Raw genomic sequence first — 144,179 nt, forward strand, 5'->3', positions numbered from 1 at the left:
GTGATTGCATATAGATTGGATGGATTGAGTTGAAGTTTGAACTGTTTGAGCCTTGTTGCTGAAACTGTGTTTTTCTGGTTTCTAGGTGCCTGTTGCAAGAGGTGTAACTAATTATAATTAGTGAATGAGAGGCTGAAAACTTCAAGCACTAAAGAGGGCCTAGATTAATTCCTTATATCAAGAGAGAAAGTCCTAATTCATTATATTTTGGGAGACATGTAAATTCTCCCGAAGTATCAATTTTTGGCAATTTCGCATAACAATCTATTGTGTGTGACTTTCAGGATGGACGCACACTTTTCCTTGGGGAATCAGCCTTTGTGAATTTAAGGGGTTTTATAGTAACTAAATTTATACCTACAGTTTGAAGCATGAGTTCAAATTCAATCAGAGTTGGGAGATATCATGATTTTACTTGGATATCATTTTTTGGACATTTAATTGTTGTTGTAGGCCGACTTGTGGCATTTAATTTTGTATTTGTATTTAATTTGTATTCTGGGCTGACTTGTGGCTTAGCTTGGTATAAGTAGGGGTCTTGTGGAGTCTTTTAGGCATGATTCATTCATGGAATGATTCATGGGAGCCGCTAAAGGGCGAGTTTTCCTGAGTTTGTAGATAGAGTGTCGAATGTGAGGTAGTTTATAGCAGGATTGTGATGGAGTTGTGAATGTGTGGACAAAGCACCAAATGTGAGGTAGTTTACACTTGGATCTTGGATGAAGTTGGAGCAGAGCTAGGGCTATGGCTAGAAAACAAGGAGATTTCTTGGTGGGCTTGAGAGCACAAGTTGAGATCCTCCTTGGAGGTTTCTACCAGAATGTGGATCTGGACTAGCTAGGTTTGGATTGGATCTTAAGGGATCTTGCATAACTATTACTTGCTCTGTAATTGGTCGTAATCGAGAAGGCCTTATAACTCAGCATATTGCATGTAATCGGTTATATATTCTATGAATTAAGAATTGTAATTTGGTATCAAATCTTGTGTTATTATTTCTTCTTGTTGTGTTTTCGTTGTGTGGTTATATTGCTGGGGGCTAGGACATCTCCTTTGGGGATTCTCCTGCCTTGCACTGCGTCAGGTGGTATCAGATTACTGAAGTTGAGGCAGTTTGCACTAGGACATGGGTTGGAGAAGTAGATTTGAGTTGATCTTGATTTGTTGGTGGATTTCTTTCTGGAGTCCTAGATCTCTTGGTTGCAAGGTGGCAAATTGTGGTTCTAACTTGCAATTGTAGAGGGCTTGCAGATGGATCAATGGATGCAAAGATGGAAGACTAATCTTATTGACCCATAATCGTAGAGAGTTTGTGGATTGAAGACCCGTGGTCCTAGACTTGTGATGTGGTTCCTGATTATTTGTGCAAGGTGACAGGTTGTGATCTGACTTGCAAACAATTTGAGGTTGTCACAAGGAGCATAGGAAGGATTTGTTGTAGAGGGTTTGTGAAGATCTTGGAAGATGGCTTTGAGAGGATTGAAACCTGAGATGATTGTGAATCTTCATGATGTGGTGGAGAGGAATTTTTTAAAGATGTCTGCTTGGTTTGAAGCTAGTTGGGTTGATCGAACTAAGAAGGTGGTTGCTGAGTTTGAAACTAGTTTGGCTAATCAAGATAAGGACAGGATGGGAACGCATTTTGTAGATATTTTTTGAGCTAGAGTCTACTAATTCGAAAGAGAGTTTTTTGGCTAGTTAAGAGACTTGTTCATGAGAGAAGATGGCATGACAAGGTCGAGTTGGAAAAGGTTGGTTTTGTTGATCAATTTGTGAAGTCTGATATAGAACTTGCAAAGTAGCTGGAGGTTGTTGTTGAAGATTTTCCTAACCTTGTTGATGCTAGGATAGAGATTGGTTTTCATGATTAGTTATTGCAGAACACTTGGTCATGGATGATCCAATTGTTGTTGGTGATGAGTTGTGTGTTGTAGAGCATCTTTTTGTGAGAAATGAGATTGTTGGGGTTGTGATTTTGGCATGTGTTGATGGAGATCTAAATATTTTTGTTGATGTGAAGTTTGTTGTTGGTGGTGTGGATTCACTAGTTGCTGATGTGGATGAGGGTTTGTTGATGAAGCCTTATGTTTAGTTTGTTCTTAGGTGTGAGCATGTTGATTGGGTTGTTGACATGTATTTGATTCTGATTTTTTAGAGGATGAAGCATAGATGGTGGATTTTTAGATTTTATCTATTGACTTTGATGAAGTGGAAGCCTTTGGTGAAGATGAAGTTGGTTGCTGGTCTTTCTTTAGGCATCAAAGTATGGGACATACTTTTTGATTTACTTGGGGAGTTTGATGCAAGAGCATTGAGATTAGGTTTTGGTGGGGATATTCTTTTCATGGTTAGGGATGTGTTTCAAACGCATTGTAGAACCTTTCCTCTTGATTGCATAGAGATTGGATGGATTGAGTTGAAGTTTGAGTTGTTTGAACCTTGCTACTAAAACTATGTTTTTCTGGTTTCTGGGTGCCTATTGTGAGAGGTGTAACAAATTATCCTTAATGAATGAGAGGCTGAAAACTTTAGGAATTGAAGAGGGCCTAGATTAATTCCTTGTTTCAAGAGTGAAAGTCCTAATTTATTATAGTTTGAGAGATATGGAAATTCTCCCGAAGTATTGATTTCTGGCAGTTTCACGCGACAGTCTATTGTGAGTGACTTTCAGGATGGATGTACACTTTTCCTTGGGGAATCAACCTTTACATATTTAAGGGGTTATAGAGAACCTATATTTCTACTTATAGTTTGAAGCACGAGTTCTAATTCAATCAGAGCTAAGAGATATCACGATTTTACTCGGATATTGATTTTTGGACATTTAATTGTTTTTGTAGGCCGACTTGTGGCATTTAATTTTGTATTTGTATTTAATTTGTGTTTTGGGCTGACTTGTGGCTTATATTGGTATAAGTAAGGGTCTTGTGGAGTCTTTAAGGCATGATTCATTCATGGAATGATTCGTGGGAGCAACTAAAGGGCAAGTTTTCCTGAGTCTGTGGACAGAACACAAAATGTGAGGCAGTTTACAACATCATTGTGATGGAGTTGTGAATGTGTGGATAGACTGCTGAATGTGAGGTAGTTTACACTTGGATCTTGGATGAAGTTGGAGCAGAGCTAAGGCTGTGGCTAGAAAACAAGGAGATTGCTTGGTGGGCTTGCACGCACAAGTTGAGATCCTCCTTAGAGGTTTCTACTAGAATGTGGATCTGGATTAGCTAGGTTTGGATTGGATCTTGAGGGATCTTGCAGAACTATTACTTGCTTTGTAATTGGCTATAATTAGGAAGGCCTTACAACCTGGTACATTGCATGTAATCAATTATATATTCTATGAATCAAGAATTGCAATTTGGTATCATATCTTGCATTATTGTTTCTTGTTTTTGTGTTTCTGCCGCGTGGTTATATTGCTAGGGGCTAGGACATCTCCTTTGGGGATTCTCCTACCTTGCACTACGTCATAAAAAATTTCTACCTACTCCTCCTTTAGTAGGTGACTTAGGGATCATTTCAAAGGTGTCCTTTTTCTTATTATCTCTCTTACCTTAACTACTTGCCAACCTTCCTCCAACCTTGCTATCTCCTTCATTGTGTTATCATAGGAAGTCTCTGCATCACTAACTAAGATACACTTTTCTTGTTGAACTTGATCTACTCTTTTTAGATTTTCCTCCCCATTGTTCAACAACATCACTAGTCATTTTCACTCCAAACACACCATGTTACTACTCCACCTTTATGTTCAACTTCCTTTCACTACCAACACTAACATTGTTCACTACATTCCTAAAATACCTTTTTGGAACCCTGCTAGAAGGTTGCAAATTCTTCCAATTCAAAACCTGAGAGGGACTCTTTTGTTTCTCTTCTTTTTTCTCCACCGAACAAGGACAATTGAGACTTCTTTCTGCCAATCTAAAAACTTTCATCTTATGTTTAGCACATTCTGTAATGATGTGCCTTGTTTGATAGCATCTTCTACATCCAAAGGGAATCCCCTTGTAGTCCAAGAGATACAACCAACAATAATTTGAAGTTTAGGAAAAAAAGGGTTTAACTATCCCTCATCTATCATCAAAAAGTTGTTTAAAGAATTTCCTACATCCTCGAAACATGATTAAAACCAAAATTATAAAGGAAGATTAGGAAGTCTCACCTAGAGAGGAACCAAGAAGGCTTTAATGATAGGTTTAACAGTTGAGTGTCGGGACTTCAATGTCAATGTACGAGTGTCCTTCCAACTATAAAAAATACTTAGAAAGGATCTTTGATCCATCCATGTTTATTGCAAAAACAACAATTAAAATCCCTCAAGAATCAAGGTAGATTTGAGTATGCCCATTTAAAATAGGTTCCTAGTTATCAAAATTTCACTTGTGTAGATCACATAGACACACCAAAGATCCCTAAATTTCCTAATTAGTCCTAACTCTAAGAAAATTCACACATTGTGGGACACTTCATTCTCATCTTTATCAACTAGATCCACCATGATTATTGCATGTCTCTTCACGTAAAAATCCTATTTTCTAGCATCCTATTTAAAAAATCCTTACAAATCCCTTGTGGTAAGTAGGCGATCCTTTGAGATAATTCGCTTGGGATGACAACCCCATGATCATTCACAAGATCTTTTTCAACCCATATAGCTCTCTCATGTTGTCATTGTATTGGGGAACACATTCTCATACCCAAAATTGAGGTTGCCACCATTGGAACCAAGAAAGCCACTTTTGTGAACCACCTTTGAAGCTTATCTCTTAGAATGCCGATGGTAATAAGTAGACCCCTTTTGGCAATGTCCATAAACATTTAGCAAAGGCCCAACTCCTCCTTGGGCCCTTTGATAAACACTCATTGAGAGACCTTGCAATGATAAAACTCTAATCTGTAGGGGCATGCAACAACTATATCTTTAATTATATATTGAATCATAACATTTTTTAACTCTAATTATTATTTTAGTTGACTTTGAGCAATCAGTTTGTTTTATTGCCCCATCTTTAGTGGAGTATTATCAGTTACTAGATTCTAGGCACAATGATAAGTGGGAGTTTGGGTTTGGTAGTAGAATTAGTGATTAAACATTTTGAGTTGGGACTTGGAACATCCACTAATATAATGGACCTTTCAGTGATTCTCTTGGGCTCCTATGGATAGGTTATAGCTATGGATTGGCTCAATGGTCATTCAAACAGATTTTAGTGTTTGAATGATTAAGGTGTTGGAATTGAGATCTTAGGAGTGTGAGACCTATTTCTCTTTGCATGATTATTGTTGTGCATCTTAAGTTGTAAATGCATGAAGAGTGTCAATTATTTTCTATTATAGTTAGTGATAGATTATAGTGTAGACCAAAGAATGTTCTTGATCATCACCCTATTCTTAAAGAGTTTACAAATATCTTTCGAGAAAAGTTACTAGGGTTGCCACCTTAATAAGATAGAGGTTTCCATACAGGTTGTGTGCTTGTGGATTGCCACAAACCCTATTTAATAGGTTCTCTTTGTAAATCTCTTGATTTTGTACATAATCAAGCCAAGCTTTGGAGCAATGGAAGAGAATCAAAGAGCCACAAGGAGCATTCTTACTACCTCAAGTTCCTCTATGGAGAGGCTTCAAACTCATAACCAATCAAACCATGCTCTAAAGTAGCAATAGGAGTAGACTAAGAGAAGATAGGGATAAACTATGTCACCTTAGATTCCTTGTAGGTAAGATATATCAATAGGGAATTTGTTTCTAGAGGGGACGCAAGGCATTGAGGATGCTCTCATCCACACCCAAGAACTACAATGAATAAAAAAAGTCAAATGATGAATATAAAAATCTTATTTTAAAACTTAAAACATTATTAAAAAAACCTTAAAATTGTAAGAGTCAATGTAGATGATAAGACTCTTACATGTGATATACCTAATGAGAGTGGCACTCCACTTCCTTTTGGTTCAAAACATGTTGAAACAAGAGTTGACTTTGATCTAGATGCTTTTGATGAATACTAAAGGTCAAGTTAATTTTTTGTTTTGTATTATTTGTAAAATTTATAACTATAATAATTTTCATTAGAATCTTTCTAATCTTATTTAATGTATTATCTAAACTTAAATTTTCAACTATTTGATAGATATCTTTATCACTATCATTGACTCTAAAAAGTTCAAGATCTAATATTATATGACATGTGTATTAATGTTTGTAAATAAGTAATACAATTGATCATATCCAACTAAACTACATCTATTTGTTTAAACCATGTGACTTGGGGATGCACCCTTGGCCTAAAAACCCCATCCTACTACCAAGAACACTTCAAGGATGGGGGGATGGCCAAGGGACATCCCAAACTGTTGCCCTTTTTCAAATTTTCGCAACCCCAACCCCTAATTTTTCAAAATTCTATGGATAAGTCCCAAAAACGTAGGGACATCAAGATTTTTTTTGAGAATGGTCGTATATCCTAGGGGCACATGTATGTCCTAGGGATGCCTTGGAAATCACCATTGTGAATGGGTATCCCGTGGGATAAGGCAACATCAACACTTATAAAAGACACCTTTCTTTTATAAAACTCTCTTTAAAAATTTTAATGTGGTTCCCTTCTTCCAAGTTCACCTTAACATGCTTATTGTTGTTTAGTATTTAAATCTTGCTATTTAGGGTCCTTTGCTTAGTATTTGACATCATTACATTACAAATTGTGAAATGTTGCTATAGTCATGCTACATTCTCAAAATCATATAGAAAATTGTTTACAAGGTGTTCGGGAAAATGTAAAAAAATGCATTACAAGCATAGAACATGCATCTTTGTCATTTTGTGGCAATACATCGGTGTTGGGTTGGATTTGAAGAATATTGGAGGTTGCATCACAATACTATGAGCTTGAGGTGTAGTTTTAGCTATAGTTCAATAGTGAGTTTCACTTTGGAAGGTGGGTTGTTATTTTTGCTCCAGTTGACACTAAATTTCAAATTATGTTATTAGCTGTATTTCAATTTTGTATATATTATTTTAATATTACATGCATATTGACAATGAAGTTGGAATTGTGAAAGCATATTGAGTATTTAGTTTGACTATTCAATGTTGTATGTTAAGGTTTTATGATGTTTGAATGGCATGTTTTATCCTTGTTTTCAAATAAATGTAATGTATATATGCAAAATTCCCTATATATTTTAATTTTGTTCCTATATTTATATAGGCATCCCTTGTCGTAGTACGCAACCTTAGAGAAAAAAAAAAAAAAAAAAAACTTTTATCCTGTTAACTTGTCCCCTAACCATCATCCTCATCCCAAAAACTTAGGATAACACTAGTTAAGCCATTAACTATACCAAACATATACAAACCTATGCCCACATGATGATGAGAGCGTAAAACTTGGACTAACACTGATTAAGCCATTAACTATACCAAATATATACAAACCTATGCCTACATGAAGATGAGAGCATAAACTCATCATTTGCATCTAAGGAGTTGTGTGGGTTGTACATTATGTTGGGTTTAAACTCACGAAGAAAAACTTGGAGCAAAATAATAAACATGATGGAATGCAAACAATTGCAATGCATCCCCATTAGTTCTAGAAAGCCATAAAAGGAAAGCGAAGGGATCCATGTCTGCAAAAATCATCCAATGATACACTGATCAACTTGTAAACGACTTGATAAATGGATCCATTGTTTTAGGCTATCATCTCACTTTCACTCAGAAGTCATATTACACACTTCTTTCACCTTTTCCACCTCAGAACCAAAATAGGGAGGGCAATGGAATTAAATCTCAGGCCAAAGTTCAAATAAATTTGCTACCAATGTTATACAGCTTCCACTCAGCAGAGGAGGATTTAAGCGGCAGGGGATAGCAACCATCTTGTAGCAAACAATATAAAAATGTGAGCAATTGCTGTCTTGATAACATGTCATCTACATCAGGCCTTCAATGCCTTTTGGCTCCATTTGTAAATGTTGATTAAGGTTGATTTAGACAATTAAACTACGTCAACTAGAATGGAACAATCTCTAAGAAACCATTATCGATTGTGTATGTAGTTTAACACATCATAATGATTTGCATGCAGTTTTGTAAAATGAAATAGTTATTTGAGATCGTGTAAAGCATCTATACAATATCCTTGAAATTGTCAAATTATCCTGAATGACTATGACACAACGTTTGAATGAAAATACTAACAAAATAGAAAATTTTATTATAATTAAAATTATCCCACCATATCCTACGGGTAGAAATATTGGCTTCATTTTAAAATGAATACTTATTAGTCGCTGCCTATATATATAGGCAAAGAACTGATGTTTTCATTACACTCCGTATTCATTTCTACAATCTAAAAAAATTCAAGTTCTAAAGTTCAACAAACATTTTATTTTTAAATTAATTTATATTTGTCACGAGTTATTCTATTTTCCTACTTCAAAAAATAGAAAAATGTAGGTGGACATCATTAATTGCATTTATTTAGATGATTTAACGAAGGCATCTCATCATGTCAGTATATCTTTACACCACCATTCTTATCCAAAGTTTCTGTCATTTCATTTTTAAGGTCCTTAACTTGCAAGATTCATAAGCCGGAAAGAAAAAAAAACTAAACATATTTAATTTCCATTTGCCTAAATACGCAATTTTGAAACAACTGTTGTATCTCAACTGTTCGGAGTAACGATAATAATAATAAAATAATAAAAATCGTTCACTCACTATTCTTTTTGCAAAAGAGGGCATTGGATTAGGCAATTTTTTAAAAGTGTTTTAAATATTAAAAGGACTAGTTTATGTAAATTGTTATTGCATTTTCGTCCAAGTTGGTTTAAAGATGATTTTGTACTATTATTTATAGAAATCTTAGGTTATATTTCTATTGTAATATGTAATTTAAAAATAGATATATGATTCATATTTTAAACTATAAAATTTCTTTTCTCATCAAAGTATTAAAATAAAAAATTAGATTTAAGATGTAATATTTTTTTTAAAGTGCAATTTCAATTAAGTTAAATATGAATTTATAGTGACAAGAAAAAATAATTAGTATATTGAGACTTGATATTCAACTAGGTCTAAGCTAGGTAGCTCTTTTCTTGCGCGTATGAAATCCCATGGGGAGTTCTTCAACTTTTCTTTATATAGTTCAAGTATTGAACCTTCTGACCAAGCTCCATATAAAACCAGGCCATGCCAATCCACCTCTTTGAAATATAACTGTTTTTCTCTGATCAGTCCAAGTATCAGTCATAAAATAATGAATGTTAAATAAGCAACTTAAATGGTAAAGGGTCGTTTGAATTCTCAACCTTAAGGTCAAGCACCAATACACCTTCACTGGGATAGTACCCAAAGACCCTCACATTGAACGAGTGCCTGAACTGGTGATGCACTCCATTCTATATGCCATTCCATACCTCCAATCTTAGATGCCAGTCCCGGTAAATATCTAAGCGGAATGTCACAAGGTCAGTATCTTAACTTGTAAGTCCCATTAACTAAGATGATGATGCGATAACATGCTTTGCAATATTATACAGAACATGACTGGTGATACTGTATAGCAATAGGTGATAGCTGTAAAATTTTGAAGAGTTCATTCAACCAAAAATGAAGATCCCATCCACATTTATACACAATGAAGCTAGCAAAACTGAGACAACGTTTTTCCATATGGATAATCATTTGTAAAGCATTCCCATTTTCCTTTTCATTTACATTAAGATATGCGTACGCTCATGATTGCCTGTGCTTAGCACTTAAAGAGGAAATTTAACAGATTAATCTCTTAGTGCATCCAGCAATGTATGAGTGCAGAGAATCATACAGTGGAGATGAGAAATCCCACATAAGTTAGAATCCCCAAAACTAGAGTAAAAACAAGATTCATCTTAAGATTTCACTAGAGCTCCCAGCATCAACGACCAAATCACGAACCAAAAGCTTAATTGCACACCGACCAGAAAAGTTCATTACATCTATACACTCTAGCAAATCAGCATCGCATGTCAATATCACCCACTCATCATCATCATCTAGGTACTTGAGCTGAAATGTGCCTATTGCCATCTTAAATCGTTGAGCTACCTCCTCACATAATTCAGAATATCCAGAAGTTGATGGCAGTTTGAATCGAACTGTGTCTTCTTTATATGTTGCCTTCACTGTAGTTCTTGAATTCTCACCTTTAATAAGTATTTCTTTACGTGAAATATCTGCAATGCTCTCGGTGGGTGAACCACAATCACTTGAATGCAAGTGTGAAGACTCAGAACCATTTGAAGAATTTGTAATAGCTGAAGAGCTGCGGAGAATTATTTTCTCCCCATAAAGCTCTTCGTCTATAGGATAAAAACTAGATTCTCTGTCATTAGCCAGATCAACCACACTCGAGGTTCTAGAAGTGACACGGTTGTTAGCATCCTGCAAGTTCATATGCTCCTCAATCTCCTTCAAATCTAAATGATAATGTTTTTCTCCTTGCAAATGATTTCTAAATTGTAAATAGCTTTCCGAAATTCCCTCTGTGGACCTTTGCTGGAAAGACTTCTGCTGATTTTCTCTGCTGAAATGAATTGAACTTAATTCATCACTAGTATCAGATGTGCTTGTCACACACTGACACCTTTCAGTAAAGGGTGTATGAATAGAACTCATGGTTCTCACACCTTTTTGACGAGTCAACTGTGCTGAGTGAGAATTTTTATCTGTAGTCATACTTAGCGCTTTTTTCCCTTTTGTATTACTCAATGATCCTTGCTGGGAACTCCCTCCAGAATTCTGTCCAAATAAATCATCCTGCATTGATGAAATGCTTCCATCAGCTGGGAGGCTTTGCATGTGAGTATCACTGCCACCTTGTGCCCCTGGAGTTGCCTTCACAGAAGATAAGAATTCCAATCCAGCAGAAGATTCTTTCAGGGGCACATCCTTTATAATTTCTTCATTCTGAGTCGACATAGTTTCCATCATAGGAATGGTTGCTTCACCTGGCACAGCTTGGCTTATTACAAACTCCTGTGCAGAGGGCCATGAAACTGGTAAGCTTCCCTGAGAAGATGGGATACTGGTAAACATCTGCAAATCTTGGACCCTGGAAGCTGCAGTCAGTATGTCACTTGTAATGGCATTTAATTTCAAAGTTCCATCTGGCCCCTGCACTGAGTCAATGACACCCTGGAGCTTCTGTAAAGATCGGTTAACTTTATTTATCTTGCGTGATGGCCACCTTGCAATTCCATGCTGTCGGCATATCCTTTTCAATGTCGTGGGGCACACTGCAAATATAAAATAAACAATTTAATGAGTCTAGCATCAACTTAACACCATTGAAAATATGGCGGTATGCCATGAACAAAACAACTTAAGTTTGAGTTTCCTCACCACAAGATACAGATGAACACTTTTCACCACATTATCAAGAAACAGAAAAATTTGAACAGAATGTGTCAGCCAATTTTTGATATAACAGAACCTTAAATCACAGATCATCTAACTCATGCCTAAGGTACTTTATATCTGTGATTTTTAACAAATATTTAATGTAAATCCAAATCATGCATGTGACAAATCCCAATGACTATAAAAATTGGCCCTTCGAGTTTTCATCCCAATCAACTTGTGGAATTGAGAATTTTCATATTTCAATTGCCAACTACTAGAACTCCATTATTGAAGCTGGGCTATGAAAATGCCTAATGTTTGGGAAATTGCTCTGAATTTTCACATACTTTCACACCATTCATCAAATTTATTATATATTCTTTTTTAGCATCATTCTGTCGGGGTTCCAATATCACTTTATCATAGTTTTGCATCTATCTATTGCCATGAGAACAAATGATGTACCTAAGTTGGGAACAGCAAGCGTAATGTAGGTGTGTAGGTGAAAGTTTCACTCATGTTTATATGAACAAGCTTATGATGATGATGGTTACATCCCTACACATGGTGCATCTAGTATGGGTGGAACCGCTTTGGGTTCAAATGATCCTGAATTTGCAACAGCTGAAGATGAAAACCCAATAGATGATTTTTTTGACAATCCTTTTGATGATTGATGAATCATGAACAACATTTTGTAATTGTAATGATTTTCTAATTTTCACTGGAATCGTGAACATAGACATATATGATATCACTTATTTGAATATTTGTGAACTATCAATTGGCATTTAATATTTATATTTGGCATTTGGTATTGATCAATGATGAAGTATCATGCTCTCAAATGATTTAATTCTGTATATTTCTTTAATTATTTTGTACAGACATACACACCCATACCCAAACATATCCAACCCCCCAACCCCCACAAAAGAAATTCACATATACACGTACCACGTTCTTGCACCCACATCTGGACCAAGATCCAGACCAATAACTTTGTCTCAAACAATTAAGGAAGAATTACCTTTCAATAGTTTCACGAACCTGTTAGCAAGAATGCCAATGGTATTCCTATGGGGGAGTATGTTAGCAATGCTGGAGACATAATTCAGAGCTTATGTATTGCATTCATGAGAAAGTTTGTCATTGATGTCAACATACACTTTATTCTGTGAAGAGTTCCAGAGTTACAAAGGAAGAATTGTTTGGCACGGTCAACAGTCAACGAATTATGTTATGTGCACTTGAAGATAGCTTCCGAAGACTGTCCTAATGCTATGTCTATGCTTGCGAAAAGAGATTTTCAGTTTTGGTAGAGTTATGTGAAGTTTTCTAGACATTGCTTTTAGAGAGAGTTTCTGGTAAGCGGGTACTGGGAAAATGACTATATGTTTTTACAAAGATGGAATCTAGCTAAGTGCATTTCAAGGATGGTCAGAGACATATTGAAGATACTATGTTCCAGAAGGCGAAATCAGATATGCAGTTTTAGCTGACTTATTAAAGACTATTCAGAACACTATTTCCTATGAGCCAACTATTGTAAAAATCATTGTGGAAAGAGTATAGTTGTAATGTAACGCATAACGTAATATCTTAAAGATATATGATTATTGTAAATTGGGAAATCCTCAAGGCCAACTCAATACTTGCTTTAGGACTTGGTATAAAGGAAAGGTTGTTTCCTTGGTTGTAATCATCAGTGAGATCATTTTGTTATACGAACTTGAAAGTGTGATCCAATGTGGATGGTTATTGTGTATGCAAGCTTCAATGCAAATATCTATTTGATCGGAGCAGAGATTTATGTTGTGGATGTACTGTGAGCTTCAAAGGAACTGTATTGGCAAAGGAATTGGTGTTTAGTCAGTTCAGAGATCTTGGATATGTTTATGTAGAAGATTGTCTAGTGAAGACTATTTCCAAGGCTTTTGGTCAGTAGGTTCAATTGTCCTCCTTTCAACTTCTAACAAGGATTCAAAGTCTCCTAATAGGGACTCTTATGTACTAATTATATTTCATTGACTCCTAACAGAGCCTATCCTTTCACAAGGAAATTTTATATTAGTACATCATCTTGTGGGCATCATTCCCACTCAGGTTTTCCCTTTGATCAAGGGCTTCCCTAGTTACATATCTGGTGTTACTATGCATGGTTATCTTTCTATGGTTGTTGCATCTATTGTTTACATGTTTCAGAATTAATAAAGATAGTGAGAGTTGTTTTTAAGCTCATAACTGATTCACCCCATCACCCCCCTCAGTTATCTTGGTGGACTTTACTTTCTAATAGAACCATCATCCAAGATTATGGTACAAGACTAAGCTTGCAAAGAGGAAGTATTATATGATAGCTTTTGATCTATTTGCTCGGGAAGACAATAGAAAAACTACAAGTGAGGAGTTTGAGAATGTTGATGATGATTCCTATGATGTGTGCACTTCCCATTGATGGGTTTGTTATTCAAGAATAAAAATCAGTAGTTCAGGTGGTGCATAATGACTTCCTTAATATTTATGGAGCTACCAATATTGTTGGGTGCACTCCTGTGCTCCCAGCGGAATAGCATATGAGAATTGAAGAAAATACTGTCATTGAGATTAAAGAACCAGCTACAATAGATCAGCCACAAGAAGGTATGAATTCATTTTGTTTCCCTTGAATTGAGTCTAGCACTGTTTCATCACCTTTACCTCATCTTTTCAAGGAATCAAACCATAGTTTGGGAATTGTTGAGTTAGATGATGTTCATACACCTAATGGAAACTCAAAAAATTTGGAATGTATTGAAAAAAAGGGCTTTAGATCACATAACCTGAGTAGAGTAATCAGCAATGATGCATTTGGGACCCAGGTGTGATGTGTGATGTATCCTACATATGATATAGATCTCTCTTGTAATGGACCTATTTCTGACTGTAGTGCAGTCGCAGTTTCTTCTTTCCAGATAGACATTAAGAAAGGACTAATAACAACACTGAGATAGAAAAGATCTTTTCAGATTTCAGCAACAGCAGCCCTAAATTTGTGCTTCATCATGAGGAACCATCCTTTTCAAATGAAAAATAATAATGTGGCCGAGTCTTCCAACATTGTTACTCAAATTGAGGATGTTAAACATGAGGAAAAAGATGGAAATTCAGATTGCCTTTGGGATGATTTCACAATAGCAATTGAAGAGTGTGAGGTAAGTGAACCAATCCGCAGTTGTGCTAATGACAGCTTGTTTGTGCATGAGTTTAATGGGAAAGGTAAATTCTTGAGGTTTGTTGATAAACCCTTGTTTGAACTTTGAAGTGGGTGTTGACATGGTTAATGGGAATCCACTCTTTGAATTGGAAAATGAAATAGCTCTTGACTGTAGCATTGTAGTTGGGAATGGTAGGAGCGATCTTTGGAGGAATAAGGTACTAAATTGTAGAACTAATAGTACAGCACTTTCTCTTACTGACGAATTAGTGATTCTATGGCCCATCACCAAAGGAAGGGATTGGAGAGAGTTCCTAAATTGGGATAAGAGCAGTGAGCAGATGAGTAAATCTGAGAGTGTTGTGGCAAAAGGGAAGGCCCAAATGTTTAGTTGTGAGCTCGCTGATTGGTTGCAGACCAGTCATATAATTTTGTGGTTTGCCCTAATACTAGAGAGTTGGCAAGTTCTTCTTGGTCAAGACAGTGAGAGTTCACAGTTTCAGACTCCGTGGATAGTTTTTCCAGCCACTTCTGAGGCTATTATGAGCATTGCAATGCTCAACATTCATGCTAAGTCTTGGAGATTCCATTGGAGCAGCTATTATACGTATATTACACCTTGGAGTTGGATGGGAGTGAAAAACACATCAGGTTTTGAGGATTACCAAGGAAACAAAAGAAAGGTTACAACTGGTCCTAAATTTTTGGTTAAGTACAGCAGTATCATAGCTTTCCATTTACAATAAATTTTTGGTTAATTACAGCAGTATCATACCTATGCTACCCCCTTTGGAGCTGTCTTGCAAGAGCACATGACAATATGGAAGAATTCCTTGTGGGTTTGCATAACTTACCTTGTATGCAGTGTTGTCACCTGCAGTGGAGGGATATTTGCAGTAAAACCTGGGGATGTGCACCTCGGCAAAAATCATGAGTACAAGTTGCGGGGACATCCCTAGGACTGGTACTCCATGCACCCGAGCACCCCCACCACACTCAAATCACAGCTGCATCTGTCCTTGCACCGCACGGGTGCCCTGAGGTACAAGTGTCAGGGGATGGTGCTTAGAGACACCCCTAGTGTCCCTTGACCACACCTGAAACGACGGGGTGCAGTCGGCAGCAACATGCAAAAAAGAAAACTTTTTAAAGTACTTTTTTCTTCCTATAATTAGTATCTAAGGAACCCTAAAAGGATGTGTGTCCCATATAGGGCCATCTAAGCCTTTGTAAGACCCATAAACTTCATTTGGCATTCATATCTTTGCAACAGCTGAAAGGAAGGTGAGAAAAAGAATTTGAAAGAGCTTGAAGAGTTATTTTGCAAGTAATTGCAAGATCAATAGGAGCAAGAAGTTTCTATTTTGCAAGTGATTCAACAAGCACAAGGTAGGGTTTCTACTATTTTGTTTGTTTTATTTTCAGATTTTTGTTTTTGTTAAAAAAAATTTGAAACTAAATGTTGAAATTTGAATGCATTGTTTGAGTTTCAGATTCTAGTTGATAGTTTTTTTTATTTTCATGACTTGTTTGAACTTTGATACTTTGAATGCATTGTTATTTTTTTTTAAATTACAAATGATAAGTCATGATTCATAAATCTAAATGTTTGAAAGTGGAAATTTTGAATGCATTATGTTAAAAAAAAAGTTATTAAGTTAGGCTGAAACTTATATCAATTTCTAACATAGCCGGAAACTAGTTATTTAATTTATTTTTTAAATTACTAACTAGGCTGAAATTTATTACTTTGTGAAATGCAGTGTCTAAATGGCTTCGAGTCAAAGTGGAGAAGACTTGGAATTGCATGAGGAAAGTTGAAGTTCATCTGAGTATGACCCTGAGCATAAGAGAGGGGAAGTGAGCATGGGGCTAATTCAGAAGCCCAATCTGAACCTCCTTATGTTGCACTAGGAGTACCTTCTATTGTTTGCCCCTTTGAGACTTTGGTATAGTTTGGGGTCCGTATGATCCAAAGTCCCCACTAAAACAATTTGCAATCAGAGTTTCACTCCTTACAGCTAAAGTGGTGGCACACAGAAATGGAAATGTAATCTTTTTGTGGCGTAGAATGGTTTGGCAAGCAATTTGTAACATGGACCCTAATTCAAATTAAATGAACACATCAAGCCTGTTGTTATGCAACGATGGAACACTCTGAACACTGCACTTCATATGACAGCCTTTCCTCTTGATCTGAAAGGATATGCACTAAAGTTGGTAGGTTGCCTCCTTGTGATGATGAAGAGGTGAAATAAGGATTAACTAAGGCCCTTAGAAAGATGTATTCAATTAAGGAGTTGAGATTACTTTGCACAAAACAGCTTGCACTTACCAATCTCTACAGTCCAGCATTCATCAAACTAAAGGTGGAGATAGTTAGAGCTACATTAGCTCTAACTAATCCTACTGGATGGTGGTCATGGCATGGACAGATGCACCAAAATTGAGGATGCTCGCTACTTGCCTCCTTTCAAAGGTTGTTAGTTCCTCTGCTGCAAAGAGGTATTGGTCCACATGCAGCTTTATTCACTTTATCAAGAGGAATAGGTTGACCTTCAGACGTGCAAAGAAGTTAGTGGTAGTGCTTTATGTATTAGGACTCGATTGTCTAACAGAGTACTAGTACTAAGTGGACTCTAGCTTTATGGTGGGATGACCTAAAGGGTGCTACCATATTGATTAGAGACACAACAGGGAAAGGTTGGATATTCATAAGATGAGCCAACCCTTAATACACATTCATAGTGGTTGTGACTCAAAGTCAAACTTTGATTTTGATGCAGTGTTGAGATATGAAAATTAAAGACAATATCTTCCGTTTTGTCCAAGCAGGATTACTGAGGTTAGCTCTATCTTGATGGGCCAAACTAAGAAACTATGGTGGGAACAACTAATTTACCTCCAACTATATTGGAGCTAAACTTCTCATTGCCGCGTAACCTGACTTCCCAAAAGAAAGAACTTGCCATCTTGCTCAAGATGAAAATTGAAGGCAGCTTCATAGTTTTTATAACAATGTTTTTGACATTAGTCATGGTGTCAATTTGATATTTGTAGTGCAAACATATAGCCCTCAGGCATTATGTGTATACAGTATTACTATTTTTTTATTTTATATCATATATGCACATTAGAGATAATTATGGAAGCAAGTAAATATTAATTAGTTCAACTCTCTTTTCAACTTTGTTGTTGTGTTTTAAGGATTCTATAATATATATGTCAATATGATGAATGCCTTATCAATGTTATTGTATAAATATTTAAAACTGCCTTATATTTTTAAAAAATGTATATTTCTAATGTCATCCCTTGTCGTCTCCAAAAAATGGCTCAAAAAAATCCATCCGCAAAAAGCATCTTCCCATCTCAATGTACCCCCGTCCTAAAAACTTAAACAGAACATAGATTTTTATTACATATCTATACAACTACAGATCATATAAGCATCTCTTGAATACAAGGAAACTTCTTACAGAGGTTTTTTAGATAAGACATATAAATTGTTCTGGATCTTCTTAATAGTGTTGATATTTGGTTGATAAAGGCTAAAAGAACTAAACAAATATGCTTCTAGACATAATTTTTTATTTTATCTGTAAAGGACCTCACTAAGCTACAAACTGTCCTAAAAAGCTAAATCCTGGTACAAAGATCTAAGCCATGTTTGAATATGAATATTGGGATTGGGAGGTAATAGACAGTAGCAATGTTTCCTTTGAGGAAAATGATCTATATGAATTAATTGAGGTTATTTCTAAGTCAGGTTACATACCAAAATTTAGAGCCTGTTTGGTTGCCAGAATCTAGTGTTTGGGTACCCAAAATCAGAATTGGAATTCGGATAAGTTAGAATTTGGTATCCCCAATTAGCCCCCAAAACTGGAGTTCCATCTTCCATCAAAATAGGTGGAATTGATCAAATTCCCATTCTAATTCCAATTTGACAAAAATGAGCATTGGAGTAAATTGAAATTAAGAAAAAATCACATCCACTAACTAATTTTGTTTTCATTTTGGGGCAAAATCAACATTGCCGCCTTTGCACTCTGCTCATTTTATTTCGCCTCTTCCTGGTATTTTCCATCATGGCTGCCAGGTATTATTTGTTCTACCTCTATGTAAGGTGTTTTGCTTTGCATGATGCAGATCGTGGGCTTGGAGTCAGGATTATATTCCTAACCACGGGAACTATTTCCAAACATTATTTTCTGAGACCTCCTCTCAGTGCGCCTGTTATTATATACACTGTCTAGAGACTGTATAACTACAGAGGCTGCTGTCTTCCAAGTTCAGGAACAGTGGAACAAGACACAATGTCATGAGACTGTGATTACAAATTTGATTTGAAGGAAAGAGCTGCTTCAGCAGCGTTTGAAATTGATTTTATGATCTCAACAGGAAAGCAACGTACTTCTACTTCCAGAACTCAAGCACAGGTGCCAACATTGGTTCTGATTAATTCAATCAGAAAATCCTTTGAACTGGCTAAGTATTGTAGGATTGTTAGTCAGAAAAGACTTGTATCTGATTAACAATGCTTAATCTTTTTTCATTTTTAGTATCGTAGAACCAAATGGAAAAAAAAAGATCTTCCCCAATCTAATTCCAGGTCAAACAAATGGGTCTGGAATAATAAATCCAGAATAACAAATTCCAGAATAGAAAATCTGGAATATCAAATTCCAGTAGCCCAGTGGGCCCTTAAGGATTTAAAAGACACAGCAAGGTATTCTGACAGGCAATCATCCTCTACCTCTGAATCTTCTGAAGATGAAGATTACTTAGTCTCTATACTCAAAGATACCGTAGAAGACATTGAGTTAAAAGTCCAGATTGAGAAATCTAAAGATCCCTACAAGACCACAGGGACAAAGGAGCAAAGGAAGAATGTTGTCAGAAAACATCTAGCAAACTTGAAAAAATTATAATCTAAACAAGAAGAGCTCCAGAGGCAGCTGAAATAGCAACAAGAACCCAAACACGGGTCTTCCAAATAAAAACAAGAAATAAGGCTACCATGCACCTAGACCATAGTTATAAGGCCACCATGGTAGAATGACAAGCCTTCTACATCACAGCATGATGACACAGGCAATACTGACATCATCACTGTATTCAAAAAGCTTGATCTGCTTCTCAACGATATGGATAACATTAAGCATCCACTGAAAACTCAGCAAACAGAAATTAGAAACATTTCTGCCTCAATGGGAGTTGAGAGATGTATTATTTAAGGCCAAGCAGCAAAATCTGAGTCTAAGCCAAAAACTCAAAAGAGCGAGGACACACAAACAGAAAGTCCTAGTTACCGGATTCATGCATTTACCCTCGGATCCGGATTCAGGTCCGATTCGGATCCAGATCCGCGTATGGATCCTTGAGCGCAGATCCTTATGGATCCATAGGCAGGATTACAGATCCTGCCCGGATCTTCGAGGATCCACGCGCGGATCTGCGTGAATCCATGGCAGGGTCCAAAAAAATTTGCAAAAAAGTGGGCCCAGCCTCATTTTTTAATTTTAATTTTTTTTCTAAAGGCCCTAAACCCTAAAAACGACCCTCTAAATCACAATGCAAGTTCATTTACTATCTATAATCATGAATGTGTTGATTTTCTTTATAATCATGAAAATAGATTAATTATCAATGTCATTGATCAAGTATACTAGATTCATAGATGCATACTATGAAATGATTTAGTTTTAGAATTATGTATATTTCTCTTATTTTTTAGTATATATAATGCATATATATATATATATATATATATATATATATATATATATATATATATATATATATATATATATATGCACGAATCCTCCACAAATCATATTTGGGAAAATAAAAAATCCCCGAATCCATGGATCCGATTCCGTGCCCAAATCGGATTCTTGTCACGAATCAGCAACTAAGCAGAAAGTAGCACTAATGACAATAATCTCATACAAAGGACGGGAGATAAATCATGTTCTCTATTACTGGCTAACGATGGGAATTACATTAGAATTAATTTTCGTTTTCCAAGGTTCAAAAAGATTCTGATGGATGTTTTTGTTGACACAAGATCGTCTCGGTCTTTAGCCAAGACAAATGCCATTCCCCTTGAATTTTGGAAGCCACGACCTAATTCCTCATAGTTAAGCAATCAACAATGAAAGGATTCATATGGAGGTATGCTCAAGATGTACATGTGGAAATCATGGGTAAAATGTTTGCTACGGATTTCATTGAATATGATAATTTAGAAAATGATGTTTTGCTAGAATATTTGTTTCTCACAACATATGAACCACTCCAATTTTGGAATCATAAATTTCCTTGAGGCATGAAGATGGCCAGGTAGAAATTCCTGCCTTAAAAGTTGTTAATCATAAGTTTGAGCAAAGTGAGAAATGAACAAAGAAAGAATGAGTGAAAGAACTCACAGAATCGCATGTTAATATGTTTGAAGAAATTAAAAACAGATTTGAATCTGAATGTTGCACTGTCATTCCCTTACAGTTTTGGTCACAAGAGCATGAGGAATGTGAAATCTAGATACAACCACAATGTCAGTCTATAATTCGTCATGAACCAGCCTATCTAATGAGCCCATCTGAAGTAAAAGAAATGGATGAACATTTGAATGAATTACTTGAAAGATACTTCATGCGTCCTAGCAAAAGTCCATTCTCTTGTTCAACATTTTGGATCATTAAAAGAGCTGAAAAAGAGAGGAAAAAAAGGTTTTTGCATCGATTACAAGCCTCTAAATGATATCATCCTTCCATTTAATCATCAAATGTATTTTAGTACTGATTTGATTAGAAGAGCTGCTAACAAGAAGGTATATTCAAAATTTGCTAGCAAATCGGGACTTTTGCAAATAAAGGTAAAAGAATCAGATAGTTATAAGACTGCATTTTCAGTCTCTCAAGGCTTATATGAATGGAATGTCACGCTATTTGGTCTTTGCACAGCACCAGCATATTTTCAGCAAGAATGGATCAGGCACTTAAACATTTATAAGATTTTTGTGCAGTTTATATTGGTGACATTATTGAATTCTCTAATTCAACAACAGAACATTTGCGACACCTTGAAGAACTTTTTGAAGCAATAATAAGGCATGGCATATGCTTATCAGCTATGAAAATGGTAGTTGGAAAAGATCAAATTAATTTCCTAGAATTACATCTAAACAAAGGATAAGTTCAGGTTCAGCCCCATATCTTGCAACGCATTGAAGAACTTCCTAATATTTTGCAGGACAAAAAGAAAATTCAAAGGTTTCTTGGTTGCCCGAATTATGTATCTTCATTCTATAAACGTCTTGCAGAAGATAAGATATCAATCCTGAAAGACCTCAGGGAAAGCAAAGACAGATGGTCACTCAATGCCACAGAGGCAGTTCAAAGAATCAATTCAAAATGCCAAAATTTGCCTTCTCCTCAAATACCAGTTCCTGATGTACCATTATTTTTTTGCACTGATGCTTTTGATATTACTTGGTCAATTGTGCTTATGCAGCAAGAAGAAAATGGATAAAGTTGTATGTGCAGATATAGATCAGGAACCTTTACTGAGACAGAATGCGGATATCATATCTCTGAAATTCAAAATATTTCTCAAATCAGTAAAATTTACAATTAGAACGGATAGCCAGGCAATGAGAAGCTTGCTTGAAAAGAAGCCCAACAACGATATTGCCCAAGGAAGGATTGGTGGATGGATTTTTGAATTTTTTGGCTATGATGGAGTCAAGTTTACTTCACACAGAATGGCTTGCACTTACCATTCTCCACAGTCCAACATTCAGTAAACTGAAGGTGGAGATAGTGAAAGCTACATTAGCTCAATTTAATCCTACTGGATGGTGGACATGGCATAGCAAAGATGCGCTAAATTTGAGCATGCTCGCTACTTGCCTCCTTGCATAGGTTGTTACTTCCTCTGCTGCAAAGAGGAATCAATCCGCATGCAACTTTGTTCACTTTATCAAGAGGAATAAGTTGACCTCTAGATGTGCAAAGAAGTTAGTGGTAGAACTTTATGCTTTAGGACTCGATCACCTAACATAGCGTACCAGTACTATGTAGACTTCACATTTATGGTGGGATGTTGATCTAGAGGGCGCTACCCAAATTGAATAGGAGATACAACAGGGATTGGTTGGATATTCATAAGATGAGCCAACCCTTCATACTCATTGTGCAAGTGATTCAAAGTCAAACTTTGATTTTGATGTAGCATTGGGAGATGCAAATTAAAGGCAGCCTCATACTTTTCCGTCACTATGTTTTTGACATGTCACTGTGTCATTTTGATATTTGTAGTGGAAACATGCAGCTTTGAGCATTATGATGTATATGGTATTACTTTTTAAATTTTTTATCATATATCCGCATTGACGATAATTATGGAAGCAATTAAATAATAATTGTTTCAACTCTCATTTGAACTCTACTGTCGTGTTTTAAGGATTCTATAATATACACATCGATATAATGAATGTCTTATCAAAGTTATTGCATGAATATTTGAAATTAATTATTATTTCTGTTATTTTAAAATGTATTTTTATATTGTCAACCCTTGTCTCCAAAAATGGCTCAAGAAAATCCATCCCCCAAAAGCGTCTACCCGTCCCAATGTACCCCCATCCCAAATACTTGGTGGAACATAGATTTTCATTGCATATCTAAACAATTACAGATCATATAAGCATCTCTTGAATATCAATAAACTTCTTACAAAGGCTTCTTAGATAAACCATAGAAATTACATTGGATCATCTTAAGGTGCTGATATTTGGTTGATAAAGGCTACAAGAACTAAACAAATACGCTACTAGACTCGCAATTTTCTGTTTTTTTACAAAAAAATTTACAAAGGTTTCTGATACTGGATAGTTCCTTTATTAAATCCCAAAGAGGAGATGGTATGAAAGAAATAGTAATATTTAAGATGCACAATGCATTGAAGTTTTGGCAATTGATTGAAAATATATTAATCTCCAAGGATCTCACACTATGTTTTTAAAAATAATGTTATTCAGTTCGAATTTGTTTTCCATCTTTAAGGATTCATAATTAATAATTCTCCATTACAAGATAATTATTATCAAATACCAATATAATTTATAGTTCTTTTGCTGACATCTAAATTTGAAGCAATTTACTGTTTCATTTTTTAAAGTTACATATCCAATGTATGATTATATCTTTCTAAGTTTCGTACATGGCAACCTTTCATAGGTCTAGGATGCTTCAATCAACAAAGTAAAGCAATAAAACCTTTTTGCAACTCCTTATCATAGGTAGCTGAAAATTAAATTCATGAACTTGGAAGATCTTAGTAATAGTGCTCTCTCTCTCTCTCTCTCTATGCCTCGCTTGTCTTGGTTTTGGATTTAATGAAGGCTCAAGTCACTTGGGAGATTGATACTTCTTTGTCTCCTTAACTTGGGTGATATCACCCTTATGCATTAAATCTACTTGACCGTAATCATGAGTTCGCCTCATACCTTTGCTACAATGGGGGCTAAATATATTGTCCTAAACATTTGGCATCCATAAAACTTGAGCTGATTTTGTTGAGGACTATAGATATCAATTTCCCTTGACATCTTTAATTAATTAAATCTAATTTAATTAATATTTCCTTATCCATATAGTTGATTTTAATTAATTAATTATATTTCCCCTTTTCTATACATATTTAATTAAATTTAAATAGGTTCATTATTTCCTCTTAACCTAAAGTATTTAACTTTTATTTAGATATTTTCCCCCTAATGCAGTAGATTTGATTTAACACATTAAACTTGTTTCTATTCCTATTTAAATAAATATTTTTATTTAAATCCCTCCATATCTTAACCTAAGATTTTATTAAATCCCTTTGATTGAATCCTAAATCTAACCTAAAACCTAACCTACCACCATCGTCATCCTTAAACTTACCTTTTTGGTTCCTCCTAGATTAAATAACTAATCTATGGGATTCTAAAAAAATTAACCTAATTGGTTTCTCCCACATATGCGAGTAACCCTTCTCAATACTCCCAACTACCTTCTTTAATTTCTTTAATTATACCCTTACACCTTTGTCCCAATCCTTTTTCCTAAAGTTGTTCACACATGTGAGAAACTTTGACTTTTGCATGGCCATACCTTTTAGCTAATGTGTCTCCAATGTGGCCTCCATATAGGCTCCAACTCATCCAAACCATCATCCTTATTCCAAAACCATATAAATAGAAGCCTCTCCTCAAACATTTTCATCCATTCTAGTTGCATTGTTATCATGCTAAATTAGTTCTAGAACATTTTAGAGATTACATTTTAGTTCTATTTTCATACCTTAAATCCTTGCATAGAAATAACATATTATATCATCTTAGTTCTTGAATCATGCTAGTTTGAATCTTGCATTTGCATCGTTATGGTCATCATCTAATCATTATTGCAAGCTAGTTCCTCATACTAGTCATGTAATTTCCATGATCTCCATTAGCTTTCAAATTATCTTCATTCCCGTCTTTAAGATGTGCATACACTTGGGGATCTATATTGTGTTTAGGAGAGCATACCCACATTCTCCCAAAAGATCAAATCAACCAAGTCTTGGGTGCACTTGTTTTGGCTTTATCGGAGGTTACATGATTTTATTTTGTGTTAGCCTTATTTAAATGCATATTATCTAACATTTTTCTTATTTGAGCTTGACTATACAGGTAAGGAAAAACATGAATAGATTTTGGCACACCTAATGGGACCCAAGTTCCTAGTTCCTAATCATTTTTCTTAATTTTTTGTGCATATACAGGTAAAAGTTGTAGAGTAGCATCAATGTCTAATGCTGTGTCATCTTCACGAATCATTGCCTTTGCTTGTAAATCAGTGCCTTTGTTTGTGTGTTTTTGACATCTAATTTGCAAGATTTTATAACTCGACTTTGCACTAATTGATGTCTACACAAATGTTGATTTGCAGATCAATGCCCCCCCAAATTAGTGCCTATGCTTTGCGAATCAGCATCTCCAAAGAGTAAGTACAAGTACTGTTAAGTTTGTGGATCACCACAAATGTAATTGCATTGTCCTTTTAGGTATATACTTTCCAAATGGCAGCCATCTCTATCATATTAGATAAAATATGGATAGACATGTACCTTCACGGGACATGGCTATTCATTAATATTTTATATAATAGTTTTTTATTTAACACACATATTATATATATATATATATATATATATATATATATATATATATATATATATATATATATATATATATAGAAAGAGAGAGAGAGAGAGTTTTATCCGACTAAAACTACACTAATATTAATACTACCTCTTAGTTAGGGAGGAAAAATACAAGACTATATATTAACTCAATGAAATATCTTTAATCATAAGATATTCAACATTTTGATATCACATTTGATATCCTGAGTATTGGCCTTTAGAATATCAACCAATGATATTTACCAAATACTCTTAAGTAATGATATTGGGAGTAATGGCCTTTTGAATGTCATCTCACATGACATTCACTATGTACTTTTTGAGCAATGGCCTCCTAAATTTCATCTTATATGATATTTCACCAAGTACTCTGTGTAATGGCCTCCTGAACATCAATTTGCATAACATTCACCATGTACTCAAAATGTTTATAAGATATGTGCACATGTATTCTCATAATGCATACCATATGAACATCCACCATGCAAAGTATAATCTATCATGATCTACATAGACATCGTAAGATATCCATCATAATAGAAAATTAAGCTATTGTAAGATCGTCACCTTTCAATAACATTTGCAAATACAAGTGATAATCATTTGGAAGTTGTCGCTTCCTCATGATGTACGCAGGGGGCAGACCCATTAAAACCATGTAGTCACACATATGGACTTTCAGACTCCTGAATATCAATCTTCATAACTGCTCATCCAATGTTATCTTTGAAGAGGTGTCAAACTCCCTCCAAGTCTGAAATCAATCTCCCTTTTCGTGCAATAATATACTCAAAGAGAAAGGAAAAGATCAAAGCAAGTAGCTTTGATAGTACATTTAGAAATACACAAAAAGAAAAAAATACGAGAGAGAGACTAATATAATACAAGGATAATAAATAACTCCACAAGTTTGGTCCATTTTACCTTTTGACTACCATTTGAAGTCTTTCCTTTATTCCTAAATCATATTTCTTCCCCTTTATAACATTGAAATAAGACATAATATATCATAATTACTTACCTTAAAGGGGTCGTATCCTAAAGCCTTGATCGGTTTTATTTTATGATTCTCCACTAATTTATAATGGGCAACTTAATTGGGATATCGTATATGTAATATCACATACTCAGCACTGAAATGACATGTACCTTCGTAGTCCACGGTGGCCTCATTATCCAAAGTGTCATCTATTTGACCTTTCGGTGGCAAAGTTAATAATTGCACCTTCCTTCATTCTCCACATCGTCGACGGTAGATATGTATGTTCAAATTGTGTCTTTGCTCCAAATATTTTTCATTTCGATGGAAATGTCTTATATTTTCTAGTATTCCTTTCCAGGGTTATTTATTTTGCTCGATTGAAGGGTCAAGCCAAATACATCTCTTCCTTATTAAATAACATATTTTCTATATTATGTTCTTTGGTGTTTGTTTTACATACCTTTCACGGTAATATTCGATATATGGAATTGGTTCAATTTATGTTTCTTTCACAAAATCAATACCTTATCCTTCATTAAATCTTATAAAGTGGGTACCGTCCAAATGGAAATGATAAATATTTCCTAGTGATAATCGATACACCGGTATTTGCAAAATGTAACAAATAAACTCCAAGTATGTTTAATAAGACTAATAACATGGTTTACCATTCAATTATTCATCATTTATATCTTTCATGCATCGACTAACAAGCCCAGTATTACCGAACATTATCAACCAGCCTACTTATTGATCCTTTTGTTGACTGCAGATGACTTTATGATGTATTCGATGGTTATTGGTTTGGCTTTCAATTAATTACAAATTCAATCTCATTTAAAATTCAGTAGAAATCGATGCTTGGCTCACAATCACCCATTTGTTTTTCCAGACACTTGATCTGTACTTTTGTCTTACAGACACTCATTCTGTAGATCTCCCATGCAGCTCTACCAAGAGCTATCCAAACTTTCTTTGTTGTGAAATAATCTTCATGTAATGTCCCCACTAGCTAGGACAAGAATACGTGCAAAACCAATGTTAGAATTTATACAATAATATAATATATTTCACTATTCAACCCTCTATCCTTGCCCAACCTTAAAGACGTCTCGACACCAGGATCAATAACCCTCTTGAGGATCCTTAGATCCCCAGTTACTTCTTTGTCTTCTATGAGGTGTTCCCTTTAAGTTCCTTCCTAGAAGAGACACTCTCTATCTAGGACCCTTGACACATATGCATATGTTAACATCTATGGAATATTCCGGCCTTATAACCATATTAAGATCACTCTCTTCCCAAAGGGACTCTCTTGATCTTAAACTGACAACCATTAAGTCATGTGCGTTATCCATTTTGAATTCCATCTTTACATATGTATATGCATAAATTATCCACAAGTATGATTTATTAATATAAATAAATTCATAAATATAATTAAACAAATATAATCAATAAACATACCTTTCTTACCTTCCTCTTTTCTTGATCCATGTGGCTCTATCCTTAGTCAATCCTTCAATTGATTATTCCTACTAGATTATCTCAACTCTGTTAAAATTTGGATCTCTATAAATGTAGTAATATTGTCGTTGTAATTGATATTTTTCAAATGCAAACCCCAAACTCTTATAAGAGTAAGAGACATGTCTCATGAAGAGACATGCCTTTATGATTGATCATTATTAGTTAATATATATTAACAATATAAATCACAATATAACATATGATTTATATATACGCATAATATAATATATATATATATATATATATATATCAACATTGCATCTTAAGATTAAATCAAACCGACTGAAGCTATAATCTTAAGTTTTAACACTCCCTCTTAGCTAGGGAGGATTTTTTATGGAACACAATATGCTCTCAAGCATATGGAGATATATCATCTCAATGTGATATTTATGGATATCAACAAAAATTCATGAACTCACACATATATTAACATATATTACATATGGATTTTGCTTCAATTCACTATGAGGCTAAATTTCTCAAAACTCCCTCTTTAACAAAGAGAGAATTAAAGCAATTTGATAACAAGATTTGAACACCACCTTAAGCGTGGTCTCTGATAGATTTAAGTTATGGTGTCCGGCAAGATCTGACCCGAAGAATCATAACAACTTTCATGGTGTCTGGCAAAATTAGACCCGAAGAACCATGATAAGTTGGTTATCAAGGTGTCCGACAAAATCCATCCCGAAGAACCAAGATAACGCTTACTCCAACACATTTGGGTGTTAGGAGATAGGTCAACTATTGATAAGATCGTCACCTTGCAATGGTTACCTTCTATTCGTTATCATAACTTCTGGCACTCTGGGACAACAACTTCATGTAGTTTGTTATGCTAACAGGTCTAGCTATTGATAAGATCAAAACCTTTCAATACCTCCCCTCTAAATATATACATCAATGAAAGATTGTCACCTTTCATGACAAAATCACAACAGCATCATGAAGTAACTCACATGATATCCACCATGAACCAAGTCAGAGGGTGGAATAAGGGTTTTCACCTCAATTCTATCTCATAGAGAAGAATACATTACAATAAATTTTACTTAAAACTTCTCCTAATAGAGAGATATCATTTACAAAGGATTGCACCTCAAAATTCTCCCTCTAAACATCGATCTTGGGCAATCAAGTCCTCTTCGTTACTGCCTCAGAAAGCTCTCTTCACCCAATGATGCATGTCGAAGTTACTATGAATCTTTGATTTTCTAGTGATAAGTCAGTACTTCCTCATGATGCACTAAAAAGTAGGCCCATCAAAATCATGTAGTCACACACATGTATTTCTAGACTTCCTCTGAGTATCAATCTTCTAAGCTCCTGCCTTGCCTTTGAAGAAGTGTCACACTCCCTCTTAATGTAGAAGAATCACATAATCTCAATCATCAAAGATGTTACTTCAAGAGCCTTATTTTATTCATTTTGATCATCAAATTCTTTGGAGCTACTATCATTAGATTGAGTCTGCACAATATATGGTAGCATGTGTAAAGTACCAACTTTCTTTTCCTGTAATAACATCCTCAACCATAAAGGAAAAGATCAAGGCAAATAACCTTTATAGTATGTATAGAAATACAAATAAGAGAGAGATAAATATAAAAGAATAAGAATAATTATTTGCACATGAAGATGCATAATTGTCTTCTTATTATTTGAGGTTCAAGTGGGAATGGAATATTGACTATTATTCCCCCCACAATGTAAAATTTCCACTCTTTCTTATATTATAGAGTTTTCAGTCACAATCAAGTCCAATTAGAGACAATTAATCAATTTCCACTCATCTTTGTGGCTGCATTAATAACACTTCTCTGTGGCTGTGTTAAGAGCATTAGTTCTTGTATAATCATTACTGCCCGTCACCACATTTGTCATGAACTTGACGCGCTTGGCTATAGTCTGTTTATTTGCTGATCGTCAAGTTTTCTAATTGTTTGATTTTGGTATTTTTTTATTCCAAGTTTGCAAATTTTATTGATCCATATTAGCAGATCTTTTAACAAATGCCAAATTGTAATTTGTATTCACAAGTCCACAATGTTCTGGATTAACATCCAATTATAATGCCCATCTGTTGTTTATGGTGGCAAGAATAACTAGTTGAAAGATTGTGTTGCCTAGATAGAATCCTTCAATATTTGACACTTATTTCATTTAACATAAAAATGCCCCTTTTTCATCCTTAATGAATTAAGTCCATTCATTGCAGTTTGAGCCCCGTCAGATAGATCATGCCTCTGATTTGGAAGTTTCAAACATTGCGATAGTTTTCAACTCACCGTTATTCTCCAAGCATCAATCTTCAAGGAACTTTCTTCATTTCAAGATTTTACCTGAATATCCATTGTCTTTTGTCAAGAAGTTTATACATTGATTATTTTCACTTAGTCAACCATGATTATCACTTGTGGTTTGGCTATCAACCTTTGATCAAAGTTCCTCCTCTATAATATTTGTCTTCATACTTGCTAAGGACTTAATTAATTTATGCTTGATAAAATGATTTTGTATGCTAGTGGAGAAAGAATGACTTTAGTATAAAGAATGCTCTTCATAGTCCAAGGTCACGTCCACAACACAAATGAATATCTTCCACCAATGCCTTTGAAAAATAAAAGGGTCCTCCTCGAAATTTCTGAATCTTTCCTGGTGTCAGTCCTTCATTCACTTATATACATTTCAAATCTTTTCCTGTCAGGTGCAAGTGAGGAATTTTGTCTCTGGAAATGAGTGTTTTTCATTATTAAGTATGATACAGTTAATCTCCACAACAGTTATATGATGTTCCCCATCCAATGATGATTCTTACCGATATCTCTGCAGATAATAAATTTGAGTTTGTCAACAATGATTTCAATTGCCTTATTCCTACGTACTTACCTTTTCCAATTCTTAAGGCTCCCACACTGATTAGTATCTGGTGTTGACTGAATTTAATTTCTTATGTGTACAACTTAAAGAATTCCATTGGAAGCTTAAAGTTATTAACATTGTCAAGTATTGTCTGCATATGAGGTAACTGTATCATTATCCAAATATAATATTAATGTCCAAGATAGTTTATTTCAGTCAGTCCACGCTTCAATTTTTTCTAAGTAGTCAGAGCTTCTCCTTATTTCTATAGACTCCAAAACTTACAACGACAACGCTGAAGTAATCCATTAACAACCCCTGTGTGCTCTTAGGTGTACCGTTACTAACACATACAACAAAACAAATGCTAACAACCTCTAGATTCACAGAGTAGCAGAATGCAATGTGAAATGATATCCAAAGTTTGTGTGCATGATCAATTGGAAGCTTAACAAAACACCCAAGTTCTCATGCTAATCTCCAAAACAATAAAAAATCCCTGAATCTTCTGGAGAAGTCTGGAAACTAAAGTCTGAAAATCATCACTCTTTGAGAATCAACTATACAACCCTTACCAACAGACTATCAATCCACATATTCCTCAGTATATTTCTTGAACTTGGGAGGGTCGTGTAGCCAAATATGACAGGAATATTTTTCACTTCACCATACACGGTAATATTTGCTAAATACTCAATTGTTTTCCATCAATATTCAATTTGCCAGAACAATATTCATTTCTCATTCTTTCAAGTGCCTCAGCTCTGAAATAGCTTTAATTTATAATCTCCAAAATAAAGGATACCAATTACAAATAATATATCAGTTGAGCATATGTGACATTCCTATGAAACTTAATAAGGATCAATTGAAGATTGCTAATCAGAAAATTCATATCGATATTATTAAGTACACCGCAAAGATGAAATTATTGTAACAGGTCATCCTCGTATTCATAACAGGATAACATAAGTTGCTGCTCCTCCTCCATTATCAGTCGCTCAGCATAATGTAACTCACAAGACGTTTGTGGAAGGCTAAATGATAGCAGTTACAAATCATTATGGTAGATAGACTTGGCGGTAGATCATAATACCCACTGACAAACTCAATTAAAATTCCCAAATACTGATGCTCTCGATCAAACTGTAGCATTGGAGAAAATTTCACCCATTCGGCTTGACAACAGATATTATACACAACTTTATATAAAAATGTGGAATATTAACATCTAATCAACCTTACTTTCGACTGCTTCCACTCCCAATATGGTGAGTAACGAGTTGAAATTATCTAATTGGTGTAAAACATTTGGCAAGTCCATGGTGAGGATGGGTAGTATTGATGTGTTGACGAGATCAATTGGCATTTTCTTGTGATAACAAATTCAAGTCAATGTTCCATTCCATCTTCTTATTGTGGCATCTTACAGTTTGACTGATTTATTATTCGCAACAGGCATCATAACTGTCATATTGAACGCTATCACAGGGATCAAGGTAGAAGTTATAGCCCAGCGTCTCAACATCACACAATCCAGATAGGACTACCTCTTATATACATTTGTAGTCTAGCTCTGATACCATGTTAAAATTTGGATCTTTGCAAATGTAGTAATATTGTCGTTGTAATTGATATTTTTTATATGCAGATCCCAAACTCTTATAAATATAAGAGACATGTCTCATGAAGAGACATGCCTTTATGATTGATCATTATTAGTTAATACATACTAGCAATATAAATCACAATATAGCATACGATATATATATATATTGCATCTTAGGATTAAATGAAACCGACTAAAGCTATAATCTTAACACTCCCTCTTAGCTAGGGAGAAGTTGTTATGGAACACAGTATGCTCTCAAGCATATGGAGATATATCTTCTCAATGTGATATTTATGGATATCAACAAAAATTCATCAACTCACACATATATTAACATATATTACATATGGAATTTGCTTCAATTCACTATGAGGCTAAATTTCTCAACAAACTCTATATTTATTTTCTAAAATTCTTCATTTTCTATTTATAAGGAAAACATAAAATATATTTTTTTGTTTCTTCTTTTCCAAGAGTCACAACCTTTCATAATAGAGATCCTTTGAAATGTCACAACACTTCATAGTTATAATCTTTTCAAAAAATCACAACATTTCATAATTAAAATCCTTTGGAAAAGTCCCAATACTTTATAATTACAACATTTTTGAAGTCACAACTATTCATAATTATGACCCTTTCAAAGGTTCACATTCTTTCATTATCATTAATACCTTTTTAGAAAGTTGCTTCCTTATTTTCTTCATATTTCTTTCCTCTTTCCATTTTTCCTTTTTTAACTTCTATCTTCTCCTCCTCTTTTTCCCTCTCTCTAATATAAACTCTCCTCTTTTTATATCTTTTCTTTTTTTTTTATTGATAAGAGGCCGAAGCCAAGATTAATTATTATTGTGTGTTGAGAACTTGAGATTAATTATTATTATTACTATTAAGCTCGAGTAGACTCGAAAACAAGACCTCCCAAATAAGAGGCTCACAATTTATCGTTGTGTTGTAGGCTCTTGCCTAGTTCTTTTTATATCTTAATTTCAAGAAGTCATGTCTATTTATTAAATATCTCTGGACTTTTAATTAGATTTAGTTAATTTATATTATTCTATGTTTTTTTTTGTTTTTTTTTGGGGAAAAATGGACGAGGCCATTATATTTTATTCTAAACTACTTCAAAAGGCTCTAGGAGGAAGGAAGCAGTGAAGAAAACCTCCCTTCGCAGCCGAATAAACAATATATATATTCAATGAGAAACAACCGGAATCTGTCCAAAATACTACATGAGAAGGCGACAACCCCCTAGACATCTGTCAGATACTAAGTGAAGAGACTTCTCCCAGTACCCAAGCCGAATCTATATCAGCTTTCAATGAACTGGCCAATGATGTTGGATCCCATTCAATCGACCCTTTATCCAAAGCAGCCCCTTCATTGGCTAGCCAATCCACTAATCTATTAGCCTCCCTAAAGCAGTGTGAAATTTTGAATTCTACAAATTTAGAAAGTAACACCCTCACCTCTTGGACAATGTAGTGGATCTCCCAACTAGCAGAGTGTCCTAATTTAGTGGCTGAAGTTATAATTTGAGAATCCCCTTCTATGTGGATTCTCCGAATGCCATTAGAAATTGCAAGACCCATTCCCAAGTGTAAAGCCCTTGCCTCAACAATCTTATTAGAACCAACTGGAAACCTGGAACATGTTGTCCGGATAAGTCAGAAATTAGAATCTCGTAAGACATAACCCGCCCCTGAAATCCCAGGATTTCCTCTTGAAGCTCCATTGAAGTTGAGTTTAACAAAATCTTTATCAAGTGGATCCCACTTAATGTCCTTCCTTCTCTCCTTATTTTATTTGCCTACTAACACTCCTTTGAAGGAGACAAAAATGAGAGGCCACCTATTCAAAATCCTGGAATCATGAAAGGAGAAAAGTGAAGATAGTGACATAGCTTTAGATGTATATGCATTGATCATCTTCGACACTGATTTTTCCACAAACTCGCAAACTTGATCTATTGAACAATTCTCTTGTCTAAAAATTCTCTTATTTCTTTCCCACTAGATACTCCAAGTGACAGCTGTTGGAATCACCCACCAAATTTGAGAACAAAAGGAGTCCTTAAAAAGAAGCAATCGTTGTTCAAGAAGACCTTGAAGGTCATCCAGCAAGGGGCCATTCCAGCCCAACTTACCAAGTGTCCAATACGAAACATCCTGAGCAAAGGAACATGAAACCAGTAGATGATTGGAATCTTCAAGATGCTTTCCACACATAACACATTGGAATCTGTCTATAATGCCTAATCTAAAAAGGCGATCATAGAAAGATTTCTTTTAAGGATTGCCAACCATAAAAAAGAGCCTGCTTTTGGCAAGACTACAGGGTGCCAACAAAATCTAAAGATGTGTCTACTAGGATGAAGATTATTGCTAGTCAAAGAAAGATAACCAAACTTGATTGAATACCTACCATCTGGAGCTAATGTCCAAACTAACTTGTCCTCATTTTGGTTAATGTACAAGAGCCTTTGTTCAAAAATATTAACCAAGAAGTTCTTCTGTAACTGTGTAAGTTGAAGCTGAGAGAGATCTTTCCAAACTGCCAGAAACCCATCGTCTTTTGTTCTAGTTAGAACGAAATAATCCTTTATTGCCAACCCCCATTGATGTTGGAGAAGAGTCTTAACAGTCGGATCAAAGTTTGGCATGGAAGAAATAGGGGGAGAGCCATTCCATGAGTTATCCCAAAAAAGGGCCTTATCCCCGGAATTTACCACCTAGGATAAATGGGGAAGGATGACTTGTCTACATTTGATAACAAAATTCCACATGGCCGAACTTGAGGGAGGGTCTTTGATTGTGAAAATCCTAGCTGGATCATTGGAATCCAAGTACTTCGTCCTAATGATCTTAACCCATAAAGATCTTGGATTCTCATACATTTTCCAAGATAGTTTGGCTCCTAAACTAATGTTCCTCTCAAAAAGACTATGAAGACCAGCAACCCCACAATCTCTAGGTAAACAAATCTTATCCCAAGCTACTAAAGGAACCTTAGCTGAGTTATCCTTATTATCCTTCCAAATAAAATCTTTAATGTATTTTTTGATATTTTCCATGACTATCCTAGGAGCCAAGAGCACTGGCATAATGTAGTTGGGAATGGAAGAAAGGACAGACTTAACTAGAAGGATTTTTCCCGCAAGGGAGAGCCATCTTGCCTTCCAAGAAGCAATCCTGTCCCTTATAGATTGAACTATTTTGGCCCAAAATGAAGCTTTACATGAACCTTGAAAAAGGGGGATGCCAAGATATTTGCTAGGAGTTGGAGCAAGCTCAAAGCCAAGTAACTTTTCAATAGCTAATCGAATTGATCTTGGGAGATTAAAAAAGAATATCTTTGATTTTGATTTCATTAATTTTTGGCTTGAGAAAGAGCAGTAAACCTCCAAGGTTTCCTTGATGACCTGAGCTTCCTGAAGGGAACCCTTACCATACAACAAAGAATCATCTGCAAATAATGTGCGAGCAACCCACAGCTGGGAGTGATGAAGAGAAATACCTTCCCAAGCACCCTGAGCATTCTTAGCAGTGATGAGTCTACTCAAACCTTCTGCCATAATAATGAAGAGGAAGGGAGATAATGAATCCCCCTGCCGCCTAACTCCCTGTGAAGAAGGGAAGAAACCGCAAGGGGAACCACTCACCAATACTAAGAATCTTGCCCCTTTGACACATGCCATAATCCACTTGATCCATTTAAATGCAAACCCCATTTTTTGCATAATTTTCTTTAAGAAAGGCTAGCACACTTTATCATATGCCTTCATCATGTCCAGTTTAAGAATAATAGCCTGGAGACCTTGAGATTTAATGGAGTGAAGAACCTCATGAGCGATCAAAGCTCCCTTAACTGTGTCTTTTCCTGGAACAAAGTCTCCTTGTTGATCAAAGATGATTTTTGGAATAATTTTCCCCAAGTGAAATTGATTTAGTAATGATTTTGTATATTTTATTACATAATGAGATTGGCCTATAATCTAGAAAGGAGGAGGGATTCAAACATTTAGGTATTAATGTGATGAAAGTATTATTGAACGGTCTGAACATACATGAGTTTCTCCTGGACTCCTCAATTGTTGCCAGAATATCTTCTCCCATGAAATCCCAACATTTTTGAAAAAATAAAGGAGTAAGACCATTTGGGCTAGGAGATTTATCAGTCTCCATGGCAAACACTGCTATCCAAATCTCATCCAGAGTAAAAGGCTAAAGCAAAAGCTTATTATCTTCTTTTGTTACAAGTGAAGGGATAAAATTCAGAGAATCTGGAAGGACAAGGGAGTCACCCGATTGGCTGAGAAGGTCCTGGAAAATATGGACTGCCACCATTTGAATATCCTTGTTCGAAGTAAGGGTGTTGCCTCTAACATCTTTAATTTGAAAAATAGCATTCTTTTGTCTCTTAATTCTGATGGAAGCATGAAAGTAGCTATTATTCCCATCCCCTTCCCTAAGCCATAATTCTATAGACCGTTGTCTCTAGTAAGTCTCTTCCCTAAGGAGAGTTTCATCTAGTCTGCCTTGTACATTCTTCTGGATATCATATACCTGTTGGGAGAGATTGTTGTTAAGAACATGAACGTTCCAATCCTGCAATTGCCTTTGAAGGCTCTCCTTTTCTTTAAAGATGTTCCCAAAACTGAAATGATTCCATTCCTTGATGTTCACTTTCATGAAAGCCAATTTACTATATAACTGAAACATCATATACCCTTCAGAAGTGGGGCACTCCAACCACCACTGATGAAGTAGCTATAAAAAATCTTTATCTTTGAACCACATTTGTTCTATCTTGAAGTATGACTTAGACTTAAAAGAGTTAGCTTCCCACTGAACCTCTAAACTAATTGCAAAGTGATCTGATCCTAGTAAACTAAGAATATTAGAAGTGCAACATCCATGTTCCAATAACCATAATGGATTAAGCAAGAACCTGTCCAACCTAACCCCTACATACTGAGATCCCTTTCTCCTATTTGTCCAAGTTATCTTACCATTAGTTGGGACGCAATCAAAAAGGGCATTACCATCAACAAAATTCCTAAAATCCTAGGTAACCTGATAAGATGGATCAACCCCTCCAACCTTATCCTTCATTCCCAATGTAGCATTGAAATCACCACCTAAAATGATCTTAAAAGTCCCCAAGGTTTGAGAGAACTTGGAACAATGTAGTCCACAAACTTTATTTACTAATGACCGAGATCGGGCCATAAATGTTTGCCAAATAAAAGGAGACTGCAAAGATAAATACTTGAGCAAGTAGCCAATTATTATTTGATGAAACCAACTCCACCTTACACTTGTGAGGCTGCCATAAAATCACCAAACCCCCCGAAGCTCCTGAAGAGGGAATGTGGAGAAAAGCCCAACTCTTCCAAGATCCAAATAGCTTGTCACCTCTATCCTTAGACAATTTTGTTTCCTGCAATAAAACAATATCTGCCTTGCTTATCAGAATCTGGTCCCTGATAAGCCAAACCTTGTTAGAGGCGTTCCAAGAAATAATTCTCATTGGAGCCTCAGAGAGCCAACTACTCTCCTTCCTTGCTTCATTTGTTTGGCTATTGAAGTAGTAGCCACATCTTTTGTCTTCCTAGAAGATTTGGGGAAAGAGAGGGTAGACTAGATCCCCGAAACTATTTCTTCCAATGTTTTTTTCCCCCTTAGGAGGCCTACCTCTTGGTCTTTGAAGAAGAATAGACTGAAATTTTTGAAGTGTCTGCATCTGTTTGAACAATAGCACAAGCATTATGCAAAGGAGAAACATTCTCATTTATATTCTTTGCCTGAGTGAACTCTATCTAAATTCCCATAATTTTATCATAGTCAAGATCTTCTGTTCTTGCAATCTCATCAAATAGTTTATCCGCCACTTCCAAAAGAAGGTTGTCAACATAACCATCTAAATCAATTTCAAAAAGGCTATTAACTTTAGATGAGTCCTCAATATTCTCCTTACCAATATAATCTTGAAAGCCCTTATAAGGAGAATGAAATGGAGCAGAATCCTGGTCGCCCTGTTGTACCCCTTGATTAATTTGTAATTCTTGGAGGAAACTATGCTGAAGATTTTTCTTAACAGAGGAGCCAGCCAACTCCCCATCAACAAAAGACCAATCAAGCTCATAGTCTAGATGCAAACCTTCAATTACAGGAGACTTATGAGGAGAAGGCACTGCCTTAATATTATCCAAATTTTTATTTAAAAACATACCATCTAGATTTGCCTCATCTAAAACCTTCTCAATGATCAGAGAATCCTCATTTTTGTCTGGAGATAGTATAATAGGCTGACAATCCTGATCCCCCAAAAGGTTGAAAAGCTTATCTTCCCCCAACTGAATACTCTGATCCCTCTAAACCCCATGAGAACTCTCAATGGGACCTGGTTGTCCTGATTTGACATTTACCTGTGAGTTACCCTATTCTGCTTGGGGAGGGAAATCTGCCCTAAAATCATCCATGATGTGATCAAGAAAGTGACCGATCCCTTTAGGACTTGCTATTCTATGAGGATTATGTGAATTGTGGAGGTAAAAGGAAACTGAAAACTTTGATGGAATTTGGGAATCATTACTTAAAGCCTGGCACTTTGAAGCATGTGAACAAGGATCTAAACATATCTGTAGAGAGAGTTTATCTCTCTAATTGCACTAAGACACCCAATGGCCAAGTAAATTCATTCTATTCAGAATATTATGAGGGCCATCTAGACAGATTTGTTGTTGAAGGGAACCGAATTTGGATTCCAAACACAAGACTTGAGGCCATTTCCTTTTGACATCTTGGAGTAGGCACAACCTTGGTGAGAGTTTGAAATCATCCAAGAAGATCCAGTCATGCCTCAAAAATATACCCAGTTTATTAGCCATAGCCTCCAAGATTTCCGATTATCTGAATTCAAGAGGTAATGCAGGAAAAGAGATCCAAAAGGGGGGAAAAATAATTTGACACTTATCCGGTTGAAAATTAGGATACTAGAGCTGCATGTGAACACCTCAACCATTAAAGAACCAATCCTTAGCATGATGTACTTTATCTCTGCTATCCTTGTCCTTAAAGATAGTAATGAAAAAACTGAGGCCATTATCTACAAGAAAAGATTCTTGGGACCCGACCCAATTTTTAGCAATCCAATCTGAAATTTGTATATTCGAAGGAGTATAGTTCAGATCTTACCAATGAGAGCTCGTGCCCGTAAGTCTTGCATAGAGTAAGAGTACATTGGCTCCATAATACACATTCTAAATGCATCCCGTAGTGCTGCTCTTTCTTGCTAGGCAAGAATATTAGAGTTGAATTGGTTCGGATTCCCGATAGTCCGATTAGATAGACTGAAACTTTGGCCAGCAATTGGGGAAGATATTTGATCAAGATGAGATTTATCTAAACGAGATGGGAAGATGGGCCTGCAGATATCAAAAGTTACCCTTTTCTTTGGCCTCTGTCTTCCCGATTTGTGAAAACAAGCACCCCAATTCTAAAAAGCTCGATTCACAGGAATATGAGCTGGGTTCTAATAACATTTTGGCCAAGCTTTGTCCACCCAAGCACCAGATTGAAACACCCATTGAGGTGTGTTTTCATGCAAAGAGTGTATTGGTTCATCCACCCATTGACCCGAGTGAGAAACCCTTTGGGGAGTTGAGGATGCCCTAGCAGCTGAATCATGAGAAAGCTTTGCCTTGAGATCCTAGATCGGAAAAACCGATCTACCTCATCACTCCATCGCTCCGATCTATCTGTTTCCTTCCCTTTATCTCTTAGGGCCGTTCCTACCTCTCGTGCCTAGTCCCCAGTCGCAACCTACTCACTTTTATTAAACCTAAACACTCGGTCTCTATCTGTGTGGTAGACAAAGATGGGAAAATCTCTGACGGCATGGTTGGACCCTGGTTCTCTAACGATGTGATTGGACCCTGGTTTGGGGGGCCTTTGCTGCTGTGATTGCTGATGGGGTTGAATCCTCAAGGCAGGGGTAGGCACAGTTGCAAACATCGTGGACAACTCTTTATATTATTCTATGTTATATTATCTATTTACTTACTTATTTGTGTTTATTATTATTGATTATTAAACTCTATTTAGAAATTTAACATACTTTCTATAATATTGCCTCTTGCATTTTATTTTATTTGTTTATTTATTATAATTTTATTAATTTTTAATTATTTAAACTATCAAACTAAATATTATTTCATTGATAATATCGATTAAATAATTATTATTTCCTATTTTTATATTTTTTTTAAACTTTATCATCATTATTTATTTAATAACATTGTATTATTTAATTATTATTATTATTCTTCTATCTTAAAACAAGGAAATGACACTTCGACATCTTTATTCCCAAACTTGGCTCTGATACCATGTTAAGTTTGTGGATTGCTACAAATGTAGTTGCATTGCCCTTTTAGGTATATACTTTCCAAATGGCAGCCATATCTGTTATATTAGATATAATATGAATAGACATGTACCTTCAGGGGACATGCCTATTCATTAGTATTCAATATAATAGTTTGTTATTTAACACACATATAATATATAAAATTAAATATATATCTCATGTATATATATAGTGAGTTCTATTTGACTGAAACTATACTGACATTAACAAGTATCAAGTCCTGCCACTTGTCATTTTGGCTTTTTGATTTTTATAGTAAACTTTGAACCAATGTCTCTGTCAATCAACATCTGTACAAACTGACATATTTGCCTAGTTCTAACATCTCTATTTATTTACAATTTTGAAGATATTTCATTGTTTTTTCCTAACAAAAAACATTTTGTGAAGCTCTTATCCGTTTGTTTGGGATGCTAAAAACAAACTACTAAAACTTGCAAAATTTCCCATTAATGTATTAATACTTTGAATGAATGGTCTTATGCTTTAATGGATCAATTTCAGTGCTTTAAATGGATCAATTTCAATGCTTTAAATGGATGATTTTCCTACTTTATGAGAAAGTTTGGTGTTAGATAATTCCATTTAACTACTCTAAATTCTAAATTAAGTTCAATTTGGAACCAATCCAAGTGTCTTGCGTATTTAGAAAACTTTGTCAGTGGAAATGCTCCCTTCAAAGTTTTCACACAATGTTTAGATTAGACCCCATAAACTTATGTGATGCAAAGATACGATTCATCTTAGCCTATCCCCTCACTTCTACAAATCTTGGGTGTAAGAAAGACACTTTTATCTTTGCCTCTAGTGAGGCCTATTTGGCAGAGAGCCCTCCCCTTCAAAAAATAACCTCTGACTAGCAAAATAACTTGGTTGGTATATAAACAATACTCTAAGGAAACTCAGGTCTTATCCTAACAAGTTCAAGCGAGGTGTGTGGATGATAGTTAAGATTGGGCGTATAGTGTCTAAAAAGTTGACATGATCCACTAGAGACTTAAGTGTCTCACACATTTACAAGCCAATTGAGGGAATGCCAAATAACTAACAACAAATTGCTAATTAGAGGCTCACCCATTTATCCTTGGTTTAACACTCGCAATGCATGAGGATTACTTCATCCTCTAAAGTTACTCACCATATGTATACCCTTGATTGTGAGGTTCGAAAGCTTCTAGAATTCAACACCAAAAGTTGAGAAAGCTTCCACAAGGGGATCCCCTATCACCCACCCCTTGAAGGCCCTATTGCGTGCATACTTTGTTGTTTATCTCCACACAATCTTACCTCTTAGATCAAGAGGAACAAAATGCACAAGGGTCTAGTATAACAAGATTAGAGCTTTCTCTTATAGGCTTGCGAGTGCTAAATTGTAGCCAATTCCTTATTAATGTAGAAAGTGCTTTCTTTGATGTTTATACCCGCGTAAATGATTTTGATTTTTTTGAAGTTTAAACATTTGCAATTTTTCAAGTTTCTACCTTTTGTGCTTGTTCTTATCATAAAATAGATCTAGCCGAATCAACCCAAAATTAGTTAAACATCAAAAGGTTGAAAATTTTGCCTTGAATCTAGATCAGAATCTATGCCTATGAATCTATGTTTCCATAGATCAATGTATGTGCTAGAGAAAGTAACGTCTCCACCTCTTTGGACTAAGACAATATATTTTTACTAGCAATCTATTTTTCACATCAATCTCTACGCATGTCAATCAACGTCTATGCAAAGTGGCATCTCTAATTGCGAATGTCATATGCACCTAAAAGTAGTGAAATTTATGAAACTTTTCCAAAATCCGTCATTTTCAATTTCCTAGAGATCCATTTATTCAATCTTCCTTTGTAATTTCATCTACCTAGTCTTCCACATTTAATCAAGTCTTCCATCTTTTAACTTAGGAATACGATCATCCACTTGCACTTTATCAAAATGTCATTAAGATCCTCATCCTTCACAACACCCTAGTTAAAGTTTATTGCTTGAGAACATTGTCCATCTTAAGTTATTAATTTAATTAGTCATATCCTCTTTTGCTTTAGATTATTAGTCTATATTAAGTAGAAGAAAGATATCATCCATATCCAAATCACTGAGATTTCATAGAATCTTATTTCACTAAGGTTCTCTACAACCTTCATCAAATCCAATCTTGAGGCCTTGCCCTCACAATCAACAGCAAATCAAATCTTAAGGCCCTATCATCACATACAATATCAAATCCAAACATCATTGTGGCCTTACCCACACAAAAAGGAACATATTGCTCCTAGTCCTAAGTTCATCTCTCACATTTGACATCTTTCATCTTCATTATTATATATTAATAATTTCTAATTCATCTCAATTTTCATAATCAATCTAATTAAGGTGTTATTCATCAGTCTAATCCTCATCCTAATCATCCTTCATAACCCACATGAATATCCACTTCATCCAATCTCATCATTCATTACAATATAATCACATCATCATCATCCTAATCTAATCCACTTGTCAAGCTCATTCATTCTAGCCAAATCCTAATGCAGTCCATCTACCCCTTCATCTAAAACGAATCACCCATTATGATGCAGAGATAAACTCAACGGAAGCAAAAACAAAAGGAACCAACACCAGAAAGAGATAGATAACAATATTTTTCTAATTGATTCATCAAATGAACAGCATATACACTTTCTCTCCTAAAGATTTCTTCTTCCCATAACTTCGTACCCAAAAACTTGACTAAACCTAAACCTAAAATCTCTATTTATACTTGCTAGGACGGTCTATGAAACATTCTAGATTATTACAATATAGGAAAACTGACCCGAAGAGATCTCTTGCCAAAACGGCTTACAGAATGTTCTAGATCTTGCCAAAACGACTTACAAAATGTTGTAGGTTATTATAGAATAGGAAAACTAACCCCACAATGGTCTAGGCACATCCCAAGAAGAGATCTTCATGTGGGTGCTCCTACACCATACACCCAGGGACAATAGAATCCAAGTCCCTTAGATTGTCCTTCCTCTTTATTGTCTTCCAATTCCTTAGTATTTGTTGTTTGTACTCTTGCCAAGTACCCAAGTCAACTTTCATATTTTCATAAAACTCTTCCATATAAGAATTGAGGTAGAACTCTTGCAAACCTGCAATAAATGGATTAGAAAAAGCAAATGGGATCTCATAATATATGAATTCATCAATTTGGTTCATTCTAGGAACCTTTGCATCCGTTTTTACGATGCCTTTATGCTGCAATATCTCCATGCTTGGAGACAAATTCATCACTATTTGAGCCTTCTCTATTCTCTTAGCTTCATCATAAGTCTTCTTCCTTGCTGCAACTATTACCCTTTTGATAGGCCATACCATTTTCTTTCTTAACTTCAAATGCCATCTCTTGGTTCCATCAAGAACCAACACATCCACCTTTTCCATCTTTATGAACCTTTTCATCACAAGGCCAATCAACAATTACCACTCCAACCTCTTTCCTATCTTCAAGAACCTTTTTATCATAAGGTTCATCAACAACTATTTGCTGCAAACTTTTTATATCAGCATCAATTTGTTCATTTTGTCCTTCCAATGGACAAGTCTTCTCTTCATTGGCAACCAAGTTCTCTATTTCATTTTTACAAGCTTCTGTAATCTCAATGGATTGTTTCTCCAAATCACTATTTTCTTTTTCTATATTTTTCTTCAACTCCTCTTTTAGTCTCGCTAAATTTTCTTCCCCTTTTTAAAGTTCCCTCATTAGGAATCTCATTTTCTCTTCTATCTCTTGATTCATTCTAGCTTTCTCTTCTCTTTTCTTTTTTTTCTCTTCCTCTCTTTTCTTTTTCAAAAAATCACAATATGAAACCCATGCATCTAAAAATATCCTCTTATGATGAGATAAATCTCCTCTTGTGACCATTTTCACCTATCTAGGTTCTCGTCACTCAACCTAGTCTTTTGGCCACTCTATAGGTTCTCTTCCCAACCTGTCACAACAAACTCAACCTCACAATTCACCTTTGTCCAGACCCTTTGTTGAGCTCTAATACCAAAAATGATGCAGAGATAAACTCAACGGAAGCAAAAACAAAAGGAACCAGCACCAGAAGGAGATAGATAACAATATTCTTTTAATTGATTCATCAAATGAACAGTATATGCACTTGCTCTCCTAAAGATTTCTTCTTCCCATAACTTCGTACTCAGAAACTTGACTAAACTTAAACCTAAAAACTCTATTTATACTTGCTAGGAGGGTCTACGGAACATTCTAGATTATTACAAAATAGGAAAACCAACCCAAAGAGATCTCTTTCCAAAACGGCTTACAGAATGTTCTAGATCTTGCCAAAATGGCTTACAGAACATTCTAGATCTTGCCAAAACGGCTTACAGAATGTTGTAGGTTATTACAGAATAGGAAAACCGACCCCACAAAGGTCTGGGCACATCCCAAGAAGAGATATTTATGTGGGTGCTCTTGCACCACATTAGTCATTCACTTGTCTTCAAACATCATCTATCTTTCAAAGTTCATCCATTTTCAATCCAAATCATCATCTAATCCAATCCAAAACCCTCATTTAACCACCATAAATATGAATTGGTTTGACAAACTAGTTAAGGGCTTTCAAATGCCAAATCCTAATCCTCAACAAATCATACCTCCAACCCAACTAATCTATGAACTATACTCATACAACTCATATCTTCATCACAACAATCCAATCCCTAACTATTCATATCTCTCATCAATCACATAACTCCACATCCATCTACAATATCCCCATCCATTTTACCTCAAAATGTCATGTCTTATCTAATCCCAATCCATCCCCCATTTCCTATCCCTCATCTACCTTTGACAAGGGAAATCCACCTCATTATTATTCACCCACATATGATTCCCTCCATAGCCAACATCATGCCTCCAATATACCTAACCTTTTCCAAGAGATTGAATAACTCCGAAACATTTTCCTAAGTTCGCAAAATGAGGGTTAAAAGAAAAAAGTTTTCCTTTGAAGACATACGTCCTTCCCCATTTCTCAGCATCCATAATCCTCATCTCCCATCCAACCCCAGTCATCCACCTAATCGCGCATACTTTAAGCTTAATGTCCAAAACCATTATCCCAATCCTCCACCTATTCCCAATCCTCTAAAATCCATATCATCCCCACCTTACAAGAATTCCTTCATTAATTGGGACAAATTATTCTTGAAGGCATCTAAATTCCCATCTCTAGAAAAAGTTGCACAACCATCCAAAGTCATTCACACACACTCATGCCCTCCAAATCAAGATACATTTAACTCTCCTAACCCTCCTAAATGTTCCATCCTTCCATCCACCCACGTTGAAGATTACACCTCCTCCATCACATCATCCTCACAAGTCCAAATGTATCAAGATCTTGCTCCAAATCATGCTAGCATGGATTCCTCCTCTTCTCTATATCCAAGATTTCTCCCATCTTATGATACATTTCCATTTGAATATCTAGGCTTCCATTTGACCCATCCAATTCCTAATCAAGATCAAGACATCCCTTGTATTCCATCCATTAATAATTCCCCTCCATGACAAGATAAAATGACTCCATCTAATGATCCCATCCCATCCACTCCATCCAATGACCCCCTTCCATCTCAAGACTTAACCTCCACTTACCATCCACTTGATGAAGATTTTATTAGAAAAATAAAACAGCAGAAACAAAGAAGATAGAACAAGGAAGTTCCTTCTTTCTCTATTTTAAACATGTTGATCTATTCTTCCAATATGGTATCAGAGCCATCTCGGTCTCAAAAGAAGTTGCTGCTGTAAGAATGTAAGTCTGGTGCTACTGCAGATTTTGTTGTTGCACAACATTGAAAGGTATCTTCATATTTGCCATTTTAGAAATTCTAGAAATGGATACACCTCTAGAAAAATATAATGGTCAAAATTTTCATACATGGAAAGTGAAAATGCAAATGCAACTGATGAATACAAGTTTGTGGGGCAGAGTTAATGGCACTGAAATAGTACCTACAGATGCTAAAAAGAAGATTGATTGGGAAAGCAGAGATGAGAAAGCTAAGTCTACTATTGGTCTTGCTCTTTCATATTCAAAACTGCATCATGTTGATTTAGACAAATCATCTAAACAAATTTGGGATGGACTAAGTAAGTTGTTGAAGCAAAAGCAACAAAAGCAAAGTTTTCTTTGTAATGTCTCCATTTCGGAGATTGATTTTTATAATAATAGAGTTAATATAAGATTAAATAAATAAATTATAATTATAATTATAATAATTACATTATAGAGTATTATAATAAATAATAATAATACCTTATAGAGTATTATTATCCAAATTAAAATTATTTATAATGAAAGAGATAAAAATTTAGTAAGTTAAACCAATATTACCATTTATTTATTATAACCTGAATTATATTTTAATTAAGGATAATGATAATATAATTATGATATATATTATAATATATATCATCAAAAGTGTATCTTCTAATATACAGCAAATATTAAATATGAACATTTAATACCAAATATTAATTGTAAGAATATATTAGAAAAAATGATTAAAAATATAACTTAAATATTAAACGTAATATCAAAATACAATAATAATATAATCAAATTTCTAAAGAGTCACGCCCATTCTATCATACAAGTATATATAGAGGGGACTGAACATTTTATTAAAAAAAAATGGACAGTTGGACGAACAAAGGAGGAACGCAATAAGGAAGGAATAGTAAAAGGAGAATCACAAGATTTCGCTGGAGAATACCCAAGGCACAAGGAAATCATCCTCTTATTATACCAAAATACATAATCGAAGGGAGTCTTATAGCATTTGGGCATCAGAGGAAAGGGAATAGCAAACTATGTAGGAGAAGAAATGAGCCAAAGCATCCAGAAAGTGACAAAAAGAAGATTTCTGGCTCAAACAATCTCATCCGCTCCAATGTATTTCTGGCCATTGAAGTAACTCAAGTCAAGGAGGAGAATCAGGATATAGAGGGAAAGATTACTAGGGTTGCAAACCCAAATAGACGAATAAACCCTGCACATCAAACATATCGAATTCAACCAATGCTATGTCAACGAAGATCATGGTTTAAATCAGACCAAGGATTACAAAGGAACCATTCACGCACTGTCTGAAGCAACAGGTAGTCAGCACTGTCTGAAGCAACAGGTAGTCAACAAATATTTCATGATATAATATCAGAAGGAAAGAAATGAGCGACAATGGGCAGCACGGTTGTAGGTTCCATGTATGATAGACGAGGAGTTTAATTATTTTGCAAAGAAGCCAATATGTATACTTGGGAACGATAGCCAGCAATAGAATGTCAATAGCAAATATTGAGTATGGAGGGAGGAATATGAAAGGGATAGTAATCAAAGAACATAATATAGGCATTCATAGTCATCCATTTTATACACAAGACTCAACCTTTCATACACATCTCGAATAAGAAGTAGCAGTCAATATAAAGCAGTCGCAACACATAGATAAGTCCAGTCAACTTCCGACAAACACAAAATGAAATACTAGCAGAAAAATGAGAAATCAGACAAATTCAATCACTACCATAGAGACATAAGTTTATATACAGATCAAATAGATCAAATGGGGGATAATATTAATAAGAGAATACCAAATATTTGACAATATTCATTTGGAAGAGATAAAGATGAACTTTGGATTATGTTTACGTATATGAGTGTATAGGTGAAGCACACCAAAGTCATAGAAAAACAATAATGAGAAAATGATCTTCGCCCAAAACTTCAATTACAACTATCAAATAGTGAGAAATATAATAAATTGTGGAAATTTGGGGATATCCCAACCTCGGGACATCCATAGTTCGCTATTCCCTCTCCTCTGATGCCCAAATGCTATAAGACTCCCTTCAATTATGTATTCTGGTATAATAAGAGAATGATTTCCTTGTGCCTTGGGATTCTCCAGCAAAATCGTGTGATTCTCCTTTTACTATTCCTTCCTTATTGCATTCCTCCTTTGTTCATCCAACCGTCCATTTTTTTTAAATAAAATGTTCAGTCCCCTCTATATATACTTGTATGATAGAATGGGCGCGACTCTTTAGAAATTTGATTATATTATTATTGTATTTTGATATTACGTTTAATATTTAAGTTATATTTTTAATCATTTTTTGTAATATATTCTTACAATAAATATTTGGTATTAAATGTTCATATTTAATATTTGCTGTGTATTAGAAGATACACTTTTGATGATATATCTTATAATATATATCATAATTATATTATCATTATCCTTAATTAAAATATAATTCAGGTTATAATAAATAAATGATAATATTGGTTTGACTTATTAAAATTTTATCTCTTTCATTATAAATAATTTTAATTTCGATACTAATATTCTATAAGGTATTATTATTATTTATTATAATACTCCATAATGTAATTATTATAATTATTATTATTATTTATTTATTTAATCTTATATTAACTCTATTATTATAAAAATCAATCTCCGAAATGTGGACATTACATTCTTTAAAGTTGCAGCTATTTAGATTTAAAATGTCAGATGAAATTACTATGTCTAACCACATTAGTATTCTAAGATCTCTAATCAAACAACTAGCTGAAGTTGGTGTAGCAATTGATAAAGATGATGCTAAAGCTATCTTAATAAATAGTTTGTCTTCAAAATATAGCAATGTTGTTTTTACTCTCAGTCAAATGTCTTCACAGACATTACAAGATGTAATTTCAGTATTCTTGGTTGAAAAAAAGAGAGCAGTTACAGAGGATTCAAGAGAAAACACTCAACTCATTCATGCATTATATTCAAAGAACAATATGGGAAAGAGAATGTATGGTACGAATGAAACTGAATGTTTCTATTGTAAAATGGTAGGGCATATTCCAATTAATTGTAAAATTTGTGCAAATGATCTTCTCAAAGGTAAATTAAAGAATTAGTAAATAGAGTTGTTCATGCTGAATCAACTGGTGTTGTTAGTGATGACGGCATCATTGAAAATGAAGAATTGTTTTATTTTGAAGTGGTCAATACTTTGAAGATAGGAAATGATAAAGCAGAGGTTAGATGGATGCTCAGTCGTCTGAGGTGCTAACGGATCAGAGAAACTATACCTCATTGGGGTTATAAGACACACGTGTGAATTGGCATCCAATAGTTTAGGGAGATCTAAAAATATGGAAGCTTGGCACCATACATTTACAAGGGTTATGAGGCATTACATGTGCAAATTGTGTCCAATGGTGTTTCGAAGCTGGAAGATAGCTGCATGACTATACCAGTAGTTGGGAGCAACTTGAGGAAGTCTTATTGGTCTATGAACTATTTTCAAAGAACACATTTCTACATAATGTTTTTTAGTTGTCACTTTAAGTGGAGGTGTTGGAGTTAATGTTCCAACTGTAGTGAATATATCATATCTGATTATGTGTGTTTCATACATGGCAAAGAGTTTGAGTTGTAAACAATGACTGAAATAGATCTGTCCTCCTTCTCATAGTTAGTTGTCATTCCTCTGTAGTTTGTTGTCAATTAATTTAGCTAATTTATAGGAAACCGATTTGTCTCTACGATTGTATAAATAAGGATCATTTGATCAATATAATATAGCATATTATTTCTTTGTTCTATCTTCTTTGTTTCTGCTGTTCAATTTTTCTAATTTTTTTTTTTAGCAAAGAAATAATATCCTATGTTATATTGATCAAATGATCCTTATTTATACAATCATAGGGACAAATAACTTTCCTATAAATCAGCTAAATGCGCTGACCAATGACAACAAACTACAGAGGAACAGCAGCTAACTATGAGGAGGAGAAATCTATTTCAGTCACTGTTTACAACTCAAACTCTTTGCCATTGTGCAACACACATAATCAGATATTATTTATTCACGACAGCTGGAACATTAACTCCAAAAATATTAATCCATTTCCATTGCAAGCTCAAATCTCTCCATATCATGATTCCATCCCATCCAAGTTCATGAATTTAAATCAGCACCACCAATGAGTTTTAAAATGATTTTTAATGCTTTGCTTTAGTGATTGAACCATCTTAGACTTATGAAAGTTTGTATTTCTGATGCCCAAGTTGCTCCAAAGGACTAGAGTGTTGTTTTACATCTATGATAGGCAGTTGATCTGATTATGTTTCAGTTGATTTGTTCATTTTAGTGTCAAAGATGACTACTCCCAATCTCACAGAGTGTTGAGACCTAAAGGATGCTTCAAAGCTTACTCCTTCAAAGTGCAAGTTGCAGATACTATCAGCAAAATATGCTCTTTGAATCTAAGTGGAATCCATATTAACACTACCAATTGATCTTATTCAATTGGTTGAAAACAAGAAGAAAACGGCCAAAACAAAGCATCTCATCTTGGCTTGTCTCAATTATGAAGGATAATTTAAATCCCCCAATGCTGAAAACAAGTCAGAAAAGGAGGTGTATAATGCCTTAAACCGTCTTTAACAAAGTGTAAACATCTCTAGTAAGATGTTGAAGAATAAAAGCAAAGCCAATGCATGAATGACACAAACATAATTGCCACATTTGTAATGAAAATCACAGAACTTTGTGATTAGCTTGCAACCACTAGGATTAACATGGAAGATAACAAGCTGATATCCATAACTTTATATGGGTTTTCTCCACCTTGAAACTGTCATATCAAGGCTCATATGCTTGTGAAAAGCTTATCGAGTTTAAGAAGCTTTAAGATAACATTACCATAAAGAAACTAGACTTCAATCAACTTTAGTCGAATTGGATGATGGTTAGAAGCAAGCTTGATTGGGAATATGAAGAAAAGTGGCAAGAAATGACTTGGGAACAGTCAACACCATAATACATATTCTATAATGTCCCCATTTTTAGCAGGTTCCTGCAATTGGCTTGTTCGCTTCACCGTCGCAAAACTCATGAGCTGACAGTGGGATTCTAGGGTCTCAGTTGTGGAGTTACAGGCTTCCCAGTAGCCTATGGTGTGTTTTGGCTCTATTTGAGGGACTTGCTATTATAATAAGTCAATTGTTGGTTCTATTGAGCTCAGTTGAGTTAGAGGAGTTGAGTCATGCTCTCACTTTTTATTTCTGACTTTTGGTTTGGGCTCCAAGAATCATGGAGGGAGCATCTATTTATAGTAAGTCACCCCATCAGGTTAATTTGTTGTCTTTCTTCATCAAGATCACTCTGGTGTTGTTAGGTTTTGATTCTAATGCTTCTTCAATTGTTTTCGCAAGGCAGGTGAATTATTATTATTCATCTAAATATGTTGAGGTTGCTATTTTTGTTGGTGTTGTATGTTGGTCATCTCAGTATCATAGCTCGTTGGAACCAGGTTGAAAAGTTTTAAATCGTAGGCACAAAACACAGTGGTCTTGTGTGTCAGAATATTATGTTATGTGGAAAACGTTATTTTTGGGAGTCAAAAGCAATTAATAAATTATATTATAGTAGCACTTTATTATATTTTAATGTTGTGTTGAGTAAGCTTCTTAAGTGGAGTTCATTTGGGAAACTTGTGCCATTTGGAGATAATAAATATGAGCCCATTTGATGAGAAAAGGATCCGGTTAGATGATTATCTGTTTGGCTTTTATTGTCTTTGTGACAACTCTGAGTTTCTGATTTTCACCCTTTCTGATGTATAAGGGTTTTGATTCTAAGTTGTGTAACTAATCCATAGCTGAGGTATTATGGATTAAAGTTCTGAGAATCACTTAGTCTGAATTGTGGAGTCTTCCTGTTGTATTGACTGTTGCTAGGAAGTATTGCTGAAGGAGATTTGATGACATTTCAATCTGCATTTTGGGAGTTTAATTTGGAGCTGCTGTTACATTCCAAGGCAGCAATTTGTCATGTATAGGGGCGCGTTCATTTTAGAGAGGCTGTGATACAATTCTAAGGGTCTGCATTGAAATTTCTAAGGCCTACAGCTAGATTACAGAGGTGAGAATTTCTTTAGGCCGAGTTTCACCCTTTTCAGACCTGTGTCCAAGCTTGGAGGGCGTTACATTTGCAATCAGGGCCGTGTTTGGAAGTAAGAAGGCTTGGTCATCATTATAGGGGTTGCGATCAGTCAAGAAACTATCAAATTGAAAAACCAGGTTCATTATCTGTGGAGTGTGATTTCCATATTCCTACCTTGCAAAAAATCAGAATTCCATGTTTGATGTTTGTAATTTCCAATTCACAACAGCTGATGTATTGACACAATCATCTTTGGTATTTGTTGATCAGTAAGCATTTAGTTTCAACATTTACTATTGAATGTATTTTATTTGAAAAATCAATCATACATACCAAAAAGCTCAGGAAGAAAATTTATTTAAAATCATCATATACAGTTTTAACAGAGTTGTGCGCTCAGTGTTTGACGAAATGTCAAACCATTAAATTATAAGAAAAAAACTAGTGTTTGTTTGAGCTTGACTACCAGGGGTCATTACATATTCTTCTCACAAGGGAAGCAAAACTTGAGAAACACCATAAGACATATTTTCCTAAACAAGGGAAGAAAGACTTGAGTCTTATCAATTGTTTCAACTTACAAGTGCCAAACGATTGGCCGGTATGCTTGTCAATATCTTAAGGAGTAGCAACAAGTGTAGAAGTTTAAGTGGCATATAATATTTCATCTAAGCTTGAGACTACCTTATCCTGTGATCTCATCCTTATCCACTAACACCGTTTTTAGTTTAGGGTGGTATGTGGAGAGTGGGGTATGAAAACACAACAATTGAAAAGAAGGCTTTCAACAGACTTCAAGAGCAAATGGCTGTATATAGGTAGAGCTTGGTGATAATGTCACATATGTTGTTACCAAAACTATAAATTTTTCTTTCTACATGTTTTCTTGTGATATTCTTGACCTTTATATTCCTAGATCAGCAAGAAGTTTACTTTCAATTTCAGACATGACATTTGAAGTGAGCAGTTCAATTTGATGATTGGCAAGTCATTGGCTAGAGGTATTGAAAAAGCTCTATACAGACTGATTGCTAGTTTTAACAAGAAAGCAGCCTTGATACATGAGAGTGACAAACTGTGTGAAATCTGGCACAAGATTCGACCACTTGCACCGTGGAGCTCAACCTCTCTTTAAGGATATTGTGCCTCGACTACCTTACTTCAAGGTAGAAAAAGCTAACTTATGCAAGGGCTGTGCACTTGGCAAGCACATCAAGCTTTTATTTCTGTCAACAAGCACAGGTCAAATAATTTCATTGGCCGGAAATATTTATTATGTTTCCTGAAGTGATAATTATTCAAGAATGAATTGGACTTGTTTCATTAAGTCTAAAGATTAGACATTTGGGAAATTTCAAGAGTTCAAATCTTTTGGGAAATATTATATAGGAAGGGGGATTAAGGTGTTAAGATCTAATAATGAAGGCTATAATATATCCATGGACTTTTGTGCTTTTTCTAAAGATGCAAGAGAGTTGAGTATGCCTTGACATCATTAGCAAAATCGGGTTATAAAGAGGAAGAATTATTCCAGCATAGACATCACTAAGTCTATTATTTGTAACTTAGATTTGCCACACATCTTTTGGTTGAACATAAAGTTATGCAGTATGTGTATTAAACAGGGATTCTCACATAGTGTTTAAAGAAAAGACTCTAGAAGAAACTTACATTTCCAATTTTGGTATTTGGAAGTCATGCCAAAAGAGAAGACATCCAAGTTTGAACCCTCCATTGTAAAGGTTGCCTTTGAGGGATGCAATGAGTCAACAAGGCTTACAAAATCTGTGTTCCATCAGAAAGAAAGATAGCAATAAGCAAAGATTGTATGTTGATGAGGATGTTTAGTCCTCTAAACCTGAGGAATCTTTAATGAAGATTGAGGACAGTAAACTGCTTGTTATTCCATATTTTGATTTGAAATATACAATGGTCCTGATTATTGATCAGCCAAGTTCTAATATGTTGAAGATGTCTTAGCCTCATCTAAAGCAACCAGGAAGTGTAGATGTCTTACACAAACATTGCTAGAGGCTCAAGAGCAAGTAGTGACACCGAAAAATTCTTTTGGAATGAGCTGCCCACATAGGAAGTTTCTATGTAATGGCATTTTAGTGCTATGTTCCAGAGCATTTTGGGGATAGGGATACATTTTGGGGATGGCAATCTAGGAGCCATTGTCTGGGAACAAGGAGAGCAATATAACAATTTATACTATTATAGAAGATTTTTTTTAAATATATGTTTACTAGGATACTCAAATTTCTATTACTATTGAGTAACACAACACCAAAACTAAGACAATGACAGCAGTATAGCAACAACAAATATTTCATGACAGCAATAAATATATCATGATTAAGATTCATAGCTAATGATATAACACTAACAACAATAATATAAGTTGAGTTTCTGATTTTGTTGTCCAAACTCAATTTTTGATAGATGGCAGTAGAAAAACATATTGCTATTACTAACTACAACTACGATTCATATGGTCTGTTTATAGTAAGAGAGTTGTATACATGTCACTTTGTGGCTAAATATATAGTTTGCCAATGGAAGCCCAACCACTCCCAACTGCACCTACTCATTGTTAAGTATATTAGCTTTGTAAAAAATTGAAATTACATCATTTTGTTACTAAATCAAACTATGTATTGTTATAAGCATAATTATTGTTCTATTGTTATACACACACAACACACAATATTATATATACGATATTATATTACAAATAAAAGAACATTGATAATTATTGTTTTAAACCTTTCTTACTTATTAACATAATGTGATCGGCATTTCCCTTTGCCATCTAAGTCAGCACTCAACGCAGGTATTAACACTTGACTTAATTAACGTCTAAACGACTACTTTACCAACTGACAAGGTAGTCAATTTGATCCCACTGACGAGACATGGCCCGTGCAGTAATACTTATACACACTACTTAGACCGAGACCAATAACAACGGCAGTCATCGGTTTTCCTCATAACATATCATATTATATTCTTTTCAATGCAAATGTAATTATTATAATATCCAACATTATATTATATTAATTAATCGATAATTTCAATTATTAATATTAAAGTATTATATAATATTTGCAGGACCACTTCAATACTTGAAGTCTTGCAAACTATTAAATCTAGAAATTGAGATTTATGCCAAATAGAAGATCTATTTAACTTTACATGGTATCAAAGCCAAATTGGTAGAGAAAATTCAAATTTTAGTTAAGTTAAAAAAAAAGGAAGACATCATGACAAACAATGTCAGAGTGGGAGATAGACTTGAAGGTGCATCAAACTATTTTTCTTGGAAAACTTGTATCATTACGATCCTTGAAGAGCTGGAATTAGAAACTTTCATTGAAGAAGATACTCCAATACCTCAAAATGAATCAAAACGACTCACTTAGAAAAGGCGAAATAATAAAGCAAGGAAAATTATTATTGATTTAGTAAAAGATCACATTCTTCCTTCTGTATCAAATATCAAAAATGCATTTGAAGTATTTAAGGCCATAAAAAATACATTTGAAATAAATAATTCAAGTAGACTGATCACCTTAAAAACTCAACTACTAAATACTAAAATGGATAAAGGAGATTTTGTCCAATCTTATTTCGAGAAAATTTCTGAAACAGAGACAATTGTCATCTATTGAGAACAAAATTGAAGATCAAGAGCTTTAATTAATAGCTCTCAGAGGACTTCCAACATCCTGGGATACCTTCATTCAAGTGGTAAGTAGACCTTCAATTCCTACTTTTGATCAACTAAAAAATGAATGAATATTAGAAGAGTCAAGGTTAATCTCCAGAGGAATCACATCAAATCAAGAAGGAGAAAATCAAGCCCTTCACATTGTCTCAAATAAACGAAAGAGAAAATTCAATAGAAGGAAATTCAATAATAAGAAAAAGAATTTTAGAAATAATGATTACTCCAAAGTTAAAGTGTTACAAGTGTGAGAAGATGGGACACACCTTCAGAAACTATCCAGAGAGAAAAAATACTAGCATCCCTAGCCGAAACAAAGGAAGATGATAATCAACTATACTATTCTGCACTTTCAAGTGAAGTAAATTCAAATAAGGAAGCTTGGATTGTAGACAGTGGTGCATCTCATTACATCTTTGGATTCAAAGATATGTTTGATACATTTGGAACTTATATTACTGAAGGAGTCACAATTGGAGACAACTCCACCTATCCCATCCAAAGAATTGGGACATGTTTCATCAAATTAAAAGACGGAGCTACACTAAATCTAAAAGATGTCTTATTTGTACCAGGTATAAAGAGAAATCTAATTTCAACTTAAGTCTAACCGATGATGGATATCAAGTCACCTTCAACAAAGACAAAGTACTATACTGGCCTAATAACTCAAATCTGAAAAGAGCTTATCATAGGGTCCAGATTTGGAACATTATATACATTAAGCAATATTCAAAAGCAAGCCCTTAGTCATGAAACATCAAATGTTAATGAATTATGGCATAGACGACTTGGGCATATTGGGTTCAGCTCACTTCCAAATTTAGAAAAGATCACTTTTGGAACCCTTAAACTAGACTCAACCCATATAGGAACTTGCAAAGGGTGTTTTCTAGGGAAAATCATAAAAAGACCATTACCCTCTAGTGAACACAAGTCAAAATCAGTTTCGGAACTAGTCCACTCAGACCTATGTGGACCCATGCCCACACCATCTCTATGGGGATTCCTTTACAATATATCTTTCATTGATGACTTCTCTAGGAAGACTTGGATCTATTTTTTGAAAGTCAAAGAATCTAATGAAATACTATCAAAATTCAAAACCTTCAGAGCCTTAGTAGAATATCACACTGGTAAAAGGATTAAAACATTAAGATTAGCAATGGAGGTGAATATACATCTGAAATCTTCAAAAGTTTTTGCAATTCTGTTGGGATTAAGAGGGAGTATACAATTCCTTATAATCCTCAACAAAATGGAGTCGCAGAAAGAAAAAATAGAACCATCATTGAAGCCACAAAGCTATGTTACATGATCAAAATATGCACGCTTCATTTGGGGCAGAAGCCTCTGAGACTGGAGTATATGTTCAAAACAGATGTCCACATTCAATTCTAAAAAATACCACACCAGAAGAAGTTTTCTCGAGGGCTAAACTAGATTTAAGTCATCTCAAAATATTCGGATGTCCAGTCTACATGCACATACCCAAAGAAAAAATTTAAACTCAAACCTTTTGGAAAGAGAGGTATATTTATAGGATACAATGAAAATTCTAAGGGTTATAGAATTTATATTCCCGGACAAAGATCAACTGAAATAAATAGAGATGTAATTTTTGAAGAACACTCTACTTTAAAACTTTCAACCAGCATAAAAGATGAACCAAACTCAGAGGATGAAGAATCTAGACAAACTGAGACTTAGAGGGAGAACGCATCTAAAGAGAATCAGATATATCTAATGAGGAAATTACTAATGGGAAGAAAAGACCATTATGGGCAAGGAAGATGATTGAAGAAAACAATGTAAAACCAAATGAGATCTCAAAAGAAAGCAAGAGAACTCGAAATCAATCATGTTACACTGCTTCGATAACTGAGCTAAATAAAACCAAACCATCAACAACTGAAGAAGCTCTAAGTTTGCAAGAGTGGAAAGATGCTATGGTGGAAGAATACAATTCCATACTTCAAAACGATGTCTGGGATATTGTACATAGACCTAAAGAGAAATCAGCTGTATCTTCAAAATGATTATACAAAATCAAATACGCCGCAGATGGAAGTATTGAGAAACACAAAACTAGATTTGTTGCTCGAGGTTTTTCTCAAAAGGCTGGCATTGACTATGAAGAAACCTTTGCACCAGTAGCTCATTACACGTCTGTAAGAACAATCATTGCCATTGCCGCATCCAAAGGATGGAAGATTCATCAGATGGATGTGAAAACTGCATTCCTAAATGGGATCATTAGTGAAGAAGTCTACATAAAACACCCTGAAGGGCTCACTGTAAAGGATAATAAGTTGTATGTATGTAAACTCAAGAAAGCACTCTACGGTCTTAAACAAGCCCCTCGAGCCTGGTATGAAAGGATAGACAACTATCTATCCAAACTTGGATGCTTAAAGAATGAAGCGGATTCAAAAATATACTTCAAAACCTCAAAAGATGAGATGTTAATACTTGTCTTATATGATGATGACTTACTAATAACTGGAGATGATCATTTGATTGAAAAATGCAAGCAAGACCTCATAGCTGAATTTGAGATGAAAGATCTAGGGTTACTACACTATTTTTTGGGACTAGAAGTTATTCAAAAAAAGGACCATATCTTCTTACATCAAGGGAAGTACACTCAAGATATTTTGACTAAGTTCGAAATGATGGATAGTAAACTTTTATCTACTCCAATGATAACAAACTTGCACTAGTTAAAAGAAGAAGCTATAAACTCTAAAGACATCGATCCTACTCACTTCAGACAGATTATTGGATCACTTATATATCTTGTAAATACCAGACCAAACATATACTATGCTACCAATGTCCTAAGTCATTTCATGTGTAAACCAAAGAAGATTCACTTAATGACTGCAAAACATGTCCTGAGATACTTACAAGGAACTACTCGTCTTGGTTTAAAATATAAAAATGTTGAGATAAATCTTGAAGGATATACTGACTCAAATTGGGCAGGTTGCTCCATAAATCGGAAAAGTACTACAGGTTGTTGTTTCAATCTTGGGTCAGCAATGATATCGTGGTTGAGTAGAAAACAACCAGTTGTTGCCTTAAGTTCTACTGAAGCTAAGTATGTAGCTGCCTCCATGGGTACACGTGAAGCAGTTTGGCTCAGGAAATTATTATTCAAGTTATTTGGAAAACCCCTAAAACCTATAGTGATTCATTGTGATAATCAAAGTTGTATCAAACTTTCTACAAATCCAGAATTTCACAACCGGTCAAAGCATATTGAGACCCCTTATCACTGTATAAGAGATATGGTCAGCAAAGATGTTATTAAATTATGTTTCATCAGTACAAATGAGCAAAATGCTAATATTTTTACCAAACCTCTTGCGAAGTTGACAATTGTGTACTTCAGAGGTAAACTTAGTATGACATTGTTGTAAATGCATTTATTAACTAATATATTCGTGAATATAAAATTCTTTGCTTGCAAGCTTGTTTTGTGAAAAGTGACGACTTTTTTGTGAAAGGTGACGACCTTTCTTGTGTTTTGATCCTACTTAAAGTGACAACTTTATTATAGTTGATCTGTCTTCAAACAGAAATGTTTGAAGTTGGGGTTATCCTTGTTCTTCGGGCCGGATCTTGCCGGACACATTGATAACCTTCATGGTTCTTCGGGCCGGATTTTGCCGGACACCATGAAAATCCATTATGTTTCATTCTTGGGCTTCACCTTGCCAAACACTATGATGAAAACTTCTTGTTTTATAAGATGTTAAAGTTCTTTCAATTTTCTCTCTTGCTAAAGAGGGAGTGTTAAGTATATTAGCTTTGTGAAAAATTGAAATTACATCATTTTGTTACTAAATCAAATTATGTACTATTATAAGCATAATAATTGTTCTATTGTTATATATATATTATATACATATATATAATATTATATATATACAATATTATATTACAAATAAAAGAACATCGATAATTATTGTTTTAAAACTTTCTTACTTATTAACATAATGTGATCAACATTTCCCTTTGCCATCTAAGTCAGCACTGAACATAGGTATTACTGCTTGACTTAATTAATGTCTAAACGACTGCTTTACCAACCGACAAGGCAGTCGGTTTGATCCCACCGATAGGACATGTCTTTTGACATGGGTCGTGCGGTAATACTTATACACACTACTTAGACCAAGACCAATAACAACGGCAGTCATTGGTCTTCCTCATAACATATCATATTATATTCTTTTCAATGCAAATTTAATTATTATAATATCCAACATTATATTATATTAATTAATTGATAATTTCAATTATTAATATTAAAGTATTATATAATATTTGAAGGACCACTTCAATACTTGAAGTCTTGCAAACTATTGATTCTAGAAATTGAGATTTACGCCAAATAGAAGATCTATTTAACTTTACACTCATCAATTATATCTTTAGGGTCAACATCGCAACATCCTACTAGAGTCTATAAATACTTAGTGCCCTACCAATCATGAAGTCTCGAGGCACTATGAAATGCAACCCAAGGATGTGTTTCCCCCAAAATCAGTAGCAGCCCGGAAATGGGTACCATACCAAGGATGAGGAGATAGCAGAAAACTTTTCCAAATCCAGGAGATGGCTAACCATCCCCGGAATGGCCACGGATGTATGAAATATCCCCAAACCATCCCGGGATGGCCACATGTCCCCGACATAAATCAGCATCAAAACAAAGAAGCAACACCCAGTTTATTAAAATAACAATTGTTTGGTTTGTGAAGTGACCCCCACACTTCTAGCTCACCCTAAAATGGTTAAAGCGACCTTATTTTGAGTCATTTTTGTTAAATTTTGATGTTCTATATTATATTATCTTGGTATGAACTAAAACCTTAGAATTGAAACCGCACTTTGTAATACCACTTTTATTATTTGTACATTTTAAAGGAGGGTTCTTATTCCCCTTAAGTATATCTTGCAAAGTCAAGAACCTATACTTTCCTAAGAGGCACATCTCCTCAAACCCACCCCATTGGTTTAACAAAAGGTAAAATTGCTCATTAAAGTTATAATAAATGCCCAATAACAAGGCTCTCCATTTAGCACAAATTATGAGAAGCAAGCCCAATACTATGGATAGGATAGTAAATAAGGAAGCCACGTGAAGTTTGACTTTCCCATATACACGTTGCACGCAAGGACACTTAATTAAACCTTCTTAAATGCCGACAGTGATCTCACTCAAGTTTAGGAAATGATAACAAGGGTTGGACAGATAATTGCAAGTCACGTCATGCAAAGTCTAATTTGAGATAAAGGAATGGGCCTGCTAGAATAAGGGGAGATTATGAATAAGCCCAATCAGACTTATTATTATACCAAGATGAATTAACATAATCATGGATTTTACATACATAAATCTATATATATATATATATATATATATATATATATATATATATATCAAGGAGATGTCCTTTAGGTTTACACTATGTTTTATCTGACCAAAGCTATAAAACATTAACACTCCCTCTTAGCTAGGGAGGATAACACAATTCATACACAATATGAATAACATATTACCTGAACGTAGTATTGAAAATGGATGTCAACTCATTTGACCTTTGAATGGCAACTCATTTGACATTCACTAGGTGACTTTGAGTAATGGCGTCTTGAATATAGAGTTGCAAGATATTCACCAAGTGTTGTGAGTAATGGCCTCCTAAATGTCAACTCATTTGACAATCACCAAGAACTCCATGTAATGGCCTCATGAACATCGATTTGCATAGCATTCACCATGTACTCAAAACCGTTCATAAGGTATGTGCGCATGCATTATCATAATACTTACCAAATGAACATTCACCATAATATAAAATTAAGTTTTGTCAGCTCATCACCTTTCAATAACTTCTACAAATACAAGTGAAAATCATTTAGTAGGCATCACTTCCTAATGATGTACACAGGGCCCATATGAAATAATTTTATTAATAAGTAGTTCATTAGTACAATAAATATCCTGAGACTCTTCTCATTACTTACAACATATCAAGTTTACTTTGGAAGTGATCTAATATTATTTTGCTAGAGGCTTGGTGCAGATAATAAAGAACTCCCTCTTAATCTAGAATTTTACAAAATCTTTGAGGTTCTTTTAGAATGCAAGATTCTCTAAATCCAAGTTTGAATTACTGATTTCAGCAAAAGAATCTTGATGCTTGAGTCTGTCAAGACATCTTGCTGCAATGTGACCATCTTTGTCGCATCTAAAACATTGTATATGAGGAAGATCTTTTTGTTTCTTGAATCGTTGTTTATCATTCTTCCCCTTTTTTTCTCTTTAAGTTTGTGGAGAGAGCTTGAATGTCTTCGCTTGTGGATTCCGTGTCAATTCCTCTAGTTTTTCTATTACACTCTTCTTGAATGCAATCAGCTTTTAGTTGATCGAATTTGGGGGGATCAAGACGAGCACCTATTCCTCGTCTAAAGTTTTCCCATGAAAAAGGAAGCCCATTTAATGACACCATAATTAACTCTTTGATATCATAGTTGTGACCAACTGTTAATAGTTGGTTTCTTAACTCTGTTATTTTCATAAAGTATGATGTGATGGTCTCTCCTTTCTTCATCTTTATATTATTGAGTTGATTTTTCAAAGTAAGAATCCTACTAGTGGTGTTGATCTCAAACATATCTTCTCGACCTTTGAACATATCATATGCAGAGTCTAATTTTGTGATAATAGGTAGTAGATGATCTTTTACTCCATCTACTAATAATTCCATTGCTTTGGTGTTGTCAGTTTCCCATTCATCAGTCTTCTTATTTTTAGGAGGATTTTCCACAATTGTTGTTAACTTTTGTTTTCTCAGTATCATCATTATATGCAATTTCCATGCTTCAAAATTTGAAGCACCTTTGAGTCTGTCTTCAATCCTCATTCCACTTATCATTTTGATAAGTAGGGTTTTAAGAATGTTTGAGTGCACAAAATAAATAAATCTAATCCGAATCGTCTCTTGAACCGTCTTTGATACTGTTGGTTTCCAAAACCGCATATTGGAATCCTACGAGCCTTGCCTGCTCGATGCTGGGATATCCAACCAATTAAGGCCAACTTGACAGGATTGATTGACGAGATCCAAATCCTCTATGTTTCTAGCTCTGCAAAACTGAGGCAGGTATACCTGATTCTAGACAACGACCTTAAATCCAAGATGCTTAAAGCAGATCAATTAGAACACAAATATATTGAAAGTTTTCAAAATGGAAAGAATTATCGAAAACTTTAAACTTGCAATTTATGAACTGAGAATAAATGATTGGATAAATGTGATAATGTTTTAAATAAAGAATGGATACAACAAATGAATATATTAATTCCTCAATGGAAAGAAATGAAACAGTTGCCAGCATATGGATTGTGAATCAAGAATAAAAGACCAGTGCTTAATTAAATGGGCAATCAGAGTCAATATTATTAGTTGATCAATTACATAAACGCAATTTTAAACTAGTCTAAGATTCACTTTAACTCCTGCGGAGACAAATTAGACATAAATATGGAAACAATAAAATATTTCACAATATCTATGTTTATCAAATTTAAAATGCAATACTGACCCAGTCCACTGGTCAATTTTAAAATATTTATAAAGGACACAACTTAATAATAATTTAAAACTCTAATGCAAATAAATTAAAATAAATATTTCTTACTGATCCGGAAATAAAATTATACTGGAGACACTCCTTACGGATGATCTATCCAATACAGTTTGACTTCAGAATCGCACAAGAATTCATTTGAAAATCCACCATCCACAGACTTGGTTCAAAACTTCATTTCTTTGCAAATGAAAAAATATATAATATCATAAGTGCATAAATATATAATGTAGGTATGTAAAAACTTGCCGAATATGTATCTTGAATATTGTATGAGTTTACATCTATATTTATAGCTAATGAAAGTGTACGAAATTCTCCTCAAAACAATGTGACCCTTCATTACAAATAACTAATTGGTAAATCTATTCCAAGCTAGGCTTAGGGATAAAATTTATAATATAGTTTGTAAAAGACATAACTTATAATATCACCCAATTCATTTAATCTTAGGTATAAGTTATGGAGTGGCTTTGAGAAGATACTCGCAGTCTGTCCGTGGAAATCTGGAAATTACTCGTGTGTCTTGAGCTTTGAGCAACTTGGTTACAGCACTTTCAGACCTATTTGTTTTCTAACTCTGTGTGAAATAGAGTTTTTTCCAGATGTAACTCTCCTGCGTTTCTCCATAAATCTCAGACTCAATTCTTTTGCAGAAGTTTATTTTTTTTAAATCCTGAATCTTTTGATGCTGTGGAAGAACGCCTACAGAGGTGATAGTTGCTCAATAAAATATCTATGAACTGCACAAGGTAACCATATTTCCTTCCATATTCTGGACCTCCATACCAATATGGTAACTGCTCGCTTAAAACTTTATCCACAGGATGCCCAAACATATATTTTCCGCCATCGTATTTCTTACTGGCATGCTTCATTAGTTTCATAGCCTTCCACCAATTTTGAATATCCAAATCGTATTCTCTTCCTCATAGGCCTGCAACAAAACAAAAACTATCATCAGATATAAACTTATCAAGAAGTCACAAATATATTCCTCCTTTCCATATGGCTCTGGACTAAAATCCAAATGCTCGCAGAATGAAGAGCATAGAAGGAATCACACCAAAACACTTAAAATTTCTTGGAAGACCATTCTTCAGTAACCCAAGCTCATGCTTACTTTCATATCCACATCCATGTTTATTTTGTATGTAGTTGCTTTACACTATACTAACCACACGTATTTCCTCACTCGGATATGTACGGTAATCATATTGTGATCATATATGCAGATCACTGCCTGATGATAATATCATCACCGTTCTGGGAGATATAAAGGATATAGTTGCAGTGTCCCCAATTATATTTTGCTTCATATTTAACAGTTTCTTCATTGGTGCTAAAGATTGTCATTTGATTGATTGTGTTTGACTTGGCCTTTCATCATATTCCTTTGAATAAAACAAACACATCATTTATACACCCTAATTGAATTCAATCTTCAAAATCTGTCTCCATTTATATTTCACGTTCTAGAAATCTGATGTCATGTAAGTTCTATCTACAGATTTGACATCACACCTTCAGACTTCTAAACTTCATGACTTGTACAGGCATTTCTTGTGCAGTTTAACTTATAGGCATTTTCAGACTTTGCTGGCTATCTCTTGTATGCTCTCAGAATCTGAACATTCATTCACTAATCTACAGGGGCTTCTCCATTATTATTCCTTCATGGGTGTATTTGCTATTTGGAATGATATGTTTCACTCCATACTATTTCATTTCAGACAGTTGCTCGAATTGTCTGACCTCAGGCTCAAACCATTAAAGAGTTCATCACTTAATACACATATTGCTTCTTGCCATGTATGTCGCTGTGAATTTTCTGTGTACAGTAGGGAATTGATGGTTTAGAAACCCCCAATACTCCAACACATTGCCTCATCCAATCTGCCGCACATACTCTGCCGTAACCTATTGTTACTGAATATTTATGATGCCTGTGTGATTTACCTCTGCATAGAAAATATAGTTAATATGCTAAGGATGTCTGCCCAAAATGACAGGACTTCATGTATTGATTGCTGACCATTTTGCATACAATAATCCACGATAAAAATCCATTTCAGAACAGTCTTTAGCAGGAATGGGTTAATTCCAGCATATCTGACTATATCTCAACCAGTTCTTTGGGAAAGACTCTTCAGCTAAACATATATCAAACACCGACCTCATAGAAAAAAGTACTATCCTGTTACAGCATCATCCACAAATTGACTGAAAACAAATGTAATCTTCATTAACTTGGAAGACATCGAGTGATTTTATTGACCAGATTCTCTTATGCATATAACATTCTTCATGCTTTACAATTAATAAGGTTGGGTATTAATCAGAAAGTCCACCATGATAAGTCTGATATCAAGCTATTCTGGATAGTGATGAAATGCATGCCTATATGAAACAATTTCCCTTCTTGCTCCAGATTTCATATTTACTCAATCTTAAATAAAAAATGGAGACCCAAATTTTGGGTTCCATCAGTACCATGTTAAATTTTGATTAGATTTATAAATTTTGATTTTCTATATTATATTATCTTGGTATGAACTAAAACCTTATAATTGAAACCCCACTTTGTAATACCACTTTTATTATTTGTACGTTTCAAAGGAGGGTTCTTACTCCCTTTAAATATATCTTGCAAAGTCAAGAACCTATATTTTCCTAAGAGGCACATCTCCTCAAACCCACCCCAGCAGTTTAACAAAAGGTAAAACTGCTCATTAAAGTTATAATAAATGCCCGATAACAAGGCTCTCCATTTAGCACAAATTATGTGAAACAAGCCCAATACTATGGACAGGATAGTAAATAAGGAAGTCACGTGAAGTTTGACTTTCCAACATACACGTTGCATACAAATACACTTAATTAAACCTTCTTAAATGCCGATGGTGATTGATCTCAATCAAGTTTAGGAAATGGTAATAAGGGCTAGACAAATAATTGCAAGTCACATCATGCAAAGTCTAATTTGAGATAAAGGAATGGGCCCGATAGAATAAGGGCCGATTATGAATAAGCCCAATCAGACTTATTATTATACCAAGAAGAATTGACATAATCATGGATTTTACATCTCTCTCTCTCTCTCTCTCTCTCTCTCTCTCTCTCTCTCTCTCTCTCTCTATATATATATATATATATATATGTATGTATATCAAGGAGATGTCCTTTAGGTTTACACTGTTTTATTTGACCGACGCTATAAAGCATTAACAATTTTCTCCTTTCATTCTCATTTTGAAGGAGAGCGAGAAAGGAGAAAGAAGCAGCATGGTTTAAAGCTATGAAGGGGAGGAAAAAAGGAGGCAACGACAGGGCTTCAAGAAGCATTTGAAGGAGTTGGAGCATTAAAGGTGAGTCCTTCATTTCTGTTTTTTTCAACTTTTCTATTACAATTTTTTACAAAGTTGAAAGACGAAATGTCCATCAAATATCTGAATTCATTTTTTTCCAAATATTTCAGCACTTTTAATTTGCATTACACTCATTAAGCATGAGCAGCAACAATGACAGTGATAATATTGATGAGAAATGGCAAGGGGAAGAAGTTGGGAATGAAGTGCGACATGCACCTAAGGAATATGAATGCCCTTTGGTTATCTTAAAGGACCATGCACAAGCCCTTTCAACCCCAAAAAAACTCGTTTTTGCCTTGTCCATCCTATAGAAGCAAAAAAGAAATATCGGAAGGGACTTGGGTTTGGTAATGTCATATATGCAACACTGAAATTAGAGGGAGCTACACAAGGATGTGGTCTCATTTCTTGGGTGTCTAGGGCATAGGAGTTAAATTTTGTAAAGATTTAAAAGGAAGAGAAGTTAGTGTGTTATAGATTACATAGGGAGGCAAAAAGGAAGTGTAAAGGTGTGTCCATGCCAATACATCGTCCAGGATAGCCATATACGCATCACCCTTTGTCATCTAGTGTAAGTAGTGGTAATGCTATTCATAGTGTAGATGCCAAGAAAGGAAAGAGGAAGGCTGGTGTTAGTGGGGCGGCCAGGATCAATTTCAAATATATTCAACATGCAGGAACAGGAATTGAGGTCTTCCATTTCAAAGTTTCCAACTTTTGGAGTTGTCAATTAACTTTGATAATATTTATTCTTATTCTTATTTGCTTAATTTATTTGCACATTGCATATATGTTTTCTCCATCACCTCACTTGTTGTATATATGTCACCGACATTCTAAAACAGACTCTCCTAGTCGCGGAGATATTTATGAGACTTTTGTTGATGTGAGTTTTGTATCACTTACATAACATATTAGGATTTGAATATTCGATATGGGATATCAAACATGCAACTCCTCTCTTGAAAAGTTAATGCTCATGAAGACATAAGCAAAAGCTCCAATGTTCCTTACACTTGTGGATACTCACTCAATTTTATCGATGTGATTCATTGGTAATCACGTAGGCGGCCTTACGTTATTCATTTAAGGATGACTTGGGTTTTGGTGGGATGATGGAGATGATGGTTCGGTTTGTGAAATGTGCGGGCAGATAATGTTGATGGTGGTGATGATGGAGGATGTGTCTGCCAAGGATGATGTTGATGGAAAGCGATGGTGGTGGAAAGTGAATGGATGTGTTATGATCCTTAAACTTACTTCTCTAACTTCCTTCTCTAAGCTTCAACTACTCAGCTACTCACTATTCTACTCCTACTCCTACGAATGGAAGGTTAGCAAATGGACGGAGGTCAAATCTAATGAAGGCTAACCAGTGGCCCCACCTCCATAGATGCAATGATTCTAAGGAAAATGAACTAGTTTACCACACAAGGCTTCCCAACCAGTCGCTAGGATGCTAGTGGTCTAGTATTGATCCCTATCAAACATCTACCAATGCTACCATACAACTATCCATCTACTTTACTCTTGCTTAAACAACTTCAAATGCAACCAACTTTAACAACTTGAAAGGAAATCTAACTATGTGGAAGTAGAAAACATGCAATAATACCCAATGTTTTTAATCACCATGCAAGTCACAACAATGAAAAAGAGAGCAATTTTGGTATTATCTTTGCAACAATTTCTCCAACACTTTACAAATGACAGCAAATGGCCTTATATAGGGGCCAAAAAAACAATGGATGGTGGAGATCAAAACAAGATCAACGATCCAGATTGGATCCTCAAAACCCTAATTAGGGTTGCCACCCCATCGGCCAATGAGAAGCCGCCACCTTGTCAATGGACCAATGAAAAAAGTCTAAAAGTGGCAACCAATGAGAAAGCGCCAAAATGGTGGCCAATCAGAAATAGACACTTGTCTTGTTCTAGAAGAAAGAGAAATTGCCACTTGGGCTTACATCACATGATCTTTTAATATAACTTTTCCCTTTCTTTCATTTTCTTAGCTAAGGCACTGAACTTAGCTAGCCTTTCGTTGACTTCCTCCATAGAAGGACAAGGTGTGTGCTTCGCCCTGAGTTCCACTGATTTCACCACACTGCTTGTTGCTTGTAGTATCTTTTCATGGTCCTTCTCATATTCTTTTGCAAATGCAATAAAAGCATTTAGGGAGGAAAGGGTGTTTAGATGCTTCCTTTTGATAGCAACCTTTCCTAGCTCATCCAATCTCAATCCAAGATCTGTCTCATTGATATTCTCTTCTCTGATGTCTTCAAAATCAAGGGCTGTTCCATTGTCGCTCATCATGGTCGTAACGGAAGTGTCGATGCCTGGGTTGTGATGTGCAACTGCCTTCTGTATATCTTTTTATTGTACCAACATTGGTATCGGTTATTCGCCTCATTTTCGAGAAGGGTGTTTTGGGCATCATATCCTCTTTGTCTTTCTTAGTGTTTGTCCCCTTAGGATTCTTGCTTGTACTAACATCCTCCATCTCGTCGCCCTATTATAGGATAGTGAAGTGGTGGACGATTAGACTAGCAGAACCAAGGGAGGCAATCCTTAGATTGCTTAAGGACCCCTTTCAACTCTAAATGATTTGAAATTACCTTTACCAATAGCCAAGGGGGATTGTACTTCCTTTAGTGTGTCCTTCATCCGTATCATGTCCATTGCACCGATATTGGTGTCGATTATTCACTTCATTTTCAAGAAGGGTGTTTTGGGCATCATATCCTCTATCTTTCTTAGTGTTTGTCCGCTTGGGATTCTTACTTGCACTAGCATTCTCCATACTCGTCGCCCTATTACGGGATGGTAGAGTGGACTAGAAGGCAAGTAGAACCAAGGGAAGCAATCCTTAGACTAGAACGAAAGAAGGATGTCAGCTTAAGGACCCCTTGCAATCTCTAAATGATTAAAATTCACCTTAACCAATAATCGTACAGTGACTTTTCGGAATTAGGACTAGACCTCAAGAACTTCAAATCCACTTGCAAATCAGAAATTTATTATGCAATTCACCTCCAAATAAAATTACCCAACCTAGGGCAAAAATCACAGCCCCTCTTGAAAATCAGAATTTTATCTTCCACAAATTTTGGCTCCCACAAATTTCGCCTTCCACAAAATTTGGCTCCCACAATTCGCCTTCCACAAATTTCGGCTCCCACAAAATTTGCCAAGCAAGAAGAGTGCAGATCTACTCTTGCAAAATCGCCAACACCTTGAGAAGGAGAAGTGAGAAGTGAGGAGGAAATGGGAGAGAGGGCTCCTCTTATAACCAAATTCTTACTCCCTCCAAGCTAGCCAACTTGGACCCTGGGAACAAGAAAAACAAAAAATTAATGCAAAATTATGGCCCACAATTAAATACTTAGCTAAATATTAATTTTGCCAAATGAAAATTGCCAATTAGTTCTAAATTGCAAAAAGAAATTAAATGGTGCCTTGGAGACGTTAAATATTTCCATTTAATAAGGATTTAGTAATTAATACGTCATTAAAATTGGATTTTGGCTAACCAAAAGCCATTTTTCAATATTAAATTACGAATTTTATTAAAGGCAAAAGTTTTTCAAGGCAATTTTAATCTATTAAAGCCAATTTTTTGCAATTTTTTTCCAAATCGATTTTGCTATGCCAATTAGAAATTTTTTGACAAAAATAAAATAAAATTGCTTCTAGAGCCAAAAATCGATTTTTGCAATTTAGCCAAAATTCTACAAAATTAAAATTTTCACCTAAGAAAAAATTGAGATTTTCCAAAGCTCAAGTCTAACAAAATTTCCCTTTTGAAAGATTATTCAAATTTTCACAATTAAATCCGAATTTTCAAAAGAAAATGTCTAAGTACAAATTTACAATTTTATCCTGCCAAATATTGCTCTTTAAAATTGTTCGGCCCAAGGATGAAATTGGTTGCTTTGGAAAATCAAGCAAAGCCGAGTGAAAATAAGCTAAGTCTCTCCCACTGACTTGAAGGTGTCCAAGGCTCAAAAATCTAAAAAAATCGGAAAATGTTAGACAATCCAAAAATTTGCCAAGGCGATTAAAAAAAGGGGGTCCCCAAAAATTTTGAGGCGATGGTGTGAAAACCTCGCAACAACTTCTGATAGCATGATTCAAAAGATGAAGTAATTTTGTTGACTTATAAGAGGAGTATATTAAACCCATTGTCATGTGAAAGTGGAAAACTATGAACACTCTACTTCATATGGTATCCTATGCACTCAATCCAAAAAAGTTATGAGCCCAAGCCTAGAAAGTCCCCTCCTGGTGATGTTGAGGTAAAGTGTCGGTTGATGAAGGCCCTTCAAAAGATATATTCATCTGAGTAATCCGACATACCCCATCAACAATGGGTTGCCTTCTCAAATCTTGAGTGTCCAAAATTCAGCACACCAAAAGCAAAGATGGATAGAGTGGTAATGGTACAAAAAAGCCCTATTGGATGGTGGCAATGGCATGGGTCAGATGCACCACAGTTGAGGATGCTTTCCATTCGCCTCCTCTCGTAGATTGATAGTTCCTCCATTGTAGAGAGGAACTAGTCCACATATGGCTTTATCCTCTCCATGAAGATGAAAAGGCTTACCTCTAGATGAGCTGATAAGTTAGTGATCCTGCATACTAACCTGCTACTTAGGGGTCATCAGACTGCAGATTATCGACACATTCCATATTTACAGTGGAAAATTAATCCCAAAGATGCTACTCAGGTAGAAGAGGATGATGCAAAGGAGGGAATGGTGGTGACTTCATTGGATGATGCAACCTTTGAGGCTCAGGCTGACAGTGGCAGTGACATCGATTTTGATGATAAGATTTGGGGTACACCATACAACATACCATCTTTGTTTTACTTTTGAGTTCTGACTTTGACGCTTTGAGTCTTTTGACAATTTTAACATTATACAATACATTGATGTAATGACATATCCTATGATACTTTTCATTCTGTTGAAACTCGCAGCCTTTGGGCATTTTGATTCCAAATTCAATGAGATATAACTCTGAATATGAAATTATGAATGTAAGTAATTGAAATTTGAACTCTCATTTCAAGTTTCAACTCAACTGTTATGCATAATGTATGTTTCTATGATGAATGACTTTAGATTTATCCATGTTTTCATATATATATATTTGGAATTTCAGATTTCCTTATATATTTTAAATTTTCTCTATTTTTTATATAATCATCCCCGTCATCCCCTAAAAAGGCAAAAATAAACCATCTTGGAAACTTGGGGTAACTTAGATTGCAACTAATTTCTCTACTCGTCAAGAGGTAATCAGATCCTTACACTTGTGAATGAACCCTTAAATGGACCAATTCTTCTCTGCAATAGAACTAACAATCTATTAGAGTGAATAAATAGCAAGTTGCTTCAGCATTGGTGTATCCTTCTATGAAATTCCCACCATCACATAGGGGTTTCTTTATGCAACAGTGGCCTTATCCATCGTAGCCTGCATTTTTCTCAATGGAGGACCTTGAAGACCAAAAGAATTTAAGCCTTTTCTCTCAATTACCAGGTTCTATAGTTTAGGCCTGGGTCCTGGTACAGGTACAATTTTGGTACTAGTTCTTCTTGGGTACTTCATGGGTTCTTTGTGGGTCCTTCTGTGAAGGACCTAGAGTGAACTTGGGCACCCAAGATGTACCGAGGACGGTAGGTCAGTTTATGTATGTATTTCTGATTTGTTCATTAGCATGTTCTTTCTATCAGCTTTAAATACTCTCTTGCAAAAGCTTGGTAATATTATTCAATCTAAATGTTGCATCCCAAATTTTGACCTAATTTAAAATATAGCCGTTGAGGTTCACATGAAGTCAGTTGACAGTTAAATTTGTTATAATCCTACAAAATGGTAAAATGGTGAGTCATTATAATTTCATGTGAAGATAACATGCTAATTGATTATTTATCACAAATTCATGGAATTAAAAAGGCAGTTAGCCGTTATGATTATTTATAACTCGTTATGATAATATGATTTAATTGCGGAGAATTTCCTTGTAGGAAGCACGTCAAAGGGGTGGAAGCATTATCAGAAAAGAATTAGGCACAGGAGCATCACCATCACTGGGCAAATGGGTTGAGGACCTAGAAACTTGAACATCAAGATACAATCAATGAAATCGCATGAGCTTTTAAATAAATAATTTAATTGAATTATAAAACGTACCTCAAAGGATTTCAAATGATCTTTCACCATATTATTATAACTTATATATATGTACGTACATATAGATATAAAAATGAAGTGGCGCCATTATATTATTTTCTTATAATAAAACGATGTCATTTCACTAATATATTTACATGTACATATATAAATATAAATTATAATAATATTGAAATTATAACCTTCCAACTCTTTTTCCATCTTTTATTCTTTTCCTTGTTTGTAACTGATTAAACACTTGGCATTCTTATTTGACAAATATTCTTTAAGTTACGAAAGCCGAAGAGTCTTCTTTAAACCTTTTTATATCATGAGTCAAGAAAGAGGCAGGGAGATATTATTTTCCAAGTATCCGACTTCTTTCATTCACCCGACCATGGTTTCCTAGCAACCGATATCCCTGCAGTATATTACATATTAACGATGGCAATCATCGCTTTCCACGATTTCTAGTTATACTAATGATCAGCTAGAAAACGTGAACTATAATTACATTGAGAACTGCGTTCAAGATATCTCTATATGAATGAGACGGATTGGTTTAGGGTCTGATTTTTTTTATATTCTTTTCTGGCACCCAACTTTCATATTTTTCATGCACCTGACTTCTCCATATTACCAACCATGTCTATCTTGGCACCCGATAGCTCTGACAATTAGTAATCTTGCATTGTTTTTCCAACCACGATTTTTGGTTATTCTAAAGATCTATAGAAAACGTGAGCAACATCCATACTGGAAACAGGCGTTCAAGGCGAGTTGTTGAACTTTCAGCAAGACTCCATTCTTCTTTCAAAATATATCAGGTTATGTGATTAACCTAAAACCAAAAATTACACTATGATTTCCTTAATTCATTTGTTACATCAAATCCGAATTGCATAGTAGTAAGCTATAGCTTAAATCATGATGCAAAATATCTTGTTTGATTTCATAGGTTAGACCTTCCTTAAATTAGAGTTGTTCATGGCAAATAAATGCCAAGTAACCATGTTATTTAATCATGATTTATTATGCCATTGAAGATTAAAATTCAAATGATATTTTTCTACAAGTCTTAAAGAACACTTTCATCAAATCACAGAGTGTGATAAGCTAGAACTTATATTAATTATGAAATAGTTGAGAATCAATAGAAAGAATTGATTGTTCTGAGATTCAAACACCTGGGACTTACCCGACTATATAGCCAAGGAAAAGGGTGAAGAGGTGAGAGAAAGGGATCTGCAATAACAAGAAAACAAAATCAGATGTGATATAACAATGTTTATTATTTTTAGAAGGAATCATTTAATAGCTCATGCATGGTCATGTTTATTGTATTCTCCTACTGTCAAGTCGAGTGGTGTGATTAGATACCAGGATGCTCTGTGGATGACAAGATATTCCTTATCTATTCTGGGTAGGGAGGGCTTTTCTCTTTGGAGATTGTGTGGGGATAAGTTATGGTCGGAGGTTGGGTGGTTAAGCCCCTGACAATGTTTCCCTTTCCACAAGATGTCAGACGCGCATCAAATAAAGATAAATTGAGCAATTCAAACAATTGTTGGAAACAGGTATTTTTACTTTTATGATGTATGTTCAAGTAGAAGGTAAGATTTGAGTTGTATCATCGTTACAGTTATTTCTTCAAATGAAAGCAATTCTTATCGTCAATATAATTGGCAACCAGTTAGATCGGTTGATCTTCTAACTGAATATGGAATATATCTGTTAGAAATGGAAAAAGAAATATGTAAATTAGCAATACTATGAAAGAATCTAAGTGAGTAAATGCGTGAAAAGATATTACCATAAAATAGGAGAGAGAAAGCTTCAAGCTCCAACACCATGAGACAAGATATTTGGAAAGGGGAAAGCAAAGAAAACCCCTTGTGACATTATGAATGAGGCATGAAAAGCCTAAGAAGGAAGAGAGAAAGAGAGAGAGAGCAAGAGAGCAATTGCTCATACAATAATTGAGAAGAGGAAGAAACCTCGTTGAGAAATGAGAGAAGAGGGTCATCTCTTAAATAGAGATGAGAGAGAGGAGTTAGAATGTAACTCCCATGTCTATGAATGCCACCATTCATAAGTGTGTGAGGCCAAGTGTGAGATTCCTCTTAAGGAGGAATAATCTAAAATTAGAAATTACAATATATATTTGTCCTCACATATTCCACTAGATGACAAAATAAGATGTAGTGGAAAAAGGACAAAAAAGAAATATATTAGGATACCTTGGCTTATATCCTAATATATTACAACAATAAAGAAAGGAGTTCTAACCTTGGTTTATAAATACACCAAGGAAGGATTACAACTTCTAACAATATCTATAGGATTGTTATTTCAGTTTTTCATATATAAAAATAATGATTATGAGCATATCTTATAATATTATGTTAATGCCACAGTTTAGCAAAATCGGAAGGAAAAGAATGATACAGTAGTATTTGAAACCACAAATGATACAGTGGTATCTGATGCCCTAAATGATACAGTGGTATCTAATGCCCTAAATGATTCATTGGTAATTGATGCCCTAATTGATACAGTGGTATCTAAAGCCCTAAATGATACAGTAGTATCTGATGCCCTAAATGATCCAATGGTACTCGATGCCCTAATTGATACAGTGGTATGTGATGCCCTAAATGATATAGTGGTATTAGATGGTAATCATCATTGATTTTGATATAGTGGTATTTAATGATAATCGTCATTTGATTTTGATATAGTGGTATTTAATGGTAATCGTCATTTGATTTTGATATAGTGGTATTTGATGGTAATTGTCAATTTATCCTAAGTGATATTTGTAGACTAATTTGGGTGATTGCAGAAGCATCCTACAATGATTTCTTGGTTCAAATTCCATGGTATGTAGATTTTAAATTCCATAGTAAATTTATTAATGGTGTTTTCAGATGTTAGTTATGAGTTTTCCATTTAAGTAATTGTAACTGTTAATCCCATTCACATAAACATAACTAATATAATTGTCTTCCTATGAAAATGAAGTAATAACTATATTTCCTTGAATATGTTAGTTGTTAATTCACATAAACATAACTAATATAATTGTCTTCCTATGAAAATGAAGTAATAACTGTATTTCCTTGAATATGTTAGTTGTTAATTAAGCTCCGGGAAAACTGGTTGTTACACTTAAAATTGTTTTTATGTAATGCCCTTAGTTTATGACAGTAGTGAACAGCAATCTACTTCAATTCATTTGAAGGTCAGGGTTTGACTTTATTTTATTTGTAGACCTAAGGACATGACTATTGATAGATTTGTAAAAGTCAGCCAATAGTTATGTTTGTTGATCATGTTCGGATTGAGGTGAATTGCTTATGCATTTAATTTGAAACTATATCAGTAATACAATTAATTAATTTATAACTTTGTTGGCCATTATTTATTTATGAGTACCACTTTTCTTTTACATTTGTAACTTCGATGTTTTAACATGCATGCATGCATACATATACAGACAAACCCGAACCCACAAAGGAGAAAAAATTGCCATACCCACATACCCGAACCCCGTACCCGTACTCGAACCAGAACCTGTATCGACAACTTAGCCTTTTCTTATATACATATTATGAAGAGCTTTTAAAAAGACCTCCATTACCTCATCATCCTCAAAAGGAAGAACTCAGTCTAGTTGCAAATGTTTGAAATCGAGTCCATCAGAAACCATACAAAGAGGGGTGTTTGTTGTATTTCACCTCTTTGTAATAATAAACCTAATATGCTCCTTGAATTTTAATGTAAGAAGCTTTGCAATTTGCTTCATTTGGTCAAGCATGCTATGCAAAGTCCAATAAAACCCTCCAACGCTAAGAGAGTTTGTATCTACATAGCTGTTTACCTCCACTACAAGTGATATGCTTGAGTGAATATATTTACAGACAACATTAAAACAATTAAAGACGTTATTAATATCAAAAAATAAAAAACAAAATATAAATGTAATTTCAAGAATTTTTTACCTGATATTGACTGTGAAGCATCACAGATACCCTTTGTCTCACCTTCTTCCTCGTGTCTTTCATTAAGCCACTTTTCTACACTCCACCCTACAATGGATTTGTAGAGCATCCTGCACCTCCAACATCCTTTATAGTCATGGGCCTACTTAGAGATGTCTAAGGATGCAAAGAGGCTTTGTTTTCTTCACCGAGGAATTATTGACAAACAAAATGAAGAGCATCTATAAACTACCAAATAGTCATCCTCCTCTTTTCTCCAACCATTAGAGAGTGAGAATTTCTAAGCTTATTGTGGGTTTTTTTTTTTTGAATTGCCACTACCTCAATTAGAGGGTGAGAATTTCAAAGCTTATATTGGAATTCTCTTTTTCTCATTTTAATAACCGAGGACAATTGTCATATATTAAAATTTAAGATTTTATAATGTACTGATGAATTCCTTAACAATGTTATCATATGAAAATTTAAAATTTTCTTTATTTTTAAGTTTACCTTTTGTTTTAATCACCACTCTTTAAAAATAGAAAACCAAGAATTCTATGTCAGAAACACATCCCCCCCATCCCCAAAATTGGTGGAACATAGAAAAAATTATTACGAACTATCTATGTCAAGACTCAATAGACCACCTCACTGGAACTTCCAGTGCAGTTATTTTAACTCTAGTCTATGTAAGAATCTTTGAAGTCATTAAAAACTTGTACCTAGGTAGCGAGAATCATAGTTTGCTACTAAGCTAAATAACCATCTGAAAACTGCCAAATAAACTGATTACTAAGCTAAATAACATCTACAAAGAACTGATTACATCAACAAAAATTGTACAGATGTGTTCAACCCAAGTTTGACTTGGTGAAAATTTGCATTCCATTAGAGTAATAACAGATGGTGGGAAATGCTGAATAAAGAAGATCTACTCCATATAGTCTAATCTGTGTGCTTTTAAGCATAAGCTCTTGAATGACAAGTACAGATCACATAATTTCAAAGCACAGATCAGCTAGTATGCTCAGTGTAACAGACAGGGACCTTACGTGTCTTTTAACATTCTGTTCTCCATGCAATTGTGCCTTGCATTAGCTTATGGTTCTCAGATTCTTCTGCCAGTCTGTCTATTGGAGAACAATCATCCTTGATAATATATGGTTTTATAGACCAACTGTATGGGTGTTAGGAATATAATTTGACTTTCTATTCTTAAGTGGACCAACTGTATGGGTATTAGGAGTATCTGGCTTTATATTCTTCTGTTTTCTTTCAAAATGATCAATGAGATTACTAATGAAAGGTCCAGAATCACCATTTGTAATGTGTGATTTCACATGTTTTCATATGATCTAGGTGTTGGGATTTGCTCTAGAGCTTTTACCACCATAGAAAATATGTTTCCTACAATGAATATGAATCGAAATCAGATATGCTGACTCCTCTTTCTTAGTTATAAAGAAATATTACCGTGCCTAATTTTTCTTGATGCTTATTATATGTATTCATGTAAATATAGATCTCAATTTTTTTGAAGAAAGTGAGAAAGCATTAGCTCTCCCACAGCCACAGGAGCAAGACATATAGCAAGGTAGTGGAGAAATAAGTAATTTATAACAGGATGCCTTGCAAGCTACCTCCAATGCTCCGGGCAGCATCTTTAAGGCTTCCAGAAAAGTAATGCTGAAGAACATGTAAGCTTATAGTCTTCTCTGCAGTACCACGCCTCTTTTCTACCTTCTTCTTTGAAAATGTGTAGTCCTGCATAAGCATGGTAACAGAAAATTACAAAAATATTTAGAAATGTGACATTTCTCCCAACTGTCCTGCAAATGATTAGATATTCCAACATTTAATTTTTTTCACAGTTATAAAAGAAATTTTGATAAGAAAACTGGCATATAAACCAAGTTATAGGCACCAGTCGGACAGGTAGGATGACTTGGCCAATGAATTGCTTAATGCATCCAAAAAGGCACCAGAAGACTTACATTGTGTCCATAAAAGGATCATATTGTTTGTCTGCAAAAAATGAAGATAGAAATTCCTGGTAAACAATGAAACAACTAAGGTATGGTCATACTCATATTGAATCATAATAGGGAATCCCTATGAAATGCCTATAGATGGAGTTTAAAATATCATAGGATATTTAAGAATATGACACAAACTAATAATTGTTTTATGTACACTAAAATGGATCCACTGCTGCAGCCATGAGCATAGTGCTTTTTATTTTTTAGTGATTTTTTTATGTGCTCTACAAGCTTATATATAGTGATGCGACCATAATGGAGCATAATAAAACCCAAGTTATCATTTCAGATTTCACTTCAGCTATCCAGATATGAAAAGAATTGGGATTTGATTTTATTTTGGCTTCATCCATACAAAAAACACTTAGTTGTTGGCATAGAAGAATAAATCGTTTTGGGAAAAAATTGGTAAACCAGGGTAGTATTTTGTTAAAATATGGGGAAAAAATCAGGAGAAATATCAGGCTTACGAAAAATGTAAAATTTTGAAGAAAATCAGTAAAAATTTACCTTTTTCAAAAAATTAAAGGGCATTTCCACATCATAGATATATTGAGAGTGTAAAGTAATACTAAGTTTATATCAGATTTCAGAATATGTTTGCAATTTCAGTACAATGCTGACTGATGATCGATTTGTTTGCAGGGTCAAACTTAATGACAATGGATTTGATTTGCTTCAGAATATATGTGTTTACACTATGGTGATGTATTAGAATATTCTTCAAATTATGTTTATCCTCCTTCAGATCTGCCTTGCATTAATTGATTTCAGCGCTTAGCAAGATTGGGCAGAGTGAATATATATATCACGAAAGGGTGCGATAGTGAATGGGCATGTCTCTGAATGGAGAAATGACCATTCACAATCATACCCAATCGGTATTAACAAAACATAACAGTAATAATCACCAATCAATGATCATTATATGTTTACCATCGACAATGATATCGATGACCATTATGGTGTCAATCACAGCCCAATTTGAAGCATTCAAATTGATATTGGTTCAAAACAAGGATCAGTATATATAAGATACCACAGATACAATCAGGATATATATATATATATATATGATATTGGTCATGATGGAGAGATCAACAAATACAGAATCGATAAAATTCAGATTATATATATGTGTATATTTATCAGTATGTAATCATCTTGGTATATATGTGTATGTGTGTGTGTAGATTCTGATATCATCGATTAAAGATATTGTCTAACTGAAGCTACATACTTTATCACTCCCTAATAGCTAGGGAAGACAAAGTACATCTACATACATACACATACACACACACACACACACACACACACACACACACATACATACATACATAAGTTCTCCTTATTTTGAAAAGTGATATCACCTAACTTGTGATATCAGAGGATATGCTTAAGAACATCAAGTCTCATGATGTGTTAAGGTTGTTGCTTCTGTCGGATTGAATTGACCTAGAGAAATCCCTCTATGGTCATTGTTAATCATAAATTAGACAAGCACATATATACATATATATATATATATATATATATATAGATTTAATTAATGATTAATTAATAAATTATCAGAGAGACATGTATCTTCTACTCATATTTATATGACATTCAAATCTGCATTTGGAACACACAGAAATAAATGGTAGTGTTATTACATTTGCAGAAAACAATTCACAAAACTCAACATGGTATTAGAGCGAGGTTGTAAATGTAAGAAGGGATGGTAATTGGTCTGACAAAAATCAGAGAAATAACAAGATATAACTCTAATAAGCACAATCCAAGATTTTTGGCCAAACCAAACAAATGATAAAGATGGAGACACCTAATAACATTATGGTACACGGACGATCAGGAGAAACGAAGGGATTGACTTCTGAAAATAATTATGAACTGCCTAAGGCAAGAAAGGTGGCACCAACTTCTAGCATCCAATGAATTATGTAGGCATCAATGATAAAGGATTGCAAGAAGACATGTGCACTAGTTCGTAACCTGCACCACAGACCTGGTTGATTGCAATGTGAAGGGACCTTAATTAAATTCTGCGTCATATACTTTGAAAGGTTTCTATCTGCTGCCGATCAATATTGTGGGTCCCTAATTCATCAATTTTGAAGACTTAAAAATGCACCTCCTTAATATTATCGCACTTTAATTTCCGGGTGCTATAAACAATATACTTGAAGGCCTACAGGCAGAAGATTATATACAACTCAGAACTTGGAAATATATTAACTTTAAGGTTTGGCCAGTTGGCAAGAGAAATATTAGCAGATCCATTTATGACTGAAGGCTATTCATTTTAATGAGACAAGAATTGAAAATAATATTAGTGCCGTAAGTTTGGAGAGGTCTAATATTTTGGATATTCAATTTGGGTTTTATTATTATTAAAAACTATAATGTCGCAATCAATTAAGTTGGAAAGCAATTAAATTATCCTGAGATTTTGGTTCATAAGTTATGATTGGAACGAGCTTTATTATCAAATAAATATTTAATGAAGACTGTAGTCGAGAAAAAAAAAATCCATTTCTAAGGTCATTGTTTCTGAATAATTTAAAGGTTTGGTCGAAATTTTTGAGGTTAGTGGGAGACATGTAAAGTTTAAACGATGATAGAAATCTGGGCACTGATAATTCCCTGACCATGGAGTATAAGACCTTATTAATTTATGGGCGTTGCCGTAAATGTATGTACAAGATTTGGCACACTAAACATTTTGACAGAATACATCAAACAGGGAAATAATTTTGAGACCCATTGCCGTTACAGAGTGAGAATTAGATTGAGTGTATTCTGGAAATACCGCATGCTGACAAGAGCATAAGCAATGGCAATCTTGGGTGCAATTCTTATTTGGAGGAATGGAGAAAGGATTATGAAGATTCTGAGATTGTTTGAATCCATTTCTTTTACCATACCATTCTCCTACAGCAGGCCATAACCAGTACTATTCATGAGCACCTAGTTGTTTGTGTGGGGTGATCAACATCAATTGAGTTGAGTTTGGGGACTGGAATCAAGGCCTGAGGCTCAAGAACAATTGCTGGGCTGAAAACAGAGGGTATTTTGGTCTATAGCAGCTGACTAGGGGTCGTACAGCAATTCTGAAGTGGTGTGGGAACTCCCTAAGGAAAGATGCATGGGAATTGGTGACCTTTCCATTTAGAGGTGGCAACACTTCCTATATACATGTTGCGAAATCTGAAGAGAAGATGACTATCTTTGCATTTTGTGCACTTTATGGAGGTTTCATGATGCTGTTACCAGACATATATATGATCAACAAACATGGGACATCTGATTCTGTAACATCAAACATTTGATTTGTAGCTACTCAAAGAAATTTGAATTTGATACTGCAGTTTGTTCTCATTTCTACTTAGTTTGGTAAACTCAGTTTATTATATTATCTGTTATGAACGTAACTTTTGTGGACAAGTTTCCAAAATTACCACTTGCAAACAATAGACTGCAGAACTTATATATTGAGCAGGGAATCAATTTATCAGTGGATTGAAACTTAGTTTGTTAGGGATTAGTCATTTTAACTGAAATTACCAGCTTGGGACAAAGTAACTGCAAAATTTTAAGATTAAGATTGAACAGGCCAACTGTTTGACAGAATTAATTACCATTTAAGTAGAAGGAACATGGCTATCATTGATTATCATATGAGATAGATCATCTGATGATGGTACATACATAGAAAGAGAGTACGAAGATCGATTATCACATTTACAACCAACGTTCCTTGTCAATTATAGAATGGACAGATTGACTAAATATGAGAAGAGAAAAGATGCTTCAATCTACATGATAATCGACGTGGAGGAAGCTTAACCAATAATGATGATCATCGAGCAAGACTTGCATAAGTGGTGGTGATCATTGGTATCGCCAAGTGTAATCAAGAATATTTAATTGATGAATATAGAGAAAGACTGATCAATATAATTAAGTCGGTAATTACAACAATTATAATGTGTAATTAATTGGAAATCAAGCAAAGAAGAGTTATCACTACTAATTGAATACTAAGTGGTGCTATAAACATTGTCAAAAGCAAAGTTTAACTATAATGAATAGTCCCAAACTTAGTAGCCATGAAAATGGGCGACATCACAAATTCATAAAATATTACAAATTGATAATCAAGAAGGCACCTTGAGGAGCTTTGTTTTATGTGGAGTTTGAACTATAACATATTTGCCACAACAAATGTATTCGAAGGTGGATAGAGGTTTTAAAGTCCTTATAATAATCACCTCAAAGTAGACACTGACATAGGGATAGAAATGGAAATGATTCTTTTTGCTCTTATCGTGTCCCTCTCATAAATAGACTAAAGTTTTGATATCTTTAAGGAGAACAAAGGTTGATGCAAAATTGTTCAACAATATAAGAGTGAGAATTTTACATTGTAGGGGGAAATAATAACCAATGTTCCATTCCCATTGTTTAACAAATGCATATATGGAGGTATTTTTTGGTTTGATACATATGGACCTTCATTGGAGCAACCTATATCAAGGATGTTCATGTGCAGATAAGTATTCGTATCTTCTACATTTATCTATTCATTGTAATCTCTTCCCTACTAACATACTATAAGATTTATTTGCCTTGATCTTTTCCTTTATGTTTGAGGATATTCTTGCAGGAAAAGAAGGTTGGTACTTTACCAAACATTGTGCAAACTTGATCTTATGGCAATAGCTCTAAAGAAGTTGTGATATGGAATTCATTAATCATCATATGATCAGGCTAGATAAAATGAGGCTCTTGATGATTGAGATTATGAGGATTCTTCCATTAAGAGGGAATCTGACACTTCTTCAAAGGCAACGTAGGAGCTCAGAAGAATGATATTTAGAGGGAGTCTAAAAATACATGTGTAATTGCATGATTTTGATGGGTCTGCCCTTGTATACATCATGAGGAAGTAACAACTTGTCACTAGAAAGTCGAAAGATTGATATCAGATTTAGAGGGAGTTCAACAGTTTATCACAAGCATCCTTGGACGAAGAAAGCCTCTAAGGCAGTAGCTAGAAGATTTGAATTCCCGGAATCTTTATTCAAAGAGAGAATTTCTAGGTGTAATTTCTTGTTAATGAGTTCTTCTCTATGAAAGAAAAGTTCGAAGTGAAATTCCTTGTAATACATTGTTTTCTGTGAGAGAGAAGTTAAGGTGAAAGCCCTTATTCTACCCTCTGGCTTGGTTCATGGTGGTTACTATTTTGCATATGTGGGTTATGTCATGAAAGGTGACGATCTTTCATTTATGTATTTGTGAGGTCGCTATTGTAAGGTGACCATCTTAACAATGGCTTGACCTGTTATCATGATTGACTGCATTAAGTTGTTGTCCCAGAGCGTTCGATATCATGATAACAAACGTATCATGATAGACTACACTAAGTTTTTGTCCCGGAGTGTTGGAGATCATGATATTTGTCATGATGGAGATCGTGACATTTTGATTACTTGTTATTTGATAGACTACATTCAGTTGTTGTCCCAGAGTGTGTCGGAAATCATATAACCCATATCCTTCCAAGATATAACATATTCTTTTGGCAGGCATCATGAACATGATGCCATTGAAAATACCAAGAGAATATAAGTGTGATTAATAATTCTTGTTGAATCATACTTTGGATGATATCAAAAGATAACATCTAAGTTGATGGATATATGTTGATATCCTTAAATATGCCATTCCAAGAATATCATATTGAGATGATACCTTTTTATATGCTTGAAAGCATAATGTGTTCTATAACAATCCTCCTTAAATAAGAGTGAGTGTTAAGGTTGTAGCTTCTGTCAAATTGAACTGACCTAGAGAAAATCCCTCTATGGTCATTGGTTAATCATAAATTAGACAAGCGCTACTGTATATCTACACGCACACACACAAACACACACACACACATATATATAGCTTAATTAATGATTAATGATTAATTAATAAATTATCAAAGAGACATGTCTCTTCAACTCATATTTATATGACATTCAAATCTACATTTGGAACACACAGAAATAAATGGTGGTGTTATTACATTTGCAGAAAACGATTCACAGAACTCAACACGGTGTCTACCATAAGAGATCACGATATATCCATAGATATTACGTCTCATAATATCTACCATGATAAGAGAACATAATGATCTTCTACTGATATCACACTTCATGATATCTATCAATACGTTCTTTTAAATATCACGCCCTGTCCATGAATATCAAGTCACATGATGTTCATCATGATAATAATCTAATCATTATAAAGTCGTCACCTTATGAGTCAACAATTTATTATTAAAAGATCGTCGCCTTTTAATAATGTATATAGGATAGGCCCATAAATCATAGTCACACATATGATAAAAGAGTTTACACTTTAAACATCTTTATATAAATATTAATACAATTTTGAGACTTATCTCAAAAACTTAAATTTCAACCATACCAAGTTTCTTTCTGAAGTGACCAACTTTCACTTTTGGAAGAGGCTTGGTGAGAATTTCAGTTGTTTGATCACTAGTATTAATATACTCCAACTGGATAGCTCTCCTTTCCACCATGTCTCCTATGTAGTGGGAAGGAATCTCTATATGCTTTGATCTATCATGGAATACTGGATTCAAGGATAATTTGATGCAACTTTTATTATCACAATGAATGATGATAGGCTTTGGAGGCTCACCAAAATAGACCCACAAGTAGTTTTCGAAGCCACACTACTTCTCTTGCTCCGATTGTGGCTACAATGTATTCTGCTTCAGTTGAACTCTGAACAACTAAAGATTGCTTCCTACAAATCCATAAGATCATAGCAATCAGAATCCATATATCCATGCAATTCAAAACTGGTATTCTCATATTTCAGTCCATACCCAATGGTACCCTGAACAAACCTCAATATATGCTTCACAACAACAAGATGTACTTCTTGAGGTTCACACATGAATTGGCTCAATGCATTTACAACATAGCAGATATACGGTTCAGTATTCACAAGGTACATCAAAGATCCAATTATCTGTCTATATAGAGTAGGATCTATAAGTCTAGATTCAGCAGTTGCTTCTTTTAGTTTGTATAAATTGGTTTCCATTGGTGTTCACATAGGTCAATAGTTCTACAGGTCAATAGTTCTACATTCCAATTTTTTCCAAAATATCAATAGTGTAATTCTCTAGATTTAGAAAGATGTTCCCTAACTTATGTTGGACTTCCAATCCAAGGAAGTAATGAAGAATTCCTAAGTCCTTCATTTCAAATTTAGAAGCCAATTCTTTCTTACACTGATTAATTAGGTGGTCTTCTCCTATAATCAAAAGGTCATCAACATAAAGAATTAAAATCAACATATCACCATTAGTTATTTTAAAATAAAAAATTGGATCAGCATCATTCTTGGAGAACCCAAGACTCTGTAGATATTTGTCAATCCTTTTATGCTAGGCTCAGGGAACCTGTTTGAGTCCATATAGAGCTTTCTTCAATTTACAAACATAAGAAGCTGCATCATGAATCAAAGCCTTCAAGTTGTTCTAAATATGCTTCTTCCTCAATAGTTCCATTCAGAAAGGGAATTTTCACATCCATTTGATGTATTTTTCAACCTTTGGCAATTGCAATGGCTATTATTGGTCTAATTGAGGTATATCTAGCAACTGGTGCACAAGTTTCTTCATAATCTATTCCTTCATTTTGGGAGAATCCTCTATCTACAAATCATGTTTTATATTTGTCAATGTTTCCATCTATAGAATGTTTAACTTTGAAGAGTCATTTGGATGAAACAACAGATTTCCCTTTAGATCTAGGAACTATATCCCAAACATCATTCTTTAGTATTGATTGGTATTCTTCTATCATAGCATCTTTCCAGATTTAATGCTTGATAGCTTTAGAAACATTAGAAGGTTCAGAGTTAGGAATCTTACACATAAAAGCATTATATGTTGATTTGTAAGGTCTTTTGCTTTCTTCAAATGACCCTTTAGGTGCTGCAAATTGATCTCCTTCCTCTATTATCTTTGTTGCCCAAAGTGGCCTCTTAGGATTATTGTCAAGATTCTCTTCTTGAATCTCAGGAAGGGTCTCATAATCATTTGTAGTCTCTTCAGGGTATGCCCTCTAAATCTCAGGAGTAGGAATCTCTTCTATGATTTTATGTGTATCATAAATCTCTATTTCATTTGAACCTTTTGCTCTTTTATAAGCAATGTCTTCTTCAAATATGACATCTCTACTGAGTTCTATTTGTTTCTGTCCAAGTATGTATACTCTATAACCCTTTGCAATTTCACTATAACCAAGAAGGATTCCTTTCCTTTTAGTAGGTTCTGATTTTGTCCTTTTCTCTTTAGGTACATGGATATAAATAGGGCATCCAAATATCCTCAAATGACTAATGTCTACTTTTACACCTGAAAAGGCTTCTTCAAGAGTTTTCTTGTCCAAATGTGAGTGAGGACATCTGTTTTGATGTAGACTGTTGTATTAGATGTTTCAGCCCAAAATGACATGCTCAAATTTTGATCATATATCATAGCCCTGGCAGCTTCTACAATAGTTCTATTTTTCCTTTCAGCAACCACATTCTATTGAGGATTGTCAGGAATTGTGAACTCCCTCTTAATCTCAGCATTCATACAAAATTCTTTAAATATTTCTAAGGTGTATTCTTTTCCATTATTTGTTCTTAGAATTTTGATTTTCTTTCTTGAGGAGTTTTCAGTGATAGCTTTGAATTCTTTAAACTTTCTAAGAATCTCTTCAAATTTTGCACTTAAGGAAGTATATTCATGTCTTCCTCGAGAAGTTGTCAACAAATATCACATTGTACAAAAACCCTCCTAAGGATGGCGTTGACATGGGTCCACATAGGTCAAAGTGTATTAATTCTAACACATCTTTAGTTTTACTCAAACTATTAGGAAATGGATTTATTTTGTTTTTCCCCAAGCCACAACCTTTAAAAGATTCGTTTGAAATTGATTTAATTTAGGTAGTCCAGTTACTAACTTCCCCATAGAGGTTAGGGCACGAAAGTTGATATGACCTAATCTTCTTCGATGCCAAATTTCATTTGAGTCTGAGGTCTCATGAATAAGAGCTTGGTTTGACTTAGTGCAAAGTTCATATAACAATCCTTGGCTCACACCTATAGTTTGAGCCTTCTTTATAGTTGAATTATTTGCCCATGCTAGTACTTTTCCTTCCATAAATGTAACTCTATATCCATCGTCGTCAAGGGCTGATATAGATATTAGGTTTCTTTTAAAACCTAGCACATATAGTACTCCAGAGAGTTGAAAAGAGTTTCTTAATTTTAGTTTGATAGTGCAGGTCCCAATTCCTTTCATAAAATGTGCAGAATCATCCCCAATTGTAACTTCATCTATTTCTACTTGCATGCTTTCTAGGTCGTCTCGATATCTTGTGATGTGTCTTGAAGATCCGCTTTCAATTATCCAAGTGTTAGATTTATTTGACACTTGACTAGACAATGTTGAGTAGAAGGCACACTTCTCAAGATCTTGATCTTCATTTGACTCATCAGTTTTGGCAAATGATGCTTAAATTTTGATTGATCTGGGCAATTTAGTGCATAATTTCCATACTGATCACATCCAAAACATTGGATTTTAGACAAGTCTTTCCTCTGTTTTCAAGATCCCTTTCCATGAAAAACCTTTTTTTTCCTTTTAAGGTTCTTCTTCTTACCCTTCTTATGGGAGTTGATATTAAGAACATGAATATCTTCATCTATAAGCTTTTGTTTTCCTTTAGTCATTTGTCTCAACTCTTCTTGAAGACAATCAGATCTTAATCGATCTCATTTTTTAAGTTCAGATCTCGCACTTATACCCTGTACTCCCATGAATCTAGTAGTCCTCCTAATGCTATTAGGGATAACTCTTAATTGTCAATTTCATATCCAGCTAAAGACAATTGATCTCTTAATTCAGTGATTCTCATGAAGAATGCATTTACTGATTCTCCTTTATTCGTACTTATATGATTCATTTGTCTCTTAAGGGCAAGTCTTCTACCAGTATTATTTACTACAAATGCATTTTCAAGGGCTTTGAACATGCGGTGTGTTGTTTCATGTTTTGCTACTATAGGTACTATATGATCTCGAACTGCATCCACTATAATTTTCATGGCCTTCTCATTGTTCTCAATCCATTGAGTTTTCTCCGCATCATCTTTTGGTTCTTCCTTTTCTTCTTTCACAAAAGATTCTAACTTGTTCTCTTTTAGCAACATTGTTATTCGATGTTTCCATGATGTGAAGTTGTCAGCACTTGCAAGACAGTCTTCAAATCTTATCATGTTTGACATTTTTAGAAGAATAATGTTAGACTGTGATTCAAGATGTGAATCTGAATTCTCAAACTTAATATGATCTTTCCTTAACTAGGCTCTGATACCATGTAAAGTTATATTAAGTTTATATCAGATTTCAGAATATTTTTGCAATTTCAGTATAATGCTGACTGATGATCAATTTATGTGCAGGTTCAAACTTTAATGACAATGGATTTAATTTGCTTCAGAATATATGTATTTACACTATGGTGATGTATTAGAATATTCTTCAAATTATGTTTATCCTCCTTCAGATCTACCTTGCATTAATTGATTTTGACACTTAGCAAGATCGGGCAGAGTGAATATATATATCATGAAAGGGTGTGATAGTGAATGGGCATGTCTCTAAATACCATTCACGACCATACCCAATCGGTATTAACAAAACATAACAGTAATAATCACCAATCAACAATCAGTATATGTTTATCATCGATAATGAAGACGACCATTATGGTGCCGATCACAGCCCAATTTGAAGAATTCAAATCGATATTGATTCAAAACAAGGATCGGTATACCGTATATATAAGATACCACTGAGATACAATCAGAATATAATATGATATCGGTCATGATGCAAAGATCAACAAATACATAATCGATAGAATTCAGATTGTGTGTGTGTGTGTGTGTGTGTGAATATTTATCAGTATGTAATCATATTGGAATATATATACATACGTATAGATTCTGATATCATCGATTACAGATATTGTCTAACCAAAGCTACATACTTTAACAAAGAGAATAAAATATAGAATTCAACCAGTAAATTGTAGAGAATAGATTTTCATCGTTTAGATCCATATTGCTGATTACATTGCACAAAACATACCACAATAGCATAAAAATAACTAGATGGAGACAAATGTCAAAATGTCAAATACAATATAGTTTGTGACTTTGTAAGAGTCTACCTGTAAACTAAGTACAGAGTTCCAAAAACTCAAAAAAATGTACCCAGTGACATGCTAAGAGTAAGAGGCTCCACTAATGCTTCTCCTTGGAAAATTCCTGACCAAAATCCTTTAAGAACATTACTCGAAAAGTTGGTAATTTCCATGATTTTCAAATCTTCAAGGTGAATAACATAATCATCAACATCATCATCATTGCTTTGAGGCGCAACAATCCACTCAAAACTCTAGATCTATCTCATCAAGGTCAATAGGGGAATCACCTTCAATAGTTCCTATTTTTAAGATGTAAAAATTAGTCTCCGCAAACATGTGAAAAACACAACGAATACAACTTCAATTGAGTGCAAGTCATTAAAATTCCTACCATGAGTTTTCTTCAACTTCAAACTAAGGTTGTGGTGAACAAATACCAAGTTATTCATCCATTTTTGTGTTAGATGGTTGCATTTATTGGAATGCATTTGTTCGAAAACAGTCCAATTATGCTCAAAAAAGGTTGAGCTGCATGGTTGGGTCAAAATGTGTCTGGCCATCCACCTAAGATTTTTGCATTTGTGACCAAAAAAAATCCCACCATTGAGCTGAAAAACACTTTATGGGGAGATGATATCAAGTAAGAATATCTTCAAATCTTAACAAATTTGTTGATAACATCAATGAAATAAATGAATCATCAAATGTTTATAGAGTCTACCTGATTGGAAGGTCATTTTGCCTTCCTCAGTAGCCCTAGATAAGAAAACCCCTTGTTTACTTATACATTTGCAACTCTGACATAACAACTTTAATTTCTCTTTGCTTTGAGACATTTTTTCCATGCAGTTGAACAAGGCTTGTGTGATCTCAACATCAATCTCTGTGAATTCCATGTTGTAGAACAATGATGAATTGAGAAACTATCCTACAGCGTCAAGAGGAAAGTGCATATGTCCATCCCATCTCCTATCGATTATGTCCCATAATTGTTGATACCTCATCCTGTCATTTTCCATCCTACTCTTGATCACCTCTTTGGCCCTATACATGGCACCATACAAATATCTCGTTGGCGATTTATCCCCATCCACTAGTCTGAAGACTTGCACTAGAGGCTCTGAAAATTGTACCACTTATTAAATTGCTTCCCAAAAAATTAGAAGAATACATGTACTTCGTCACTCTCATGCCATCTATTTGATTTGAAAAGCCCAAGTCCAACCACTTGTTTGAAACAAAGATGCATCTCAAGTTCATTTTTGTTGAACAAAAGTATGTAGTGCAAGGAAGTGTGTTGCAAACCTTGTCACCCCTGGCTGAACTAGCTCCTTTTTGCTTGTGAAATGGCACATCATACTCAAAACCCTCATCTGATAGTAGATAAATTTAGTAACCATGTCAGCCTTCTCCAATGCCTCCACAACCCACTCAATTTTTCCAATGTCCTCTAGGATTAGATCAAGGCATTGTGTTGAACATGGGGTAAAAACATAGAGGGGTATGCATCATAGTTTGCAGTTGCAAACTTCATCGCATCGATACTTCTACTAAATGAGTATTAAAACTTGCACAACTTCTGCCCTTCTCTTGCCACATCAACCACACATTGGAATGAAAATGACTGTCATTTTATATGCATTCCAATATTACTTACACCACATGTCAGCCTAGAACATATTTGCAAAATTTGCAAGTCGGCCACAAGCATATTATTAAAACCAATTGTGTAGAAGGCTTGATATAGCCAACACGTCACACTATGACTAAGATCGTGCTATGCATTACCTACACGAACTCAACTGATCCTAAACTACCTTCACACACTTTCTCTAGGTGGCACTCTTTACCATTCTCTTCAATATCCAACAGGAACATCTGCACAATAAATAAAGCTACTACAGTGTCCACTCTATCACTTCTTACTTTTTGTCCTCCGCCCAAAATGTCTAAAACTCTGGAATATGTATATTTGTGTCTAGTCTTACCCATCTTTCAAACCACAAGCCATAATACCTCACCGCACTAGAATGCAGCACCAAAAACCATGACAATGCAACTAGGTACAAATATTGTCTCTAAGCAAAAAGCCTCGGAGACCTACAGCAAACACCTCCATACCTCCATAAATACACTGAACAATCAGGATCAACTAATACCGGTATATGGTGATAGCATAAACATTCTCTAAGAGACTTATCCAACATTACTAGATTCTGTCCTTTGTTGCTTTCATATACTCTGACATAACACAATCTCTTTGACAACAATATATTCAGCAATGTGAAGTGTGTTTTATGTGCACAAATCTGCAGCTGCTTGCATTTGATGGCATGCTTTTAGGTGTGTCATGACACCATTTCACATATCATAGGTTTGAATTTCTAGAGGAGTGGAATAATTATCAATGCCATCAGTAGTCAAATTCTACTCTCCATTAAAATTGTATAATTTCACTTGAAATTATGCAATTTACTTGATGTCTCTGGACATTTAAAAGGTGCATGTAGGCATGGAAAAGGTCAAACATTAGCATCTATAGCTAACATTAAAGTTCAATTTTACCCAAATCACTACAGTGAACCAGGAAAATGTATAGCAGAGTCACAAAATACTCACTACTGTGAATAATGTTTCCTCAATCAAAATACTCACTCCTGTGAATAATGTTTCCTTGCTCAGATTTTGACAAATGACATAAAGAAGTTGTAAAGCTACGAAAGTTGTTGATTACAGATAAATTACTACCTGAAGTATCCAGTGTCCATCAGATTTCAACACAATGGCAGAAACTAAAGAACAAATACCAAACATCAGAAGCAAGACAGCATTGTATCTAAAGAATCTCTCATTTTCTTCAAATTGATAAAACGAGGATCAATCTCTAAATACTTGTTGCAGTTGGTCTTAGTGATCGGCTGTCTGCAATAAAAGACAGAGTGGATGATGATGATAACAAGATGTAGTTTTGATCCTACAGAACTTATCAGAATCCTATAATCATTTTTTGCATCTTTGTGTCTGGCCACAGAGACCCAAATTAGCAGATACAGGAAACAAGAGAAAAGACTACCTCGGACAATGTAAGGAGTGCCTTCAATACAAAGATCAAAGGCTAGCAAAGCACTAGCAAGTAATCACATGATCACTTCTGAGAGAGTACTGCATCTTACAAGGTGAAAACAATATGCTGTTGCTGTCATATGCTTGGACATTTCAAAAAAAGTTACCAAATGAGAAAGAGTGTCTCAGCACATCAAAGTGGATCAAAGCAAGTAAACATTGTTGAGTGATAAACCAAGAGTCAATATAAAAGACTTCGCATTAGATGCATCACAGGAATAGTCAACTGAGATCACAACTTGCCATTTTGATTCAAGTGCATCCAAACATTACAAATGCAACAGATTCCTGAAGATAAAAGTGGAAGTGAATCCATTTCATTAGGCAATATATGTGCACACTATGTTTAAGAATGTCAAGATGTCCATGTCATGTTGAACAATATTGGGAGTTATGCTTTCAAGATTGTTATGTTCCTGATATGAATGAAAACCTTCTATCTTTTAGAAAATAATTCACAACAAAGAATCCTAGTCTTTCAGTAAATTTCATGGCTATAAATGTGTGGTCACAACTCTCCATAATAAGAAGGTAATCCCAGCTGGTAATGGTGAGAAGGGATTTCACAACCTTGTTGATCCTAAATCAGTGAAGTACTAGAGTTACATGCACTCACAGTAGAGAATAACAGTATACTTTGGCAGGAGAGGTGTCAACACCTCAATTACCAATATATTGTATACTTAATGGATCACTTATCATGGATTTCTATCTATTCAGGAATACCTAGTTGCATGTACATGAAACCAAGTGGTAAAACAATAACCATTTAAAATTGGTAAAGCATGGTGTGCCAAAAGAATCTTGGATCTGGAATATGCTGACCTACGCAATTCAATGAAGGCACTCACTATGCTTGAAGCAAGGTATTTTTTGCTGTCTGTTGGCATCTTTTTAAAGAAAATTGTGGTGTCTACTTGCAAAACAAATTATAATGCTTTTCACAATTTATAGCATTCAAAGCACTGGTGGAGAAACAAAGAAGTAAACACTTCAAGACTCTCAGGTTTCATAGTAGAGGTGAGCTTGCCTCGCTATCATTTTGACTCTACAAGGATGGTATAAAAGACAGTATACTAATCTATCCATAATAGACTGGGACTCATCCAAAATGTGCATGTTATGTACTTACATGGATCACTTATCATGGATTTCTATCTATTCAGGAACTCCTAGTTGCATGTAGATGAAGCCAAGTGGTAAAAAAACAACCATTTAAAATTGATAAAGCATGGTGTGCCAAAAGAATCTTGGATCTGGAATATGCTGACCTACGCAATTCAATGAAGGCACTCACTATGCTTGAAGCAAGGTATTTTTTGCTGTCTGTTGGCATCTTTTTAAAGAAAATTGTGGTGTCTACTTGCAAAACAAATTATAATGCTTTTCACAATTTGTAGCATTCAAAGCACTGGTGGAGAAACAAAGAAGTAAACACTTCAAGACTCTCAGGTTTCATAGTAGAGGTGAGCTTGCCTCGCTATCATTTTGACTCTACAAGGATGGTATAAAAGACAGTATACTAATCTATCCATAATAGACTGGGACTCGTCCAAAATGTGCATGCTAGGACAATTTTATAAATAAAAAAGATATATAAATAGTTTGTAAGAAACATGATAAATTGAAAAAATTAACAGAAACTTGACCAAACTCATCAAATCTAGCAAAACAAACTGACAAGCCTCATCTTGGTCTAAATGAACATAGAAACAAAAGACTCATTGAGCACTCACTGAATCAGTACGTGATTCATACACTCCACAACAAATAGAATCATGGTGTGAAGGAAGAGAATGGATATGGAAATGCCAAAGTGCATGGGGTTACAATTAAAATATGTTGTATTAGTAATTGACCAAAGCAGCAAATATGGAAATATGCACTCTTAGCCAAAGTCTATCCAAAGCAGCGTAGAATATCACTCCCAAGAGAGAATGGTCAGGAAAGAGATGAAATGTCTCCTTTTTGAAATGGGATTTAATTATAAACAATAATAATGAATCAAGACATAAAGAGTAAAAAATTCCATACAAACTTCTTTACATATTCCCACTTGCTCTAACTATTCTTACTAGCCTTGCTTGCAATCTTTCTCACTATTGCGGCTTCTAATTTCAACTTTCAACCTTATTCAAAACTAGGAATGATTTCCAATGAGGCTTAGATGCCTATTTATAAATAAAATTGTGAGTTCTTCGGGTTTGGGTGGAACCCATAGACCGTTAGGGTTAGGGTTTGTGGCATATAAATTTGAGCACTTTTTGATTTTGTTTAAATATTGAGTTTTTCATTTTCCTATTGCAAGGGATGCATGGGAGTCCCAAAGGCAATTGAGAGACTTCTGGGAATCTCTTGAGTGTCTCAAAGACATCTAGGGTCCCCAAGGCATCCCCAAACCAAGGATTGTCCCAAAATGTTCCTGATGAGCGGGGGGGATATTTGCAACAAGCTATTCTAACCCAAAAATATAGAGATTTTGGGAGGAGACACATCCCTGTGGAAAAGAATAGAAATATAGCAATCTGCACAATATGTAAGAATGCGCAATAGCTCATTTGATAATGTCTTGTCACAACGACTGTTAAGCAGCACTGGCGATCTGTAAAGGGTCTTTGATTGTAGATTTTGAATTAGATTTGAACTTACTAGGCTACAATTCAGTGCCATAACATTTACTGGCTGACCTAGAGAAGATTTGCATGCTGAACTTTAAGCTTTGATTTCTTTGTAATACTGCTTCAGGAAAGTAAATATAATCAACAGCAGAAACCATAATACACATTTGGTTAGACATCATGCATGGAAGTATATCAACAAAGAACATATTATTTCAATATTGGAAAAAAAGAAAACTAACAAGAAAATTAGTTTGCATGGAAGTTGGTGGAATACAACCCCATATTCCACACCTCTTTCTTAAAAGTCCCTTCCCACTAACAAGTTGAACAGAACATGTATAATAATTAAATTTCTCTTTACCAGGAAAGATAATCATAACTAGATTTGCATATATGGAATGCAACAAGATGAAATGATTTAACTAGTTAAAGATCTCTTCCATCTAGAATCTAACAGACTACTCAAACGAAAGAACTGACATATGGATTGTACTTTCACGTTCATCCCGACTTTTTTTTAAGGAGATTTAGAACTCAGCATATACATGATTGAACAGAATTTGTTAGAGGACCAAAATTGGAAACCAAATTACTTGTAGACACCACAGGCTACTAGAAATTATCCACAGTCCAGACATATTCCACCATTGTAATCTCGTCGAGATATATATATATATCCAATGAATGGGATGAGAACCTTCCTTGCAATACATGATGTTAGATATCTATAATGAAGTAGATTACGTGATTCTCATCATTATGCAAGCAAAATCATGTAACTTGGCCAACAAGTGTAAGATATTAAGTAGGATAAATATCTATTCTGGATATCAATATGCTAATAATTAAATAGTTTAATAATACCTCGAAAAAGTCCTTGTTAATTAAGTGTTTCCTTGCAATTGTGTGGAAAGAAGGATCCAAATGCACACAAATAGCTTCTATAACCAGAGTACCATGTTTTTCTCTTTAAAGAAACCAATTGCTGAAGATTAACACACATTAAACTATCTGAATATTAAAGTTATTTAAGCACCTGCTGCTGATGCAAATCCCGGTCAGCCATTCCTTCCCTAGAGAAATTGTCCTGACCAATCAGAGTGTCAGGTGAAGGCATCTGGCACAGTTTATAATTCCTCTGCATATTGCCGACAGATGGGAAATTTTCACACTCATTCTGTGTATATTCCTTCCCCTTACTTCCATCTTCCTTCAGTTCATCATCACCTACAGTTCTTAAGCTTTTACTTACCCTTTGCATGGTAATAGATAAACTGTTCAACAAGAGTTGTTGCTCAGAGATATCTTTACAATTGGTTGGTAGGAAAAACTCCAGAACATAGTCATCCTTTCCAGTGTGAGTGCTTCGTAAACGAACAGCAACAGCAGCATTCATACCAAACAGGTGTGCGTAATGCACAAGCGGGTACTCTGTTATGCTAAAAGACTTTACATCCTTTGAAAAATATGGTTGGTTTGATTCAAAAGCTTTCCCAGGGACTCCTTGCCCTTTCTCTAGATGATATTCAGAGCATGCATCCTTATAGCCCTTCATAACAGGATCATTTACATAACATGCCCGATCCTGAAGTGACAAGAAAGTCTGCTTCAAGTCGCCACTTTGAGTATCACTGCTCTTTCCATCCATGTGTTCATCTGTTTGCAGATTGCAATGTCTGCATGGAACCCAAGTCTGTGCCAGTGGCAGTTTGTGTGTCCGACAGACAGCTGTTAAAACTTCTAGTATCTCAGCTAAAGCAGCCTCATGGTGTTCTGAATAGTGCTGATGCCAGAATTAAACCAAAAGAAATCCAATAAGTTGTTCAAGGTATGACCATATGTGAGCAATCAAAAAACTACGTCTGCAAAGACATACACGTCAAAAAAGGAAAACTCAAGATACCTCCATTTTAGAATGATCCCAATCTTCTTTACTGCTCTTTAAATTGACACCCTATACCACAGTTATACAACTTAAGTTAGATAAAACAACAGTTACCGTCAATTTTGATTTTACAAGAGTACACATAATAGCCCGTGTGAAAATACTTCTCATAGGGATTTTTGAATTTTTATCTTATGCAAGAATGAACTGCGTTGATGGTCTAACATCTCGATCCACAAAATTTCCCAGAAAGTTTTCAACTTCTTCCAAATTAAGACAATGGCCGGAAAGAACTCAGCACACAAGTCTCAAGTAAGTATTTCTTGATGGGTTGAAGATAAGTGTCTACATGTGCATTTAGGATTAAAAGTATTCTCTGTTGGCCTAGTATTTAAGAAATGTTAAATTGCCCAACATGAGCATATGCGTTACATTGCAAAAACCAACCTACCTGAAGTACTTTGCTAAGATTATCAACCTCAGATTTGAAACTAAATTTCTCTGCTGTTGTAACAACTTCCACCACTGCAACGCATGACTGACCATCAGGCTCAAAGACGGGCACTGCAATGGATCCACGTATGTTATACTTCCGTGCATCATTCACCCTCAGATATTCACTACAACTATACAATTGCACATTTGGAGACCATTCTGGCATCCTTCGGAGAAAAACCCGGCCTGGTAGCCCTGGAAAGGAACCTGGAACTTCTTCTGCTGCAAAAGTATAATTAGTCGACACTTCACGGTATCCAATAAATCTGTGATCTAGCACAAAGGGTTGTTCACACGTTGTTAAGACATATCTGCTGCCCTCTCTCACAGGAGTCCAGACCTGTGCAAGAATGTTCTCTCCGGACAAATTTTTAAGGTATGTAAGAGCTCTTATAAATTTTTGTGCAAGAGATGTTGGCACCGTTTGAAAAAGCATACTATTTCTTGTTTCAGTTCTAAGATTTGAAAGTCGGTTTAACAATGGACCCTGGTACTTCCCTTTCTCAAAGTCATCTTGATGTTTCTGCTGTTCGACAACAGTATCAGAAGCAGATATCGGGCACACTTCTATCCTTGGATCATAATACTCCGAGTTTATTTCGTTGAACAACCTCTGCTCCCAAGAGCCGCTTGGGCTGAGACTACCTGCCCCCCTCCAATTATAATTGTCGTCAAACTGTTTCAACATTGTTGAAGTTGAATAAGCCATCTCAAATGTGGAGGCATTCTTCAAGAGTGGTTGCTCGTTAGAAATATCAGAAGCCATAGACGATGCTGATGTCATTAAGAGATCCTCTGGTAGGATCAACTGTGAAAGGCCAACAGGAAAATTGGCAGTTGAGGATGTGAATCCTGACGAATAAGAAGGAGAAGCAGTTGTGACTGCCAAGTGCATCTGCTGTTGTTGTTTTTCATCATCGCCGAAGGATTCGATATGATGATATTCCCTACAACTAGCAACAGTAGCTGAATCAGACCCAACAAGGGAAGGAGAAGACTGGGAACGAGATTGAGCACCCAACTGCGCGAAAGGAGAATATGCAGAGAAGAAAGAAGTGGAGGGCTCTGGAGAGGCCGCCAAGGATGAAAAATTAACATAAGGAAGTGGTCCAGAATCTGATCTCATCCAGCAGGATTCAGTTATCGGGTCAATCAAACTTTCTAGTTCCATAATTTCTGACATGAGGTGGGAATTTTCCTGGACTTCTGACCCTGCAGTAGATGCAATTGGTACAACCAACTCGGTATCTGGGCATATCCCGGGAGGGGAATTAAATTGATACCACTCCTGCTGCTGCTCTTGTTGTTGCATTTTGACAATTTCTATGGTGTGGGTTTCTGGGGATTGTTGTTCCCCTGCTGTTAATTGAACCTGGGTTGTGTTCAAATGCAAGAAAAGTGCTTGAATCAATATGGGTATTCTCACGTATTCATTAGGTTTGCAATTTTTACATATACTTTATAGTATATGAAATAACTTAAATCAGTCATGCCCAAGCCCTAAAATTTGATATATTCTAGGATTCGTGACCTGAATTCAAGGAAAAGGTATAAGTTGGAAACAAATACAACTCGAATTTGGAGCAGAAATATAGAATTTCTCTCACCTGGAGATGGACTCATATGCTGCTTCACCCGCGTACTATGCGGTTAGTTTAAGTTGGCCAGAGATAAAAGACACAAATCAGGGAACTGAAGCAAGAATCTTGTTTCATCTTTATACGGAATCTTGAACTCTTGTCCCGGTTGGATTCCTGTTGTCATCAATTCATAAATCCGTGTAAAGCGATTTTCCACAATGTTGTGTCAATCGGCCGTCGACATAGCTTTCTACGTTGACAAATTAATGAAATACCCCAAATATAATCTTTAGGTAATGTGTAGAGGATACGTACGTGATCCTGTGGAGGATCACCGTACCTCCTCGACGACTGATTGAGAGCTTCCCCTCTTAAAACCGTTGTCAGCTATTTCGCCTCAAATTTCATATCGCCATGATGCGCTCAGCTCTTAGCCCCCTTGGCGGGTCGTCGCTTGTCAGGGGAACAAATGACGTCGATTAATGTATTCCATGCACAAATATCAAACGTTACCCTCCTAAAACAAGGACGTATAGCGTCAAGTTCCTGCCGAAAGCTTATAAGATCAAAGTATTAAACTATTAAAAATGTATGCAATATAGCTAGGTACTGTAGTTGTTCTTCTTCTTGCTAAAGTAGCTTATCCAGATCTTGCTTCCGCTGTTGCCTTTACAAAAAAAAGATCCAAATTCTTATGTTTGTGCCCTTTCAATAGTAGGGGATAGACAGATTCTGACCCAAGCTTACGGAGAGGAGGGCGTCCATCTTATATATTATATATTTTATAAAACCAGTCATCTTAGTAGAATGTCAATTGATTTCTTAATACTTATGTATGTTTAGCTTAAGTCTTATATAATTCAAGTATTTAGATTCTCCTTTAAGCAAAATTAAATTGTAATTTACAATGTTCAATTTGCAACTTTTACAAAAGAATTTTATTCTAAGACTTATATGTTGATATTACTATTTTATGACTTTTATTAAACGTTATTTTTAATTTTTGTAATTAACAAATATAAAGATAGAAAAAAAAGATATAAAACTTTATTCCGTTATTTGTTAAACTAATTCACATTATAAAACTAGATTTTCCAAATATTTACATTGTAGAAAAGTCTAAAGTTAAGGAGAAATATCTTTTAATTTAATTTTTCAAGAAAACATATGTCAAAACATGAAGAAGATATTCTTACATATTGTCAAACTTATTTATTTCATTTCAAGCAAGTTGTCTTATCATATTAATGGTAGCAAAGATATTCTTACATATTGTCAAACTTATTTATTTCATTTGAGTGAGTTGTCTATCATATTAATGGTAGTCATAAAGTTTCAACAAAAAAAAAAATTAAAAAGTGAAAAAATAAAAGCTAACTCATGACTGTAGCAAGGATTCAACCAATAAGATTAGAAATAAATATTTTTTTGCAAATTAGTAAAATATCAATATATTTTAAAACTATATAAAATTAAAAGTGTTTGAAAAATAAAAGAATATGATTGGATACTTTAATTGGAAAGTAGCATTTCACCGAATGCTATAGTATCCTGCCTTCGGCAGGAACTAATAACAAATAAGACCAAAGTGGCCTTTCTTTCTTTATTAGGAAGGAGATGCAGATCTTTATCTGCACTTCGTTGACTTTCACATCTCTATATAGAAATATATCTGAAGACCGGAGCTCATAATTTTGTCTTTCAAATCTTTGGGAGAAATATCTTGGTTACTTTGGTCATAGAGACAACAAATAGAAAAAGAAGTTGTAGTTTGTTTTTTAATGATAGTAGAAGGAAAAGGGTTCGAATAAATAGTGAAAGGACTTTGATTAGTTAATAAAACATCATTTTATTGATTAGAAATTATAATTGGGAATCATAACAAAATTAATTAGAGTTGTTACAAAAAGAAAAGCGCAATAATTAGTCAAACTTGTTGACCTACTAAAAAAGAATCGAGATTATAGTATTACAATATGCATAATATAAATCCTACTTAAAACCATACGAGTCACCATCAAATAGTAAAGTGCCTACAACACAACGGTAACTTGTGAGCCTCTCATGTGGGAGGTCTTGGGTTCAAATTCACTTAACACACAAAATAAATAATTACAACAAATAATAATAATGAATCTAGGTTTTGGTCGTTCACCGATCAAAAAAAAAAAGTCACCATCAAATGAGAGTTTAAATTGACTTGTGGGCTCATCAAGAGCAACTAAAAACAAAAGAACTAAGCATTTTTATTATAGACTAACATGGTGTCGCAATTCAACCAATGCTTTTGTTCTCACTGCTTCAATAAGTTTGCTTCGGTCGCTTTTTTATTTTAGATGTTGTGGTTTGTTAGGCACTATTTGAGGCTACATTAAATACTCCCTTGAGCTTACTCTTATTTATTTTATCAATATTTAAGACTACGATTATTGTTACTGTATACAAAGGTTTATTAATATAGTTGGTAGCTAATTACTTTCCTCTTAACTTTTGTCCCTAAATGTCGATAATATCAAAAAAGAAAAACCTTAATAGCTAATGATAATGAATGTTTCTATCTTCAAGCCTAAAATATTTGATGTCAACCTTAATGGTCATCTTTGTGTGTGTCACACCAACAAAGAAGATCATTCATAGGTAGTAATATAAGGCATGTGTCTCTACATTCACAAGCATAATTGTTTGATGTGAGAGTACCTATTTATGGGAATGTTATGTATTCCTCCACCTTTAGTAGTTTTGATGATGTAATTTAGTGATATGGTTATGTTGGAATTGGGTAATGTTATATTGGCATCGACAGTTCTAAAGGTCCACGCTTTTTTCTTGTATTTGTTTAGCTAACATATATTGACAAGCTATATTATTGAAGTCAAATGAAGGTGTTTTGGCTCATGTGGTAGTTTATGGTGATTATGGTGAAGATTTTGGATCTAGTGGGGAGGGTGTGTTAAATCAATTTGATGCTTCACATGCTTATTTTCCCTTCTCCATACATTGGAGATGGTGTTTGGAGCTAGCAATTTATGCATTACACACTACATCTTATTAGGTCGATCCAATAGATGTAATTCATATATTGGTGGATACCTTTTAATGGTTGGTGTAAGTGTGATGAATAATAATGCATGACATATTGTGAAGTGCAAGAGTGTGAACATGTAGAAAAGTAGAGATAAAAATCAGTAATAGATGTGAAAACAACAAATTATAATCAACATTGTAAAAGAATGCACATACAACTGTCCAAGGAAGATTATTCTAAAGCAATGCATAAGACACTATACAAATCTATGAATGGTAAGCTATAATGCACGATATAAAATAGATTGGATATAGTACATGAATGTGGGAGTATAATCTATTATATTAATTAATTAGTATATTTAATTAAACTAATTAATTGTATGCAATAAAATTAGTTGGTATAAACTTTGATATGTATATTTCCCTTAAAAAGTGTTCTTTAGTGTTTTGCAAGTCATTGTATCTTTCTCTAAGGAACTATGCATTTTTCTACAAGTCCAAATCAAGAGCAATAAACTCCATGGCATATGCCCTAAAATAATTATTATCATTTCTTCATATAAAGAGTGTGATTCTCATAATGATTTTTTCCTCTTTGGGTTTTAAACATGTAAAAATTCTAGGATTATGTGTATTGGCCTTTATCTTTTAGTTGTTTACTTTTGCAAATAAGTTAAATGAATGAATGACCAAGAAGAAGTCAAGTACTTAGTGTATGTTGATTCACCCTCACTCAACATCTTGAAGTGCTCAAAAATATTTCATTCATGATCTTTGATTATGTATCTAGGTGTCGAGATTTGCATGTTATTATGAGGGATTCCATTAAAATTCAACATAATATAGTTATATGGCGTGGAAAGATTTGGCGATCACTTGCTTGAACTTTCCACCCCCATCAACAAAGAGTTTTAAGATTGATATATCCTCATATAACCTCATTATTCCAATTTATTTATGTAATGGTTCTCTTAGAGATTTTCATTTTAGAAATTCAATTAATTAACGTATTCCTACCTCTATTCTAAGGACATGCTTCATATCAATTATTTTTCCTTGAAGATCTATTTATTCATTTCCTACTATATATATCAAATTTCTAACGAAGTGCTCATTATCCATGCTCCTTCTGAAAAATAATTTATCACCCTTACAAAATTTTGAAGCATTATGTATGTTGACTCAAATAGGCACTATGTCATCCCATTTATTAACTAAGGCATCACTAACATGTGCTTGTAAAAATATAGTTTTGGAGAATATGTTCTACCATTTCCTCAACCTATTGTTACATTGCACTAAGAGGAACTTCAAATTTCTATGATATGTTATGATATAATTTCTAGGAAAAAATATAAGAAAACATTAATATAGTATGCCACTTTGAGGGTGTCTACCTCCAATACTTGGATTGTAATTTATGAACTTAAAAATATGATATGATGACCTAGAAGAAACATATTTACCTTTCTTTATGGTCTTGACTATTTAAAGACACAACCCTTCATCGTAATTAACATTATTTAAGGTACTCACTATAACTAATGTTAAGGTTAAGCATGCCACAACTTCTTTAATAAGTATACTATGAAATATATGATATATGAGTCATCCCACTAGCTAAAATATTAAGGTCTACAATGATCTACACATAATCTTCTATGAGAAATATGTGGTGGTTAGGTGATTCTAGCAAAGATATATCAACCATTTCATATTATTTCTAATCAAACTTCGAAGCTTGTATTCTAAATCAATAAAATAAATTCTTGATTTTTACTCTAATTTCAATGATTTCATCTGCCATAGAGGATATGAAGATACGTTATTTTTAAGTTCTATTTTAGTGCTTCCTTATATGTTATCAAGAGAGTGGATTCTTAAATACTTTTTCATTCCCAAGTATACTTAACAAGCTTACTTTTGTATACCCAAGTATGATCAACTTTTTCACACCTAAACATTTCCACCAAACCTACACTTATATTTTGAATGATTGATAAATTTAATTCCTCAAGCATCAGATAGAGGCTCTATGTGACCAAAAAGGGAATAAATACTAGAAAGAAAGGGTAGTCATTGTATGAATCCACCTAAGACATCATGTTAGACTATAAAATCATGAAGTTTCAAATATTTGGATTCTAGAAATCTACAAAATATTAGATTCATCAATTTTCTCATAGAATTTAGCTTCATCAACCACATATAAGACATCAAATAATTCTTGAACAAATTTGGCACCTAGCATGATGTCTTGTTTTTTGAGTGTATACCCAAAGCACTCAAGAAATATTACTACATGGTCACTTGTTTCTATGGTCACACCAATTACAATCTTTTGGATTTTATTATTTTTTACTGTATTTTATGTCAATTGGTGATTATCATATTTTTCAACCAATTCCTTAATTTAAATCATCATAAACCAAATGTGTTATGTTGTCTTAGAAAAACAAATATTGTACTTATCTCACCCTTTGTTAAAAATGACTATGGGGACAACATTAGGTTTTAGATAAGAAGAAATAAAACATGAAAGCTCTCCCTAAAATGTTAGATTACGAAAAAAAAATTTGGGCGGTGGCCGACGTTATAGCTCTGACATATTATGGTCGACATGTTGTGACCCTAAAACGGATAAAATACTTGTATAAAAGGGTTTAGGGTTAGGTATTTTCATTATGTTGTGATGTGAAATTGCTTCTTGCGCCGGTATTGAGCTGTAAGGGATTACGGACTGTAATCAGGTTGTAATCACTAGATTGTAATAAGATCGAACTTGTTGTTTGGTGGACGTAGCCCAGGGATTGGGTGAAACACATTAAATCTTGGTGCCTTGTGTTCATTTCTATGTGATCTATTATTTTTTCTGTTATTGGTTATATTTGCATGTAGTTTTTATTTATGTCCGTGATTTATCCTAACATAAAATCTGTCTACTTTTCCAAGAACTAAGTGAATAAAGGGAAGAAGAAGACCCCCAAATTTAGTATTTCTTCTTCAAAGGTTTTAATCCAAAACATTTCTTGACTAACCTCAACGAAGTTCTTAGATTCTATTTCAAATAGTAAACACAAACTTTCTTCTTCTTTTGTTCTAGTAACCATTCTTCTTGCTTGTATGCCTTTTCATTTGTCTCCAATAATTTGATCTTGTTTATGATATTTTATTAGCATTTTTTTTGGCATATTTTGATCCTATCATTTCTATGATAACAACTATCCATCTTGTGTCTTCTTCTTCCTTGTCATTTTATTCTATCTAATATTCATATTTTGATTTAGGATTTGAATTTTTAACTTTCTTTTTATCCTCTTCATTACAACTTATATCAACTTGCACTTTTTGAACAGTGTGCAATTTTTCATTACCACCCAATTTTTCAACAACCTTAACTTGATTACTTTCAACAGTTGTTTTTTATTTTTAATTAATACACGTATAGGCTTTGATATGCGAAGAGTAACCTTGAAAGATACCCTTATCACTTCTAGATTTAAAACTACGTAAAATTTCATCATTGTTCTTGCTAAAACAAGAATTGCCAAATATTCTAAAATGCTTTACAAAATTTGGCTTTCCATACCTCAACTCATAACGTGTGTACCTTGTTTTAATTCTCAATTGAGTTTTATTTAGTGTATATACAATTACATGACCAGCCTCCTCCTAAAATTTATCAAGTAGCTTGGCTTCATTTAACATAATTCTTGGCATCTCTTGAACTGTACTTTTCTTCCTCTTTACAAGATCATTTTGTTGAGTTGATTTTTAGCAACATACTACCTTTGATCCCATGATATTCACAATAATCTTTAAACTCTCTTGATGTATACTCTTCACCTTTACTGGATCTCCTTGATCCTTTATCTTTAAACCTAATTCATTTTCAACCTTCTTTTTGAATACCTTAAACCCATTATAAACTTCATATTTCTATGCCAAACATTACCCAAGTCATTCTTGTATGCTCATATATAAGAAACATAAAATATATTTTTACCATCAATAGATTTTGTTTTAATAGGACCACATAAAACTAAGTGAAAAGGTTTTAAATGTCTAGAGAGGAATGTTCTTTAGATAAAGAGCTTATTTTGGTTTGTTTTCTATGTTGAAAAACTTCAAAAAGATTATCTTTTGGTTTAGGTATGAGTGGTATATTATTTACATTATGATTTATGCTTCGCTTGCCCAAATTGTCAAAGTTTTAGTGTCCAAGTCTTGTGTGCCATAACCAATCTTCCTTTACTTGTCCTAGAAAAAAAATATTGTCACATCTATTGGCACTTGTAACATATTTGAGATTACAAATATTTCCTCCTATTCTTTGACATGTTGCCACCAATTTTCCTTATTTCATTTTTATTTTTTAGCCTTGACCATCAAACATCAATACATAACCACTATCACATATTTGATGAAGATAGTCAATCTTATTTTAGTCCTTCTACAAAATAGACACCATTGATAGGGGAAAATATTTTTACGTATCATTAAGGAGCCTAAATATTTAATCTATCTAGAAGAATCATCACCAAAACTAATACATCTACCTTCATATCTATTCAACTTAGTGAATTTCCTTTTTGTCTCATGTCACTTGGATTGAGAAACCATTGTCTATGATCCAAAAATATTTCTTTCAACATGAAATGTAACTTGGAAAACATGGATTTACCAATATTTTTCTTTACCTTTGATCTCTAGATCTTCTTTTTCTTAACTTTAGATTTTGGTAACTTTGAATCCTTTTACAAGCAATAGTATACATCTCATTTTGCTTACCAAGCACCTATTTAGAATGCTTTTTGAAATGACTAAGATAATTGCATTTAAAACACCTGAGATCATGCATTCTATAAAGAAATTCTTTATTAATCTTGAAACTCTTCTTAAATCAATTGCACTGTTGTTAACTTTATGCCCAAATTGATCACAATAGAATAAATAGCCAACTAAATATGAATTAGGCTAAAAAAGGATTTTTTACAAGAGAACATTGTACTCTTACTCAAATAGTTTTGATCTTTTGCATGACACTCTAGATATACATTTTTGTATGGAAACACTGAGAAATAATTGTTTCTTTTTACATGATCTTTGAAACCTGCACACTTTCAAACTTAGATGTTTAAGGTGATTATTCTTGATTCTTGCTACAAATTCCTGAAAAATCATAATTAGAACTACGTAAAAGCCTAATTATTTTACTATTGCTTTTAGATCTTAATGATTTTTTCCTCATCTTAACAGTGTCTTCAAAACCTTAATGTTCATTAGCTTTCATTTCTTACTTCTCCCTTAAGAGATCTTGTATTCTTTTGTCTTCCTCAAGTTGAACCTCTAAAGTGTTGATTATTTGTTCTAAATATTTTTCAATCTCACTTTTCAAAACTATTATAGTATCTTCAATTTCCATAAAAAAATTCTTCTTCTTCTTCCTTGAAACATCAAAGTCATTATCTGGCACACTAGTATGAAGACTCATTTTATTACCCTTGAATGAAGCTTTGTTTATCATATTATTACATTGATAGATGTCACTTAGTTCATTCTGAACATCATAGGAGGGTTTATAATGCATCAACTTGATAGATTCATCTTTGGACAATACATTCAAGATGACATGTCTTGCTCTTGCATCTACCCCATACTCATTTTTAGAATCAACATCTATAAGAAAATTACTAGGAACATTTTACTCATTAACAATAAAACCACACACATCAACACCCAGAGATAATAGATAGGTTTACATCCTTACTGCCAAAAATCATAATCTATATGATCAAATAAGGGACTTTTTGAAGTATACAGACTAGTTTTATCCATAACTAAAAATGTATTCCTTGACCAAGAACTACCTAAGGTTTTTAGACCAATTGTAAGTCATCTTACTCTAATACCACTTGTTTAAATACATAGATCACTAAGATGGGGATGAATTAGTGATCTTGTAATGCCTACCCCTAGTTGACTTTTCATGTTGGATTGCCAAATTCTTGTAGGCCAATTTTATGATTAGCGATACTTGGTTACCGGATTTGATTAGATGTATTTTATATTCAATTGATATATGTGTTGAGTTACTTAGTTATTTCATGTGTTCATGATTATTTCTATGATGATGCATGTATGTTCAAACGATGATTTTAGTTATCTCATGATGATTAGTTAGATGGACTATTTATATGTAGTTTCTATGGATACTTTACCCATACTTGCATGTGTATGGTGTACCTGTATGTTTCACTTTATGATTGGCATTTCTAATGTGGTTAAGGGAGGGAGTCATAGTCACCTACTAGTCGGGATCTACACAAAGCACCACTCCCAATCATTTCCTGTTTAGTTTAGAATATATGAGTATGTACATGCATGGATCTTATGCAGATTGCAGGTACTAGGCATCGACTTCCCTAAATCACCATAATGATTGTGCCCTATTGCAATATCTCAATGGTATAAGTGGGGAGATAATTCGTGAGTCCAAATCCTAACCTTAAGCCAATTGTCCTAGAAAGTAGGACAAGTATCTAAGTTGTTTACCTGTTAGAATTCATCAAGTGACGTAAATTTGTGATTTTGACCTAGAGTTTGACTTTGTTCTTTGTCTTTAGTTGAGTTGTCATATTTAGTCTTATGGTTTTGGTGTGATTTTTAGTAATAATTAAATCAAATTAAAAGATAGTTTAATGAAAATTTTATACAGAAAAAATCAATATTTAATTATATTTAATAAATTGAGAAATTAATTAAATAAAAGAATTAAATTTAAAGATTTGATTAAAGTTCTAATTTTGGTATATTTATATTTATTTAATTTAATAATAAATTATTTAGGATTTTTTATTTTAATAATAAACTCTAAATAATGTTATTAGTTAAATTAATTAATATATTATCAAAAACTTCTTGAGAATTAATTAAAGAGAGAAATGAATTGATTTAATAAAGATATTTTAATTAAATTGTAAAAAGGTTGCACATGAAAATTAAAATAATAAAATAATAAAGGAAAATAGGGTTTCATGTAATTGCACAATTGAAGCCTTAATTTGGAGAAAAACTCTTTATTATGAATTTAGAGTTCATTTCTCCATATCGAGATTTAAAGGAGCCAATTTCCAAAAAAGAGGTTTTTGAAAGAAAAGGAAACTTCTTGTGTGATTTGCGCATTTGTTGTTTCACATCAGATCTAGGTAGGATCTCGTGAGTTTTATGCAGTAGTTCTTCTCCATGTCTGATTAAAATCGTTTTAGAGTATATTTGGGTTGAAACACTTGTTTGAGAAGAAATTGATTTCTATTCTTTGAATTCTCTATATTCTTCATGTCTAGATGAAATTATTTTCAGAATTTCAATTGGGTGGAAACCCTTGTTTGTGAATCTACTATTCTTTGTTTTCGAAGACGTCTATGAATGAATTTCATCTTCTTGAAACCCTTGTTTGTTAAATTGAGATTGGAAACCCTCATTTGATTTAAATTGGGTGATTCATAATGGTTTTGGTTAAATTCGGGATATGGGTTCTGGGAAGAAAACTAATTTTCAATTAATAAATTTAACTGTTTAAATTACTAAATTAATTGTTTAAATTTTGTTGCACTATTAGATCTAAATTGAAAATTTTCCATTTTTAGTAGGTTTGCATTTTTGGAAAGTTTTCATTTTTTGCATGTTTCCATTTTTTGAAACTTTCCATTTTAGTAGGTTTCCATTTTTAGAAAGTTTTCATTCTTAGCAAGTTTCCATTTTTGGAAAGTTTTTGTTTTTAGCATGTTTTCATTTCAAGAAAGTTTTTCCAAAGTTTAATAAATATAAAATTCTTTTGGTAATAATTGATAATCATTATTATTAATTATTTTAATAAGTATTGTTAAAATTTTGAATTTTATTATTTGAAAATTTGATTTATTACTTTATTATTTAAATATGCCAATAGTGGCATGTTGTGATGGTTAAGTTGTTGAGTTGTTATCCTTACCATCAAGGTTCAAATCTAATGTGGATGAGGTCCCCTATTTGTGGTCTCACTGGTTCATAGCTCCAGGTCAAAGTGTTTACCCCTCTTTAAAAAAAAAAATTTATTATTTAAATATAATTTTAAAGTAAATTGAAAATCAAAAAATTAAAATATTTTCTTTTATAAGCTCGGATGTGTTTATATGGTTCAGATATATGAAAATGATTTGTAATACTAGAAAAATTTTAATATTCAAAAACCTTGGTAATTATAATACTTTGAGAAGATGAAAATGTGAACCTTAATTGTAATCGAAAACTTTATAAACTATAATACTTAGAAATGAGAACTAAAACCTTGTTTGTATATTGAACTCATATGTTTGAAGAAAAACTAACAAACTATGAAAACAAATGTTTAAAAGACCCTTATGAGATGTGTGTGGTTTTACATTCGAGGTTTTATGTTTAAAAGATTTTAATAATTTGTTAAGAGTTAACACTCGTGCAGACTTGAGAAAATTTGCAAACCTGTGACTTGAAAACAAAATGGAAACTTGAAAACCTATAGTGAAAATTGAACTTATGTATTTTCAAAACCAAATAAATTATGGAAGTTACATTGTTATGTATTTTTGTGATGTTTGTTGTATTGTATGATTTGGGGTTTAGGTTTGACTTAGTGCTTTGACCAAATCAGGATGTTTACCAAAGGCTTTGGGGGTATTGTTCTATGATGATGTTATGTATATAATCTTTTATACTTGACCATGGTGACGTGTCATGTATTTTTTATGTTGAGTTCTGATCAATGTTTGTTAGTTCTTTCCAATTCTTGTATAGAACTAAGGTGAATGATATAACTTTTCCTGATGTAACCTTTGAGTCTTCAATCAGTTATCTTTTGATGCTTTCTAATTTCTTGTATAGAACTAAAGTGAATGTGTAACGCCCCGCCAAGGGATCCAAAAGAATTAACCTAAAGTTTCACTAAGTTTGCTAAACATTTTTTTTTTTAAAAGTAAGAAAGTATGACATACACATCAAACAAGTAGTAGCGGAAGCAATAACATGTAATCATCGACAAACATACATTGCAAGTTACATTTCTTAAAGATCCCAAGACGTTGAGTCACGTTTAAATTTAATTAATTCTAAGTCTAACAACTAACACATACATATAAAAGAATAATCAGAAACTCCAATGTCCATAATATACATTTGTTCCGAATGCTCCTTGGCAAATTAATTCGGAATGCTCATTCATCCACTGTACATGTCACAGGGTATGAAAGGCTTAAAAGAATATACATACGTAAAGATCAAGATACAACATCCTCAAATCCATGATACAAAGTACAGTAAAAATATATGAAACTATTCACCATACATGATACATCCATACATCCATAATGATAAAACATCTATCATAAAATCTAACCATCCATCATACTAATCCAAGAACATAGTGAAGGTAAATGCCAATTACGAAATCTCCAGCCACGGTGACCACGGAACGGATCTCATTGGTAAGAGTAAAAGCACTACCACCCGACCGCGTGGAACCTAAATGGTCCACTCCCACCGTGCTGAGGAGATAGTCTCAAGTCCCAAATAGGATAACAAAACCTATAATCATAAATACTCTCTAAGTCCAGGAAATCCTATAAGTATGCTAACTCAAGGGTTCCTAAAATGACCGACATCTAAATCCCAGAGGTACCACAAGACACGTAGGAAACCTAATATGCAAGCGGGAAAGTGTCATCGCAAAAGTCATGTAGAAGTTACCCGAGCAATCCCTTAGGAATCCCGGGTCCCTACTGATCCTGCGGCCACTAGTATCCTCTCGTACTGACGAGGCATACTATGGTATGCAAGGTCGTAACCAAGCGTCCTCTCTACCCCATCCTAGTCTGTACTAGCACTCATGGCATGGGAGAGAACATACAATTATCTTGTTAGGTTCATTTTCTCTCATTTAGTGTAAATGTTTTCACTTATTAAAAACGACTTACAATGGGTTTCTCAAGGCAGCCACTTAGGGCTCCGACCCCCATTGCAAGCCACTTCCCGACTCTACACATAGATAACCTACCCTAGCTCATGAACTCATAAATCAAAGAATCATAATAAAACCATCTCAGTCCTATGCGAGCAACTGAAAATATCATAAAAAGATAATCCACAAAATATATCAGTTCTTCATGAGCAACTAAAAACATCAAATAGTAATCAAGTAATCACGACAGTTCTCCATTAGCAACTGAAGGCATCAATGATAAGTCACAAAATCCAATGGTTCTCTAATGAGCAACCAGAAAGTAATACAAGTATAACTGATCGAGACTCAGAAATGGTTAAGTTAGGTATTCTCAAATACATACATCTCAGCTTCACACAAGGAAACTGGAAAGCAATCACAAACAGTAAACACAATCATGTCATAGAGCACTTCATCACATTACCATGGTCAGGTTAAGAAAGATCGAGACCAAATCATCAAGACATCACATTCACAAACCCCGAGCCTCTGGTAACAACCTGAACTGGTCAACGCTAAACCAACCCCAAAACATTCAAAGTACAAAGACAACATCAAAGTCTCAGAGATTGGATCTGAAAGTATATTATTTAAGTTAAGGTAAGGTTTGTGTTTTAGTTCAATGTCGAATTCAAGTAACAAAGTTTTCACAACTACCCTTTTTCGAATAACCCAGTTCTATAATAATTTACATTAAATCAGTATCCAATTTTATAATTTAGTCAAATAACATTCCTTATTAATTAACTTAATTAAACTAATTTTAATTAAATTAATTAATATTTATTAGATCTAATTAATTATTTTAATCCAACCAATAATTGTTAATTTATTAATATTTAAACAAAATTATTAATAAATTACAATTTACAACTATAACAATGCAATTAATATTTATTTATTAAATATTAAAAAAAATTAATATATTATAAAAATTAAATATATTATAATTTTTTATTATTTAAAATTTTTAATTAAATAAAATTCTTTTTTTTTAATAAAAAAAAAAAAATTAAAAAAAAAATTTAAAAACCGAATTCCCAACGTTTATAGCCCGTCGGCTTTGGCCGCAGGCCTGCGGTCGCAGGGCCTGCGGCGGCATGTACTCTGTACCTGCCGTCGCAGTACCTGCGCCGACAGTGGGGGCGGGTACAGGGTAATTCCCTCCCCCCCACTTTATTAAATTTAAATATATATATATATTTTTTTAAATTAAATTTATTCTAATACAAATAAAATTAGTTTTTTTATTTTAAAAATTAATTTTGTTTAATTAATTAATTAATTTTTTTAATTTTTTAATAAAAACAATTTCTTCCAAAGGGGTAAATATGTAATATATAAATATATATATATATTTATATATATATATATATATATATATATATTTATTTATTTTTTTATTTTCTTATATTTTTTTTATCCAGAACTTTTCAATTCATTAAAACAAAACCCTTATTAAATTAGATCTTAATTTCTAAATCAAGAAAACAATGGTTCTAATTAATTCATCCAGTCTCCATGGATACAAAAATTATTGACGAATAATTAATAACTTCACAAGATTTGAAAGCTTAAAACTTTTATCACAGAGAATTCAGATCTACAAACCCCAGACACGAAGAAGACAGGAAGGGATAATTGCATATTTAATGGATAAAAAACACAAGACCCTACCTGATCCTGATGCTATTATGCAACCTCCAGAAAACTGTATGCGAATTCGCTCCTCTCAATAACCTTCCCCTTCAAGACTTTCTTCGTATCAGCCTTCTGAAATTTGCTTCCAAAAATTGTCTTCCTCCCAAAAATTCTCGTCCAAATTCGTATATCAAAAAAAATGAACCCCCAAAGTTGTGATAAGCAAATTCTTCTCAATTCGGGGCACTAATTGTGCGTTTACCCGAGAAGACTCTTTGCACAACTCAGTTAACTCAAATTAACTTTTATTATCTTTTCTAATTCTTTTGCATTCAACTTTCATGCACAATAAGTTGAATGATTAAATAACTTTATTTAAAATTTCACTTGACTTCAATTCTTAATTAATTTATTACTTTAAATCTTATGTGCACTTTTAAGAAATTAAAATAACATTATTAATTTTTATAATTTAATCTTTTAATTTAATTCTTATATTTAACTCATGATTAGATCATGCGATCTAGAATTCTTAATAAATTTATATCTTTCAACTTTTTAATTTATTTTAGAACTTAATTGATAACATATTTAATTAATTTAAATAACAATAATATTTAGCATTTATTTAAAAATGAACTCCAAATATATTATTATTAAATTAAATAAATATTATCTTGTTCTAAATATATCTTAAACTTTAATTTCCAATTTTAATTCTTTTATTTAATTAATTAATTAATTAATTAAATATAAAGATATCATAACAATTCCTTATTAAATTAAATCATTAATTAGTCTTTTTAATTAGACTTAATTAATAGAAAATACACCAAGGACTCATAAAGCAACATACGAAAACCCATCATAGAAAAATACATACCAAATCAAACAGAAGGGTTATAATCACAAAATTACATCATTTGATGCATTCGGAGGGTACTAACTCAGATACTTGTCCTAATTATCAATTAGGACAATTGGCTAGAGGGTTTAGGATTTGGACTTAAGAGTTTATCTCCCCTCTCTTACCATTGAGATAGTGCGATAGGGTACGCTCATCCTGACAATTCAGGGAAGTCGATACCCGGTACCTGCAACCTGCATAAAATCCACGCATGTACAAACACAATATTCTAAGCTAAACAGGCAATGGCAGGAAGTGGTGCATCGTGTAGATCCCGACTAGCAGGTGACTACGACTCCCTTCCTTAACCATATCAGAAACACCATACATAAATAAAACAGCACGCACACCATACACATGCAGTATGGGGTAAGTATCCATAAGAGGCACATGAAATAATAAGCCATCCAACTAATCATCATCGATAACTAAAACCATTGAATAATCATCATACATGCATGAAATATAGAGTACCAAGTAATCTCATCATATAATAACTGAGTGTAAACATCATCTGATAATCTCTAAAATAATAATACTACTCATCAAACATAAATTGGCCTAAAAGAGTTTGACAATCATAACATAAATGTAGCTCGAAAAATGTAAACTAGGGGCAGGCACTACAGAATGGTGTGACTTTTTTGGTATAACCTTTAAGTTTTTTGATTGATTATCTTCTAGTGCTTTCCAATTGTTTGTATAGGACTAAGGTGATGATTGTGATTTGTCTTGTGGTGCTTTCCAATTGCTTGTATAGGACTCAGGTGAATGTTATGATTTGTCTTTAGGTGCTTTTTGGTTGCTTGTAAAGAACTGAGGTGATTACTATATTTTAGCTATAGGTACTTTCTTGTCACTTGTTAAGGCCTAAGGTGAAAATTGTGATTCTATGATTTGTACTTTTATGAGCCTAGGATAGGTAATCTATGTGTACATTGTGAAGTGGCTTGCAATGGAGGTCAGAGCCTAGAGTGGATGCTTGGGTAACCCATTGTAAGTTATTTTAGTAAGTGATAACATTTCATCAAATAGGTTTTAAAATAAATTAATAAGAGTCATTGTTTTTCCTCGCCCATGCCTCAAGTGCTAGTACAAGCTAGGATGGGTGTAGAGAGGATGCTTGGTTGTGACCTTGCTTCGTTAGTAAGCCTTGTCTATACAAAAGGATATTGGTGCCGCATAGAGACACTGTTGGAATTTACAAGTGGGAAGAATACTTCCGAGAAGGGGGGGGGGGGGGGGGGCGGTGAATCAGAAGTAATTAACTTTAACCTCTAAAACTTTATAACTAAAATCAATCACATGCATGTAACACATCTAATTTACATGAAAGTAAAGACATGCATGAAAATAGATAACACAGGATTTGATCACCCAGGAACCCTCCAAAATGAGAAGGTAAAATTGGGGTGAGGATAACACCCACAACTTATCACTAAAACAATATATAACTGGTTAAGGTTACAAAGTTTGACCATCAACAATGGTCTGCCTTGTGAAAGACATGCCCTGTTAAAGGTTCCAACTCACTATTAAATGTGACTTGTCTAAAAGATTTACAAACACTCACTTGGAATGTCATCCTATTAAAGGATTTACAATATGGCTATTAAACCAACCTATCTTCATAGGATTTTCATTCTCCTAATACAATGGCTAGAAAGTATAGTAGAATGTGTTGACCTGATAACTTATAATCCTCAATTGTTGATTTTAGATCCTTGTCTTGTCTAATCTGATCTGATCCTTCTTGATCTGATATGACTTTGTTCGAAGTGCTGATACTCTATTCTGATAACTTGATTCTGCAATGTTGTTCTTCCTCTAAATCTTCACACCCCTTTCACTTCCTTTAAAAATTCACTAACATTTTGTCATGCATTCTCATACAACATTGAATTATGGGGTTTTGATCTCCTTAAAAAGGTTTCGAGACTTAGGGTTAGGTATGAATCTACGATTGAGATTCATCCATCTTTCCCTCTCAAATCTTTCCATTTTTCTGATTGGTTGCATGTTCTTTCCATTTTTCTAAATGGATGCATGTTGATTACATAGGGAATGTAATAGATTTGATCTTATCTTTTAATCCTTCGAGATTCATCATATGTCAACTCAAAAATAGTTTACATCTAAGTTTGTGAAGGCACAAACTCTTATGCTGATTTTGGGTTACTCCCCCTTTTTGATACTTATGTCAAAGGGTTCTATACATTAACTGATACTCAGCCAAAAAGGATTTATTTACCTCCATAACAATCTTTAGAGTAGCATCCCAATTGTCTAGTGCAATTTCCAATGCTTTGAGCTGGATGGTTGTCTCAGCTATAAGGTGAACTAGGCCTTCTAGTGTAGAAACATTGTAGTATTTCTTTAAAACATTCTCAACATAGGCCAGTTCCTTTTGCAAAAATTCCATGTGAGGGGTGATGGCAGATTGAATTTGTATTAGCTTGGCCTTGGTGTTTTCCTCATCTGTTGATAACTAGTTCCTTCTAAGTGTGAAGCGTAGTAGCAAAATGCTTCTCACTCTGAGCTGGATCCTTGGGTAGCTACATGCTTGATATTTTTAGGTTCCTCTCCAAGCTCATTATCCTTTGGTTGGTCTCTTGCATGAAAATTGATGGATCACATAACTTTGAGTACAATGAGAATATGTTCTCAAGTACTACTTTTACCTTTTCTATCTTTTTGGCCAGCTCCACTTGAGATAGTGCTATTTCACTTGATATTCATTCATTCACCTTCATTTGGAACTTCCTTTTAGACCATTCTAATAATTTTGCATTAGTGTCTAGGTCTTCATTCTATACCCGATCCACTATATTGGATAATTGTTCCATAATTGGCTTGGTTTCATCAGGTACTTGCAAGCTGAATGCATCTAACAAGATGTCTTTTATCTCTATCAATGCTTGTCTCTACTTGTACTCATTTATGAGTATCTCTTGTTTCTTTTTCTTCTCCAGTGCCTCTTGCACTTTATTTATTTGATCTATATTCATGGTTTTATAGTCATACCTAGGAATGACTATCTCTTCATCAAGGATAGGGTCTCCATAGTGAATTACCCTTGCAACCCTTGTAGAGCTTGAGCCTGGTGCTCAAATTTGAAGTGGTACTACTTTAGTGCTTGGCTGTTGTGTTGTTCTTGTAGGGGTCCCTATTGTAGGCAAGTTTATTAGTGTTTGTATTGCCTCTTGATCTTTCTCCTTAGGGGTCTCCTCCTCTTTTGCTCTACCTTGATCAATTATTATGATCTAAGGTAGTGCACCTTGTCCTTGTGCAGTAAGAATAGAGGTATCCTTCTATCCAATTTGATCTTTTACTTGCTCCACGACAACTGTTGTGACTATAATTGTGGAGTTAACCTTAGCTGGTGTGTCTTGTGTAGCTTACTCTTGAGGTTGTCCACTTGTAGCTATTTGGATATGTGAAGGTGGTTCTTGTGGATTCACCTTCTCCTTTGTGATATCAACTATTGCCTTTTGTAGTTCTTGCACACTCACCAAGACTGGGTTAGTACATAATTGTGATTGTAGAGTAGTCCAGTGAAGGATATTTTTAAGGTCCTCTACAGTTAGTGGGTTTATGTTCTGACCATAAGTGTCAGGAACATCTTGTACAATTATTGTATCTACAGGTGTGGGAGTTACATGTGGAGGACTTGGTGGAGGTAATTGTGTGTCTTGCACACTTTGATCTATCTATTGCTATTCAGTAGTTTCCATTTCACTCTTTTGTGCGTCCTTCTCCACTGTAACATCTACTTTATTATTTTCTCCTTCTTCTTCCTTATCATTCTCATCCTCTTCTTCTTCTCCATTATTTCTCCCTCAAAGGGATCTTCTTGTCCTTCCTTTACAATTGTGAGGCCATAGATTACTTTCCACATTAAAGTGGACTTCTTCACAACATCCTCAATTTTATTTTGAAGTATACTGAAGGCTCTATACTTGGGTGCAAATTTTCTCCCATGCTTCTTATTTTCCTTACTTATTTTCCCTTTAGTAAGTTCAGGCATAACATGAGCCAATGTTGACTCTCTTATTTCTTTTTCCATATTCAAGCAATGATGCCATTTATTTTCTATAATAGAATATAACTCCTTAGGCATTGTATTGTCAAGTTCAAGTGGAATATTCATGAACTTTGCCATCATGGTGTAGACTGACTCTTCCACCATGTTTTGTTCCTCTCTAGTCAACTTATTGAAATCAATACCTTTTAATCTAGACAAGTCTGCATTATCTCTAATATTGTCACAAATATTCTCTAAATCAAATTTAGTGGTGTGACTTACCACTCTGAATTGTCCATTGTCATCAAACTCTATTGTTTCTTTATCTAATTCAGGAGGTACTACATATTTTCTTCTCTGCTTCTTATTTTTTGGTCCTCCCTACTCCATAGCCTTCTTCATTTCTTGTTCCTTAGCCACCTTTGTTATAGCTCTTGTGTCTGCCCTTGTGGTAGGTTTTTGCTAGGCTAGGTTTAGCAGTTTTCTTTCCTCTAGGCTAAGTTGTAGGTTATTTTTGTGCCTTTTCCTTTTTTGTCTCTACCTTAGGTGCTTCCTTGGTTTTCTCCTCCTCGGCACCTTCTACTTCTTTAGCATCTTCACCCATGCCTTGGGTCAATGCAAGTGGCTCCTAGCCCTATTCTTCTTCTTCTTCATCTTCTTCTTCTTCTTCCTCTTCTTTTGTCGTGCCTTCACCAAATTTAGCTTTAAGCTTCTTGACCAATTTGTCCTTTTTTCTTCAAGGTTGAAGCATTTTTCAATTCCATGTCCACTTTGGATCTTACAACATCATAAGTGCCAAAGGGTTGGGCACTTTTATCTACTTCCTCTACAAGTAGAGCAATGATTGTTGTAGATGCCTCATCAATGTTGATTTCATATCCAAGTGGCCTCAACCATCTTACCCTTGGTACTACTACTTGGATGTATGTGAAATCAATGTCTACTAGAAAACATATGTCATTAATGTACTGCTCAAATAATGAAACAGGTATCTTGAGTCTCTATTTCATAGACTTCTTGAAGTCTTCAAAATAGTTGGTCATAATGGTCTCAAAAAATTTGCCCCCATCTGCTCTATGTATTCATTTACTTTATGCTACTATTGACCTGTTTGTTTTCCAGCTTATCTTTCCAAAAGAGGGGAATTCATTTTGAACATAGAAAAATGTGCATATCAAAATTGCTCCAAATTTACATTGAGCACCCTTGGACCTTCTTATGGCTCCCAAATTTTCCATAATCTATTGTAGTTGCAATTCAGCTAGATCATAAGTATGATCCTTTTTGATAAGTTTATAACCAACATTCACTGCAATACAGGGAACATTGTTGAGTTGGCTTGATTGGTAAAATTTATGGGATATGACTCTAACTACAAATTAAACAAGAGGGTCTTTGATTGTGTCTATTGTCATCCCTCTCTTGTTCCATTTTCCCCTGGTGTTCTTCTCTATGGCTTCTTTAGAATCACTCCTTAGGGTTTTAGGTCGTTCTAGGGTTGGATACCTGATCACCCTATGTATAATTCTTTTGGATATTTTAACAAGTCCATCCTCCAACCAAAGGCTTCCATCATGGATTTGACTCAACACAATTCTAATCCATTTTGTCTTGAACATAGTTGGAAAATCTAGGGCACAGGTTAAGTGCTTCTTCTCAACAATTTGAAATTCTTCCTTCAAAACTCCATTCTCACACAATTTTTCATATGCCTCCTTGATTTCCATATCACCTATTGCACCAATCTTGCAATTGTAACATCTTCTTACATCTTGCACCATCGCCACTCTAGGTGGAATTATAGATAAACCTCCGACAGGGTCGTTTGTGTATGTAACCTCAGGATTGGTCTAAAGTCTAGTTGTTTAACTTCATTACTCACTAATTGAACCTCAAACAACTCTTTTTATTAAGGTTTCCTAGAGCTAGAGGCCATTTCTACAATCTAGGGTTTCAAAACTTAGAAATAGCGAAACTGCGTAGCTCGACACAAGTATAAATACCTTAAAATCGATGAAATGGTGCTGAATGTGTTGGAATCTGCTCAAATGCTTGAATCTCCACTTGGAAATATTTTATTCTCTCTTATTTCTTTTTCTTTGTGATTGTGATAATGAAAAATGATTGAAAACTCAACCATATACCCTTCATTTCATAGCATTTAATGCTTAGTGCTTGTACAATTGTCTGCTCGACTCCTTAAGAAATTTTGCTTTACTCAGCTTCCATTTTCTTTCCAACACTCAACATACACTAGAGTTTCACTTGCTCGACTTCAATACAAATTTCCCTTCACTCAACATCTACTGCTAACTCAGCTCCTACTAACTTTGACATGCAACTTGACATGTACTAGGTCTTTACTTAGCATTTGAGGACAACTTTTCTTACTCGACAACACTTGTGAAAACTTGAAGTTTTAACTTTGCATCTCTATTCATGCTAATCTATCCTTTTTAGTACTTACTTGTCTTGAAACTGATGTATAATAAAGCATTGTATATCAGTTCCACATACCTTCTTTTGCTTAGTTGGATGAAGTGTGACCACTTGACCTTTTAGGTGAAGTGATCCCTCTATTGGATGTGTTGTTTCCATCTTTCTTCTTCCCCATTTTATTCATTTCTCCTCTGATGTGTTTAACATCTACCTTCCCTTTTCCTTTGTTGAACTCAAAGTTAGGTGCCTTTGACCATGTTGGGAATTTCTTGATAATGTGGCTAGTCTTCAAACAACTGAAGTATGTAGTTTGGCTCAACCATCTGTTGTAGCTTCCACTAAAATGTGTTCTTATACAATTTTTAGCGATGTTTCCATACTCTTGATAGTAGTGACAACTCTGCCTAGTGTTGTAGTCCCAATTGTAGTGATGTCCATGACGTGCTGGTTAGTTTGGTGTCCACATAGGCTTTGATTTGCATTCAAAGGCTCTATGTCCATAATTTTTGCAATTGTAGCAGTGACCTTCAAGTCTTGGTGTTCTAATGGTTCTAGTCCTACAGTCATGTGCTTGATGACCTTGCTTATTACACTTGTGATAGTGACCCATATTCTTAGGTTTGTCATGCTGATTAGCATTCTTGCTCATGCACACATTAGAGGTATGTCCTTTTTTACCATAGAAATAACAAGTGGGTTTAGTGTTCTTACCTTTGTTACTTCTTTCTTCTACAGTCTTAGATGACTCTCCTTTTTTAGTGCTGGTGTATCCTAGTCTTGAAGCATCATTGTTGGATCTTGGTGATTTTAGAAGCTATTCAAAGTACTTGATAGCTTCATTAGGTTTGTTGAAGCTTTCTACAATCTCCTTCTCTCTTCTCAAGTCATTTTGCAGTTGTTCATTTTGCATCTTTAGTGTGGAGATCTCAATGTCCTTAACATTCAGCTCATGATGTGCATTCATCATTTGGCTTAGGGTGTCTAGCTACATGTTAGAAACTCTTGCAAGCTCAATTGAATTTTCCTCCAATTTGTTGGTAAGGTTTCTCTTGTATTCTTCTATCATAGCCTTATCTTCAATGGCTCTTTTCTTCTGTTCAGTCACTTCACAAAGCATCATGGCTTGTGATTCTTGTTCTGTGAGGCCTCGCCCCGACCCTTCGTAGCCTTAGTTATTACTTTATCATTTTGATACTCACGACTCGAGATGTCGAGACATTATCTGATACTTAGAACATACTATATGATTTCATGTTATGTGATGTTACTTTCAGATATATTGATGTTTGTCATTTAAGGCTTTATGTTTATGTATGATGATGAATTAAGTAAAATGAAGGATTAACAAATTGATTGTTGGGATCTTTATGATTAAGAATTAAGTAGGATGTAGAAACCCTTATTGATGTACGTTTTAATTTATGTGATTCCTGATACGTATATATATACATATGTACATGTGATTTTACGGGACTACTGATGTGTGCAATGAGTGTGCAGATATTTTAGCCGAGGAAACCGACGGAGGAACATAACTGATCTCTATTTGTTAATTTTGGAAACTTGTTGTTCGTAATTCAAGTATTGTATTGTGAGATGTATGTATGTATCTTTTCGTGATCAGTAAATGTTAATGTTCATAAACTGTGTTCTTTTAGTGTCACTTGATACTCGTGAATTGTGTATGCTCTTCAGTGTGTTGATTAGGGTTAGTTGTGTACCCTTTGGACCTTAGTTGGTTTAAGTTAGTGTTAGTTTTCTAATTGGGTTCTTAATCGAGTTTAGTCATCCTTAATTCGGATTAGTGCTTTATCTGTATTGTTAGAGTTGTTAGATGGTCCTATTTTATTCCTAGATTTTGTTTGGCTCTAACCTTTTTCCTAAGGCTTAAAACATGAAATTATTATACCCAAAGGGTATGGGTATGGGTTAGGGGTCTTTTCCAACCCCTAAGCCCCTTTTATTGACTTTTGAGGCCACTCAAAAAGTCTCTTTTTGCTTTTGTGCGAAAATTGACTATGGCTACCATGAGTTTCATTACCCCACCTCATCTTAGTGTTTAACCATAGTGTGGGTTTAGTTAGGAGTTTCTAAAATTGTAAGTAGGTGGGAGTAGTTATGGATCCTTTTGGTGGTTGAGTTTGAGGCTTATTTAGAGGCCCTTCTTGGACTAGTGGAGGTTGTTACCCAATCTCTACATTTAGAGAGGAGTTCTTGAAGATTGAAGGAAGGAAGGGGAAACTCTACTCAAACTTGTTCATTTGCCATTACCTCTTTGTGCAGGTAGGAATTCTCATCTCCCTTGTTCAGATTTCATTCTTGTTTCATGCTTATGCTACCTTGTTGTTGTTTGAATGTTTGTATGTTTGTGGGTATGTTGGGAAGATTTGAAAACCATGTTATTTTGGATGATTTCTTTTTATGTTTATGTTGGAAATTTTGATATTTTCTTGCATGGGAGTTTTGGTATTACTCACCCTTGGATAGGGCAGAAGTGACCAATTTTGGGAAAGGTCTGTTTAGTCGGACTCCAACCAGTGTAGAGTCTCTTCTCAGGATGAGAAGAGGGAGAAAGGGTAGGGTGTTATGGGCCCCTACCTATCAGCACAAACCTTGTATGGTTATGTTATGTCGAAATGGAAGAACGGAAGTTCTTGGTTTATAGCCTCGATTGGGCATCTGTTTGGTGTTGTGCTTGATTTCTCCTGGTTGGAAGAATCCACCTTTCCCTAGTTTTTATTCATTGTGAATCCTTTTGTGAAAACCTTGTGTGAATATGCATGGTTGAATGTTTCTTGGTCATGCTTGTTGTCACCTGATCAGAATTCTGTTCCATCCATGGTTCTAGAAATGTGTTGTAGAAAATATTATAAATCCCTTGATGAGGATCATGAAGAAAATTCAATTAAATTGTTGAAATTTGGGATTGATATCCTATGTAATTTGTATTTTAAAATTTGTTGTAATTGGCAATGAAGCCGGGTTTTCTTCCTAATTCTTTCCTGGCTGAGCCTTTGAATCAGGTTTACCAATAAAATTGGTGTTTGAGTATAATTGTTTTTCATGTGATTCAATCAAAATTTTAAATTAGATGGATGCATATCAGAAAATAGGATGAAATTGATGTCGATTTAATTTGGTAAAATTTCAAGTTTTCTTATAGGTTAGAAACAAAAAAATTCTATTATGAATGAAAGATTAGTTTTGTGATTAATGGAGTTAAATCAATTCTTGCATTATAGTTAAAATGGATCATTCAAATCCTTGGCATATTCAATTTGAAATGGGTTCTATTAGATTTATTGAAAAAAAAATATAACCTCCCTTGGTAAATCAATCAATTTCAATTTTTTTTTTTATATATATATACTTGCCTTGAAATTTCTATTCTTAGAAAATTTTCATAAAAAAAAAATGAGTTGCAAGAGAGTAAAACTCTCTGCCTTTTGTATGGGAGAGGCAATCAAATAGTTTTGTGCAACAGAGAATATTCTCTATGATTCCTTATTTTTGTTTTTAAATTTGAAATTAATAATCAATAAAAAAGATTATGCATAACTAAATAAACACTATACAATATCCTAAAATATCTATTGCTACCTATAAAACTTTAATACATCAATGCTTTTCCTTCTTTGGTGGATGTCATTTTGGAGGGAGGATTAAAAAATGTTTTAATTGTTTTGCAAGTCAGCTATCATCACATGGGATGACGTCACCCCTTGTCCCCTCCATTTATGGATGCTGAGTTTTAAAAAGGTTAAATTTTTGTTTGAATTTTGTTTCACATTGGTCACCTATCCCTTACATGCTTTAGCCTGCGCATGGGATGAAAGTCTTTGCCCTGCGCTTGGCTTGCATAGGGCAGAGCGCTATCCTAAGGACAACGCTTGGGAAGCACTCCTTGGGAAGTGCTGCCCAAGGAATAGGGGTAGGGGGAATGTAGGGATAGAATAGGGGTACAGGGGGTAAATTATATGTTAAGGGTTTGGGTTAGTTGTTGTTTTTTTTTTAATAAAGTTAGGTTAAGTTATGATATTAGTTATAGTGTTTAGTTTAGTTTTTAAATTAAATTAGTTAGTTTTAAATTTTAAGTTAGTTTTAGTTTAAGTATTATGTTAGAATGTAAGTTAGTTAGTATATGTTAAGTTAATTTACATTCTTTTGTTAGTAAGTAGTTAAGTTAATATTTGTTTTAGTTTTAGCATGTTAGTATTTAAGTTAGTTAATTTATTGAAGTTTTATGTTAGTTATTGTTTGTTATTTGTTAAATATTAATAATTTTAGTTAATTGATTAATATGTTTGTTTTAATGTTAATTGGTTTAAAGATATATGTTAATTCATAAAGAGTTTTAGTTTAAAATTAGTTTAGTTTAGTTGCTTGTATTTTGTTAAGTGTTAGTTAATAGATTAGTTTGGTTGCTTATAAAAAGTATTAAATCTAGAAAGTTTCCTTAAATAATTTAAAAATCAATAGTAGATATAATGTTAATTAAGTAATGGTTATAATAAGAAATCAATTAGTCTTAATTTAAAATTATAGACGTAAGTTAGTTTCGATTTCGATTCATTCAATTGTTAGATATTATGGATATAATCGTTAAATTTAGATTTAATTTCTTTTAATTAATTTTTTTAATGTATTTAGTTTTGGTATTAAAGTAAGTCTGAATTTTTTAGTACTAATTAGTTTTAGACTTCAGGTCATTGTCTATTTAAAATAGGTTTTAATGTCAATGTTATTTGCTTAGTTGTTTCATTAAACTAATTTTGTAGTCATCTACATCATTTTTTTAAAATAACTTTTACTATAATGTTGTATAAGAAATGTAAGAACATAAGTTTATCGATATCAATCTTAACGATGTAATCGTCCTCATGTTTATAATCTTAAGATGTAATGTAGAGAACTTGTACTTAAAATGTTATCTCAATCATTTCATCTTAGAGAACTTTAATTAATAATTATAATTTATATTAAAAAAAGAAGAAGAAGTGTGTGTGTGTTTTGCCCCCGTAGTTTGGGTATGACATGTTCAATCTTCAAAGTTATGATCTCTTCTACTTTAGCTCTATTCTTCTCCATCAGGTCTACAATTGCTGCATCAAACTCCTTGGAATTTCCATTAGGAAACACTTTTCAGGTGTTAATCTCCTTGTACTATATATCATTCTTAGATATGGCAATATCTCTTCTTCTCTTTAAGGATTTCCTCAATTCTTCTCTAGCTTCTTCTAGAGAATGTAGAATGAGATGTATCTTAATCTCCTAGTTCTCTATGATCTTCCCAAATTTGTAGACTTCCATTTCTAGATCTTTTTCTCCAAGATGTAAGGATTCTCCTTGTGAGAACTTAGCTCTGATACCAATTGTTGGAATTTACAAGTGGGAAGAATACTTTTGGGGGGGATGGGGTGAATCAAAAGTAATTAACTTTAACCTCTAAATTTTTTTAATTGAAATCAATCACATGCATGTAAACATCTAATTTACATGAAAGTAAAGACATGCATGAAAATAGCTAACATAGGATTTGATCACCCAGAAACCCTCCAAAATGAGAAGGTAAAACTGAGGTGGGGATGACACCCACAACTTATCACTGCAATAATATGTAACTGGTTAAGGTTACAAAGTTTGACCATCAACAATGGTCTATCCTATGAAAGGCCTGCCCTATTAAAGGCCCCAACACACTATTAAATGTGACCTATCTAAAAGATTTACAAACACTCACTTGGAATGTCACCCTATTAAAGGATTTACAATATTGCTGTTAAACCAACCTATCTTCATAAGATTTTCATTCTCCTAATACAATGGATATAAAGTATAGTGGAATGTGTTGACCTGATAACTCACAATCCTCAATTGCTGATTTCATATCCTTATCTTGTCTAATCTGATCTGATCCTTCTTGATCTAATATGACTTTGTTTGAAGTGCTGATACTCTATTCTAATAACTTATTCTACAATGTTGTTCTTCCTCTAAATCTTCACACCCCTTTCACTTCCTTCAAAACTTTGGTAGTGTTCTCTCATGCATTCCCATACGACATTGAATTATGTGGTTTTGACCTCCTTAAAAAGGTTTTGAGACTTAGGGTCAGGCATGAATCTACAATTGAGATTCATCCATCTTTCCCACTCAAATCTTTCCATTTTTCTGATTGGTTGCATGTTCTTTCCATTTTTCTAATTGGTTGCATGTTGATTGCATAGGGAATGTAATAGATTTGATCTTATCTTTTAATCCTTCAAGATTCATCATATGTCAACTCAAAAACGGTTTACATTTGAGTTTGTGAAGGCACAAACTCTTATGTTGATTCTATGTTACTCAGTACTAACTGATTACTGATGCTCGACACACATAGAAACTCTATCTTGCTCAACACCTATACTTTACTCAACATATATATTGGCTCAACATCAATTGTCTCTCGACACTTGAAACTTGCTCTTAGCATCTGAATAACTCGACACCTATTGAATTTCTAGCTCAGCACATACTGTAGCTCGACATCTATATTATACTTGGCATCAACTTAGAAATTTCTTAAGTGTGTTGACACTCGATTGTCAAAACCAATCTGAGAGCAACAGACACTAGGGTGTCAGACTCCAAAGTGGTTTCCAGGGTAACCTTAGAGTTGGCTCATGCAATGGCACTTGCCCACTTGCATAGTAGATTTCCTACATTTCTTTGTTGTCTCTGAGATTAGATGATACTTGTGTCTTGATACCCCTTTGAGATAGTTTTCTTTTAGGTGTTTCCTTGAACTTAGATGTTGGTTATGCCTTGTTTTTTGTTATTTGTTTGAGACTTGAGTTTATCTCCTTAGCACGGTGGGTGTGGGCCATTTAGGTTCCATGAGGTTGGGTGGTAGTGCATTTTTATTATACCATAGAGATATGACCTGGGATGTCATTACTGGATGCACCTGTGCAATTGATCCTTTCTTTCTAATCTTGTGCTTTTTGTTGGATAGTTATACTCTATTGCATTGTACTAGATTATCAAAGATCTTATTGATGATGTACATTCTTTAAGCTTTTCATACCCTCTAACTTGTACAATGGATTATCATGCATTCTAGTATTGCCAAGTGGCATCCTATAATTCTATATTATTTAAATGGGTTTGTACTTGTGATTATTCTTTGATGTGGATTTGTTATGTATCAAATATAATATTAATTAAACTTACATGTGGTTCAACATCATGGGACCCTTAGGAGATTTCATATGTTTATGATGGTTGTATGTATGTGAGTTAATGCTTCTGCTATATTTATCTATTGTTGTTTAATTTTTATCTTATTAAAAAAAAGTTTGACAAAATTAGTGAAACTTTAGGTTAATTTCTTTTGGGTTCCCTGGTGGGACATTACAGATCTAGTAAAGTTTTAACATGAAGAATTTGGCTCAACAAATAACCTTTAGTTCAAAATAGATATGTATAACAAATAATATGATACAATAAACAACATAACATTACACAAAGCATAAATACAAATATAGACAACTTGACACAATGTTTTATAAAGGAAAACCCTTAAGGATGAAAAAACACATTTGAATCTTTTTTATTCTACCTCATATAGTGTTTATTAGGGACTCACTAGCCAAAGTAATACCTCACATAGAATACATAACTTCACTAGCAAAAACATTGCCTCACATAGCAACTAGCAAAAGCACCCAATTGACAATCATGCAATAAACAAGAAGATTTCAATATAGTGGGACACTTTGTTTTCGTTCAATTCACATTGAAATATTTTCTCATTACAAACTCAACAATATTATACTTTCTTCATTGTAGGAGTTTGGTGATTGGAATGGGTTACAGAATGGGTGGTGAGCTAAAGAAGCAAGAGCCTACAAATTGTAAACATTGGAAGGAGAAAATGATAGTCTAGAATATTCTTCATAAAGGTAAGGTTATTGATTACCTTGAAAGGTCGCATGGCTATAAACCCCATATTACTAAAAAAAAAATAGAAACTGGGCTTAGGGATGTTGTGACTTTGCATGGGATTTCTATGAATAAAATGGAATTGTTTATTGCAGAAATAATTGGGCTCTCTATCAGGGGAATAAAATTCAAGAAAGAGACTAAAATCTTGAATATTGCCCTGAAAAATAAATTTGAAGAACCCTGAAGAAGAAAGAAAATTGGTTAAGGAAGGGGACTTCTTCGATCTTAACCAAATTAAGGTTTTGTGGCAAGATGTCTTGTCCTGCATTCACAAGTATTTCATCCTTGATGGGAGATCCAAAAGAGTGCATAATTTTAATTTTTTTTTAAATCACTCCAGATATAAGGATAGGGTTTCTTTTCCATTTTGCTTGAAATATTCCTTGTTAAACAACCTCAATGCACATAGGAAAAAAAATTATAGGCCTAATCTTCATGAAGGACTGATCCTTCTTATTGAGGGATACTATAGGGAGAATGATATGAAGCTCTCTCCATTAACTAGTAAATTCTGGATAAATTTAGTGCTAAAACAGTCAAAATGCATAATGTTAAAATTGACGAGGTGAAGGAAATGGATACTGAGTTAGAGAGTGACTGGGGTAGTGAGAAGGAAAGTGCAAAGAAAAAGAAAATTAGGAAGGTTAAAGGTGAAGGGAAAAGTAAGAAAAAATCAGAGGTTAAAGAAGATAGCCCAAAAGAATAAAAGGGCACTCCAAAAGAAAAGAATGAGAAATAAGAGGAAGGAGAAACAAAGAGTGGATATTTTAGCTTGAATAATGAAGGGTACTCTGACAGTTAGGGTGACTCTATGGCTAAGTCACGTGGGATAGGGAGTAAACCCTGAAATTAAGAACCTTAACAATTCTTTGATCTCTTCAAAGGAAAAAGATATCGAGGTTACAAATAATACACCTACTAATGAAGTTGTTGAGGAAGAGGGGTGCCTGATGGAAACCAAGAAGTATGATAATATGATGCTTACTACCCATGAGCCAAATACTGTTGATTCAATCAAGATAATTGATAAGGAGGAAAAGTATCTTGTCAGAGACATAAAATATATGCTAGAAGAGATCCACATTAATTCTGATCACCATGAGCTGAAGAGTGAGAATGAAGAGACTAGGTGAAGAATTTCAGTGGAAGGCTTTTGTATCTTGACAAAGCTAAAATGAAGGCATATGCGACTCTACTGGCTGATACATGGCACTATAATAAATTCATTTCATTAAAAAAAATGTTGAAGAGATGTAGAAGAATTTGGATATTGAAAGAAACAAAAGAATGGAGCTTGAAGGGAAAACTAGGAACATTCCTATGAAACTGATGGTCTATGAAGTTGGCCTAAGGCAACTGGTCAAGGATAGCAGACAAGATGGACATGATTACTACTAGATTATGTGCGGCGATAGATAGTTTGGGTAGGAGGACCAATGAGGAAATTATTTCTCATATACAAGCACAAATGACTAGTGGTCCTAGTAGGGCGACAAGGAAGAGTATTAAAAGGGCCATTGAATCTGCCCTTGGCTCCATTACTGGGGATATTCTTCAAGGGATTGTTGATACCACCAAGGATTTGACTAAGGCTGAGGAGTTCCAATGATAGGGTTGTCCTATTTTTCTTTTGCTGGTTATAATCATTGGTCTAGGTTTCTAGTTCTGTATCTCTGTGTTGGTTGTCTTTTACTATGGTTTTACTTTCTAGTTGTTTTTTTGTTAAAATGCTACTTGTAGGTTTTAGGTCCTTGTAAAACCTAGTTTTTTGATGATGTTACTGTAGGTTCCCAGTCTTTGTAAAACTGGGTAGACTCTTTATTATTGATCTTTTATTTTTGTATGGAGTTTTAGGTCCCCTCAAAACCTATTTTTACCTTAATCTAGAACTCAAAAATATTATATCAATCATTCCTTTCAATATGATGTACTCAATAATGTTAATCTACTTGTTTCTTGAAACAACCAATGAAAAACATGTCAACATGTTGTGACCAAGTCTATAGTCTCAATGCTATTGTTCTACATCCTCAATAAAGAATGCAACATAAATATTTTCAAAAAAAAAACTTACCAAAATTTATACACATTCTAGTAAAAAATTATTAAAATTCTCATTATACACTATTCTACATACTCAATAGACACTACTTTACAAACTCTCTTATAAGTTGTTCACTAAGGATATTTGCAAATACTTCACATTGACAACATTAGAAGCATTTAAACACAAGCTTGGTTATTGCGCTTTTAAACTTCCATTAATATGACATTAACACAATATACATATCATTACAGATGATTCTAGAGAGATTTACAACAAGAACCCTTACTGATCATATATATACATATTACTGAACAATGTTCAAATATTACACTCCCATTTGATTAACACAATGCACATTTAATTTTAGATTAATATTTGTATCTAACATCATCACCTTCACCATTATAACACTTTCTTTTTTCTACTCTGTGTAATGATATCTATCTTCTTTATAATAGCTAGATCAATTACAAAAATTGCAAAATGCAAACTACAAACCTTAAATTTAATTGTATCGCTTCCATCTCATTCCAAAAATTGTTGTTTACTGATCCATTTAAACACGTGTATGAAAACATGTTAGAAATCGTATCAACACCTTGGTGGGATCTCAAAAATAAACCTCAATAACATAGCATAAATTGGTGGTTACAATATGATTTATAATTTATTTTGTATTTATAAACTTGATTATACTTAGAATAGTGTATAATGATTTTTCGTAATATTGATTCAAAAGAAGTATTCATTAACCAATCTTGACAAAGGATTGATCCAGTTGGCTCTCGATTTCACAAGATTTATACTACATTTTGAAAATGCAAAGGAAAACCTAGGACTTAGCCAAAAGAAACCATAAGGGGTCTTCCAAAAAGCAAATCAATAGGACCAACTAGTAAGACTGCTCAAGACTTCTTCCCTTTGAACTTTGCAAGGTCTAGGTGGGTACACCTAGTAATTTATGACCTCCTTCCCACTAATACTATGCAACATAAATTCCCATTTAGTAGATAAATGCCTTTAATTCTTCTAATTCAAGAAATTTTAAAGGGGATAAGAAATGGCTAATTATCCTTACCTTTAAAACCTTGAATCAAGCATAGGCATACTCTTTAGACCTATAATATTGAAGTTCAAAGATTTGATTGATAAATTTTCACTATATAATCCCTCCTAGAATTCATCAATTCCTTGAATATGCTCATTTATTTATCCATTTGGGCTATTTCTCACAAAACTTGACTCATACATCAGATCTATCCTATCACTTGGTGAAAAGGAAAACTATACTTAATATATATCTCATTTCTTATCACATCTTCTTCTAACAACTCTTAATTTTTCTATCTTGTATCAAGCATTCACATAATCCATTAGATTATAAGAAAAATATGGATCAAGATATAACCCAAAATGAATTACAACCATTAGATTAACAACAAAATATGAATCAAGATATAACCCAAGCTCAAATTACAACTAAGATTTAACTAACTTTGTCACCAAATTTCAGAAAATTCAGAGTAATGAAAGAAGAGACAAGATCTAGATCAAGTAATCAACTAGTAAACTTATTTGTATTATCTCCATTGAAAATATACAAAAATTTTATCACAATTAGTAAGAAGACTTAGGTAGATTCAACCACTTAACTCTTAAACTTCTATTAATGATATTCTTGGAACACCAAACTATATAGTTCCATACCAACTCAAAGCATTAGAATATACATGTACCCCACCATGTGATCCAAAAGAAATTAACCTAAAGTTTCACTAAGTTTTTCAAACATTTTTTTTAATAAAGATAAAGATACAACAATAGATATAATATAATGAAAGTAATTAACATGCATTCATACATCAACAACACATAAACAGGGGTAATAAACATTAGCTCGATGGGCACTCTTTCAAAATTTGAATTAGTTGGTTCATTCGTAGGTGGGAAATTGGTCGGAGAGAATCTGGCTGGAGGTACAGACCCTGGAGGAATGACAGGGGATGTTGAGAAGTTTGCAGGGTCAAAATCTTTGGTCGATGTGGACAATGGAAAGTCTTTGGGCAATTCTGAACCTTTGTGTAGGGTTTGTATCCCACCATTGGTTTTCTTGTCTGCTTTTCATGTGTCAAGACATGATCTCGAGAAGGAGAAAGATAACATTGATTCTTTCAAGGAAAAGGTCCTCTGAAGGGCTGAAGCAAGGGGTCTCAGAATGAAAAATTTGGTCATCCCTGTTTGGCAAGAAACCCACTAAAAAATCTCTTTTCCTGCCGGTGACTGCTAAGACCTATTGGGAGAAAGGTGAGTTTCAAATTTTTATTCTAGATCCTTTAGTTGATTTTTCTGTGTCTTCCATGGATTTCACCCTAGTGGGTAAATTTTTAGGCGCAAGACTAGATCTTGAATCTCTTAGAAAAATGGTTAAAAGGAAATGGGTTATTAGAGGAGAGGTAGATATTGCTCCCATGTTGAATGGCTTCTTTTCGTTTATCTTCAACTATAAAGCAGACATGGATAGGGTTCTTTGTGGAGGACCATGGTCTTTTGGTAAAAGCTTTCTTACCATTATAAAATGGGAACCTAACATGGATCTTTCATACTCTTTTTTCTTAACCACTCCCATCTAGGCTAGACTTCCTGGGCTCCCTTTATAATTCTGGCATGAAGACATTTTTAAAGGTATTGCTAGTTCCTTTGGTGAACTTGTGGCATTGGATAATGCCATGACTTCTAGAACCAAACTTCATTGTGCCCGACTTTTTGTTAAAGTGGCAGACCTGAATCACCTCCCAGCTAAGGTGGATTTGATTTCCAAATTGGGTAAAAAACTCAAGAAATATTTTTTGAAGATCTATCTAATTCCTGCTATGCTTGTAAGAAGCAGGGGCATTTGGTTAAAAATTGTCCTTCCAAAAGTAAAAATCAGTCTAGTAGCGATTTGGATGGGAAAAAGAACAAGGTTCATCAAATGAAAGTATGGAAACCCAAAGAAGGCCATTGCCAAGAACAAAAGATTAATGAAGAACTTCAAGCTCCACAGGCTGAGGCGGATAAAGAGCTTGCTTCTAAGGAAGCTAACTCTGAGAAAGAAGGTCTTGGTTTACATTTTGAAACCAATTTACCTGAACAAAGATTAGAAGATCAGGCAAATTCATCAAAACAAATCGTTATTTATCAGAGGATAGAAGAATAATGGAGAGAATTTGATGACAAAATTGTGCTTGAGGAAGGAGAAATCTTGGCTGATACCAAAAATTTCCCTAAGGAGGGAGATCCTCTTTTTTCTCAGTCCAAGGAGATCTAGGTGCTATCCCAGATTGATAATGACCTTTCTATGGATGAGCCTCCTCTCCTAGATGATGTGAAAGAAAATGGCTCAACTCATAAACCAAACCAAAGAAAAAGGGCTGAAAAAAAGAGCAATACTAAGGGGGTAAGGACTACAAGCAACAAAATAAATCAACATATCAAGGCAAAACCTCTTGCTTCTAATCCGGATAAAACTGGGAAAAGAGTAGAACAACACTCTAAGGTGAAATCGAATGTTGGTTCCCTGGACAAACCTAGAAGAAGATCTACTAAGAAAACTAGAGAGTTAGAAAGTATGCAGAATATTGCTGATGGTAGGCAGACAACTATTCTAGATTTTACTCCTAAAAAATAGATATGAAGATCATAACTTGGAATATTAGGGGGTTGAATAGTACTCATAAACTGGACATTGTTAGGAATTTTGTTAGAGAACAAAAGCCTGATTTTCTCTTGCTTCAAGAAACTAAGATGAATAAAGAGAAAGCAGAACAGATTAAAGCTTTTAAAAATTATTCAATAAATGCCAACAGTTCAGAAGGGGCATCAGGGGGAACTCTGATGTTATGGAAGAAGAACTATTACTCTGGAACAATTTTGATTGCTAGTAAATATCTTATGATAGCCAAAATTACTAGTATAGACTAGAAGGAGGGTTGGTATATTGTGAATACTTATGCTTCAAACATAAAGCATCTAAGGAAAAAGGTCTGAGATTATGTTTCTAATTTTAAAAGTAAAGACTATTTTGGACGATGGATTATAATGGGAGATTTTAATGTCCCTCTTTATGATCATGAGAAAATGGGAGGCAATGCTACTCAGTTGGAAGGAAGATTGGATTTAATGGAATGTATAAATAAAGAGGGCTTAATGGATATGGACTTCTATGGAATTTAATTCACTTGGAGTAACAAGAGAGTTGGTAATGAATGTATTTAGGCTAGGCTTGATTGTGCTCTTTTTTCTCCTGATTGGACTAAAGACTTCATTTGTAAGCTGGAAGCCTGTCAGGAAATTGGATCGAATCATTTCCCCCTTATCTTCACTGCTACGAAGATTAACCTTAAGAAGAATTTTCCTTTTAGATTTGAGAAGATGTGGATGCAACACCCACAGTTTGAAAGTAAATTGAAAGAATGGTGGAATATTGATTTTGAAGGCACAACCCTCTTCAGAGTTGCTTCCAAGCTTTAAAATGTTAAAAGGGAAGTCAAAAGATGGAACAAGAACAACTTTGGGAACATTTTTGAGAACAAAATAGTTGTTAAGGAGGATATTCTAAAAATTTAGGAAAAAATATAGAAGGAAGGATATACTCTCGACCTTCTCCTTGAAGAAAATGAAAAGCTTGCTCAATACCATGACATCATCACTAAAGAAGAAATCTACTAGAGACAAAGATCTAGGTTGATATGGTTGAGGGAAGGAGATAAAAATACAAAGTTTTTCCATCCCTCCACTCTGAAGCACAGGGCCAAAACTCGCATATCATACGTAAAAAAGGGAGATGTGAAGATTGTTGAGGACAAGGCCATCATGGATGAGATGGTGACTTTTTTCTCTTCTCTAATGATGGTTGATCCCAACATCAATGTGGATAGTCAAGCTGAATTCCTTAGAGTGATTCCTTCACTAATTTCAAAGGAACAAAATAAAATGTTATGCTCAATTCCTAAGGATGATAAGATCTTCAAAGCTATTTGCTCTTTGGGAGGAGATAAAGCTCCTGGTCCTGATGGTTTCCCCATGTTTTTCTTCCAAAAGCTTTGGAGAGTCGTGGTTAAAGATGTTTGTGATGCTGTTAAGGAATTCTATGGGGTAAAACAGATGCTTAAGGAAGTTAATTCCACCTTTCTGTGCCTTATTCTTAAGAAAATTGGTGTTGACTCTTCGGATTAGTTTAGACCAATCAGCCTTTGTAACTCTTTCTACAAAATTATTTCCAAAGTTCTCACCTCCAAACTTATTCAGGTGATCCCGTCGATTATTGTTGATCAACAAAATGGATTCGTCCGAGGTAGAAAAATCCTTAATTCTATCATCTCTACTCATGAGAATATTCATTCCTTGTCTTGTTCTAACAATAAGGGTTTCATTATGAAAGTGGACATTGCAAAGGTCTATGATAGAGTGGATTGGTCTTTCCTCTGTAATATTTTTCTTTCTTTTGGATTTGACCATAAGGTTGTTGGTTTGATCTATCAATTGATTTCTACCTCTTCTATTGCTATCTTGGTTAATGGTAGATCCTCTCATTTCTTTTTTCCCTCTCGTGGGCTGAGATAAGGTGATCCTTTATCCCCCATCCTTTTTGTTATTATGGCTGACTTCTTGGGGAGATTTATTGGGGACTTGGTCCAAAGAGGTTTGATTAAGGGTTTACAATCATCTTCCCATCCTTTAATTTGTTCTCATGGATAATTTGTTGATGATACCATCTTCATGGGTAAGGCTGAAGTGAAGGAAGCCATAATTTTAAAGCAAGCTATTAACTTATATTCTTCTGCATCAAGACAATTGGTTAACTGGAGTAAAAGTGTTGTGTTCTTTATTAACACCCCTATCCATAGACAATTTAAAATTGCTAAAATCCTGGGATGTTTTATAAGATCTCTCCCATCCTCTTACTTGGGGCTTCCCCTAGGCTTGAAGGTCCTTGATGCTTTCTAGGAAGATCTTATAAACAAATTCAGCAAGAAACTGATGGGATGGAAAGGAAATCTTTTAAGCCAGGCTGGTAAGTTAATTCTTCTCAAAGCTTGTCTCCAAAGCATACCTACTTATGCTGTAAGTCTTTTCAGAATTCCTTTTAAATTTGTTGAGTCAATTGATAAAATTCAAAGAAACTTCTTATGAATTGGCTCTGAGGAAAAAAGGAGAATGCCTTTAATTTCTTGGGATCAAGTTTGCAAACTCTAAAGTGAAGGGGGATTGGGAATACGAAAAATCAAAAGTATGAATAAAGCCCTTTTAGCCAAACAAGGGTGGAGAGTTTACCATGACAGCAAAGAGTGGAGTACTATTGGGCATTCATTTTGCACGAGGTCAACAACAAGAATCCATAATGTAATTGCTCTCTTGAAAAGAAAATCTTTTTAAGGATCCACTCCAAGGTTCAGCATTTGTCTTGCAACGTACCAAAATCCGCTCAGTAGAAGATAAATGTGAGTGTTCACGAGGAGGCCTTTGCTAGTTCTAAAAAAAAAGTCTTTTATCTTAGAGTTGAAGTAAAATCTATTCGTTGTCTTAAAATATCACACCAAAAGAACAATATTTTTGTATTTTTCTATATTTTTAATGAATGCAACTCTAACAATGCAGCTACTATGAGGTCCTATTCTAACAGGGGGTTAGCAAAACAAATAACGAAACTAAAAAATAAATAACATAAAATCAAATGACTTTGAAATTGAAATTCCTAAATGGACATAAGCCATAGAACACAACATGCTATGAGTTAAACCTTCAAAGAAATTGGCAGGAAACTAATGAAAACAGGAGCAGTGCTTCCTAGAATCCACTGATGCAATCTTCAGTGAGAAACTTTAACAAATCGAATGATGTTTCACTCTTCATCAAATCGCAAGGCCACGAAAAGTGCGCTCATGCAAGACAAAAAGCTATGTAGACACAATCGAGTGATCTCTTCTCAAGCTCGTTACATTGGTGGAATTCATATATTTGTAGCAAACACCAGAACTAAAAGATCGCACATCCAAAAACAACACAATAAACCTTTGGCTGAATCACAATCTCATGAATAAAATCCACAAAACAATGACACATTTAGGCAAGAATAACTACACTCTGAATGCTAGCACCAAAAGCATAAATTTATTGCATAATAACGGTAGCCCTTCTTACATTTTACAATGGGGTATTTATAAGAAATCGTCTCCTCAATTTGTGTTGAGATTGAGAGATATCTTGATGCAATAAAATGCTTATAAAACATTTAAAGAAACTAAATATATAAAAACTGACAATCTAACTAGTGCTTAGAGGAACTCCATCCATATTTTATTCATTAATTGGATGCATGAGTCCTTTACATGTCAAAAAATAGAGAAAGTAGGAGGAAGCCATCAGTCAAATTGGAAGTGCTTGGAGGCATCAAAAATGGAAACTGGCCCTTGACTAGGCGTGTGTCGAAGTTAACTTGCCATCAGAATGTGCTCCCGATGCATGAAAAGTGTTATTTTTGGAACTGGCAGTCAACTATCGACGCACCTCTGAATTGCGGAGCTGTGGACCTTGACTGGGTCAATATTTCAAAAGTTTACTAAGTGTCAAAATTGAAATTCTGGCATCTAGGTTTTTCTCATCTTTATCCCAAAGCTATGTTTGGATGTTTGCGCTTGAATTTCTCTATAATCTTAGTAATCTTAGTAGCATCCGAAATATCCAAAGCCTCATACTTGTCTTTGACCTTCTGTCTGTAGTTGTCCACCTCAATTCAAGTTTTTGCAAAATCTTTGAGTTTGTTGTCCAACTCTGACAGTGCTTCCTCTGTCCTGAAGGCTTGTCTGATGTCTTCATCACTAGCTACTTCCTCTAAAGTTTTTCTAAAGTTTTCCACAACTACCTCAACTGGAAATAGTTTCTCTCATTCTTCATCTTCAAAAATGTCCAAGCATGCATCACTGTACAACTTTTCTGCTTCCAAAATTCACTCTCAGGCTTGGTCCTTGAGCCTATGTATCTCATCATGCAATGTTTCCATCACTTTATTTCCATCTGCAATCTTTTCTATCTAATTATCTATCATGTCTAACTCCTCTCCAGTATATAAATCAATCAGAATGCGATACCTTTGCCCTTTTATGGCTTGTAGAGTTTGTAAATCCTTACTCCATGCCCGTACCTCATCCATGATATTGAAGTCCTGCCTCAAAATTGCCACAATCTTATCAACATTCTCTTGTGTAGCATGCAATAACTTTAGACTTCCTATGATTATAGTAACACCCCTATCCTCAAGGCTATCTCACCAATCCTGACAAGCTCTCAAAAATGGACTGAGTCGTACACCTTCCCCTTCTCTAAGAATGGTATTCAAAGTCTCCTCAGGGCGTTCAGAATCAAGAGGACCAATAACTTCAGCTAGATATCCCTTTAAGATCTCAACTTGCCTTTGAAGTGTTTTGATTTCAATCTCATCCTGTTCCATATGGCTGAGAACCTCCTTGACTCCCATAGTCATCATCTATTGGGATGTATCCCGTGTAGGCTTTCCTAACGTAATATCTTTTACTTCATAGTCCTTAAGACTAACAGCTTCTGCATCTGTGCCTTCTGGAGGGTGAGCCACTTGTGTAAATAAGTCCTGGTTTCGGGTAGTAGTAATGAATGCAAATGGCATTGCATCATGTAATGGAGACTCAAGCTTGTTCAAAATCTTCACAATGTCACAAATATCATCCTTTGAAGCACAAAATTGATGCTTGGCGCTTCTCATTATTTCCTTTCGAAACCATCTTGGAATATGTCTTTCTATAACCTTGACTCTGGATGATGAAGGGATGTGTTCAACTACCTCCTTCCCTTTATCACTCTTGCTTGGAGTCTCCTGTTGTGAGGGTTCTTCTTCTGTAGTCTCAATTTTTGTAGATCCCGTAGTATGATCCTCAACTTCCTGAGAAGGTTGTTGTATACATTCTACTATCTGTGCCTCTTTTGATGGCTCATTGGTAACCCTTGGTTCTGGTTCTCCTTGTAATGATGATTCCTTCTGAACATGTTCTTCTGAACTCGGAGATGGAGGTGCTACTAAAACCTTATCTACCATCATAACCTAAGGTGAAGATGGGGGAGTGAGATGAAGACCTTGTGTCTTGGGTGGCATCTCGGTCCAATCTTGTTGTTGAAGTTCACTTGTAGGGGTATCTCTGATCTTATCTCCAACCAATTCTATACCCACTAGCATGAAATCAAAATCTAGCATGGAGAGAACATCATCACCTAGTTCCCTCTACTCATTCACCCATCATTGTACTTCATCTTTCGAAGAAGAGAGTTCTACCGTTTCAGCTTGGGTGGGTGGTGGGGTATTTGTGACACTCTTCCTTCTTTCCAATTCTATGGCTTTGGCCAGCCAAGTTCTCCTTTGTAGAGGCACTTGCTCCTCCTCTTCATCTGGCTCTGTTTCCCCTTCATCTGATTCTTCCTCGAGAATGGTTTTAGGAATAGATAAATTAGGCACTGATCTTTTACAAACTCTTTGCCTCTTGTTTATTCTAACCTTGATCCTCTTTTGTTTCTATGGAACCATAGGAGAAGTAGGCTCTTCATGCACTGGATGAATGGATGTCTCTGGAATTTCTCCTTCTTCTTGTTGACTTGACAAAACATGAGGCAATGGAAATTCAACCTGGGTATGAGAAGCGCCACCATCTTGGGGCTCTTGGGGACTAGATTCCTATCACTAGGAAGGGGTCTATTCTTCAACATGTTCTGCCTAAAACCTCTGAGGAGAGGCTCTCTTCCTCTTTTCCTTCTTCCATAGAGGGTGGTAGTATCCGACTAGATGATCTAGTTGGTAGATTGTTTCCAACCTGATAGGAGACTAGAGCACAAAGATAGGAACTGTGACTTTCTTTCCCTTTCCCCTTTTTGGGTGAGCATGTGCATGGAATATCACTGTATCCGAAATTAGATCAAGTGGAAAGGGTTTCTTGATCCAACTCTTTGTCATTCTAATGACATGTCTTGCTCGATGATTAATATCATCTCCTTCCTCTCTATCAATTTCTGCATTTAGAATGAGCCTCTCACCAACTTTATCTATATTGAATAGGGGATCGAGTAGTTCCTACTAGTCCTGTAGCCTTATCTCATCTAGGATGGTCAAATGGAGAGCCTTCTCTGCTAAATACAAAGTCATTCTACAATAGTCTCTAATACGAACATTGTAGTCATTTGTGGCATTCATCCAATGATCTTCAATGGCGTCCTCATGGTAGAACTCTTTTCCTGCCAGGTTTTCCACTTTACCAACATTGTTGAAGAAAGGCTGAGGAGAGTTATATTCTTAAAGAGGATAATTCTCCCATTCCCACTCGAAAGTCAGGATATCCTGCTTTCTCTTTACCTGGTATGCTCCTATTACAAAAGGCCAATCCCAACAAGGCCTCCGTTGTCTTTTGATCCTCTCATACACTGACTCAATTTGTCGAGATATTTCCATTAGAACTAACTTTTCACTTGGGTACCTTGGGAGTTTCTTTGGATGGATGGATGCACCACCAACCCGAATGTATGTGAATGTTCGAAACTGGATGAAATATGCACTGAGAGCTATGATCTGCATCTTGGCTTCATCGGACAACCTCTTCTCATAATCCCCTTCAATGAATCGAACGATGGCAAAGACAAATGCATCATTCACAATTCTGTACTCCTTGCTCTGTGGTGAGAGCTTCTTCTTCACTAGCTAAGGATAGACTATATATGGCCATGCATTAGGGTCTTGCATACTGCCCTTCTTGTACAACTCA

General features: G+C 34.4%; 1 protein-coding gene across 2 annotated transcripts; it reads right to left on the bottom strand.

The window, feature by feature from the left end:
- Window positions 1–9,687: 9,687 nt before the first annotated feature.
- Window positions 9,688–101,622, bottom strand: LOC149567400 (protein NLP9-like). Of its 2 annotated transcripts, none has more exons than XM_089820576.1 (6): window positions 101,307–101,622; window positions 99,656–101,071; window positions 99,223–99,273; window positions 98,356–99,102; window positions 79,869–79,992; window positions 9,688–11,300 (listed from the first exon to the last, which is right to left on the bottom strand). In XM_089820576.1, the coding sequence occupies exons 2-6, from the start codon at window positions 101,009–101,011 to the stop codon at window positions 9,910–9,912; spliced, it is 3,669 nt and encodes a 1,222-aa protein (XP_089676702.1). In that variant the 5' UTR covers window positions 101,012–101,071; window positions 101,307–101,622; the 3' UTR covers window positions 9,688–9,909. The 2 variants fall into 2 exon arrangements, with proteins under 2 accessions (XP_089676702.1, XP_089676703.1); XM_089820577.1 differs by having other exon boundaries at window positions 99,656–101,230; window positions 101,307–101,416.
- Window positions 101,623–144,179: the final 42,557 nt, after the last annotated feature.

Source organism: Cupressus sempervirens, chromosome 3, assembly GCF_028749045.1.
Source record: "Cupressus sempervirens isolate cs-2001-9-10 chromosome 3, ASM2874904v1, whole genome shotgun sequence".
Taxonomy (NCBI): domain Eukaryota; kingdom Viridiplantae; phylum Streptophyta; class Pinopsida; order Cupressales; family Cupressaceae; genus Cupressus; species Cupressus sempervirens.

Bases quoted from the DNA above. Each gene is read 5' to 3' on its own strand.
- LOC149567400 (XM_089820576.1), bottom strand. From the start codon at position 101,011: ATGCAACAACAAGAGCAGCAGCAGGAGTGGTATCAATTTAATTCCCCT. The intron at 99,274-99,655 runs GTAGGTTGGTTT...ACTGTGGTATAG, and splicing joins ATCTTAGCAAAGTACTTCAG to GGTGTCAATTTAAAGAGCAG. The intron at 99,103-99,222 runs GTATCTTGAGTT...TTCTGGCATCAG, and splicing joins GGGATCATTCTAAAATGGAG to CACTATTCAGAACACCATGA.